The sequence below is a fragment of the Monodelphis domestica genome, chromosome 3, assembly GCF_027887165.1.
Source record: "Monodelphis domestica isolate mMonDom1 chromosome 3, mMonDom1.pri, whole genome shotgun sequence".
Taxonomy (NCBI): domain Eukaryota; kingdom Metazoa; phylum Chordata; class Mammalia; order Didelphimorphia; family Didelphidae; genus Monodelphis; species Monodelphis domestica.
In genome coordinates, this window is record NC_077229.1 from 325081917 (window position 1) to 325226095 (window position 144179).

At 36.4% G+C, this 144179-nt stretch overlaps 1 protein-coding gene and 1 pseudogene across 4 annotated transcripts; one reads left to right on the forward strand and one right to left on the reverse strand.

The window, feature by feature from the left end:
• Positions 1-236: 236 nt before the first annotated feature.
• UBE2W (ubiquitin conjugating enzyme E2 W) lies at positions 237-105019 on the reverse strand. Of its 4 annotated transcripts, none has more exons than XM_007486955.3 (6): positions 104885-105019; positions 46574-46665; positions 41546-41648; positions 22324-22479; positions 10455-10530; positions 237-3751 (listed from the first exon to the last, which is right to left on the reverse strand). In XM_007486955.3, exons 1-6 carry the CDS (start codon positions 104897-104899, stop codon positions 3738-3740), a joined length of 456 nt encoding a protein of 151 aa, XP_007487017.1. In that variant the 5' UTR covers positions 104900-105019; the 3' UTR covers positions 237-3737. The 4 variants fall into 4 exon arrangements, with proteins under 4 accessions (XP_007487017.1, XP_007487016.1, XP_056680088.1 ...); XM_007486954.3 differs by lacking the exon at positions 104885-105019 and adding an exon at positions 104454-104476; XM_056824110.1 differs by lacking the exon at positions 104885-105019 and adding an exon at positions 98931-99497.
• On the forward strand, positions 41839-43461 carry LOC130457945 (bifunctional purine biosynthesis protein ATIC-like; annotated as a pseudogene).
• Positions 105020-144179: the final 39160 nt, after the last annotated feature.

Genomic DNA, 144179 nt, shown 5'->3' on the forward strand with positions numbered 1-144179 from the left:
ATTAGGTTTATGTGAATAAGCATGAACAAGAAACAGTTAAATTGTGGGAGGGTTTAATTTGTCAGAAAAATTGACTTAAATGATATTCTTTGTTCCCCAAATACCAGATAAATATAATGTTTTAAAAAATCCAAACTGTATAATGAATTTCTAGCATTCATCTAAGGTGGAGAAAGTAAATCAAAATCCAATAAAGTCTGAAGTCAAGAAATATAAGCAGCAGGAATCATAAAAAATTAGGACTAGTGACACTGAATTCTTTATTTAAAACAAATTAAACAAACATTACCTCTCCTTAGCTCTTCTATTTTTCGTGAGAAATTCAAACAAATTTTGTCTTAATTCTTGGAAACAGGTGTTTAAAATTTATATCAGCAACAAGTTGTAATAAAAATGTACATGAACAGTGACAGTCTGCTTCCAAATACCTTCACTGATTCCATTATCTTTGGTGTGGTTTGGGAGCAATTACGCAGCCACTGGATCCCTATTTTAGAATCTGAAGAATACATGCCCAATATAGGCATCCAACCTTTGGAAATATGTTATTGTATATATAAAAAACCCAGAGAATTACTGATGAAGTGTTCTAGTTATTCTTTGTGCCAAATATTGATCTATGCAAGAAAATGGAAGACATTTCTCCCCAGATAAATTTACATCATACTTAAAGACCTCAGCCTTTTCTTCTAGGAGAAAAAAGTAGCTTTCTATATACTCTTTGACATATTAAAAAATCCTTTATAGTTGCAAAAGTTAGATCCTTATAGAACAGCACCCAAAACTTTTTCTTTCCTGGGAAGGTGAATGTATAAACTCACCTTTTACCATCTAATAATACCAATTTGTAATATCTGAACTGATTTTTGAAAGGGTACCATGCTCATGATTTAAGCATGCATAAATAATGTATAAGCTGAAAGTAGCACTAGCTAAGTATTTGGAAGCCTAGAAGAATGTTCCAAAAATATATGTGCTAAATAAGAAATTATTTTTTCTATAAGCTTGTGCAAAAAATAGTGCCTTTATCTTAGAATAAATGTGGAAGAGGAGGAAAGCAAATTCTTTAACATTATATACATTTTCTTGGTATTCTGGTTACAGCATCTGGATATGAGTTTCCAAATATTGGGCAATTAAAATACTAACATCAGTAGCTATTATTTTCCATCACAAAACAATTATTTAGCCCTAGTTTAGGGCAATTATGTAAGTAAACCAGTTCATTTCATAATGAGAGTAAATACAAAATATTTGTGAAGTCAACGACCACATTTCCAAATAAAATGTAAAGATTAATGTTTTTGTTCTTTACATATTTTTTAATTCTGGGGAATAATAAAATTCTAAACCAGATGGCAACATGCTATTAAGGGGTGGCTGACATGACTATTCGTTTACTATTTTACCACATTCTTTCTTTAAATCATAGTTTTCATTTGTGACTGTGGGTCATTTACAACTTTTTTTCCATTTATACTTTAAACCATTTCATGGTGACTATAATTGGAGAAGTATACCTAAATATTGCTTATACCAAAGGGCTACTATGAGCTCATAAATTACCCCTCAATCTACAATATGGCAAGGCTAAGTCCTTCGGTGAATAATTTTCATAATATCTCTAATACAGAAGAATCCAGCAGAATGGAAAGATTCTTGGGGAAATGATTGGTCAAGTCACCCAGTACTATAAAGCAGTCAGATAAAATATGAAAATACATAATTTAACTAATTTACAGCTGCAAAATTTTATATTAAAAGTAGTTAAAAACTAAATTATAGTAGCTCCAAAGCATTAAAAATAATTGGCTCTAAACAGGCCAACTGGTTGAAGTATATAAAGATCGTTGAGAACTTGTGTACATCTAGCTTCACCACACAGTTTTAATTGTTAAATAAGATCTAAAGCAAACTTTTAATAGAAAAAGTGAGACTTGCAAATTAACAGTGTTGTTAAGTTAATAACAGCCATAATTTGGTGGCCGTATTTTTTTAAATCCAACACTTCTACAGCAAAAATATGAGGTCTACCCACCCCTGAGTTCAGCAGTTACACTTTTTAAAAGTGTATATATGCAATTAACAGTATGTACAATGCTACAAAATGTCATTACTATACACAGATTAAAAACAGTATTTAGAATACCATTTGCCAATTCTAGATTTAGTTTTTTGGGATAAATATTTCAATACTTTTAGCCAATTACCTTTTTTTTAAAGTCCAAATTAAAGCAAATATTCACGATAGGATTTATTTTTTCAGAGTGCAACGATAAGGCATTAGTAAAAACATTGTAGTAGAAACTGATTTTGCATACGTGTTAAAGGTAGTTTATAAAATACATCAAGTGCTTTCTTAAAAGAGAATCTAGTTGCAATATCATTAAATTACATATTGGTGACAGTAACTGAACCTATCTTTCAACATTTTTTTTTGTAGAAAAGTCATCTAAATGCAAAGGCTTCTGAAGAACCACCACAAAAAAAGGAAAAACTACAGCTGTGTGAGACAGACAAGAAAATATTTCATCTTATACTCTAGCTGTTTAAACTTAAATAAAAATGTCCACACTTTTTTGTCAAAACATTACGCCTCTGTCAAAAATGTATTTCTTTCTTTATAGTACAGGATTAAAAGACAAGGTGATGCTTACAGATAAAGAAAATTTACAAGAAAATATTTTGACAAAGTTTTTCAATTAAAATATTGCAACATTCAAACTCGACTTACAATATAACAAAAGAAATGAGACCGCAAACAAAATGGTTTATGGATTCTTCAACATATAAATTAAATGAAATAATGTGAAGGCAGCAGGGCTCATGCTGATGGCTAGCAGGAAGTAACAGAATGTAATCTACTTGAAAAAACCTTTTAATATACAAATTATAAGCCCAATCGTGGACTGCAGCAATTCAATGATTGCTGCCACTTTTTCTTACTTCCAAAATAAAGCCTTGATTAAACCATTCATACCCTATATTACTCATACCTTTACTTCAGAGATTGAGTAACTATATACAACAAATGTATTTATTTTCACCATAGGGATAACATATTGTACCTCTCTGCCAATGTTACTTGAAAACCTTTCATGTCAAAACAATTTGACAGCATATAAACAATTCAATAAATATGCAATGATCTTTCATTACAGTCCTTTACAGACACGCATGTTAATTCATGCTGCTAACCTTAGGATCACAGTGCATAGAATCCAAATATAAATGGTTGGGGTGACTTTCAAAGTTATGATGGATCCTTCACTTTACTTATAATCCCATTATAACTGATAAAGCTCATTTCATAGGCCCTTTTCATGCATTTATCATTTGGTGGCAGGAGTAAAACCTTTCCTGTTAATGATGTCCATTGCCAGCAATGAACGTCTCAAAACTGCCAAGAAGTCATTGTTATTGCACAATACATGGAGGCCCTGGACATTTTCCAAAAGCTTTAAAAAATAAAAATAAAAAAAATGGAATTATTTTGACATTTCCTGACACCTGCATTAATACTGTATGTCTAATAAAGCATGTCAGTTGCCTGGACTGAACCAGCGATCAACACGTGCCCAGAATGCACACGAGTAAAAATGCAGAAAAAAGGAAGTAGTCTTCATTGCCTATATAGGTCACTTCCAGTCAAAAGTTAAAGTTCAAAGACTGAATGATCAAAGTGCTCATTTTCTCAGTAGGGCTATCTTCTGCTTAGGAGGTCCATAATGGTGGCATCAACATGTATCATCTTAAAGGGAAAAAAAGGAGAATAATATATTAAAAAAGCATGCATAAATATTTACAAAATATTCAGGTATAGAAATCAATTCAAGAGATTTTGAAAATACATTTTTTAAAATCTTGTGGCCTTACTTTAATCTTTCTTTTCTAATCAATATGATTTTGCAACAATCTTTAGTTTAAGTCTTAATTATATTAATTTGACAAACCAAACAATTATTTGTCATTTGAAAAGTGATAGCAAATATCTGACCAGTGGCTTACTATCAATATTCACTCTAAATAATAAAGTAATAATTTTAAATCTGTTCCTTTTCTATTCACATGCACAAATATGTATATGCACAGAATAAGAAAAACCATAAATTTGCCAAACTATTAAAGAAAAAAATGCAATTTTCCAAATTCAAAATGTAATAATCTTTCTTTAGAAAAGCCTATCGATGCATTATTTCAAAAAGGACTGCTTCATCAAAAACTATGTAAGAGGTAGGAAACTGTGGGTGTGGAATATTAATTACACTATTAAGATTCCATTATTAGGGCAGCTGGTTGTACAATGGATAGAGCACCAGGCCTGGAGTCAAGAAGATCTGGGTTCAAATTTAGCCTCAGAGACTTTGTAGCTGTGTGTGACCGTGGGCAAGTCTTAACCCCAATTGTTTTGTGCTTACTGCTCTTCTGCTTTGAAATCAATACTTAGTTACTGAATCTAAGACAGAAGGAAAAGGATTTTTTAAAAAGACTTAGTTATTGTACTATTTGGTTTTGCCAAACTACTTTCCCCTACTACTCAGAAATGAAAGGATTGTAAAAAACAAAAGCTCAGTAAAAAGATAAAAATTAAGGAAAAAAAGTTTGTGCTAAATTTATTACAATAAAAATACTTCAGGAAGCAAATCCGTGACCAATATTGGCATATATAAGGTGAGTACTGCACAGAATTTGACATGCCTTTTTCATTCAGAGCCAGCTGATGGTATGGTGCAGAGTTTTGGGCCTGAAATCAGGAAGACATGAGTTCAAATTTAGCCTCAGACACTTATTAGTTGTGTGACCCCTGGCAAATCATTTTAACTTCTGTCTCAGATTCCTCAACTATAAAATGGACATTTAAAATGACATGTACTTCTTACAGTTGTTGAGGATGAAATGAATATTAATTTTAAGAAGTGCTTACTTCTAAAAAGTACCCTAGCACATAGTAGCCATAATAGAAATACTTATTCTCTTCCCCCTTCCTCTACATGAAGCAAATCATTCTTTCAGGCATTAATAAGGTACCATCACACAAATTATTCATAGTTAATTAAGTAGGAAAGAAACTAAATTTAAAAATGAAAATATTTAATTTCCTTGACAGAGTAAATTACATTATAAGATTATTTTAGTATATAGTATATTATTTATATTGTTATTTACATTATTTAGAATATAGTCCTTTTTAAAGTCTCTATTATTTATTACCATGGAATTTCAAACAAAGCAGTTTACCTTTAAAATTTGTGGCTTTTCCATTCTGTAGATATATCATTCTATAGTCTATTGAGCCTATTTTTTAAATTAACTCTAATAGAGAACCATCTGACTTACTCCATTAATTCAACAAATTACTGAGAAACGTATCGTGTATACAAATGACTAGTAAATAAAATGAAGTTAGTTATGTTATTAAAAAAATGTAAACAAAACATTTCCTAGGAGTTCAGAGAAATATCTTCTGCTACCTACTAGAAAAAAGTAAAATAATTATAAAATGCCATTCCACCAAAGAAATTCACAGAACTCAAGGGTACAATTGTGAAACTCTTGCCCCAAACATATAATCTGCTGTCACCAGCTCATCAGGCTTGTTATATTGCTGACACAGCCCATCTCTGTGGGAATGGTTCAGAGGGAACCACCCCTATTCCAGAAAGTCAGAAAACTCTTATGAACCAATCTTCTGGGTTTCCATCCTGCTGTGGAGTGCAGAGTACAAGTGCTAGAAGGAAATGAGCATAAATATTCACAATATTACAATATTTATTCAGTGTCAGGTTTGTAAAGGAACATAAGAGTCAATCTAGGCCTATTCCTCCTCCTCCACATCTACTATGTAAGAAGAATAGTGACTCGAAGACAAAATCCAAGAAGAAAACCAGGAAGAAGAAAAACAAAAAACTCCAAACATTAGATGAAAAACCAAGGTGAACTGGAGAGTCTAAGCAAGGAGACAAATTTTATTTCAAAGATAACCCTGATGCTAGCATTGTTTAAAAAAAATGCTTGAAAGGGGAAGGGATGGTATTAGAACTAGAATAAGGCAAATGTCTAGATTAAAAAAAAAGAATGGGTGAGTATATCTGAGTTAAAGTGAATCTGACTCTTCAGGCAAAACTTTCAAATGAATTATATTCAAGGTGTAATGGTAATTAAACCACCCATAAAAATGATAAAAAAGAATTAGCATGACTTTACCAAGAACAGATAACATTAAGCAAGGCCAGGAAAACATGTATCTACTAACAATGTACAAGAACAATAACAATAAAAACTGAATTCTGTGTAATTATATGATCAAGCCTTGTCTTGAAGCAGAAAAAAAAAATACACTTTTATTTGTAGAGATCAGACACTATTGAGTATACATAATGTTCTACTTGGCTACTTGATTAATTTTGCAGAGCTACTCCCTGCTGCTCCCTTACCCCATCCTTTAACAATTTGTTGCTTTAAAAAAAAAAAAGATGCATTTCTCAGGAAGTTTCAGTGTAGGAATACATCTGGAAATGAAGGAAGTGTAAAACAAAAGATCAATAAAAATAGTTTTTTTTTTTTTAAATCATGCTAAACTAACTACATTTTCTTTTTTTCTTACAAAGTTACTAGATTGGGAGATGAAGAAAATGCTTAGATACAATTTGCTTAGATACAGCTAGCAAGGTCTTTTGGCATTTTCGTGAAAAACAACAGTGGTCCTATTTCTTCCAGGATCAAATATAAAATCCTTCTGTTTGGCTTTTTAGGCCATTCCATAATATATCTCTCTCTCTCTCTCTCTCTCTCTCTCTCTCTCTCTCTCTCTCTCTCTCTCTCTCTCTCTCTCTCTCTCTCTCTCTCTCACACTCTGCCTCTCTCTTTTTCAGTGACTCTGGCCTCGTTTCTGTTCTTACATGCAATATTTCATCAGTTGAAAATGCAACTCTACATTTTCCTTTATTTTCTCTAAAACTTCTGTTTAGAATCAATATGGCAGAAGAGTGGTAAGGCCTAGGCAATGGAAGTTAAGTGACTTGCTCCGCTAGGAAGTATGTGAGGCCATATTTGATCCCAGGATTTCCCATCTCTAGGCCTGGCTTTCAATCTATTGAGCCATCTGGCTGCCCCAGGTCTCCACATTTTCATGGGCTTTCCCCTCAATGCCTAGAAAACTCTTCTTCCTCTCTTCTATCTCCTGACTTCCTGAGCTTACATCAGTCCAGGTAAAATCACATCATCTGCAAGAAGTCTTTTCTAATTCTAAATGAGTTCTTCCCTCTGAGATTATCTTCAATTTATCCTGTTCTGTTTTTGACAGAGTTGTTTGCATATTCTGCTTCCCTACTCCTCAACACTGAAATTAGACTATGAACTCCCTGAGGGAAGAGACCATTTTTGCCTGACTTTGTATCTCTAGTGCTAAACTATATTCAAACTATCAAACTATTCCACTAGCCCATCATATTTACTGGCTTAGCTAGCTGGTACAACCAATAAAGAGTGCTGGGCCTGAAATCAGGAAGACTCATCTTCCCAAGTTCAAATCTGGATTCAGACACTAGCTGTGTCTTAACAATGTTTGCCTCAGTTTCCTCATCTTTGCTGAGAAAACCCCAAGTAGGTCATGAAGAGTCTGATATGACTGCAAATAACTGAACACACCTACTGTTGCCCTGGACCATGCTTCAGTTTCACATCCCATCTAATTATTTAATATCCCTGCCTGCTCTTGCCAGCAAATCTCTACTCCCCACAGTCTGAAACACATCAAGAGCAAAATTCTCTTTTCTGATTACCATCCTATATTCATACTCTCTATCCTAAAGTAAGCTTCTGGAGAAGGGAGGCTATTTCTTTAAAAAGGAAAAAAAAACCAACTTTCTATCCCTGGTGCTTATTATAATAGCATGCACACAGTAATCCCTTAATAAATGGTTTATGATTTGTTCATTTTAGTTATGACAAACAGAAATTTTTTTCTACTTTGTTAAACTTATACACTTTTAAAAATTTAAATTTATCAATATGCAAATAACTATAAAACAATGATAAATTTTAAAATTAGTAATGTAAAAAAGACTCATTACTTTAAGACTAGTAGAGTCAAGAAAATATTGGCATGACAACATATTTGGGTTTCAGCAAAACATATAAAGTTTCTTATGACACTTTTGAAAATTAGAAATAAATGAACTGGATAATTCAATGAGGCAAGTTTGGAACTAGATGACCAAAAGATACAATAAGTGCTGATTAATGGATTTATGTCTATTTGGCAAGAGGGTCTCTTTAGGTATGTTACAAGGCCCTGTTTTCCTCAATATTTTTTAAAACAGTAATCTGAAGACACTAATGACATGCTTAGCTAATACATGATAGTTTGACAGAATCAGTAACCAAAAGATAAATTGACTGGAATGATGGGCTAAACAATAGTATAGGCATAAAAATTAAGTCCTACATTTGGGTTTCAAAAAAATTGCATGAAGGATGAAGAAAATATGCTTTAAAAAGATTGCATAAAATATATACAGGGATCAAAGCAGTAGTTTTATCTGCCTTAAGAAAAACATAACAGCCAGAGCATTCTACATTTAAGTATTGCATAGTTAAATAAATTATTATGGCAATCTCACTATGCTATGCTTTAGTCACTGGCACTCCATTTAATAAGAGACATTAACAATCTGGAGCATAGACAGCAGTGTATTATAGCTTTAAAAAAATCTATTAGAAAAAATCATGGCTGTTTAGCCTAAAGAGAAGATTTTTGAAAGATGTTTGTTTCTGGAGGAAATAACTAGTATCAATGGATAGAAGTTATAGGAAGACAGATTTGGAGTTCAATATAAGAAAGAACTTACTAATGATCATAGTTGTGCCAAGGTCATATTTGTTGTGTTAAAAGAATAATTTTTTTGCCACCAAAAATTTCCAGACACTGGACAAACACTTCTCAGGGATGTTAGAGCTGAATTACAACTAACATGACTGATGATGACTGAACAACAACAAAGTCTAATCTCATGATGAGGTTCTCTTTTGAGGCAGATATGTAATGTTAAATAATCCTGAGACTGGCCCAAGGAGCTACCTAGGATAGGCAGGTTCTATGAAACTATATTGCCTCTCAAAAAAGCAAAAGATGGACATTATCTTAATGATATCATTAGTTCTTTTTCCTCCAAAGTAGATGGTGATGACTGTCCAACTAAGAGACAGTCTCATGTAATGTGAAATAGAGCTGTGAAGGACAGTGGTACTGACATGAAAGTCCCCTGGGAAAGTTTTTTCAATGTACTGGCAGAGAAAACCACAGAGTTCTTATCTTGGTACCATTTCTCTTACCCCTTAGAAGTCATTCTACAAAATGGAGATAACAACTAAACCACTTACCTCAAATGGCTGGGAAGAAAATACTTAGTAAACTTTATGGTATGATGTAAATATAAATACATTATTATTTCTGACAAAATTGTGATTCATTCATCTAAGCACACCCACTGGGCAAAAAGTTTCCATTCACTTTATTAAATGTTTTAATAAAACAGTTGTGTCACTAGATTGGTACAATACAAGTATTGGATTTTAAATAGATTATCATATATTAGATAAAAATAAGTTTGCATAAGTAAATGAGACAGAAAAAACTCAAATATTAACACAATCCTAACAACCTGAAACAAGAAAAGAATTACAAAATATTTAAGAGTTATGAACATTAGAGATAATTTGGACATTTACATGCATAAGGTACTACACCTAAGCATCGTTCTTGAGGGAAGCAATAGAATAAAGAAAACATATATTTAAAAAGTTAATTTAAATTTATTTCCTACCAAAAAAATCTAGACCAAATGAATACATCCAACATAAATTTATACTAAAAAGAAATTCATGTTGTTTTTCAAAGCAAATGTTTTCCCATCAATATTATTTCTAATATGAATTGAAAATTTACAAAGGGATTTCTTCTATTTCTATGCACTTTTTTATACATGTGATAAATACTCAAAATATTATTTTATTTGTTCATAAAAACTAACATTTATATGACATTACATTTTTCAAAGAGCTTTATATTATCTAAGTCTCACAACTCATCCCTATTTTGGAAAAGAGGAAACTAGGGTAGCTAGAGATTAAGTGACTTGTCCAAGGTCATATAGGGTCATCAGCTAGATATGAACCTAGGTCTTCCTGAATCTAAGTCCAGTGCTCTATGTACTCTTTGTTCCTTTTTTGATAGTTTTCCAATTTTTGTTCATTTGTTCAAAGTCCAAAGTCTTTTGCTGTCAACATTCAAAATGGAATTTTGAAATAGCTAAAAGAATTGCTTAACATCATAAAACAAGGATATCAAACCATAAGTCTTCTCCCACTAACTTGACCATATTCAAATAAATTTCTTCTTCTTGAAATGTTTAAAGGGAAGGGGGGGGGGGGTGCATTTCAGATTGAATGCTTACCATGATACCACCACTTTGTTTTCTTTGGATTCTTGTTACATGTTCTTACATAGAAAGAATTATCTGGTGGTCGCCTCTGAAACCAGAAAGTTTAAATGGATAAAATAAATAGCTAAAAGTTTAAATGGATAAAATAGCTAAAAAAACATGAAATATTCTCAAAATCCTTAATTATGCAAAACCTGCATACATTGTTTAGAGAATGGATATGAACTCAATATACATCTGTATATCATATTAATGACATAGCAAAAAACAAAAGAGAAAACTTTTGGGAAATATTACTAGTAACTAAATTATTTAAATGTCACATGTTTGTTGGGGAAAGAGAAGAAATAGAGACTCCCTAGAGAATATGGAAGGGAGAATCAGATTTCAACATGCGCGCACACACACAGATACACACAGATACACACACACACACACACACACATATTTCCATCTATGAAAGAAGAAATTTAAGTCTGTAATAACAATTCCTTATGGTTCATTTGTAAAGAACTGATTTCATTTTTACTTTCTTTTTAAATACAATTAATGCTTTTAAAACTACAACTTAGTAAACACTTGTAGAATGTTAATTTTTTTATTTTTAAAAATATAGTTGCTTAAATACATCTTAACTGAAATAAATTCTATTTCTAACACCAACTCAATCCCCCCAAAATTTGGGAAATTTGAGAACCACTTAAATCACTGTGGTACTACAATGTAGAAGTATTGAGAACATGTCATAAGACACCAGAGCTTCCATATTGTGTCACTTAAAGGAAAGTAGCTAATGGTAAAGAATAAAAGAAAAACATAACCTATGTTAGGATTGCCACAATAAAAAAAAGCAAACAAAAAATCCTCCAATGGCAAAAACAAACAAAACAAAAACCCCTTCTAATTGTTCCTAGGATTTGAGGGGAATTAGCAAAGCCAAAAAAGTTACAAGAGAAATAATGAATCTAAGAGCAATTAAGGAAGAAATTAATGTGAAAAATTTAACCGTGACCAGAAGAATTATGTCTAAGTTCAAAACCAAGGCAAAATGAGTTTCTGAGAAATGGCATTTATATGCAACGATGAAAGTTTAGGCGTGTTCCCCCTCTTTTCCTTCCTTTCATAGCAACAACCTCAAACCTTTAATTTAATTACTGAAGATTAATACACCCCCCCAATAATTTCCTGTAAGAAACTACATATTTAGACATATGACCAAATAAATTTGTCTAAGCTAATAAGGGAATTACATATATGTATGTATATACATGTGTATAGGCATGCATGTATACATATATTTTAAGGAACAGATTAGAGTCTCTCCTTGTATATTATATGAGGGTTAAAGATGACGTTCTGTAATGGGTAAAGATATGGGAAAACACACCTTGGTGACATAGCATACTTTTACTTTTAGAACACTCACACTTATCTCTTTTGATACTTATAACAAGTAATTCTGAAGGGTAGAAATGTGATCAAAGCAGAAATGTATATTTTTAAAAATATGACTTTGAAAATTAGGAAACTAAAGCAAAGGTTAAAAAAACTTGCTAAATAATAAATAGTTGACTAAGGAATTGGTTATCATTTGAGATTAATTTTAGAAAAAACAAGAATGAAACTAGAAACTTGTAAATATTTCAAAATAAAGCCAATTCCTCCCATTAAAGCTGTTCTTTAAGTAAGCAATTTTACAGAAAATTATTTTGAAAAATTATAACTACCTTTTATTTATCAACATTTTGATCATTGTTATGGTAATCCTAATATAATCTACATTTCCTAGACTTGGAAGAGATGTATTTAGTCTTCTTTAAATGATTTGGCCATTAGGAACCATCCATTATGTACTGGGCCTGGACATATACCAATTTTGCCTAGTCTAGTTTTTCCTCTTTCTTCCTTAACTCTCACTTATTATGGTCCCTTGGTCTAATCAGTTCTCCTTCCTCCTTCCTGCTCCACCCACTCCCCAACTCTTCCTAATTTAAATGCTTTAATTTGCTAAGGAGGGAGATAGAAATCAGAAAATCAATATTCCTCACAATTCTGTATTAAATGAAAGTAAATAAGGTTTTGATCTAAAGGCTTAGTGTGTCTTCTAAGGAGCAGAGTACTTTAAATCCTGAACTTGCATAGGTATTTGAATGCTCAAAAAGCCTTTTTGCTTTACTTGGTTTGGGATCTCAATCCAGAAGTCTGATTATGTTAGAAATCTGATCTCTAACTATGCTGGATGTTAATTAATTCAATCAGCTGTCCATGCCAGAGCACGAAAATTTTATTTTGTTTTGTTCAGTTTTTTTTACCCCAAATAAGCTTAATTAGTATATATCTTAGTTGGAAAGATTAATTTTGGTGACATTATCAAATGAAATCAACTGGAAAGCTAATGAAAGCAATGAGGATCAGAGAAAAATGGATGAGTTAAAAAGTCACAAAAAGGTCACTGTTTTCTATTTTTTAATGGCAATGATGATCTCTAATCTGAGTTCTGAATAGTTAACCAACATCCCCTGACTGAAATCCCTTCAGCATTTCTGAGCCAATGTTACCAACTGCCTACTGGATATGTCTGATGAGGTGTCCCATAGGCACACACCTCAAATTCAACATATCTGAAACAGATTTCATTATCTTTTATCCAAAACCTACTCCTCTCACTAACCACTTTATTTATATTAAGGGTATATGATTATTCTTGTAGATTAAAACCTGGGAGTCAGCCTTGATTTTTTCTTCTACTTCAACCCTAAAATTGAACTTGTGGCCAAGTCTTTTCAATTCTATCTTCTCAAAATTTCTCCCATTCAGTTCTTTCTCTCTCTTTACATGGGCAACATTCTAATTCAGGCCTTCATCATCTCAAGCCTGAACTACTCCAACAGTCTTCCCTAATTACAAATTCTCCTTTTTCAATCTGTTATCCAGACAGCTACCAGTGATGCTTTGAGAACAGAGGTCTTTCTATGTCATTTCCCTGCTCAAAAAGCTCCAATGGCTCTTTATTGCCCCCTAGAATAAAATATAAATTCTGCTCTTAGGTCTTTAATGTTTTTCACAATCTGGTTCTTGCCTATCTTCCTAGGCTTGTTCTATTATTCTCTCCTTCATGCAAACTTAATTTCTGCCAGATTGACCTATTTGCTGTACCTGACAATCTTCCAACTCCATGATTGTGTCACCCCTGCATAGAATTCATCCCTTACTCTTAGAATTCCTAGTAGCTCAAGTACTCTTATTACAAGAAACCTCTAATCTACCCAGCTACTATTGTCACCCTAAATTATTTGTAAATCTTTCATATTTGCTTATATCTGTATATGTTTTATTCCTTCAATACTATGCTAGCTCAGTAAGGATAGGGATTCTTGTTTTTGTCTTTGTATCCTCAGTGTCTAAAACATTTTAAGTGCTTAAAAAATGCTAACTATTCCACTTCCATCAACTTTCCTTCTATCCTCAAAGTTCTATCTTGCCCCCAATCTACCAATAAGTTCAGCTTCATACGACACTTCAACTATAACCTTTATCTGGATTACTTCTAAATTCCCTTTGCTCCAACCTTTTCCTCTAAGATGTCTTACATATTGCTCACTGGACATGTCCAAATAAGTTTATATCCCAAAGCTCAGGATCAACATGAGCATAACACCAAACTGCTTTTTCCTCCAACCTGTCCTTCCTATTGTCCCTGATTTCTGTTTAATGTACTGTTTTCCCAGGCACATTAGTGTTTAACCTTAGCATAATCTGACTTTTTCTTTCTCTGTATACATTTCAGTATTTACCAAATCCTTTTATTCTTGTCTTCTTGTTTGCATGGCCATTTTCTCCATTACCACCATTCAATACTAGTTCTAGTCTTTAGTCTTCTCACTTGGTACTATGGCAATAGCCTCCCAAACCAAATTCCTTGCTGTTAAATCTCCTTCTCTCTAAACAGTATCCTACCCACTTCCTTCCATGATACACAGCTCTGATTATGTCACTTCTCCACTCTAAAAAACCTATAATTAAAATCAAATGGCATTTATTAAGCACTTCTGAGGAGCAAGGTACTGTGCTAGTGCTGGGGATATAAACACAAAATTTAAATAATCTCTACCCTCAAGAAGTTCATACTCTACTGGTTTCTCCCTTTGCTCTGGGGCTCCAACTTACCTTTTCAGCTATTTCTCTCATTACGCCCCACCACTTTGAGTGTTTTATAGTCCCTTAACTAGAAAATAAATCCATCTTAGCTTTTTCCACTGCTTATACCTAAAATGCTTTCTTTTTCTTGCTCCCATTTCTACCTTTTGAAATTCTTAAAGCCCAATTCAGATGTCTTATTTGTTGTGAAGTTTCCTTTGATCCTTGGGGTAGGGACAAACCAAGTACTATGAAAATTGTAAAGATTACTTTTCGTGGAAGGATCAAGGTCAAGTTATTTCATAGTGCTTGGCTTGGTTTGTCCCTCCACTAAGCACTTATGATTTCTAGATGCCATTTCAGAAAAATCCCAGATGTAAGAGCTGGAAGGGTCCTTTGTCCATAGAGTCCAATCCTCTCATTCTAGAGGTGTGGAAACAAGAGAAATTGGATTTCCTGAAGCTAACGGAGGTAGTAAAAGAGGTAATACTAGGGATCTCCAAATTCATTGCTATTTGTATGCTGTACTATATATACACATAGCCATCCCCCCTTATATACTTTAGGGAATGAACTACATACTATTTATTTTTTCATCACTTGCAACATTTAGCATAGTACCCTTGCACAGAGCAGGCATTTTTTGAATTTGACTGCCCCAGATTTTAGAGCTCTGAGGGTGGCAGAAGAGAACAAAGAGTCAAAGATAATTCCAAATAGTCACCAAAACAATATTATTTTCCCTTTGAAATTTCACTTGATTTTCCTGTTCTCTTCTTAAGTCTCCATACGTAGATTGTTCTCTCTTCAAGCTATTTTGCCCACAATCTGCTTTCTATATCAGCGGATTAATAATTTATCAGTTTAATAACTTGACCTTGACCCAAAGATTGTCATTCAATTGATCTCAAAATTATATTTTAGCTACATATCCCACTACTTACTGGCTCTTGAAAATTAGAATTACAAGGGACCTTAGAAATCAAGTAGTCTAACCCTCATTGTAGTGATGACTTCATACATACATTTTTTACCCTCAGAATATGTTTTTGTATCTTCAAAACCCTATACTTTAATGTAAATATAAAACTTTTAACTACCATACCTCAGCATATGTTGATCTTTTCCTATGTGCGAGTCTCATATCTTACTCAAGATATATTAATTTTGATGGCAAAACTTAATTAAAAAGGAAGCTGGCAAGTGACAATCTGGGCAGACTTGATGGGAATTTAAAGGACTTGAGCAGAAAGACAAAGAAACATAGATGGTAAAAAAGGTAGCAAAAGGTAAGAAAGCTAGTGAGATAAGGAAAAGGAAACTGAATGGCATAAGGAGTCAAGGAAAATGACATATCTATAGTTAAGGCACTCATACAAGCAAATGACCACAGAGATTCCTTTGGAGGAACTACTAGCAAGAATACAGGCTGGAGAACTCTCAGTATATATAAAGTATAGGTAGAATTTTGCAGTAACATACATAAAAGGGTGATATTTGTATTATTTCACAGCGAACTGGCTTAAAATGCAAGCTAGTTCCCTCTAAGAGCTAAAGTAAAAGAGTGAATGAGATATTCCCTTTAAAAAGGGGGGGGGGAAGAAAAGATATGGAGAAGCAAAAGGGAATCTTGACAATTGATCAGGAGAAGAGATCCACCAATGAATATTTCGAGTTAACCAATAAATATGGAGCCATCCTCCCCCAAAAAAACATTACCTTCCATTTTAAAATCAATACTATGTATTGGTTTCAAGGCAGAAGAGTGGTAAGGGCTAGGTAATAGGGGGTAAATGACTTACCGAGGGTCATATTAACTGGGAAGTGTCTTGAGGCTATATTTGAACCTAGGATCTCCTATCTCTAGGACTGCCTCTCAATCCACTGAGCCAGGCCTGAAGACAGGAGATCCTGGGTTTAAATCTAGCCTCCAATACTTCCAAGCAATGTGATCCTGGGGCAAGTCATTTAACCAATTGCCTATAGCCTATACCACTGCCTTAGAACCAATACTTAGTATTGATTCTAAAACGGAAGGGTAAAAGATATAGAAGATTCCTCCTGAAGAAGCAAATATTTATGATGCATATCATTTGTGCTATCTATCAGGTGATTATAAAACAAAAGTGAGATAAGAGGGAAGGAGAGGAGGGTTGACTTATTAAATATCTACTATGTGTCAGGCACTATGCCAAGCACTTCATAAACATCTCATATGATCCTTATAATAACTTTGCAAGGAAGGTGCTATTATTATCATCCCCATTTTAAAAATTAGGAAAATTGAAGTAAAGGTGAAGTAAGTTGTCAAAGATCACAGAGTCATTAAGCATCTAAGGCCACAACTAAATTCACGTCTTCCTGATTTTAGGCCACCTATCTACTTCCAGGTAGTGATGACTGATGAATAGGCCCCCTGCTGCAATGTGCAGCAAATATATGACTGAAGTTACCAAGATTTATCCTATCTGGTAACTACCAACTTCTGGTCCTTCATTTATACACACACAAATGATATTGACAGAGGTAACCTAAAAAACACTGCCAAACAAGAAATTGAAGGCCAGGGGTGGGTTTGCTCACTGGAAGCAAGGAGAGCAAGAGAAAAAAGGTATATGTGGGAAGTGAGTATACTGCTCCTTAAGGATAGCCTAAAGCAAAGGAATAACAGGTTCTGGGCTAGGGACAAAGTCTATCTAACAAGTTCTGAGTATAACAGATTTGTCTGGAATTTAAAAAATATAATCATTATGCTTTTTAATGGAAACAAAGAAGGCAAATGACTCTCTATGTATAACAAGAAAGCTGGAGAATACAAAAAATAGCTGCAAATAGCTTTGTAAATATCCAAAAGTACCAGGAGCTAAAATCTAAGAAAGTTGCCATTAATAAAATCTGTATTTTTCAAATGTCTCCAAAGAAATGTACAAAGAGTCTTTTAATAAACAATGAGATTGATATCTGGAATATGGCTCTGGAAGGATATACTCATTCCAAAGGGGAAAAGACAAGTAAAAGAGGATGAGGAATACCTTTAGCTAGCTATTAGGAAGATATGCGCATATTAAAAAATTAAAGGATGGGGGGAGGGGACACAGGACACACATTGTAGAGAGTTGTTTGGGTTAAGATCAAGAAAGAGACAACATATAGGCATCAAAATATGCTAGATAATATGGACAAAAGGAAGAAATACAGTTGGAGAGTTCAACAAACGGCTAACAAATCTGGTAAAGAGACACGATGGAGAACTTCAATTTTTTTAAGTATCTGCCAAAGGCAAAGCAGATAATTTTTGTGACTTAATGATAATTTCAACCTTCAAAAGACAGAAAACCGACAAGATCAAATTCTATTCAGGATCTTATTGTTACCAAAAACAAGAAAATTAGTAGTAGGACAGAAATGATAGAAAATCTGGAGTTAAGTGACCACTTATATATTATTTGTAACAAAGCTAAAGTTAACTCATGGTAGAGAGGCAGATTTCAAAGAATTCAAAGAAAGAATATGTACGATTTCATAAACACAGTCCAAGAAGAATGGGAACCCAGCTCAATAAAGAAGGGAATTTCTTAAGAATATAATTCTAAAGAAAAAAGGATTCTAATTAGATGGTAAAAGGTCTAAAAATGGATATGATGTAGGAAATTTATCAATTAAGTTAGGTTTTTTAAAAAAGAGATACAGAGAAGATGGAAGCAAGGATAGGTAACTAAGGAGGAATACCAAAGTACATAACAATTATGAAAAAATAATGTCAAGAGATTTGAGTCTCTAGGCTTTGATCCAAAACAAAAATGACAGAATCCTGGTCAGAGATGGAATATGCCCAAAAGGAATTGGTAAGAATTATTTTCCTGGATTTTTAAAAAACTCCCAGGTTGGCAAGTAGAAGATGGAGGAGCTAAGGATAGAAAGTAATTTGTCAGAAAAAGATAAGAGGATTTTAGGGGTGGTAAACTTAAAAGATGCAATAAAACAACCAAGAAAGACAATGTAATAGGCTGCATTAAGAGGGATGCAGTGCCCAAATATGAAAATTAGTACTGATTTACTTTGCATTGGCCAGTAGTGTTGTGACTACAATCTGAAGTACTGTGTTCAGTTCTAGGCACCACCTCTGATGAAGATTAATAAAAAGGGTCTGGCTCTGGGAGAGGGGAGGGAAAAGAGTAGGGAAAGAACACAAATCCTGTAACCATGGTGAAATATTCTAAATTAATTAATTAAATATATATTTTTAAAGAATAAAAAGGGCCATCATGTTGGGTACAGGGCCTCAAATTTTAGTCCTATTAGGACCAATGAAAGAAAACAGGGGTGTTTATTCCAGAAAAAAATTTTTTGTCATTGGGGAAATGGGGTTTGGTGAGAAAGAACATGATAACTTTCTTCAAGCACTGGAAATATCATATAGAAGAGCAACTAGACTTGTCTTACTTAGTCCCTGAGAGGACTAGGTGCAATACATAATTATTTTAGAGTCAGATTTAAGCTTGTTATAAGGGGAAAACTTCCCATTAAAGGAGCTACCCTTATCAAAAGACAAAAGAAATATCAATGGCATCTTCACATGTCTAAAACAGAATTCGTCACCTTTCTCCTAAACCTTTCCCTGCGCCAAACTTTCCCATTATTTAGTGTACTACCATCATTCTCCTAGTCACCCAGACCAGAAAATTAAGTGTCTTCCTCAATTCACTTGTACTCATCACTCCACATATCCAATCTGTTACTCGGCTGACTATTTCTACCTTCATAAACTCTGTCATATACATCCCTTTCTCATTGTTCATAAAACCATCATGACCCTCTTTACTTCACACTAGGACTATAGAAATAGTCAACTGGTTGGTTTCCTTGCTTTTGAATCTTTCCCTGCTCCAATCTAATCTGCCTAACTGATTTCTACAGGTCAGACCGTGGCCTGTCTCTACTCAATGAACTCCTGTGGCCTCCAGAAAAATAATATAGAATGCTGTTTAACTCATAACAAAACATGGTCACATCCTACATTTCTAGTCTTCTTACACTTTATTGTTTTTCACATACTCTTGAGATCCAGTGATCTTTGTGAAATTCCTCAAATTCAACACTTGTCCTAACTCCCTTCCTTTTCACTATCCATCCTCCAAGCCTGGAATGTCTTGCTCCTCACCCCCCTACCACTTGGCTTCCTTCAAGATTCAAATCAAATGCTATCCTCTTCAAGAGACTTTTCTTAATACCACCTCTCTCCCTAGACTTTCCTCTCCTCCCATCCGCTCTCTCCCTGCTAGTGCCTTCCCTCTGAGGTTATCTCCCACTGATACTATGTATCTTGTATTTACTTAGTTGTTTGCAGTCATCTCCCTCATTAGAATGTGAGCTCTTTGAGGACAGGGACTATATTTTTGTCTTTCTTTGTATCCCAGCACTTAGCAGTAACTGTCACACACTAGGATCTCAATAAATGTTTGTTTATATAATGATGATGAAACAAAGTGATTGCATGTGAGTGAGTTGCAGAGAATTGGGGGGAAAGGGAAGGGGAATAAAGAAAGGCTTTGTGGAAGAAATACCTTTTGCATTAGAATTTAAAGTATGAGTAGGACTTCAACATGTAAAAAGAATAGAGACATTTTGGAAAAAAAGAGCATCGAACAAAATTTAAGAGAGTAAAGGATGTGGTCAGAGAATGGAGAGTAATACATCTGGTTTCAATGTATGATGTTCACATAGAAGAGAGAAATTATGAGAAGCAAACTGATCTAGAAGTGAAAGGGATCTCATTAGTCATCTAGTCCAGTCCTCCACATACTCAATTTTATAGCTGAGAAAAATAAGGTCCTATGAGTTAAAATCACTTGTCCCAGATTACAGGGTATACCACAATGCCTTTGGTGCTATATAGTAGTGCATCACACAATCAAAAGATCATGGGACTTTAAATGCCTAGCAATAGAATATGAAAATGAATGCAAAGGCACCAGAGAGCTATTTAAGATTATTAGTAAATGAAAGATCTATGAATAAGGTCAGATCAGTTTGGTGTCAGTATAAAGGACGGAGTGAGAAAAAACAAGACAGAAAAGTTGTTAGAGGCTATTGCTAGAATAAAGACACCTGGTCACAATGCCCTCTCTTAAGGTGGTAAAACAAGCAGGATGAGCAAGAGGAGACAGGACTTTCACCAAAAACTGGTTACATAAAAGAATTAAGAAATAAAGAAAGAGCTCAAGCCAAGACACCAAGGTTTAAATGTGAGAAACTAGGTATATGGTGACACCACTCACAGAAATAATGAGGTCAAGAGAAAGAGAGGGAAACAGGTTGGATTTTAGATATGCCGAGTCTGATGTGTTGTTAATGATGCATTTTGTAGTCATCACTACACAAGTAAGAGATGAATTCATCGGAGTAAACGAAACTACTAAGCAGAGAATAAAGAAAAGAAGACCAATGTGAGAATTCTGGGAAATATCCATCCTTAAAGAATAATGAGTCAGATTAAGAACAGGTTATGGAAGAAAGTCTAGTATCCTTGAAGCCAAGAAAGAATATATATCCAGAAGGAGGTTATAATCAACAATGTTTGCTACAATGAAATTAAGGATGAAGACAGAAAAAAAGATCATTAGTGATGTTTTAAAAGCAATTTCAGTTAAGTGGTAGTGGCAGAAAACAGATTACAAAAAGTATAAATCAAATCCAGGAAGAGGCAAGAAAGGATCAAGGATACAGATAAAGATCTTAGTCTTAAGGAACCAGAGTGTAGGTTTCAAGAACCAAATAGAAAAGATCTTAAAGACAAAGGTGGCATAGGATGTGTATTTAGAGAACATGCAAAAAAAAAAAACCCAATCCTAATACATAATTTCTGGAAAAAAAAAAAGATTAGAATTTGTCTTTTCATATAAACAAGAGGGAGAGAGAAGGGAAGGGGAGGGAAGGGGAGAACTCCCCATTCATGTGGGACAAATGGGAAAAATTTATGAACATTCTTTTGTCCCCTTATCTTCAAGCAGGAACAAGTTAGAAACAGAAAAAACTGAGATGAGGAAACCTTCAGGATTCCCAGAGCTAAATCGCAGGTCCCTTCAAGATGTAATTTTTTAATTGGCCCACATACTCTTCCTTTACCACTTCTTTTTACCAATTCCCCCCAGTGAGTCAGGAGAATAAGAAGAGAGAAGAAATAGGGAAAAAGAGGATTTAAATCATCTCTATAACTACTGGCCAAAGGAGATCTATCTTCTCCATATTTCCATATCCCTCCTCCCTCTCACTCCTGGCCACCTACTCCCCCAAATGTGGCTTCAGGGTAAAAAGATTTTTATATATATATATATATGAAAAATTAGGTTCTTGGAAAGGAAAAGAAAGTGTCTGACTGTCCCATTAGTGTGTAAAAGAAAGGAGTTATATAGTATGCCTTTTCAGAAAATTCCCATATACTTTATTCTTCTAAGCATGTTTTAAGGAAATAAAATTCATTATCATGAATCAAGGACATTGGTATAAAGACTGATTAAAACAAAATATTCTAATCCATATAACCTTTGACTTGGAGCAAAAAGTTTGGCCAAGTAAAAATAAGGAATTTAAAATTTATTTCTCTATGGAAAAGCAACATTCCCTATTGTTTACCTTATAATCAAAAGCATAACTCCTTCTTTAAAAACTAATTAGATATCAAAATATTTGATTTACCTAATCTGAAAGACGAGGTATTATCTTGAATAATACTGAAAAGTCCTACCTTTTCTTTGCAGCTGGAAAGCATGCTAATAATGCTAAGACAAACTGATTGCACTGAGAGCGCTGGGGACCAATCTTCTGTTAGAATGGATAAACAGATATGACCATTGCTATAAACATGAGGATGTACAGGAATATTGTCACCAGTAAACATGACCTAAGAAAGAATAAAATTCCATTAACACTTATGACTCTAAAGGACACCAAAATCTAAATCAAATTCTCAATTTATGCCTAGAAGTATTGAGTTATAACATAATGCCAAGTAACAGACTTTAAACCTTCAGGAGGTCAGTGCCAGTTGAGGTATAACAACAAAACAAAATAGAATATATAATCTGATCTACACTTTTTATGACACATTGTTTTCAAAACTCTCTTTGAACAATATCATAAGGGATAGGGACTGGACTTGTAGTTTCATTAACTTAGGGAAATTCCTGGTGACAACTCCCTTTACCAATACAGGATGATATCTTTTTTCTTCCTACTAATAGTCTGAGAGTTGCCTAGAGCACTAAGAGGTTAAGTGACTTGCCTTGGGTCACAAAGACATTATGTGTCAGAGGCAAGACTTGAACACAGAATCTTCCTAGTTTCAGGCCAGCTCCCTTTTCACTATACCATAATATCGTTATTTTTTTAATTCATCTAAAAATACTTCCTTTGAAGAAAACTTTCAATGAGAAATTTTCAAATTATACTCTATACTAAGTGGAATTCATTTTAAATCCCAGGTGAAAGTTCTCCATTTGGGAAGAGTACCCTTATTCACCCTATCTTTATCCACCTCTTTTTTCCCCTTTATGTGTCTAACTCAGTAAGACTGCAAAATTAGCAAATTATCTATGTGGCCAGAATTTATAAGAAATGGATTGAGGAAAATAAAAGCAGGAACTACACCTAAATTTTAAATAATTTTTTACCTTTCTCTATTTGGTCACTTCTCTAAAATGTTAGGTTTTTCTCTTATGTCCTTCTTTTTTCTGAGTTTTTCTTATAATTTCTGAACCATTCCTTCTCTGTTAACCCCCCTCCTCACAAACTCTTCAACCCTGTTTTGAAATAATTTTTTTTCTTTTAATCTATACTAGTTTTGTAATTTTATATGAATTTTTATTAGCTTGATTTACAGATAGGAACAATGGCAGTTCCTCTTTAAGTAGTACAGTACGCAATGGGATAATTAATAGCAAAGAATTTATTACAAGAAGAGTCCTTAGAAATCAATATCCTCTGCAATGATCCAGGACAATTCTGAGGGACTTATGAGAAAGAATGGTATCCATATCCGGAGGAAGAACTGTGAGAACAGAAATACAGAAGAAAACACAGGATCGATCACATGGTTCAATGAGGATATGACTGGGGGGTTGATGTTAAAAGATCACTCTATTGCAAATATGAGTAACATGGAAATGGGTTTTGAACAATGATACATGTTTAGCCCAGTGGAATTGCTTGTCAGCTCCAGGAGGGGGGTAGGGAAGAGGGATGGGAAAAAATCATGAATCATGTACCCATGGAAAAATATTCTAAATACATTAAAAAAAAAAAGAAAGAAATCAACACCCTCCTTCATTTAAGATGAAGAAACTCAGGCTGATACAGGATCAATGAACATCTTCCAAGAATCAGTATTTAAAACCAAATCTGAAGTCCGATTTCTAAATCCAGGGCTCCTTTTACTGTATCATACTTAATACAGTAAAAATAATGTATTTAATAAATGTATTTAAATCTGAAATCTTAGAAAACAACAGACATAATACCTGTTGTTAAATGAGAACTAGCAAGATTAAGATGCTGATACTTAGCACAAAACTGGTCTTAATTGAGCATGAGTTTCCTCATTTACAAAATGAAGGGGTTAGACCAGATGACCTCTGAAGTCCAATCCCTAAATCTAAAAAAACTATGAATTATTATTAGAGGATAAACATTGTTATTATTATTAGATGGTGAATAACCATATTAACACAGTGCTTAAAGATTTACAAGCACTTTCATTACATTATCATGTCCATTTTAGTTCAGAAAATGGGTTTAAAGGTTAAATGATACATCTATAATTGCAGAGTGGCTGAGATAGTATTGAAACTTAAGTTTTCTAAGTCTAGAATTCTTTTCACTGTGTTTTATAAAGGACTTTCTAGGCTTTATTTAGGATGTGGTTAACACAAAGTCTTCATGAAGTCTAAGTTCAATTTTCAACTTAATTATATGTCTTTTTTCTTGGTATCACAATTACAACTTGTACATCAACCACCACAATTAAACTTCTTGGTTTACAGGTAGAACAGACTTATTAGAGATGACTTACTGAACAGAAAATGGGAAATGAGAATTAATAACAGCTCACATTTATATTTGTAAATCATTAAGTGACTTCAAATAAGATGACTGAATTACAGGTATATTCAGGTTCATACAACTAATAACAATCCAAGTCAGAAATCAAACCCAGAAATGACCCTATGTTCTATACTTTTTCCATTATCCATCACTTTAGTCAGAGTGATCATATTTCAACATTTTGGTACCAAATTTGCTTGGACATACAATCAACTTTTGACTTTGAACTTCTCTCACTGTAGTTAGGAATCCCTTAGTGCAAGTGATCCACCAGCCTCCACCTCTGCAGTAACACTAAGGGCAGCTAGGTTAAGGAGGTAATGCTACGCTTAAAAGGGACGATATAAAGAATTGGAGTCAAGAGAGACCTGGGTTCAATATTTAATATATGATCACTTAACTTTTCTATATCTTAGTTTCCTCAAAAGAAAAATGGAAATAATAATTGTAGTACTTACCCACACTGAATTTTATGAGATTCAAATGAGGTAATGTATGTAATGCTCTGAAAATCTTAAGTGCTATATAAATTGTCAATTATTATTAACATATACTAGGAATATTTTTGGCCATCTCAAACATTGTTTGAAGACAAAAGAGGAGCACCTCTGGCTTCAAGGAAGTCATTCCTGATCAATCCTATCAGTAATCAAATAGCTAGGAAAGCTGAAAATTCAGAATTTTACATTACATGGACAGCTGGTCAGATAAGAAGGAAAAGATAGATGATAATAGCCAAAAAAATTAAGCCTCTTGGCAAATGAAAGGCAAAGAAGCATGAAAGAAGCAATGGGGAAAAGAAATAGGAGAGAAGGAAAAAAAGTAAAGAGATGAAGCAAGAGTATAGCAGAGCCAAGCTGCAAAAATGGTCAATAACTGTTAGAGGAAAGGCAGCCACAAAAGGGGGACAAGAGAAAAAAATTCTAAAATACAAAGGAGCAAAAAGGCATTTAGATCTCAGTAGGCTAGGCAAGTGAACACTATACCATTTTAACAGCACCATTCATAGGATATTTCTTTAGTTATGTCCTAAAAAGTACTATTTAAATCTTAGCAATGACTTTTTTCCAAGCCATGTCAAGGGGAAGACATGGCAACATATACAGTTTGTCAGGGGAAATATTTGATACTAGCAAATGAAATCATAGAATAATACAAATTTATACACCTAATATTGCCACAAGCAGAAACAAGCTATCAGGTGTTATAGAAGCTATAGTTTGATATGGATTCCAAAACATCTAATAAAAAAATCATACTCTTCTCTGAAATTTAAGGTATAAGATGATTAAATTGTTGAAAGCACAGATGACTTACAGTATCACAGTTGGAAGGGATTCCAGAGGTCATCTGGTTTAAACGCTGTTTGAGTAGGAATCTCCTTTATGATACATTTCACTTATCCCATGCCACTTTCTAGGAATAATAACCATTTAAAAAAATCCTGTTTCTACAGCACCCAAATCTGCTTCTCTGAAACTTGCCCAGGATGGCCTTTAAGATATCTGCAGATAGTAATCATGTCCACATCAAAGTTCTCATCTCCGGGTTAAACAGCTTTAGACCTTTCAGCTGATCACTTTAATGCCTTCTTTTAGGTACTCTGATTTGTTTAAGTCCTTCTTAAACATTGTTCCAGACTGGGAAACAATCTGAGGGCAGAACTAAACTGTTTCCTTGTTCCATTCTCTCTAATGAACCAATCCCAGAAGTTTCAATTGTACAATAAATTTTCAAATTTATACAGTTCTACATTCTGTTCTACATTTGATAGAGGGTTTAGTGGGTCTATTTCAGGAGTATGGAGATCACTCTCAGGAAACTTGGTCTCAAGTGGTCATTTCTTCAATGTAATTATCTTCCAATCAGCCTCCAACAAGTTCCCCTATGCCTCTCTCCATATTAATCCTATAACTGAGGCACAAGATATCTGCTTCAGGACCTGTTTCCTTCTACTTCTCCCCAAAATCATCTTAAGAAAGATGAGTTGGGCTGTTGTCACCATAAGAATGAAACTCATGTCCGTAGTCTCCTTCTTATTCCTAAGTGTTAGCCTTTCAAAAATATTGGTATATTGCACTCAGGTACTTAACTAAAGGGAGAATTAGAAAACTAATTAGTCCAAACGCCTCATTTTACATGAAAAATGTTTTACCTCAAGTGATTAATCATAAAATCTCAGAGCTTTAAGTCCACAATGATCATATTTTCATATTATTTTCAGATTATAGGACTTAGAGCTATAAATGGTTCGTTAGGTCTCTTAATCCAAGTTTTATCATTTTACACATGATGAAACCTGTCTGAAGAATGAAATTTGCCAAAGTATCTTTTATTTTACTGAACATCACACCAGAACTTTCAGAGCCTTAGACATATCACATATGCTGTAAATTTTTACCTGTGAGGTCCTAAGTCCTAACTTTGTAATGATCCTCTGTACAATAAACATTTGTCCCCTCTCATTTCCATTACATTTTAATCCCTTTGTAATGGGAATTATTTATTACCACTTTACACAGAAGTTACTAATTGAAATAACCATGAAATATAAGAAAAAGGAATTGGATTTGGTCTTATGCTACTGAAAATCTTAAATACACACACACACACACACACACACACACACACACACACACACACACCCCTAGAAGGACTGTCATTTTTGCTTTTGTACCCTAGGTTCTACCATAAATACATTACAGAGAGGTTTAATAATTACTTAACTGACTATGTAACCTTAGGCATATCACTTATCCTCTCTCCAAGGCCCTGCTTTAAAAATGAGGGGACTGAATTAAAAGAAATACCGAGCTCTATTATAGTTCTAAAAGTCTATGTTCTAAGGTACTTTCAATCTTTATGGAACCCCACAGGGGAAGTGATTCTTCCACCATCCTGTAATTAGAAGTATCATAGCTGAGGTTCGAGTATAGACCTTTCCACCACCCTTAGCACTCTCCTCAGAATCTCCTTGAGTTGCTTCCATGTGGCCTGATCATGCTTCTGGAACTCTTTTCTTCATACAATAAAGAATTTAGAACTGGAGACAAGTCCACAAGCATTTACTAGTGAAAGATACAGTGCTAATAAGCACTAGGGTCAGTCTCTGCCTCCAAGGTACATACATTCTAATGAGGAAAGACAACATGTAAAAGGACAACCAAATACAAGTCATCTAACTCTCAATATAATTTCCTCATCTATAAAATGAGGAAAATATTTATAACATCTATTAAAGCTATTCTAAGGAAAATGAACTTTGAAATGCTACAAAAAAGCTGTCACAGTTCAGCAAAACAAACACATCCCAAACTATATGAATTTTAAATTATAAAGTCATGCATATTCCAGTTTGCTCATAAGTAGGGTCATTTTTATTGTCACAGTTGGTCCTTATTATGCTTCATAAAAGGAAAGGAATTCATAAAATCAGCATCAATTATAAGGGCTACCACATGCCCTTCAAATTATTCATTTAACAAACATTCTGAAAATCCTCTGTTTGACCCTGGAAAGGTACAAAATTCATAAAAAAACAGGCACTGTCTTCATGGAGGTTACAGTTGAATAAGTAGACAAATATAGTTATTTGCATACAACAGTACATAAATGCATTTGTATTACATGAAGTTTTAGAGGATTTCCAAAACAGGAAGAGTATGGAATTCAACAGAGGATTAGGATGGGGAAGGTGAAATAGGATATAGTTTAATCAAAAGTGCAAAGAGGAAAGAGTGATGTTCAGAGAGCAAGCAGTAATTTCATTTGAGTGAACTGAAGAGTACAGAGATAAAAGTGAAAAGGTAGGTTAGAGACACCTTGATGCCAGGGAAGAGTTGAAATTTTAATTTGAAGTCAAGATATAGTCAATGAATATCTTTTATTTTTCTTCTCAAAGAATGGAATGAGTAGATGTCTGTTATTAAACAAGATAGATAAGGGGTAGTACATATCATATATAGATTGTACTTGCATGGTCAAAATTATCAAAGTTTCTAACCCCATTCATGGACAAGTGGCCTCTTTAAGTTTTTGATCATATATATCCAAACATTTTAAAGAATAAAGTTTATGCAAAATAGAAATAACAAACATGACAAAGATAAAAATTTCAACTTGAGAGTCAATAAGAGACCACTGGAGCTTAAAGAAGTGGGATAGTGACATAGTCAAATCTAAACTGTATGAAAAATCACTTTGGCAGCTGCATGGAGTATGAATTCAGAAAAACTGATGAAACTTGAAGAAGATTTGACTGGTTAGGAGATTTTGCAATACAGCAGGTAATATGGGTGAAGGTATGAACTATGGTGATGGTTGTCTGAATAGAGATGAGAAGCATATTAAACATGTTGTGGAGATAGATAGAAATCATAAGATGTGGTTAACAATTTGATATAACCAAAGTCATGAATCTGAGCCAGACCAGGTAGCTAGGGGACTCGGGGTAGAGAAATGGGCTTGGAATCAAGAAGACTTGAGTTCAAATCTGACCTCAGATACTTACTTTGCTGTGTGATCCTGGGCAAGTAACTAAACCTGTTTATCTTAATCCACAGGAAGAGAAAATGGCAAATCACTCCAGTTCCTTTGCCAAGAAAAGCCTGTGTCTGCAAGGTCCACAAGGTTACAAAGAGTTGGACATGACTAAACAAGGTGGTAGTAACTTTGACAGTAATACGGTAGTTTGAGATCTGGGATTAAATATCACAATTCATCCTTGCCTGCTCAGTTTAGCTCACTCTGCCACAATGAAAATGAAATTGGGGGGGGTGGGGGGGAGGGAAGAGTAGGGATACTAGAGAGATGTTTACCAGCAATACATCAGGTATTGCACTGGAACAGAACAGGGCCTGGCAAATGCTATAAGAAAGATATGAGCTTTGGAACAGGAATAAATTTTGCTTACATGGCTGCTGCCAATATCTGTGTCTTCGGCTAGGTTATAATGGTCCTGATGGCCTGGATACCGCACTGGGAGGGTAGAAGTGTAAAGGAACACTAACAATTGTGTTGTGAGATAATAGTTTAAAGGGGGTATGGTTGTATTTGAAAAAAGCCCATGATTGCCATGAATGGATCTTGTAAGATGTAAGGATACTCTCTAACTGAGTGACCAGACACCAACCTGATAATCACACCAAAGACCCTACTACTTTGAAGATCACCAACTTTAGACAAGACTAAATTTAAGTTGAATGAGAAATGATTGATCAGCCAGACACAAAGAAGAGATACAGAATGATAAAACTGAAAAGGTTATCAGAAACCATCTAGTTTAAAACGAAATAATTATCTAGCCCACACGTCCCCTCCCCCAACCAACAGATTCCTCAAGTGGTGAGCTAACTTTGCTTGAAGACATTTAGTGGGGCTCTATGGAGATAGTCCATTCTACTTTGGGATCTCTTTAATTGTTAGGAAGATTTTCCTTAGAAAAATCTAAACCTGACACCTTGTAACTTTGCTCCTACCAAGTTTACCCTCCAGGGTCAGTCTTTTTCTTCTTCCAAATTACTGCCCTTAAAATACCTAAAGATTCCAATCCTAGTTCTCCTTACCCCTAAAATCTTCTCCTATGGGCTTACTATACAAGTTCCTTCAAACGGTAGTCTCCATAAACAATGAAGTTGAATCCCTTCAGTTTCTAATGATTTTCCTTTGGAGACTAATTTTTCAGTATTTTTTCCTAAAATGAGGTGCCATGAAATAAATATCTCAGATGTGTATGGTCTGACTAGGATAAAGTACCAAAAAAACCCAACATCTCCTTAAATCCAGGAGACTCCATGTCCCTTAAAGCAGCACTAACTTTTCTTGGTTTTCATATCGCACTGCTGACTCACTAGGCCTGGAGGCTATTAAAATCCCAATACATTCCTGTTCCCCCTCCCCAAAGAAGATGTCTTGCCATTTAAATAATATCCCAAAAAATCTATTAAATAATACTTTTGATAACTTTACTAAGAATTAGATTCACTTGTCTCCATTCTCCTGACTGGGGGAAGGGTGGTGGTCCGCAAAACCATACCAACATCTGCCCTTCCCAATTTCTCCAGTTCTGGGTAATCCTTCATAGATCACTACTAAGTCTTAGGACCTCAAGCTGTTGTTCATTTGGGAAAAGTGACTTGGGTCCAAGGACAGGGAGATGTTTTCTGATACAATCTCTTAACTTATTTTGAGCATGAGCTCACTGTTAGCTTTGGCAATTCTGTTCTTTCCAATTTAGAGATCATTCTTCCTCCAACAGAGAAGACAGGAGCATAATAAAAAGTTGAGGAGATTTATTTTCTATCACTTATCCTATCCATGACAAGTAACAGTTAAATCTCTTTTTGAGTCTCCTTTTTAAAAAATCCAAAGCTTTATTAAAAACAAAAAATTCCTCACCAAATCACTTTGAAATCCTTAGCCTTGTCATTCCCAACTTCTTTTCAGAACTAATACTCCTGAGATTCTTTCAAGCCATGCTAAGCTTTTTTGTTCAACCTGTCTTGTCTTCCATTTTCATCTTGTCCATAATTTTACATCTTTTGATAAACCAAATTGTTTGGCAAGTTCCTTATATATTGGTCTTTTTAGACAACTTCCACTTTTTCTCTCTCACTGGAATCTTTAGAATTTCATTCTTGAGTTTCCCATTCCTTCCAGAAAGAATGAAAGATTCAACATTACTTGCTTCACTAACTTTATCTTTCTTCTCTATTACACATTCTAATCTAAGTGATTGCCTCCACTTTTTTGTTTTAAAACCTTACTGATTTAGAATTGATACAAAGTACTGGTTTCAAGGGAGAAGAGCATTATAAGAGATAGGCAATCTGGGTTAAGTGACTTACCCAGGGTCATACAGGTAAGGAAGTGTCTGGGGCCAAATTTGAACCCAGCACTTCCCATCTCAAGGCCTGAACTTTATCCACTGAGCTACCTAGCTGCCCTAATGCCTCCATTTTTGGAAGGATTAAATTATCAAGAAGGTTAAAACAAGAAATCATTCATTTTCTGAACTGCTTTTTGTTTTGTTTTGAATCTGACACTTAAATGCATTGATAGATACAGGTAGATTGAGAAGTAAGCAAATGATTAAGGAGATGCCAGTTAAATGAGAATGGGATTTGAATTTCAAGACCACAGCTAAATTAAGTATTTCCATTTATAAAATAGATCAGAAAAAGGATTGTACATGAAACTGCAAATTTCCAGCACATTCAGCATGCTTTTAAAAAAATAACAAATCTAACATTTGCATTCAAATCTATCCTGTTTGTGTTTCCTTCAGGTCTTTCCTTCTATTCTCCCCTTTACCTAAGGGTTCTTTAATGTCCTACAGGTTCAATGAGTCAACTGTATGTGGCAGACAAGAATGCATGCGCGATACTAGGCTGCCATAAAAGTTCCTAAATGAGAACACTATAAACAATAACAGCAATATTGTACAATGATCAACATGAAAGACTTAAATGCTTTCAGCTATACAATGATCTAGGACAATCCTGAAGGCCTTACAACAAAGAATACTATCCACCTCCAGAAAATGAACTGTTGGAATCAGAAGCAGATCAAAGCATCAAAACAGTTTATTTATGATTTTATTTTGGGGTTTTGGTTTTATGAGTATTCTCTTACAACAACAACCCAAATCTGAAGTACATTTGGCCTATTACATGTATAACCCAGATCAAACTGTTTACTATCTCAATGGGGAGGGGAGAGACAATTTGGATTGTATAATTTCAGAAAATGTATGTTGACAATTGTTATTACATCTAAGTGGGAAAATAAAATATCTCTGAATTTAAAAAAATTCCCAGGTCTAGGGATATGAGTCTTACTGAACCTTATCTTGGTGCAATTCTGGAATTCTATGATCAATTATAAACACCTTTTAGGAAGGATGCTATAAACTTGAACATATCTACAGAAGTGAAAAGGAAAAGCCTAAAGTTTTTGCCATTTAAAAAAAATGGTATGACAGAAAGACTTAGAAAGGATATGATGGTTTGAACAAATCTGAAGTGCAATCATATGGGAAAGTAATTAAACCCATTTTGCTTAGCCCCAAAGGGAAAAAACTAGTAGTAAAAAAGGCACAAAGATGAAATTTAGGTTTGAAGGAAGTCTGTTTTACAGTCATTTCTGACTGTGACCTCATTTGAGGTTTTCCTGGCAAAGACACTGGAGAGCTTTACCATTTCCTTCTCCAGATCATTTTACAGATAAGGAAACCGAGGCAAACAGGGTTAAGTGTCTTGCCCAATGCCACCCAGCTAGTGTTTGAGGCCAGGTCTTGCCTCAGGAATATGACTCTTCCTATCTTTTAGGCCCAGCAGTCTGTCTCCTATGCCACCTCACAATTCCTTGAAGGAAATACTTAGATATATCAAAAAATAGAATGAACTGCCTCAAAGTTAATGGATTTCCTTCCTCACTGAAAGTTTTCAAAGCAGAAGTTGCATAAGCACTTGTTCTAGAGCATGGGAATGCTTTAGAGTGGACTCCTGTTCAAGAATGGATTGGATTAGATAGCTTTTGAAATTCCTTCTGAGTCTGAAATTATCCAATCTTATGATTCTGTGAAAATTATCTAGCAGTCAAATATTTAGCATGAATTTGAGGGAACAGAAGAATAAGACCTATAAGGAAATTATTATTAGCAACTGAGGCAGAACTTAACAAAGGCTTGTCCTAGGATATTGACAATGGGAATGGAGGGAGGGGATTAAGATATGACAAAGGCGCAGCCAGGTGTCTCAGTGGATAGAGAGCCAGGCCTGGAGATGGGGTAGTCCTTGGTTCAAATCTGGCCTCAAATACTTCCTAGCTCCATGATCCTGGGCAAGTCACTTAATCCCCATTGCCTAGCCCTTACCACTCCAGTCTTCTTGCCTTGGAACAGATATTCAATATCAATTCTAAGACATAGGGTAAGGGTTTAAAGGGGAGAAAAAAATGACAAGAAAGATAGGATCCTGACTAAATAGATGAGGGAGACAGTTGTTAAAGAAAATCCTAAGGTTACAAATATGAAAAACTAGATAAATGGGGGCACCACAGACAAAATATGCAAAAGTTAGAAAGGGCAGGTTTTTAAAGAAGGATAAGGAGTTCTGTCTTAGACATCATTATCACCATTATTCATACTCAAAAGCCCCAAGTCTAAATGTATAATCACTGAACTTTCCTTCCTTATAAATACCCCTGATGTTTTAAAGCTGAAATTCTTGTTTTCTGTTCATATGCTCTTCCCATCCTTAAGAGCTCATTAATAAATTAATACTACATTCAGTCAGGAAGATCTGAGTTTGAATCCCATTCTTGAGACATTTATTAGCTATAACTCTGGGTGAGTCACAACATCTCTAGGCCTCATTTTTCTCAACTACAAAATGAGGGGGGATTGGACTTAACAACTTCTAAGGTCCTTATAGCTCTTAATCTACAATTCTATGTACTACCAAGGTACTAAAGTTCTTGAGGCAGCAAAAACTTTCAGGTTACTCATGATGTGTAAATTTTCAAAGTTGTTTACTACATGATTACCATACTGCAAGAGCAGAAGAGAAAACCAGGCAGAATGATACATAAGAGAAAGCATATGATTAAGATCTGATTCTTAATGGAAGTCTTACAGTGCAAAGGTGAAAGAAAAAAAGGCAAGACAGGCTCAGGTACATAGGCACAATCTTGATAAGGCCATTGAAGAGGAAAATCTGAGAGAAGGCTAGTGATGACAAAGAAACTTGAGCTTCATAATTATGCTAGAGCTCTGTCTTCCTACAAATACAAGTTTTAAGGAATGCCATTTTGCATCCTGTTTGATAAGCACATTAGGTGGAACTCTGATCAGAGAATACACTCTTACATCTCATCAAAAAAAGAGAAGGAAGTAAGTTGACAAAATACAATTCAGTCTTGTACAGTTTCTCTTTGGTAGTTCTATCACAACCAGAAAACATTAGTCCATTTTTATCATTATCTGAAAATAGTTATGGTAAGCTTATCACATTTTCAGATGGCAAAACTGGAGTGAAAGTTATTAGCAGATGATAGAATCAATAGTCATTAAGAATGTAATACCATGCATTTTCAATATTTCTATGAATATAAGCACTCCCTTCAATGATACTGATCACAACCCATTCATGACCTCTTATCCTAAGAAACACATGTCTATGTCCTCCTACATACCATCCACAGGAGCTTCAATCAATATGCTGAGGAGAATCATTAGCTTTCTTGACAATGCATAGACACCCAACAGAGCATGCAGCCTGTCCATTTAGTTATTCCTTACACTTGCCAAATAATTGTCCACCCTATTGTTTGACCACATATCTCTCTGAGGACATCCTTTGCTCTGCTTCTCTTGTGCAACTTATGATTGATGTTTTCAGCTCCACACCCATTATGCATTGCTCCACTGCCTGTAGGGAAAACCTCCACTTTAATTCTTTTGAGACTGTGATATTTCATGATTTGTGGCCACAAAGCAGCAATGGAAAAATATTTATGTTAACAAGATATGCCTTTGTTAATAAGAAGCTTGGGATTGTTAAAAGCACTCCCAGTTTTCTGAAGGTAATTCAACTTACTATCTTCCTACTCAACTCTAGACCCAGTATATTATCTTGTAGGGAAAGGAGGAGAGAAATGAAGGTAGTGGGATGGGAGAAAGATGGAGTAGGACACATCAGATTCTATGGCTTCCTACTGTTTGTGCTGATATACCTTCCCATACTTAACTAGGCTTGTCCTCAGAAAATATACTATCTCTTATCAAGGCCAGACCTGAAGCCTATCCAGTATGTCAGGACATGAAAGATCTTATGTTCCAAAGGCATAACCTTTGAGAATCCTGGATAATCTCCATGCCATGTATTAAGAGCAGGAATTAGGAAAACAATGATATTATATACAAGACAGTGGAAAGACTCATGGTGTATCAGCAGGCTATAACACATAACTAAAAATTTACAAAGAATAGCAGCAAAAATGTCTTCATGAAGGGGCATCTGGGTAGCTCAGTGGATTGAGAGCCAGGCCTAGAGACGGGAGGTTCTAGGTTCAAATCTGACCTCAGCCACTTCCTAGCTGTGTGACCCTGTGTGACCCTGGGTCACTTGACCCCCATTGCCTAGCCCTTACCACTCTTCTGCCTTGGAGCCAATACACAGTATTGACTCCAAGACAGAAGGTAAGGGTTTTAAAAAAATGTCTTTATGGAATTTCAGTATAGGAAGAAAAGATGAATATTCATATAACAAAGGTGAGGAGAACTGGTGGACAAACTAAATGGTCTACTGGCATACTTTCATGATGCCAAGAGAAAGTAAGGAAGGTCTCTAGTATGTCTAGTAGACCCACCTTGACTGCTCTGTTGTGAACTTTAAGAAGGATAAGGAAGGTAGGGATGAATAGAGTTGTGATCTGCATCATTGAAGGGAACTAAGACATTAAAAAATTTTTTTTAATCCATTTGAGTACCAAATCTGGACAGCAGCAGTTTTTGACCATTTGACTTGTCCAAATTCTCACTTAGGAGGCTGTAATGTTCCGGGGCTTAATGCTATTAGGACAATGTCCATTACAAAGAAGAGTACCAGGAGTTTCTCACCGTTTATAGGAAATCTCTCTTGATTCAGACTTGTGCTGAAAATTTTACAACATTTTTGGCAAGCATAGATTTCCTTATTATCTCACTTGATAATTAATAGAAACATCCTGGATAGAGAGCTGGTTCTGGAGTTAAGAAAACAATTAAATATAATGGTACTAGTTATGAGAAGGCTATATCAGACATGAATTTGTTATTTTTTCATTTCAATTATCAGACTGTTTGTGGCCTCATTTGGTGTTTTCTTGACAAAGATACTAGATTGGTTTGCCATTTCCTTCTCTAGCTCATTTTAAATATAAGAAAACGGAGACAAACAGGGTTAAGTGACTTGCCCAGGGTCACATAGCTAGTAAGTATCCAAAGACAGATTTAAACTTTAAACTTTCTGGCTTCATGCCCAGCACTTTATTTGCTGTGCCGCCAAACTACCTGCCCTATCAGATATGATAAGTAGTATAAAAATGGATTTGATGTTATTAGCCACTTCAGATACAGACTGATTGCATGACCACTGGGAAATAAGTTAACTACTCAATGCCTTAGGCAGCATTCTAAAGCTCTATAGAGTACAGAGGAGGTGCTAATTTGCACTGGTGGAAGATATTTCCTAATCTGGGAATTCCCCATACCAATCAAAATTTTAATTCTTCCTTATATCTTTTGATATTAACAATCAGAACATCTAACAAAAATAGCTGTTATTTTAACTTTTAAGGAATCTTTTATGATCTGACATTTTTGATAGTACTCATTTTTAGTTTTGTTTGATATTGATTTTGATCTCCATTCTAAAAAGCAAATTGCACAGCTAATCTGAAAGTGATTTACCTTGGTACCTGTTTTCTATTCAAACAGAATAAGTTGCATTATTTGTCATGATATATATGCTTGTCACAACTGGTGCCTCCTAACTTTGTGGAAGTATTCATAATCTGTAGATGTGATATTTTTGTATAGTTTGTGAGCCTTTCTGGACTCCTCTTGTTTCTTACTTCTGAACTATATTTGCCACTTTTTTTGCCACATTATATTGCCATATTATCCCTTATGTCCTTTTTTGCACTGACATCACTGAGTATCAAAACATACATTGATATAATTTGGAATGTTTTATCAGGTTTTATAGAGTTGCTCTACCTCTTCATTTCCAGCATGTAAATCTTGAAATCTCTCAGACTTGTGAATGTTAAAAATTTCCCCATCAGGGAATTCTTAATTGGAACAAATTCCCTACTGAGAAACATTCCCCATTTTGATGTGAGAACTCCCCAGGATCAGAAATGGGAGGACCTCTACTCCACCCATACTTAAGACTGCTTTAGGGGAGAAAACTCCTTGCTATGGGAGGACCCCTACTCTACCCGTACTTAAGAATGCTTTAGGAGAGAAAACTCCTTGGTAAACAATGAAAGTACTTGGACACATGCTTATAATAAGGCAAGGAGTTCTTTGAGCCAGGCCTGTTTTTAGAATTGATACAATGGGATGCTGGGTACCTAAAAGGGTCAGGCAAGTTTTCTTTTGATGAGATTAGTTGACTCAGCTGTGTTTTCTCTAGTTCAGACTTACTGAGGAGATTAGTCGACTTAGCAGGAATTCAGATGGGCAGTCCTTTGGAAAGCGTCTACAGTGATTGGTAGATGTAGGGACTTAGGGGAGGTGACATGTGAGAAAAACCCCTATTTAAGAAAAAGCAGAATCTGTTGAGGAGAAATCCTTTTGGAGGATCTCTGATGAGAACCGCTTGGGAAGAATCTCTTGAGAGAGGCTCTGGAGAAGGGAAGCTCTTGGAGGACAATCTCTAAGGAGGTCTCGCTGGAACTCCTCTAAGGGGACTCTGTCCCTCTGGAGGCTCTGGAGAGAGGCCCTTTGGAACAGTCTCTGGCTGGAAGGCTCTCTGGTGAAGTCAGCTGAGATGGAGCTGGCCTGGTGTCACTAGAATCCTTGTTTAGGCAGACCTTGTGGTGAGTGTTAAAAAACTGACTGATTTCTCTCTTAAGGCTCAGGTCTAGGCCATATTGGCTTGAGGCCCTTCATACTTATTCCTTTCTTACTCTTTCTCTCTTTCTCTAATTCCTCATTGTATTGTTAATTAAAAATTTCTATAAAACCCAGGTGACTTGGGTATTTGAATAATTGGGAATATTTCCATGGCAACCACCTTATATTTGATTTAAAAACCAAGACACTGTAGTGAACCATATTTTCTGCAGTCAAGTTTACTCACCCTCTCTTATATCTATCACAATTTATATCTTCCACTATTTTAATCACTATAGTTAAGACCTCAACCATTTTAAATCTCACAAGCAACAATAGTTATAAAAGTTTCAATTATTTTTATAGTATTGCAAATGTTTATCATGATACTTGGAAAACAAGATGATCCCATGGTTTATGCAATGATATTTCATACTTGGACACATAACTAAAAAAAAACAACAGCTCCTCAAACTCCTTTATTTACATCTCCAAGGAGAAGTCAATTGACTTTTATCTCCTCATTTCATTAGCTCCTGGTTTAAGTATATTTAGTTATACTGTATAGTATACTATGATTTCATTATGATAGTATACATGCTGGTCATATAAGAAGGATCAAACATTTAAATGAAGCTAATTCTAACCAAATCCAATTTAATAGAATTAAATATGTAATTATATGCTCAGGTTCCAAAAATCACCTGCAGAAGTACAGGATTCATATATGGCTAAATAATTCATCTGAAAAATTACCGAGGGGTCTTGGCAGGGAAAATTCAATGTAAGGTAGAATGATAGGACAAACAAAAAAGTTAGAAATTTAGGCTGTAGAAAGAGAAGCAGTGTCTAGGACACGGGAAGTTAAAAGTGATTGCCTGTGTCAGGTCAGATCAGAATGTATCTGTATATTATGGTCTGTATGAGATGCCACATTTTAGAAAGCACATTGCCAAAGTAGGCTTAGGGAACTTTGAAGTCATACCACAGTTGAAGGCACTGGGGGATTTTTGATCTAAAGGAGTCTAGAGAGCAGAAGGAGAAGACAAAGTATCTTCAAGTAATCTGAAGGATTATGTGGCTAAAGGAATTTTAGGGTTTTTCTGTATGGCCCCTGAACGAAAGGTAAAAGGTGCAGAAAAACAGATTTAGATTAGATGTAAAGAAAACAGAGCTATCCAAACGTGGGATGACTTTGAGAAGTACTGAGTTTCCCCATAACTAGAGATCTTCAAGAAGCTGCATGGTCACCTGCCTTCCAAACATTACCTTAGTGATTCAGTCTTTAACCCCAGAGCAATATTTATTATATGAAATATTACAGAAGAGATTTATTAAGACAGCTTGTTCTTTATATAAATTACATAAAGAACTTTCAAAACTTATACTAATTACTAGACAAGCAATTTTCAGTGTTACATATACTTGGAATTCTGTCAAGTCAAACTGAGAGGATTTAGATAAAACTGTAGCCTTGCATCATATGCTCAAGTGTCATCTGATGACAAATTTATAGGCTTTGTACTAAGCATTCCCTGAGACAGCTGAACACAATTTTTTTAAGTAGTGAGGAATATTTTATACCTGCCAAATATCAGAAGTAGATGGAATTCCAGAAGAGACATTAAAAAGTAGGTACCAATGGTCCAAGGTGGTAATGATACCTAAGCTATATGTTCTGAATGTTTCTGACAAGTCAAGGCACTGCGAGTAAGTGATTTCTCTATGGAGGATATGGAGGATAAAAATTTCCATTTAAAATTTAAAAAGAAAACTGAAAGTTTTATTTTATTTTCATGGATACTTTTTAGCAATCTATTTTTCAATTGTGAGAAACAGAAAAAGCAAAAAGCTGACTGACAGATCATTAAGAAAGACATCTTCATGACAAATTCTAGAGTTTCTATCTATCTATCTGGAGCTATGAGCCACACTATTGAACATTTATACTGATAATGTGTGTGAACAGCTTTTATTGATATAGGCTGCAAGCTATTTGTAATGTAGTAGATTTGTCACAGGTTAAAACAACTTGATCATGATCACAAAGCTGGTGAACATCGAAGAGGGGTCAACTTTCTTAACTCCAAGTCTAATGTTCTTTTATTTTGAAAAACAAATAGCCAAACTATAAAAACAGAAAAGTCCTTAGTATGGATTTAAAAGTTTATCTCCCACAAAAAACTTGAAGCATGGGACAGTGCTCCCTTCACCACAGGAACAAAGCCTAACTTTAACTGGTTTTTAAAGTTAAAAGAAAAGGAGGCTAGAAAATGAGTAAAAAGCCAAAAATAAAAATCTATCTCCTTTGACTAGCAAAAAGGAGCTTGACTGCATAAACTTGTGTGTGACATTTGTTTTAGTTACTCATAGGCCTATTTTTGCCCTATTTTTTGTATTCTTTTATATTCCAGATGAAACCTTAGTAGTGACTAGTGGTGGACAAAGTGGTGACTTTGGAATATAAATACACTTTTTAATAACTGAGCCTTGATCAGTTTAAGTCACTATAACTATACAACTGGAAAAAAGCTATATGTATATGTGTATATGTTTCTCCCTCACCATGGAATGTGCACAAAAGCTTACACAGTTAACATCATTACTATATAGAATCAAATTGACTCTCCCTATCATTCTCAACATTACATCATTCACCACATCAAAGGATAGTTCTAGTCAGTCAAAAATAGGATTACCACTCACTAAAAAATTGAACATTTCTAGGGAATCTTTGGCCAAAGGCCCTCTCCTTTTAATTCCAGAGACTACAAATGAAAATTATGTCTAAAATAAGTAAAAGGCTTAGAAAGCAACAATGGGCATGAGGCTTTGGAGAGGAAAAAGAGAATGACCTCAGTAGTTTCTATAAATTAAAATGATTGATAAGAAGTTTTGTGACTACAGACAAGGAATAAAAACCATTCTCTTATAGAAGATCATATTTTTAGAGCTGGAGAGGAACAAAGGCCAAATCCAAAATTTTTACAGATTAGGAAAATGAAGCATAAACAGGCTAATAAGTAAGTTGCTCAGAGTCACATAGCTAATAAGTGTCTAAGACAGGATTGGAATTCAAATCTTCCTGACTCCAAGTCCAGTACCCTATCCATTATGCCATACTGTCAAAAAGTCAGAATTAAAATTTTCATTACTCAATCTCTTAATTAAGATCAAATATACAAATATACACAAAGACTAAGATTAAATTAAGTTAAACTGGAATATAATTTTAAAAAATAAATAATTTTTAAAAAGCAGTTACCTGAGGAGAGTCAAATGGATATCGACTACTAAACTTAAACAGAAGTTGAAATTTCTCCCCTTCATATAAAGTACCTGGTGCACCCTCCATGTCTACAATCCACCTGGAATTAAAAAAAAAAAGCAAATTAAAATCCTGTTAAAATTCTCCTACCCCCCCCCCACTCCCTCTCTTCTCAGGAAGTATTACTCATAGACAGCATATTTGCCTCCTAGCCCGTAAGAGAATTCACCAAATTTACCAAAAATCTGAATTTAGTTGGTTTGACACTGGTTGCATTTAAATGGACAACAAAAACTCTCAAAGATGTTTCTGAACTGACAGGATTCCCAGAAATGTTAGGAGGATGTGTAAAAACATGCAGTTCAAGTCTTGACTTTTAATCTCTCCAGAGGATCAAGCTACCATGGCCAGACTTGATTTCAGTCTTATTTGCAGTTTATTATCTATATCTCTTTGAGAAGACTATGGCTTCTCCAAATGTACCACTGAGGAAGCTGTTGAACAAATTGATTTTCGTACGGTAACCTTACTCAGGGCTGCTGCAAAAACCCACTGCCCAAATGGCACTAATATATGAACCAGGAGATTATGAAGTAGTATTGACTGAGAAGCTAAATTCTGATATTACAGATACTACTATGGAGACCAAATGGCAGCTAGTGTTAAAGGCTTTTACTCCCACTGCTCAGTATAATCAAGAAGTATCAGATTATTTCAGGAAAGAATATAGTAATGGAGTATCTCAGATTCCTTTAAGATCTTTAAGTACAAACTTCCTCTTACAGTTATGAATGAATCCCCTTGTTTTATAAACTTATGTGATGCCTTGGATGCCCAGAAACTGGTAAAAGAACTCAGAGATGACTTTAAGTATTCCAACTGCTATCTCCTTTAAATATGTTAATCTGGCAGGTGCTGCTATTGAAATATCATTTAGTGAGGAAGAGGCTAAAGTTTGCATGATACATGATATCTATAAGAATCTATCTACATGATACATGATAGCTACAAAAATTATTCCATTGTGTCAACTGCATATGGAAGAACAAGATAGAATGTTATCATTTGGTGATTTTATTGATGTATCTGATATCTGTGATGTCACTACTGTTAAGGTATCTCCAGGAAGATATGTGATGACATTATTGCACCTGGATAGGAAGAGGCTTTCAAAATCCTCTCTAAAAAGAAAAATGAGAATTACTGTAAGCTTTAGATGGACCTATGTTACAAACCAGAAGTGGATGAAATTAAAACTCTTTTTTGTATTACAATTAAGTTAAGACATGAGAATAAATCTCACTTACTTGATCTAACTTACTTGTTATTATTGACTGACATTATTTAGCAATATTGTTACAAAGCATAAAAATTTGCCTGAGCCTACCATCTGGGACCTAATTGCAGCTACTACTGCTGTCAAGTACACTCAGTCCAAATCAGTATTCTACCCTAAGAACAGTCAGATAACTGGTTTTGGAAAAGGTCAGCAATTCTCAAGACATTGTACATGTCTGGCAGGAAATAAGGGAAACAATTGGTGGCATTATCCCCAGGTGCTTTCAATGAAATTAGAAGTAGGAGAAAAGACAGCTAAAATCTCTAAAACTATTAATCTGGTATGTGATTGACACCATTGGTGATAATAATTTGGCCAAATGGAAAGCAAAGTTTGAAGAAGTTCCAAAACTGTTAACCAAGATAGAAAAGAAGAAATGGATTGATATGTTGAAACAGGTTGTATTGTAAGCTCTGATGCCTTTTTCTATTTTAGGAATGATGTAGACAAGGAGTGGCATAGAATTTATTAGAGACCCTCAGGTTCAGCAGCTGCCTAGATTATGATTGAGGCCTGTGATGAGTTTGAAATTGCACTAATTCATACAAATTTTAAGAAAATATGTACTGAATAACTCTGGACAATCATAATAGTGTACAAGAAAAAATGTTAATGGAAGCATAGAGCAGGGGACTCAAGAATCAGGAAGACCGAAGTTCAGATCTAGCCTCAGACACAAATCTAGCTATATGATCCTGGGGAAGGAAGTCTTTTCTTTGTACCTTAGTTTCCTCATCTGTAATATGAGGATATAATGGTGCCTATCTTCACAGGGTTGTTATGATCAAATAATAATGCATGTAAAGTATATTGGAAGTCTTAAAATAGATAAATGCTAATCTCTTAATAAAGTTACAAAAGAATAAAATTAACAGTCCAGACAACAAAGCAAGACTAATCAGAACAGCAGTGATGCATTATGCTATTCATTAAGGTTTACAAAGCACTCTACATACATTATTTCACTGGAGTCTTACAACATGCCTCACAATAGGCAGGTAGTACAGATATTACCTCATTTTACAGTTAAGAAAAGTGAGGTTGAGAAAGGTTAAGTGATTTATCCAAGGTCAGTGTCTGAAATAGGATTTGCACTCCACAGTCTCCTGGCTCTGTGTTCCACTTTATGCATTACAGAGGTCACATATTGTTCTCCTTCCTACATTCCCTTATGCCCACATGAAGAATCAACTGCTACTGCATTTTTTATACAACTATAAAGATGACCACATAGATGGGTACTAGATTATATGTCAGGTTGGATTCAGCTAGCACCTCTGCCCCGTCCCTCTCTAACCCCTCTACTGTTCTCTCTTCCTGAATAATCCTTCAATGTTAGCCAGGTTTAGACCAGCAGGACAGGTCTAGACATTTTCCATCTAGTAGGCCCATTAAATTTATTAACATTCACACAGAACTTTATAAAGTTTACAGAACCCTTTACATACTTTTATTTATTGCATTTGATTCTTACATCCCTGAGGCAGATAAAGGTATAGTTATTTTTCTTTTAAAGATAGACGAAGGCCACATTCATGTGAGTTCTCTCATTAAGAATAAAAGTACACATGTATTGGAATTGTAATAAGCAAAATTGAAAAGAGAGGCCTAAAAAGCTAGATTCTAGTTCTCAAATCTACCACAAACTAAAAGTGAAAGGTAAAGGACAGCACAATATAAACTCTTTAAAAGTCAGGACTGTTTTGGTTTTGTCCTTGCATCCCCAAACCTAATTCAGTATCTTGTACACAGTCAGTATTTAATAAATGTTTGAAAACTGAATTGGGCAGATTACTTTTCTGTGCCCCAATGTTTTCAAATAAACTTGTTCTAAGGAAAGTTCTTTATAACTTGGTCTAATTATATTGTCATCTGTAAAATCAGAATTATATTGTCAACTGTAAAATTAGAAGACTACATGAAAGTCTTTAATGTTCTTTTTTAGCACTATGATCTTTAATCTGGGGAGTGCCAAGAGATGGCAAAGAAGAAATCATAGTTGCTCTCTACCATCTCACCTCCCACAGAGCAATAGGACTTCCTTCAGAGAACAATTAAGAAATTTTCTAAAAGCAAAAATTAAGGCACTATGGCACTTAGGATAAGGATATTCTTTGTCTTGAGAGTTCAGCCAAAAGTAGTTAGCTACAGAGGATCTAGCAAATTATATTATTTACTTGGCTGTTTTTAATGGTGACTTTTTTGCAAAAGAATCATTCAAAGAAAGGCAGTGAACTAGAAGCTAGGAGAGACCAATGTTCTATACTAGGCTTTCTAATTAACTAGCTACACTGACCTTAAGCAAGTTATAGCCTCTCTATACCTTAAGTTTCCTCTTCTCTAAAATGCAGACATTGCACTAGAAATTTTTTCTCTTAACTCCCCTCTTGCTCTATGACCTCCAAGTGAGGAACACTTTTGAGTGAACCTGTGGTGTAAAAAAATTACTCTGGTTCCTATACACCAAAGCCTGAGAAGTTCTTATTCTACCCATGTACCCATAAATCATACTGTTTGCTTTAGGAAAGCATTAACCTGTATCTTCTTGCAAGTCAAGGGTACAGTGTCCTTACACACAAAGTTCTTTAACCTTGAATGGTTTCCACTTGAAGTGTGCTGAAAGGGCACAGTGTACAAACTGTAGTTACTCAATGACACTAACATAAAAATCAGATCTTGAAGATAACATATAAACTAAGCAATTATTGGGGAAAGAGTAAAACTGGATTGCAATCCCCATTCTGCTAACTTGCCAGCAGTCTAACCTATGGGAATGAAGCTCTTGTTTGCGAAGAGACCAGATATGCTCAAAAACCTCTTCTAACTCTAAAACTCTAGTATCCAATAAGTAAGACAGGTCTCAAGATATCTGAGCTGGCCATTTTCCTTCAAGTATTAGCCCGATATTATGTGGTGAAATAACTGAAGCCCCAAAGATTAAAAAATAAATAAATTTACTTTCCAAAGGTCAACCATTAAGTGGCAGAAAAAGGATTCAAATTTATATCTTTTGCCTTTAGTGTAATACTGGGCCACACCACTGCTATCAAAAGTGCAGAGTGTCTTATATGAGGCTTTGGGGCATATGCATGTTTCTATTACATTTTATAATTTTTATCTGTGCTCAAAATGTACACTTAAATTGTCTTTTTTCTCTTGATTTTCACTCTCCATAAAGTTAAACTCCAGGCTAAACTTTGATCAACTGTCTGCTATATTCTCTTCATTATCATCTATGACAAGTAGATTCCCATTTTAACAAAAGTCTAGATCTAGATATAACCAACTTATCTTGTCAGATGGTACATGTTAACAATTTTGCTAATCAAACATAATTAATTCCATTAAATGACACTCATATGAAATGCTGATAATTCTAAATTTTTCTTATGGATTTGTTTTGTTTTAAAATTTTCTCCTAACTAGTCTTAATGTTACTGAGATATGTAAACAGATATAAAAAACTATTCTTTTATATATGACAAAAATTTATATATCATTGATACTGCCTTTCCTTTAGGGATAGATTTATTTGATTAACCAAATTGACCTAATGCAAGATGTAGATCACTTAATTTCAACACATCAAGAACATATTAGAATACCTCTATTCAAAAAATATCCTTGAAATTAACCTGGCTACTAAAAATAACATCAAATAAAGGTTTTAAAAATAAAGTACTTACTGTGTAATTGAATTCTGAACACTCTTTTCATTCAAAGTCATCCCTGGAGGAGGGTCATTTTGCAAAGCCAATAATTCTTTTTGCAGTCGTTTCTAGAAAAGATCAATAGCAATTCAAGTTTTACATATTTTTTTGTTATATTACAGAAGAAATTATAGGTCTCCTAACAAAAAGGATTTGAACTGAATATACTGAAATCCTTTAGGTCCTCCCTTCATAATCCATACCTTTCCTTTATCCACATCCCTTAAATCTATACTGTTACATGCAAAACTGTTATAAACTATGTTGCTTATGTATTTCTAGAACTCATGAAGTACTTTGAAATATGTGCTTCATCCCAAATTCTATAACCATACCCTTGATACTTTGAAACTAGTCCATGATTTCCTAGACAAGTAAACATGCAACACCTTTAGAGTTGCATGTTTACTATTCTATAAGTCTCCTAAACAGCTATGCCTAAAAGGATAAATTAAGGGCCATTTTACAGTTTTCCACCAGAATTCTCAGAATTAATAATTCAGATAAATTTTTTAAAAAGCTAAGGGTTTAGACCTTTAAGTTCCAAAACTTTCTATTAGGGGTATAAGTCAGAATGTCTTATGTGGTTTCTGTTCTTTCTCTAAACTATTTCACTTGGCCATCACACCAACTCCCACAAAACCAATTATCATCAATACACTGAGAATTCTCCAACTTATTAAAGCTTCTCTACTGACTTTCAATCTCACATTTTCAATTGTCTAGTGGATATCCCAAACAGAATATCCTTGTAGATATCTTAAACTCAACATGTCCAAAACTGAACTCATTATCTTTTCCCCAAATTCCCCCCTTTCTTCCTAACTTCCCTACTGCCACTATGTTCTCTCAGTCACCTACCAACCTAGGTCATCCTTGACTTTTCTCACTATCTCTTATTTCCCCATAATCAAATTGTTGTCAAGGTTTCTTTCCTGACACTGCCACCCTTCTGATGCAGGCTCCTATCACTTCCCACATGGATTACTACAATATCCTGTTGAATTTTCTCTCTGACACAAATCTCTCACCATTTCACTCTAATCCATCTTCAACTCAGCTGTCAAAGTGATCTTCCCAAAGAGCAAGTCTGACCATGTCACCCCTCTAGTCAACAAAACTCCAGTGGTTCCCTATTAACTTCTAGATCAAATACAACATGTCTGGCATTTAAATCCCTTCATAAAGCAGAAACTGGGGGGAGATTTTTTATAGCAAGTATCTCTGATAAAAGCCTCAATCTCAAATACAGATAATGGAGTTTAATTTTTAAGAATATAAGTCATTCTCCAATTGCTAAATGGTCAGAGGATAGGAACAGAAAGTTTTCAGATGAAGAAATCATAGCTATCTATAGTCATCATTTGAAAAAATGCTCTAAATCATTACTGATTAGAGAAATGTAAATTCAGACAACTCTGAGATACCACCTCATGTCTATCAAATTGGCTAATATGACCAAAAAGTAAAATGATGAATATTGGAGGGGAAGTGGGAAAATTGAGACACTAATGCATTGCTGATGGAGTTATGAATGGATCCAACTATTCTGGAGGGCCATTTGGAACTAACCTGTGCATACCCCCTGTAGTAATCATGTAAGGGATAGGGGATAGAGAAAAAGTATGGATTGGCTACACCCCTTTAACTTGGCAATACCACTTCGAGGTTTGTAGCCCAAATAAATATTTTTTTTAAAGGGAAAAGGACCTATTTGTACAAAAATATTTATAGTAGCTCTTTTTTTTAGTGGCAAAGAACTAGAAATCAAGGGATTGTCCATAAACAGGGGAATTTCTGAACAAGTTGTGACAGATGATTCTGATGGAATACTACTGTGCTGTAAGAAATGAAGAGCAGGATGATTTCAGAAAAACCTGGAGAGACTTACATGAACTGATGAAAAGTAAAGTAAGAAGAATCAGGAGATACACAGTGACAATAGTGTATGATCAATTGTGAATGACTTAGCTATTCTCATCAATAAAATGATCTGAGACAATTCCAAAGGACGCATGATGATAAGTCTCATCTCCAGAGAACTGATAGAGTCTGACGATAGATTCAAGCATGCTATTTTTCACTTTATTTTTGCCATGTTTCTTTTTTATTTTGGTCTGTATTTTCTTTCACAACATGATTAATATGGAAATATATTTTTATGATTGCACATATATAACCTATATTAAATTGCTTACTGTGTTAAGGAAGGGGAAAAGGAAGGAGGGAGAGAATTAGAATTCATTTTTTTTTAATGAATGTGGAAATGTTTTCACACATGTTTTCACAAGCAACTAAGAAATAATTTTTAAAAGCTCTTCATAATCTGCCCCATCTTTCCAGTCTTTTTTACATTTTATAACCATATTAACACCATATACCCCCCTAATCTCTATGATCCAATGACACTGACCTCCCCCTGCTATTCCTCAAACATGGCACTATCTCCCAGCTCCCATACTTGGAATGTTCTCTTCTCTTGCTTCCTGGCTTCTGTCAAATCTTACCATTTAAAGAAAGCCTTTCTAGTGTCTTCATTCTATTATTTTCAATTTATTTTGTATTTAGCTTATTTGTTCATAATTGTTTACTTGTCTCTCCTACTTAGAGTAGGGATGATGTTACTTTTCTTTGTATTTCCAGTGCTTAGCAGTAAATGGTACATAATGGGTGCTTAATAAGTTTTTACTATTTCCAAATATCTTTTCTTCTGATCCTTCAGGGAATTGCTGAGCTATGTAAGGCTGAATGATCCTACATTAAGTGATCTTGAATTATTATGATTAAGAGTTCTCTATCTCTTTTTAAAAAATTTTTGTATCTTCTCCCTTATTGTCAGGAGTCAATTTCTACCAATTGCCAGTGTGTCTGATTGTATTAGCTGCTCTCTCTTCACTTCCATAACTCATTGACTAATCTGCTGGTTTGAAAAAACTAGCTAATCATATTAATTAAAAATGGTCATAACAATTCTCTCCCTTCTTCGCAGAAATAGAGAATACTATATATTATGTCAGTCTTGGTTGATCTATTGGTTAGTTTTACTGAACTTAACTTTTTCATTTACTTTAGAAGGGATGACATTCTAGGAGGAGGACATATTAGGAAAAGTATGTTATATAAAAACAAAATATATTAATAAAAATTCTAAAAGAAAAACTTCATAAAAATGAAGCAAAGATGACCTCTGAATAAAAAAAATCTATGGTGCTCTCCAGAAAAGTGAAGCTTATGAACTTTAGAATATGGATTTTTTGACAAGGCTAATAAGGCTAATGGCCAGAGACATCTCTTGTTTAATGTTCATTCTTGGTCAGATAAGTAAATTATCAAAAACAATTCATCTCCTCAGAATTCATCTAAAAGGGAATAAAAAGGGGGGGCTGAGATAAATATACTGATTGCCAGGATGAACAAAGTTGGTTTATCCAAATACTGGGAAGGACCATGTCTAACAAAATTATTAATTTTGTTGACTAATACATTCCTAGTACTTCCCCCAAACAGTTTTTACCTGTCATATATTAGTAAGAAATTAGAACTTGAAACAAATCCCTCCCAGTCATATCCTACAACCTTGACCACCTCTAATCCCCTAAGGCTGTGTCGGTGAGCTTTTGGAATGCATGTCTGAAGGGGATGCTCTACTCCCCCTCTCCACATATGCCTGAAGATATTTCTCCCATCATCCATCCCTCTTGTCTAGCAACCCAATAGGAGTGCTTCCTTCCTCTCCTCTGGTCTGGGGTAAGGCAGGAGGTTCACATGTGGTGTGGGGGTTGCAGTTTGGGCATTGAGTTTCTAAAAGGTTTGCCATCACTGCCCTAAGGTGAACTTACTTCTCTATCAAATTTTGGATTGTCTCTATGACAACAGAAAATCAATTTCACTAATATCTCTCTATACCTTTAAAACTGAATAAGAAGGGGGAAATGGCAAGAGGACAACAGGAAATAGGAAAAAGAATCAGCAATAAGGGAAGTATTGCTCTAAAACTACTGCTTTAGATTGGCTAACATAACAGCAAAGGAAAGTAATGAATGCTGGAGGGGATGTGGCAAAGTAGGGACATTAATTCATTGCTGGTGGAGCTGTGAACTGATCCAACCATTCTGGAGGGCAATCTGGAACTATGCCCAAAGGGCAACTAAAGAATATCTACCCTTTGACCCAGCCATAGCACTGCTGGGTCTGTACCCCAAAGGGATAATGGACACAAAGACTTGTACAAAAATATTCATAGCTGCGCTCTTTGTGGTGGCCCAAAACTGGAAAACGAGGGGATGCCCATCAATTGGGGAATGGCTGAACAAACTGTGGTATATGTTGGTGATGGAATACTATTGTGCTAAAAGGAATAATAAAGTGGAGAAGTTCCATGGAGACTGGAACAACCTCCAGGAAGTGATGCAGAGCGAGAGGAGCAGAACTAGGAGAACATTGTACACAGAGACTAATACACTGTGGTATAATCGAACGTAATGGACTTCTCCATTAGTGGCGGTGTAATGTCCCTGAACAACTTGCAGGGATCCAGGAGAAAAAAACACCATTCATAAGCAAAGGATAAACTATGGGAGTGGAAACACCGAGAAAAAGCAACTGCCTGAATACAGAGGTTGAGGGGACATGACAGAGGATAGACTCTAAATGAACACTCTAATGCAAATACTATCAACAAAGCAATGGGTTCAAATCAAGAAAGCATCTAATGCCCAGTGGACTTACGCTTCGGCTATGGGGAGCAGGGGGGGGGGGGGGAGGAAAAGAAAATGATCTATGTCTTTAACGAATAATGCTTGGAAATGATCAAATAAAATATATTTAAAAAAAAAAACTACTGCTTTTCTCCTCCCCCTACTAAAGAGGAAAATACAAAAATTGTAACCAAGGAGCTCTGATACTTTATAGTTCCTTCCATTACTATCCTCAGAACCTAGCTGAACCTGCCTACCATACTCATTTAATTTTTATTAAAAGAGTATATCATTGACTCTCAATCTTAATGCTAGTTCTCTATTCCAGAAGGAAGAGAATAAAAAAGCATTTAATTTATCTAGCATAACTTCTCTCTCAGTTTAACCAATAAGAATCCTAGAATAGGCAGGGACTATGGTACAAGAAATTTCAACAAGCAATTAAAAGAACTGCAATGACCTCACTAAATCCACCCTTTCCCCTTCCCTAGCCCACTCTCTGCCAGACATTTATCTTAAGCTGATTTAAAAAAAAAAAAGTTACCTAGACTGTACAGGGAATTTGTGTTCTCTACAAGTTATATTTTCTACTATCTTTAAGCACCAAGGCTTTTCTTAACTATTTTTTTTTATTAAAACCTAAAATGTAGTATATATGGTTTCTTGCTTTCAGTAAATATAACAAATATTTTCTTATGGATTCAAGATCAACACTGATCAATATTGTGTTATAAAACAGAGATACCCTCAGAAATTCAGAGGATATAGGTGACACCGAAGTATATAACTTAAAGGAAAGTAATTTCTTATTTTTAGAATTCTGAACTTGAACAAATATGAGCATTTCAACAGAAAACAGAAAAAAAAAAGTATAAACTACAGGCTTTCTTCCTGTTGTTTTCTGTGTATCTTTAAAAAACCTTCACTATACATTCCCATTAATTAAAAATAATTTTTAGTAATCCTATGAGTAAATCAGATCTCATTCTCCCTCAGTTCTCTCTCCATTAAAAAATAACCCACAAAACCTTTGTAATAAATATACAAAAAAAAAAATTTGCCAACATTGACCATTCCAAAATGTGACTCTCTCATCTTGAGTTCATCAACCCTTTGCAGTAACAGTAGCTGGTATTTGTATAGCACTTTAAGGTTTGCAAAATGTTTCACATGGATTCTCATTTGATCTTCATGACAACTCTATAAGTAAGCACTATAATGGAAATTACTCCCATTTTATGAATGAGGTAGAAATGAAATGACTTGTTCATAATCACACAAAAGCAGAATTTAAATCAAATTCTCTCCTGACTCCAAAGTTCAACATTTTTATGATTATATCATGTTGTTAAATAAAATACCTTTACCCTGAAATGTATTTCTAGTTGATTTTCTTTTCTTCTTCTGGGATGCCAGTTCTCCACCATCAGTAATTTTGCTTCTTATATTGTTATTTATCATCTATTAATTGTTCCTCCTTCCTTCTCTTTTATTTTTAAAGAATAACAAAGCAAAACTAAAGCTTTTATTCAGAATGAATAAGAATTCTATCTAGCTTCTGCAACCAACTTCCTTCCCTCTAATTCATGCAAAGGATTAATAGTATCAGTCAGATTAATGAAGCACAAATCTAAAGAAAAATTTCTCTCTGACTAAATCTGGTATGTAATTTAGTAGTCTCTAGAGCAGAATAAGATAACTAATATGATTCAAATGGAAGAAATTTCAAAAGGTCCTTACCTTGCACATCCAGCTAGGCTATAAACAAAGACGGCAATAAAGGAATTATTTAGGCAGAGTAGTTTAAGTCAAGACTGAAAGTAAGTTTTAAAGCAGATAAGCAAGCAGTAATAGTACTAATAATACTTAAAAGACTGAAAGAAAAATTTGCCCCTCCTCCTCCTACACCCCGCCCTGCTTATCTGTCATAAACCTTGTTTTCAAATTTCTGCCTTCAGCCCCACTGCCTATATTATATAGACACATACATGTACACATTGCTGGCATTGTTCTGGTTGTTGTGAAGTATAACAAAGATTAATAAAATATAAAACATAGTTTGGGCCTCAAGGAACTTAAAATGAGCATAGCCTTGCGAAAGCTACAATTTCAGGGTCAGTTTCTTCATCTCTAATATGCAATTATCACTTGTCCAACTTCCTAAACTAAAAATAAAGTGTAAAAGCGTTTTTAGAACCATAAAACTTTATACATAATGTGGCTGTTATCAATCAACAAGCATCCAAAGCACTAGACACTGTGCTAGTTGTAGGTACCAGGGATACAAAGACAAAAATGAAACTATCTTTAGCCTCAAAAATAGGGTTTGCTTATATGAGAATAGAAAAATACTGACTTTAAAAAACATTAGGTGAACTGCTCTGATAATCCTACTATACCTAAAAAGAAACTTTAACAGAAGACAGAATATGAAGTAAAATTTAAGTCTATGCCTATTTTCAATTTGGCACTGTAGAGCACTTTGTAAATATTCAACTTTGGCTACTTTGATAATTTTGTAATGACTTAAACAAATCTAGAAGGTTCAATTAAAATGAATACAAATTCTGTAGCAGTTTCCCAATTCTGAATTTGAACCAGCACATGCTTCAAAATACAATTAGAGTTATATACTATTCTAACTTTCCAGTTTCTTTTAATTAAAATTTTTCTATCAAAAAAAAAAAAACACATCAAACCTTCTTTTCCTCCTAGCCTTCTCTCAGAATTGGAAAAAAAAAGATAAAAGAAAACTTGTTACACAAATGTAAAGCAAAATACATTTTCTCACTGGTCATGTCGAAAAACAAAAACAATGCATTTTGCACTGTTACCTTTCTGTAAGGAGATGGGTAAAATACTTTTATCATTAGTCCTCTGGAATCATATTATGCTCATCAGAGTTGCCAAGTCTTTTAAAATTCCTTGTCTGTACAGTACTGTTGTCATTGTATAAGTTGTTCTAGTTTTGTTCATTTCACACTGCATTAAGTTCATACAATTTCCCCAGGTTTCTCTAAACCCAACACCTTCAATCATTAATTTTTTTATCCCAATATGTTTTTTATTTCATTAAATATTTCTCAATTCCATATAAAATTGTTAATATTTTTTAAATTGAGTCCCAAATTCTATCTCCTCTCCCTCTACTCTCTCTACTTGAGAAGGCAATCAGTTGGGTATTGGTTATACATATGAAATTATGCAAAACAAAATAGCCATGTTACAAAGAAAACAAACCTCCCCCCCAAAAAAAACATGAAAAATAAAGTTTTTAACATTATGCATTGATTTATATTCAGACTCAATCAATTCTTTCTCTGGCCATGGACATTTTTCATCATTAGACCTTTGGAAATGTATTGGACCACCATATTCATTAGAATAGCTAAGTCATTCACAGTTGTTCATCACAATAGTTTGTTGTTACTGTGGCATGATGTTTTCCTGGTTCTACTCACTTTATTTTGCTCAGTTCCTCTAAGGCTTCCCAAATTTGGTCCACTGTGCCATTTCCACCCTCAGAAAAAAAAAATCTACTGCTTGAGGTGGATCCAAGATAGTGGATTAAGGACAATCTCCCAACAATCCCCTCCAAACAATTTTTAAATGATGCTTTAAGTCAAATTTTAAAGCAACAGGACCAATAAAAAGTTGGGGTGAGACATTTTTAGGACCTAAGAAAACTTGGGAAATCAACAAGAGAAGTCTATTATACCAGGATAGAGGCCTGTCCTGAGACAATATATGTAGCAGCAGCTTCAGGAGCTCTCAACCCAGAGACTATAAGGGAATGGGGCTCTCACCAGTGAGAAAAATTACAGAGGATCCTTTGCTGGCACAGAGTATAGCTGGTACTGATTGGCAATTCAGTTGCCCAAATACAGTTCTGATTCACAGTCCCACGGTGGAAAGGGGCACTGGGTAGTCAATCATCACGGAGAAGAGGCCTGGACATAGTTCCAAAGCCAAGAGGAACACCAGTATTTATGACTTCAGGGGACTAGGGGGCCTTTCTTAGGTTAAGGACCTGAACACAGATCAGGAAAGCAATCAACATCATACTTCTAGAATTTACAGTACCTTGGAATCATTAAAAACCTGAAGATCTCAGAAGTAGCTCTGAAAATGGCACAAAAAAGCTTGGAACAGTGCCTCTCCAAACCCAGGTGAATAGAGCCCAATTTTAACACAAAGTTAAAAGTCAAGAAATAGGCTAGGAAAATATGGAAACAATCAAAAAACATAAGAAATTACTACAGTGGCAAGGGAAGAACAAACAAACTTACAAGACGTTGATGTGAAAGTAGCTACCAAAAAAGCCAAAAAAAAAATGCTAATTGTACCCAAATCCAACAAGAATTTCTGGAAGAGTTAGAGATAAGAGTGGTAGAAGAAATTTTAGGGAAAGAAACGAAAGCAATGCCAGAAAATTATGAAGTTAATAGGGCAACTAGGTGGAGCTCAGTGAACAAGGCTCTCTGGAAATGGGATGTCCTAGGTTCAAATCTGACACTTCCTAGCTTTATGAACCTGGGTAAGTCACTTCACCCCAACTAGCTAGCTCTTACCTTTTCCTTCTACCTTAGAAGAGATACACAGTATTGATTCTAAGACAAAAGGTGAGAGAAGGGAGAGAAAGGGGAGAGTGAGAGAGAATGAGAATAGCTTGGTAAAAGAGGAACAAGAAAAAAACCATAAATGGCCAAATGGTAAAAGAAATACAAAAATCCACTGAAGAGAACGCCTTAAAAAGTCTAAGAATTGGCCAAATGGAAAAAGAGGGACAAAAGCTCACTGAAGAAAATAATTACTTACAAATTAAAACTGGGCTATGGAAGCTAATGATGCCATGAGACATCAATAAACAAGAAAATAAAAGTTGAAAAAATAGAAAACATGAAATATCTCTCTGGAACAACAATTGGCCTGGAAAACAGATCAAGAGATAATTTAAGATTTTTTTTGCACTACCTGAAGGTCATGATCAAAGAGCCTACACATCATAATTCAAGAAATTATCAAGGAAAACTGCCTTGATATCTTAGATCTTGAGAATAAAATAGAAATGGAAAGAATTTACCAATCACCTCCTGAAAGAGATCCCTAAATGAAAAATCATTCTCTAGAAATATGATAGCCAAATTTCAAAGTTCACATGTCAGAAAAAATTTCAGTCAGAAGAAAATAATTCAGATATTATGGAGTCATAGTCAATATCGTAGAAGACTTAGCAGTTTCCAAGTTAAAATGAGTGGAGGTCTTATAATATAATATTCTGTAAAGCAAAGGATTTAGGATTATGACCAAGAATAACCTACCTGGCAAAACTAGTGTAATCCTTGGAGGGTGAAGAGGGGGTGGGGGAGGAGGAAATTGGCAGTGGTATTTAATAAAAAAGAGGACTTTCAAGCATTCTTGCTGAAAAGACTGTGGTGCTGAATAGAAAATTTACCATTCAAACAAAAGGCAAGAGAAACATAAAAAGGTAAACATGAAAGAATAGTCATAAGAAACGATGTGTGGTGGTTTCATAAATTAAAACTATTTATATTCCTATAAGTATACAGACATATATTGAGATTTTTTTATGTATACACACAAATATAGACGTGTGTGTGTATGTATCCTAAGACTTTTATCATTATTAAGGCAGTGAAAAGGAATTTACATAGAGGGCATGAGTGTGAGATGATTATGTTGGATCCCCCTCCCCCCCAAAAAATGAAAGGAAGAGAAAGAGAGATGCACTGGTAAAGGGGAGAAGGGAGAAGTAAAATGGGGGGGAAATGTCTTACATAAATGAGGCAAGCAAAAAAGAGCTTTTACAATGGAGGAAATGGAGAGTGTGTGGTGGGCAATTCTTGAACTTCACTTCAAAGAGGGAATACTACACATATACACTTGGTTGTGCATAGAAATATAATTTACCCAACAGGGAGATAGGAGATTAAAGGGGTAAGAGAAAGAATGTAGAGACGATAAAAGGAAAGGTGTTTTAAGAGAGGCAGTGGTTAGAAGCAAATTAGACTTTTAAGGAGGGACAAAAAAAAAAAGAAGACAATGAGATGGAGCGAAATACACAGTAATCATAACTGAAAGTGAATGGGATAAACTCACTTATAAAAACAGAAGAAAAATGGACTAAAAAACAGAATTTAATAATTTGCTGTTTTAAGAGAGACATTTGAAACTGCAAAACACAGTTAAAATATAGGACTAGACAAAGAAAGAACTTTGGGAGTCTGATTGCAAATCAAAGCATGCCATATTCCACTTTATTTCTTTCATGAGTCTTTTATTCAATGTGTGATGTGTCTTCTGTTACAGCATAAGCAATATAGAAAAATATGTATTGCACAAAAGCCCTGATATGACCTATTCTGGGAGAATGGATGAATCTGAATAGAAAAATGTCAGGAAAAAATTGTCAAAATTGTTTCTACTGTAATTTTTTTTAGAGCAGAATCTAATATGTTTCAACTTAAGTAAAAAAAGGCAGAGGTACCAATTATAATTTCAGAAAAATAAAGCCAAAATAGATCTAATTTAAAGAGATAATCAGGGAAACTACAATATACTCAAAGGTACCATAGCCAATGAATATTAAAAAAACGTCCATGGGTTGAGGTAGAGGAAATTCTAAGCAGTAAGAACAAAATAAACAGAGGCATGGGTTTGGGGAAAAAAATGTCCAATAAGTTTCTATGATAAAAGTCTCATTCCTCAAATATATATTGAGTAGAGAATTGATTCAAATTTATAAAAACAAGCACCATTCCCTAATTGTCAAATTATAATATATATAAAATAGATAATATATAAATAAAATTTAAAAAATAATAAAAATAAATGTTCAAAGGGTATATAGATAGGCAATTTTCAGAAGAAATAAAAACTACCCATAGTTATATGAAAAAAATTCTCTAAATCACTATTGCTTAAGAGAAATACAAACTAAAACAACTATAAAGTACCACCTGACACCAGATATGCTAATGAACATTGAGTAGTGAAATGATCTAACCATTCTGGAGAACAATTTTAACTATGCCTAGAGAGTGTAAAAGCATGCATACCTTTGACTTAACAATACCATTACTAGGTCATTATCCCAGAGATAAAAGAAAAAGGAAAAATACTTATTTCTGCAAAAACATTTATAGCAAGTCTTTCATGGTGTCAAAAAACTAGAAATCAAGAGGACACTTATTGAGGAAAGGCTGAATTTGTGGCACATGATTGTGATGGAATACTACTGTGCTCTAAGAAATTATGAGAGGTAGGTTCAGAAATGCACAGTAAGAATTATATGAACTGATGCAAAGTGATGTGAGAAGAATTGGGAGGTCACTGGAAGGTTTTTGGTTTTTTAGTTTGTTTTTTAAGGATCAAGTGTAACACAATAACAGCCACGTTGTAATAATCAACTGTGAAAGACTTAACTACTCTGATCAATACGATTTAAGACAATTCCAAAACACTCAATGAAAAAAAAATGCTACCCACCATGAACTCTGAATGCAATTTGAAGTATAATTTTTTCACTTTATTTTTCTTGCTTTTTTCCCCTCCAAACACAGATAATATGGAAATGTTTTGCTTGATTTCACATGTTCACACTGTTTGCCTTTTTTCAATGGGTAGGGGGAGAAGTAGGAGGTAGAGAATCTGGAACTCAAAATTTAAAAATAAAAGAGTGCTAAAAATAATAAATTAGAATTAAAAAAATATATATATATATATTGCTGGTTAATGCATTAAATCCAAATTCCATTACACATTTGATTTGAAGGTGCTCAATAGAAACTTGCTTCCTATTACTGTATAACACAAATAACCCTCTATAGTGATGCCAATCCGAAAGCCCTAACTACAACAAATGTCCATTCCTAATTTTGCTGATGTTTTTTCCTCTACAATTTGAAATGCTTCCCTTGTTTCTCTTCTACAATTTATGTAATTCAATCTTTTTAGTCATATCAGACTCTTCATGACTATGATTTGCCATTTTCTTCTCCAGTTCATTTTAAACATCAGGAAACATGACAAACAGCATCAAGTGTCTTACCCAGGTTTACACAGCTAGTAAGTGTCTGAGACTAGATCTGAACTCAGGAAGTTGTCTTCTTGACCTCAGGTTCAGCACTATATCCACTGTGCCACCTAGCTGCCCCCCCATGATCTATATCCTACTCTTTTAAAGATATATATTTCTTGAAACTACTCAAATCCACACTAATCTCTCTACTACTTATGAATTCCTATTGCATTTAATCATTGTATTTTAATTCATTACAAATGGCCATTCTAAATATTTCTTGCCTCTTCAAGCTCCTCATAACATTCAAAGCCTCCACCCTTTCAGCTGGGGAACTTCAAATTATATTTTACAAATAAACTAAGACAATTTAGAGTACCCCCTTCTCCTCTTCTCCTCAGACATTTCCTCCCATTATTCCTTCCTTTACTTATCTCAAAAAAAAGTGATTTGTTTCCTTGCCAAGGCAAACATTTTTTTTTGCTTCATGTTTATTTTTATTTAAAAAATTTTTTTTAATTGTCCATAGTTATATGACTCTTGTCTCATTCCCTTCTTCCCTCTCTACTCACAGAGTTGACAAGCAATTCAACTGGGTTATACATATATTATCACTCAAAACCTACTTCCATATTATTCATTTTTGGAATAGAGTAATCTTTTAAAATCAAAATCCCAAATCATATGCCCATATAAACAGGCAATAAAGCATAAGTTTTCTTCTGGATTTCTACTCCCACAGTTCTTTTTCTAGATGGAATGGTTTCTTTCTCATACATCCCTCAGAATTGTCCTGCATTGCTTTTAATAGCAAAGTCAATTACATTTGACCAACCCACAATGTTTCAGTTACTGTGTATAATGTTCTCCTGATTCTGTTTATTTCACGCCACATCAGTTCATGTAGGTCTTTCCAGTTCGTATAGAAATCAAGCAATTCACCATTCCTTATAGCACAATAGGATTCCATTGCCATCATATATCACAATTTATTCAGCCATTCCCCAATCAAGGGACAACCCCTCATTTTCCAATTTTTTTGCCACTACAAAAAGCACAGCTATAAATATTTTTGTACAAACAGGTCACAGTCCCAGATTTTTTTTCTTTAATCTCTTTGGGATACAAACCTAGTAGTGATATTGCTGGATCACAGGGCATGCATTCTTTTAAAGCCCTTTGGGCATAATTCCAAATTCCTAGGCAAACCTATTGACTCCTTTAATCCTATCTTTTTCCATCTTCTCCAGCAGAATCCTCCTATTATCATTCTCTGCTTCCCTAAAGCCTCCAAACACCACAATATCTCCCCCCCCCATCTCCTACCCCACTAGATCTGACCACCCATATTAGCCATCATTCTATAGTTCTCTTCCCCCTGTTAGCTAAATTCCTTGTGAAAACAACATACAAATAGTGTCTATGTCCTTTCTTCTCGTTGATTCTAAACACTGCAATCTGGCTTCAGACATCATTCAAATGTTACTGCTCTCCATATAATTAAGGATCTCAAATGTAAAATCTAATTCCTTTTCTCAATTCTCATCTGTCTTGACCATTCCCAAGTTTCTGACATACTACTTTCCCTTGACTTTCCTCCTATCTAATCACTTTTCCTTGGTTTCTGCTGGATCTACATCCAGATCATATCCAGAAAGGGAAGAAAAGAAATATATATTACTATGTGCTAGTCAACTGGGCTAAGCAGTTTATAAATATTCTCTTAATTACTTTCACAGCAATTCTGTGAGGGAGGTGTTATTATTATTTTACAATTGCTAAAACTGAGGGAAGTCCAATTGAGGGGAGCCCAGGCCAGAAGAGTATTAAACACATCTCTTCCTTATAGTATGCCACTTTGGAAGAACTAAAAGCAGAAAGATCCCCCAAACCAGCTCTAAAGGCAACTGCACAAAGAATCTGAAGCTTAGAACAATGCTCCCTTCACCACAGATTCAAAGCCCACCTTTTAACAGTTTTTCAAAAATTAAAAGAAAACAAAAAGGCTGAAAAATGAACAAACAAAAAAGTCACAACATAGAAAGTTATTTTAGTTACAGGAAGACCAAAACACAAACTCAGAAGAAGACAACAAAATCAATACTGCTGCTTCCAAAATCTCCAAGAAAAATGAGTTGCTCTCAAGCCCAAAAAGAATTAAAGGAGGATCTCAAAAATAATTTTTTAAATAAAGAGGTAAAAAGAGGTAAAAGAAAAATTGGGAAAAGAAACGAGACAGTAAAATCATGAAAAAGAGTCAACAGCTTAGTAAGAGTCACAAAAAATATTGAAAAAATTAATATTTTTAAAAATTGGCCAATTAGTAAAAGAAGTACAAAAATCCAATGAAGGGAAGAGCTTCTTTAAAAATACGAATTGAACAAATGGAAAAATACAAAAAAAATGCAATCAAGAGAAGAACTTCTTTAAAAGGCAGAATTGGCTATATGGAAAAAGTACACAAAATCACTGAAGAAAAGAACTCCTTTATAAAGTAGAATTGGCCAAATGGAAAAGGAGGTACAAAAGCTCATTCAAAAAAATCATGCCTTAAAAATAGGAATTGAGTAAATTAATGACACCACAAGCCATTCAGAAACACTCAAGCAAAGCCAAGAGACTGAAAAAATATGAAAATGTGAAATATCTCATTGGACAAAACAACTGACCTGGAATATAAAGCCAGGAGAAATAATCTGAGAATTATTGAACTACTTAAAAGCCATGTTTTTTTAAAAAAGAGATCAGATATCATCTTTCAAGAATTTATCAAGGAAAATTGTTCTAATATTCCAGAACCACAGGGCAAAACATAAACTGAAAGAATCTACCAATCACTTCCTGATCCTGAAGAGATCCCAAAAGGATAACTCCCAGGAATATTAAAGTAAAATTTCAGAACTCCCAGGTCAAGAAGAAAATATTGCAAGCAGTCAAAAAGAAATAATTCAAATATTGTGGAATCACAGTCAGGATAACACAAAATTTAGCGGCTTCTACATTAAAGGATCAGAGAGCTTAGAACATGATATTCAAGAGGGTGTATTTTCATAAAATCCAAGATTTAAATTTTGTTCGAGATAGACCTTCAGACAAGAAGCTTGCTAACTAACTGAATCCAGAGAATGAACTGTTTGCAGAAAGATAACTAAAACCTTATACTACAGGAAGATCCAGAATGAACCTTGGGGTGCGGTTGATTGAACATTTATTTTGAATGTACACTTTTATGCCAAAGGGGACTGCCCCCAATTGGCTTTTGTCAATGCGCCAAGCAAAACATTGGTTTTGCTGTCTCTCTCTCTCCTCTATTTCCCCTTATCTAAAACTATTGTAGTTTTCCTCTTAGAGGGTAAAATTTTGTATACACCTGCAGTTAGAATTTTTTTGGGGGTGCAGGACACTATGTTTAGTGATCAATTGGGGAGACTAGTCCCCCAATCATCATCAGGAAGGACTGTAATTTTTTTTTAATCTCTATCTTGCTTGGTCTAGCACCCAAAATTGTGCACACCCACACTACACGGGCATGTGCTAGTCAATGCCAAATCAGAAATAACTAAATGCCCACCTGGGCTGTCCCAAGTCAAGCTTGAGCCACCATTGGCATGTGTGAAGTGCAGGAAGTGAGGTAGAGAACAGCCTCTGGAGTTCGCTCACTTCCTGTGAACAGGGCTAGGCGCGAGTTCGTTCTAGGAGCTTGAGCAAGAAGGAGGCCCGCAGGCAGCTTTCCTTCAGATCGGTCACATGAGTGAAGGACTGATTCCCTTCTCTACCTTGGCCTTCCAGGCCTAAGCTCCCTCTGGCTCTGCAAGAAGGTTAAGTTAGGGGGCAGCTAGGTAGCTCAGTGGATTGAGAGTCAGGCCTAGAGACGGGAGGTCCTAGGTTCAAATCTGGCCTCAGCCACTTCCTAGCTGTGTGACCCTGGGCAAGTCACTTGACCCCCATTGCCTACCCTTACCACTCTTCTGCCTTGGAGCCAATACACAGTATTGACTCCAAGACGGAAGGTAAGGGTTTAAAAAAAAAAAAAGAAGGTTAAGTTAACCTTTTTCCCTTTCCCATTCTTTCCTTCTCTCCCTCTCCTTCTTTCTTACTCCCGTTGTAATTAAACCACCATAAAACTCCATACTGACTTGAGTGTTTCATTAAGGAATTTCATAAGTGAATTCCTTGGCGACCTTAAATTAACATATACTAGTTTTTTAAAGTGATTTCACTATCACAAGGGCAAGAGGACTTCAACCAAGAATCACTTACCCAACAGAATTGAGCATAATCTTTCAGGGGGGAAAATGGGTATTCAGTGAAATAGAGGACTTTCAAACATTCGTGATGAAAAGATCAGAGCTGAATAGAACTCTCAGATAAAAGACTCAAGAGAAGCATAAAAAGATAACCAGAGAAGAGAAGTCAAAAACATTCAATAAGGTTAAATTATGTACATCCCCTATATGGGGAGACAATTCTTGTAACTCCAAATAACTTTTTTCATTATTAGGGCAATTAGCAATATACATAGACAGAGGGCACGGGTGTGAGTAGAAAATAATGGGATGATATAAAAAAATGAAATTAAAGTTTGAGAAAGAGAAATACATTGGGAAGAAGAAGGAAATAATAGAATGTGTTAAATTATCTCACTGAAATAAGGCATTAAAGACCTTTTACAGAGGAAGGGAATTGGGAAAAAACAATGTGAACCATATTCTCATCAAATTGGTTCAATGAGGGAAGAACATATACAATCAATAGAATATAGAAATCTATCCTACCCTACAGGAAAGTAGAAGGGGAAGGGGAAAAGATAAGGAGAGGTTGGACTAAAAGAAAAGAGGACAAATTGGGGGAGGTGGTGGTCAGAAACTAAACAGGGAGAAATGGGATGAAGAGTAGTAATATATAGCAATCTTATAATGGTGCCTTTTTTTTTTAAACAAGTCTCTCTAAATAAAGGCCTCAATTCCAAAATACAAAGACAAATGAGTTGAATATATAAGACTACAAGTCATGCCCAAATGAAAAATGATCAACAGGCAATCTCAGATAAAGTAGTTAAAATTCTCTTTAGTCATGCAAATAAAACTCTGAGGCACCATCCCACACCTAATCAACTATTATGATTGAAAAGAAAACTGGCAAAACATGGAGAGAATGTGGGAAAATTGAGATATTAATGTACCTTTGGGGGAACTGTGAACTGATCCAACCATTCTGGAAAGCAATTTGGACCTGTGCAATACAATACATAGCTTTTGACCCAGCAAATACCATTACTAGGCTTTTGTATCCCAACGAGATAAAAAATAAAAAGGGGAAGGACCTATAGAAACAGAAAAGTTCTAAAGCAGTTCTTTTTGTGGAAGCAAAGAAAGTGAGGGGACACCTATCAGTTGAGGAATGGCTGCTTAAGTTAAAACATGTGATTATAATAGAATACTATTGTGGTATAAGAAATGACACGTAGGAGGAGCTTAGAAAAACCTGGAAAGATTTACACAAACTGAAGCAGAGCAAAATAAGCAGAACCAGGAGAACACTGTACACTGATAGAAATACTGTACAATTAACTGTGAATAACTTAGCTCTTCTCAGCAATATGAGGATCCAAAACGATTCAAAGAACTTATGATAAAAAATGTCATCTGCTTCCTGAGAAAAAGAACTGATAAAATCTGAATCCAGAACACACAGCAAACTTTTAAAATTTTCTTAAATTTTTTAAAAAATTTTCTTCCCTGTGAGAGGCAAAGCCTGAGAACCCTCAGCAAAACTAACATCCATAACACAGCTGAAGTCTGTTACATATCACCCAAGGCCTGTAGCCTCAAACCCCCCTCTCCGCTCCTCTTTTTCTGCACTAGATGTTCCTACAAAATCACTGATATATGCATTTCCTTGGGAACCTAAGTTAGGTTGTTACATGTTATTTTATTATCCTATAGAAATCATGATGTAGACTCAACGTAAACAGATTACATTGTATCACTTTACCAATCATATCTCTTTATTGTGTATGTGTATGGGGTGTTCAGGGAGGGGTAGCATCTCTGGTATGGAGGGCTTGTCGTGCTCTCCTAGGGCAGCTCTCCAGCCTCTGACCCCCACCTGACACCCAGCTCTCACTTGTGGCTCCCAGTAGCTGCTAGCATGCGGCAGCGGCCACACCCCGGGCAACGGCTTCGACAGGCCAGCTAAACCTTGTGAGGGTAGCCATCGGGTTATTGTGGACCCCTGGTGAACCAGGGCTTTGCTCACCCAGCATGTGAAGACTACTTTGGCGGAACAGGTGGAAGAAACCAATAAGAAGGTTCAACGGCTGAGAGGGCGACGCAGCAAGCTTAGGGCGTGTTGGAGCACAAAAGACAACAGGCCATCCAATGCAGCTGAGGAAGTCTCCAGGTGTAACAACTTTTCGTGCCACTGGACCCAGGCTTCTAATGCTGAGAGAGTGGGACTGTCTCTGTGCATCAACTTTTCCACTTAAATCTTCACGCACAAGTGTCTTTGTGCACACTCATCTATCATAGATGAAAATGCACAAAGACAATCGTCATCCTCAGTTACCAAGAGACTACTACGAGTATGTGGAAACTTGTGCAAAATCTCCAACTTGTTTGGCTCTATAAAATAGTAGCTATTCTCAAAAAAACCTTGCCCCTGATTGCTATCAGCTTTAGTAGCCCTCCTTATTCCATTGAGGTCTCACCATTATTCTTACCAACTTCTGAGGACCCTGTTTTCTGTCGAGCCGGATTTGACACTTCCCCAAAAGGATTAATATAGGCAAAAGGTTTTACATGATTGTACATGAAAAATCTATATGAAATTGCTCACTATCTCAAGGAGACAGTCAGGGGGTGGAGAGGGAGAAAATGAGAAAATTAGAGACTCAATATTCTCTGAAAAAATGCTAGAAATTATCTTTTTATGTGTAATTAAGGGGGAAAACATTCTTTTAATTTTTTTTAAATAACAGAAAGAAAAAAACAGAAGTAAATGACTTGTCCAGGCTCACAAAACTAGGAAATGCCTAAGGATCAATTTGAACTCAGATCTTCCTGACTCTAGGCCCAGAGCTCTGTGCCATCTCATTGCCTATACCAGTGATGGGAAACCTTTTAGAGGAGTGAGTGATGTGAGAAATGTCCCCAGACATCCATGGAGAGGGGGGAGGGGAGCAGCCCAGGCCCTGGTCCCTCTGACTTTTGAAATAAAAAAGTAAACTGACTGAAACTGTTACTCTCTCTCTTCATGTCTCTATCATACTTTCTAGTAACAAACTCTGTGCTGAAGCAACAACAAGCATGCCCACAGAGAGGGCTCTGAGTGCTCCCTCTGGCACGCATGCCATAGGTTCACCACCACGACCCTATACTATCCACTAACCCTGTACTACTACCCTGAAGTTCTATTTTCTCTAGCCCCTACACTATCTTGCTCAATTTCATTAACTCCCATTGGGGCAAATTATTTCTAAGCATATGATGATCCATAGATCTATATAGCTAGTTAGTCCTGTTCTCTTTCCTTCATTCGTCCTCTATCACTACTACCTATCAGACATCTTGAATAGGTTGTCGCCTAAGCATCTTGAGCTCAATATGCCCCAAACAAAACCCATGGCCTTTCATCCCAAATATTCCCCTGTTCCTGTCAAAGGTCCCTATACCAATCACAGCTTTGAATTCTTAACATACCTCTTGACTTCTCACTCTAATTCACCCCACATATCCAATTTGTTAATCAATCTTGTATCCTTCATAATCTCTTTACATGTCCCTTTCCATTCCCACAGCTATCATCCCTAGCCCAGACTATTCCAACAATCTTCTAGTTGGCTCATGCTTCAATTCTCTCTTCTCAAATTTATCTTCCACTCAGCTGCTACAGTGACTTTTCTGAAGGGTAGGTCTGTCCATGTTACTCCTTACTCAAATCTAGGGACTCCCCCCTTTACCTCAAATATAAAATCCTATAATAAAGCCCTTTGTAACCTGCCCTTACTAAATTTGTAGTTTTATTATACTTACTCTTCTTCACCTCCCCACTACTCACAAGTGGGGCCTGAGAATCCTTTCCATTTACACTAAATAACACAATTATTTGTATTTTGTCTCCCTCATTAGAATATGAGATCCCTGACAGGAGGAACTGTTTTTCCCCTCCTCTTGGCACAATATATATATATAAATAGTGCTTAGTAAATGCTTGTAGACTATAGGGACATAAAGATCTAAGTCAACATTTTCATATCAGATGTGAGTACAATGAGATCAGAAAACTTAAAAAACTTGATAAAGTTCACAAATAGTTAACATCTTCAAAATGTTTATGTCTCTATCAAATTAGATCACTCTTGATATTGTCTATGCTTAGGGACATGGAAAACCTGGTACAAAAATCCAGAAAATTAACAGGGTAGGGAAGAAAGTAGAAATAATCAATCTGTCCTATACACACACATGCGTGTGCACAAGTGCACAGACACATATTCACCCCAGGATTTTTGGCAGAAAAAAATCATATGGCTTAGTTTTCCTAAATTTGTATATCAAAGTGTTCCAAAACAATTTATACATAATTTTTGTTGCTAAATAAAAAATTCATTCTAAAACATGGGCACAAACTTTGTGTGGGAAACTGCAATAATTTCTTTTCTGTCCTACTTCTCCCAAAGTTTTAATATAACTATCAAAAATGACATTAATTTCACAAGTATGGGATGGAGAAATCATCATGAAGCTCTGGAGCTTTTTTGTCTTTCACTGTATCTCAGTGACTGGCACATAACAAATACTTTGCAACTGACTAATATAAAAAAAGGGCAGGGAACTCAATGAAACAATATTACCCCAAAAAGCTAACGAAAGCTTGGGGCATTTGGCAAGCATTATTTGCAAAGACACTCTATAATGAACATGCAGTGAAAGAAACTGGCTATAAACTCTTCCAAGAAGTTTTATACATCCCAAACCAGAAAACATCTTCATCATTATTACGATTTTGTGAAGAGTTTATTTTAGGTAAATTCCTTTAAAGAGTCTCAACTTCTCCCAGAAACAACGATTTCTTTTTAATACTAATTTTCTATGGATCTTCTTGTATAAAGTATAGACTTGAAAAATTAAAATGAGCATCACAGAGAGCAATAGAGAGGCAGAAGGTAATTGTAAGGTGGCTGACATAGAACAAATAAGGAACTTTGAAGAACTAAAACAAAGGACATGAGGCAAAAATAAACATTTTAAAAAGATGGGCTAGCCACATAACAAGTGGTGGTAACAGTTGGAGAGACTGGATGTGCTACTAGTATCATGTCAGAGTAAAAAAGGCTCCCAAAATGTCAAGTTGAGTCCCTGTAAAGAATTTATGAGAAGACAAGAACAAAAAAAAAGTTACACAAAATTGTGGGCATGAATGAGTTACAAACTGCAGCATTAGAAGAAACAGCCAAATCAGTAAGACATATTTTGCATCATTTTGTTAATGCAGGAGAACACAGGGCTCTGTTTCATACCTAGACCACTGTCTCAACTTTACCACTAACTGTATGAATTTAGGCAAAACATATCCTTTAGTAGAAATAAGGGATTTGGGCTAGGTGATCTTATAAATAGATCAGCTCTGAAATGTGGAAATTAAAATTAACTTTCAAAAAGGATCATGGTATAGTGGTAGTCTCTCGGTGACCGAGAATGTCCATGTCTTTTATTCTAGAAATTCTTTTTTATCTTGAAAAAAGTAAAAATATAATTATAAAACAATTAAAAGCTATTTTTTCCCAGCTCAACTGTACACACACTTAACAAAGCAGTAGATACAAAGACAAAAAAAAAATGTAATGCCTAACTTAAGGAGTTCAGTTTAACTAGGGAATGTGAGAAGAAAACAATAATGAAGAGAGAGCATAATTTCTTGCAGTTATTCAAGTGCTATTTGGTCTATAAATCAAGTTATTAAGAAGGATTTTTTGCATTTAATATTTGGTTACTTGACAATACTGATTAGGCAATTTTAAAAAACTGCTGATTTATTTGTATTTTCTTCTTGATTTCTTTTCTGAGGCATAGTGGTTCATACACTATAGCCTACAATAAATACAACTGTTAGTTTTAGTAGTATTAGATATTAGTAGCTAATTAGTAGATTAATATTAGTTATTAGTAAAAAAAATCTGAAAAACAAGTAAAGGAACTTCCTTAAACAAAGGAAGCAGATTCATCTTTCTTTTCTTGTGAAAAGATTAGTGACAAATTGTTCAGATCCTTTTATCATAAAATCTTAAATCCCATTAAAGAATAACCAGTCCATGGAGTTGTCAAAGGTGGCTAGCCTATATGTATAAAATCATTCAAAACAACTTCTGTGATAACAAAGATTTGTAAACTGAAGTTGTGCTTATTGACTGGAGATGGTTGAATAAACTATAACAAAAGAATATTATTTTGCAATAAGAAATGTCTGAGAAAATCAGAAATTTTATTTAGATTTGTGAAGAGAGAATTAGACTCTTAGTTTATTTTTAATGTAATCAATCAGCAAACCTTAAATTTAATCAAATTAAAAACTTAAAATATCCTTACTTGGCACTTAGCTAACCATTAAGAGTAAGAGAGTTCACAAGTCACCTACTAGAGAAAGCTCACCCCTTCAAAGGGCACTGCTCCAACCCCCCCCCCACCCCCACTAGCCAAATTGGGAGGCTGTGATTGGTTTCCCTGAAGTGGGGGAGCTCCAGAAAGTGACCGCAATAAAACTTTTAAAAAAGCCATCGGGGAAGGATTCATTCATTCATTCTGTGTTGGTGAGTGGAGCTGAAGGGAGAACTCTTGGAGGCAGTTATTTTTCCTGGACTCTGGGCTAGAGCATTCTGTGCTGGAGAGGCTTGCTGAGTGAGTGACTCAGGCTGAAGTGAAAGGCACCTCTGGCTGAAAAACAATCCTGGGACCTTCCATGTGAAGACTGGGGCTTGAAGGACACCTTGCCAGGTAGTAAGCTGGATTTCTTAGGATCAGCACTTAGGGTGGTAGGCCAGACAATTCTCTACCTCCTTCCTATATTTCCCACTTTAACATCTCTACCTTGTAAATAAAAGTTGCTAACAGTTTTTTTTCTCGTCTTAAGGGTTAATCTTTTATAAATGGCAACCACAATCTTACTTTTATAACTCATACTTAGTCAAACCCAATTTTAAATCTTACAGATTTGTCTGAACTGATGAGGCTGAAACATAATCAAAAAAACAATACTCACAAAAACAATAATGTAAATGAAATGAATTCTAAAAGCCAAATCCAAGAAATTAATAACCAATCTTGTTCCTGCTGAACAGATAAAAAGTATACCTCATTAATAAAAATAAAGTTCCTTTATATACCAAAATATTTATGGTAGCACTTTTTATGACAGCAAAGAATTAGAAACAAAATAGATGCTTGTGATTAGGAAATGGATAAACAAATTATGGTACATGAACATAATATGCTATTATTATGATATAAGAAATAACATATGATGAATATGGAGAAGCACAAAAAGATTTATATCAGTTGATATAGAGCCAGGAAAATAATATAAATAATATAAAAACCCCACAAAACAATCAAGAGTGTTCCAAAGTTATTAAAAATAAGTAAATCAAGAGGCAGCTGGGTAGCTCAGTGGATTGAAAGCCAGGTCTAGAGATGAGAGGTCCTAGCTTCAAATCTGGCCTCAGACACTTCCTAGCTATGTGACCCTGAGCAAGTCACTTAATCCCCATTGCTTAGCCCTTACTTCTTTTCTGCCTTGGAACCACTCTGTAAGGACTTAAAAGAAAAAAATAAGTTGGCAAAGAAGATATATGAGAAGATACTCCCACCTCACTTCTTTGCTAGAGTAGGAGGTTCATAGGCATTGCACATATTTTAAGGTTTTTTTTAATGTATTAATCAGTTTTACCAGTTTCTTTTATTTTCTTTTAAAACATTATTTATCTTTTTACATAAACAAACCAATGCAACCAAGATTAGAAGAGAAACAAAAACTGGAGAAAATATTTTACAGCAATTATCTCTGACAAAGGCCTCATTTCTCAAATATATAGAGAACTGAATCAAATTTATAATACAAGTCATTCCCCAACTGAAAAATGGTCAAAGGATATGAATAGGCAGTTCTCAGATGAAGAAGTTAAAACCACCTATAATCATTTGAATCACTATTGATTAGAGAAATGTAAATCAAAACAATTCTGATGTGCTGCCTCATAGACTTTTCATATTTGAACCCAGTTCCTCCAGTCTCTGGGCCTGTCTCTCAATCCACTGAGCTACCCAGTTGCCCCTGCTGAAACTGTGAATGAAGTCAACAATTCTGGAGAGAAATTTGGAATTATGCCCAAAGGACCATAAAATGTGCATATCTTTGACCAGGTAATATCTCTACTAGGTATGTATTTCAAAGACTGTATAATTAGAATTCTCTCCCCAGGGACTCTCTTTCCTAGCATCACAGTTATATAGGAAGATATAAGTTTTGTGTGGTGTCTCTGTGTGTCTCTCTCTCTGTATCTGTCTTCTCTGTCTCTCTCTCTGTTTTAAAATATTACTTATTATATATATATATATGAGATGGCTTGGGAGACGGGGAATACTAGAAGAAATTTTGGTGATATAAAAAACCCAAAAGATACCAACAAAAATTTGTAATATTCTCTTACTCTTTAGAGAGATGGAGCACTGTTAAATATAGTCACTCCTTTTGTTGGCTATTTAACTGTTTTTCTCTTTAACAAGAGAGTTCAATCTTTAGAGGGGCTGGGAAGAGATAAAGTCTGGAAATGACTGGTGAAAACAGATGACATCATTAAAGTTCTTGTCCTTGGGGACAAAAAAAAATCAATTCAACAAGCATATATACTAAGCCTCCACTGAATAAAAAAAAAACACAACAAAAACTACATAGTTCCTGTCTTAAAAGAGGTGTGGAATCTACACGTGGCAAAAACAACTCAACACAGAAAAATGAATCAAAATAAGTACACAGTAAATTGAGGACAAGGAAAAATACTGCAGGTTTCAGAAAAGACCTTATGTAGTATTTTACGAAAAAAGATGTCATGGTATTGAGGTGAGAAGGGATTAAATTCCAGACACCCATCTAACTTGTATTTCATTTATCTTATCAATGGTCTTCTGTGAGAGCCTGGAAGCTACAGGTGCAAGGCAAGTCAAATCACCACTACTCTTGCATCTCCCTCCAGATCCTGACAGAGACAGCCCAGAACCCTTAGTTTGAGAGCCTATACAATAGCTATGTCCTCCAAACCACTAAACCTAAACCTGATTCCAGCCCAGTCCCCATAGCCATTATTAAGAGAAATCACAGTGGAAAAGAGACCCACTTTCCTCATCACTAGCAACAAATGCTGACCAAATGCCACCAAAAAAGGCAAAGAAGCACAGATTACTTTGATGAGTCAATACAAAGAGCACCTGGAGTAAGTCCTGGAGTAAGGAAAGCCTGAGTTAAATCCAAAAAAGAATGGGAGCTCCTTCTGAACAGGTACTATCTGCTTTTCTATTTATATTCACAATGCTTTGCACAGGTAAGTAAGTATGTTACGTTATATATTCCTTCCTTCATTCATACAATCTCCTTAATATTTAGGTAACTTGAGAGAGAGAGAGAGAGAGAGAGAGAGAGAGAGTGTGTGTGTGTGTGTGTGTGTGTGTGTGTGTGTGTAGACTAACTTTTCCCAAGGTTCTCTTGTAGATTTGTCAAAGGTAAAATAAATTTTTTAGCCAAATTGGCATTTGGGCTATATCTTTAACACTTAAGAGTTTTATGACTAAATATGTTAAAATATTCAGTACCTGCATCACCTTATGAATAGTCAAGTATTACTTGCACTGAATTTCTATATAGTGTTAGTATGATAATCTTGAGAAACCATTTAGGAGGGGCAGTTACCATCTAGCTGAACTATAAATAATGATCCTTAATAATATATAAAGACAGTATATTGTTTATAAATCAGACATTATTTCCCTGAAAAATGTCAAAATAAAAACTTAAGTTGTAGTTGTGCCAAATAAAAATAATTCTAAAGTACATTTTAACCATAAAATCCTGAACAGATTAAACTGGCCACCAATTAATCGCCCTGGGTGAGAAGTTTGACATAATTGTGTACTCTCTGATCCAAACAATAGAAACAATTAACAATTAGTAAATATGTTCCAGGTATATGCCTCTAAAGTTTTTCTCATCAAAAATAATATGATGTGATTTGTGTTAAAACCACAAGAATAACATTTAATGGGTATAATATATGCTGATTCTACAAGATAATATCATATGGTCTAAATAAATTTAATAATAATTTACATTTGGAGAGTACTTTCAAGACTGCAAACTCATTTAAGCCTCTCAACTCTGAAGTGGAGATTACAGATGAAGAAACCGAGACTCAGGTTAATTATAAATACTGACTCTACTTTTAAAGCCCTTCACAATCTGACCCTAAATTACTTTTCCAATCTCAAGCACATTATTCCTATTTTTTTACTCTGCCTTCTTGGAAGCTCTTTATAAAGGGCATCACATCTCCCATCATGCAATGGTCAGCCCCAGTGTCTGGATTGTACTCCTCCTAACCACTACTTCAAAGAATCTCTTCAACATACCAATTCTACATGAAACTTTTTTTAATCTCCCTCAAATGATAGAGACTCCCTAAATTATTTATACTTCCTTTTTACATGCTGTCCCCACCATGAAATATGAATTCCGTTAGAGCAAGGATTATTTCATGCTTTTCTATTCATATTTGACACATAACCAGTGCTTAATTAATATTTGATTGATCTGACATTATAGATTGCCACAGGAAGATTTTTGTTTAGTTTTAAATTCAACAGGCATTTAATGCTTACAAAATACTTAGCACAGTGCCTGGCATGGATTAGGTGCTATATAAATGATATTTTCTCCCCTTTCTCCTTATTAAGCACCTATTATGCAAGATGTAAAAATCAAATGGGGCCTGCCTTCAAAGCAAAAATTGAATTCTAAAACAGGAAAACACATACACAGATACAACTTTTTATTAAAAAAAAAAAATTTAAGCTGGGGAGAAAAATCATGTAGAGTATGAATGACCATTATAGTCATCATCTTAAAACATGTCAAAACAATAATGAGGGCAGGGGGGAAACAGAAGGGAGAAATAGCCATTAGCAAATTACTTTCTTTTCTGATTTCCTATTTCTAGACTTCTTCCAGCAAGATTAATTCCTGTCTTCCAGTGCTACTTAAAACATAAATGCATCAAAAGGAGGGGGGATGGGAAAGGGAAAGGGAATTGAGAAGTAGAAGGAAAACGAAACCTTCACTTGCCACTCAGGGACATATATTTTACAAGATTATCTTCATATCATACTTAAGGTAGATATATCTTTATTACAGAAAAATATAGGGGGCTCCTGCTTTTTTATCTCATACATTAGGATTCAGATTAAGAGAACCAAAAGTATACAGTCCATTTCTAGAAAAAGTGACAATTCTTCTCTGAAGGAGAAGGAAAAAAATCTTCTTCATGTTATATCAGCACAGAAATTCTGAACAAGTTCATTTAATTAATACAAGGAGAATTTGAGACCAGGTTCTTAAAATATGAATTAAGGCATATTAAAACCCTAACTATAAACTATATGCAAAGCAGAATTCATATCTGGCCTTGGACACTTAAAAGCTGTGTGGCCCTAGGCAAGTCATTTAACAATGTTTGCCTCAGTTTCCTAATCTATAAAATGAGTTGGAGAAGGAAATGGCAAATCACTACATTAACTTTGCTAAGAAACCCCCAAATGGTGTCACAAGGAGTGAGACATTACTGAAAATGACTGAACAACAACTTGAACTACACTACACTAAACAATCATTAAACTAATTAAAATTAAAGTGAGACCACCATTTCCTTCAATTATAGGAACCTAAAAAAAGGTCATTGGGAGTTATTTGCTATTTTATTAAAAGGGAAAAATCCAGAAGTAAATTTCATACTTGCTTTATAATGCTCTAGAAGACAGATATTCGACTGGCAGTATATAATAAGAATAAGCAAATAAACTTCCATTAAATATACAGTAAGTGAAATCTTTGTCAGTAGCATTATTCACTACTTATACTGCAGAATATTCTTAGAAACTGAATATTTAACCATTTACATATTGAAGCTGATGCTATTTCTAGAATAGTCTCAAATGATTCACTGTTCCCTAATATTGTATGCACTCTCCAGGAGTTTTTATTTAGTACTCAGAAGCTTAGGGCTACAGAAATAGGTCAATCTAACTATTACAGGACCTCAGCAATTCAAAGATAAGGAGTTGATTATGCACACACGTGCACATGCTCATGCTCACACTCTCTCTCACACACACACACACACACACACACACACACACACACACACACACACACACTTTAAGAAAATTAAGCAAGACTAGAGACTTCCGGTCAAGATGGCAGCGTAGAAGCAGTGAAAGTTCAGACCTCAGAAACCCTTCCTTACCGATCGCAAACAGAGTGCTCCTAGGACACCGAAATTCAAGCCAACAGGATAGACCTGGGGAAACCTCCTCCTGGACCTGGATCAAAAGGTACCATACCCCAAAAGCCAGAACCCTAGATCACTCGAACCTAAGGGGTAGGCAGAAGGAAGGTCCCAGGACCCATCCCCCCCAACCCAGAGTGCTGAGCAACAGCAGGAACCTCAGGGCTCTGAGGACTCACCTTGAAAGCAACCTGAGCCAGTCTCTGGGGCACCCAACACAGACGGCAGGGAAACATAGAGAGAAGGGGAAAGCCTGTAGCCACCTGGCTGGGTCCTTCCATCTGAGTCTCAAGGGAGGTGCCAGCTTTAGGGCACCAGCTGAACCCAATCCCATCAGGAGCCCTCAGAGCTACTGAAAGGACAGAAAACTCAGGGCTGGCAAAGGGGTTGCTCCGAAGAGCTCACCTTGAAAGTAACCCCGGCCAGTCTGTGGGCATTCAACACAGACTGTGGAGGAGGAGGTTGTTTTATTTTTCTTCCTTTTTTTTGGCTCAGGGATCATTGAGCCCACACCACCTGAGCCTAATCCCATCAGGAGCCCTCAGAGCTTCTGAAAGAACAAAAACCTCAGGGCTGGTGAAGGGCTTACCTTGAAAACAACCTGGGCCAGTCTCCAGGCATTCAACACAGATTGTAGAGGAGGAGGTTTTTTGCTTCAGGGCCCATTCGGCCCAAACCAGGTGAATCTAATCCCATCAGGAGCCCTCAGAGCCCAGGGAGGCCATGCACCTCCCCCCTTAGAAAGCAGGATCTTCTGAAAAAAACAGAAACCTAGAGGCGAAGTCAAGATGGCAGCCTAGAAGGAGCATAGACCTGGCAGCCTGGCCAGAGCTTTGGAGATCCTCCATATTTGCTCCAGCCGTCCAGGAAGTTTAAAACTCAGAGTAAACCCAGCCCAACTAAGCTGAACTCAATCCCATCAAAAGTCTCCAGAACGCAGGGAAGCCCAGGCTCCCCATCCATCCTCATTGACTGCTGGACTTTAAGCCAATCAAAAGCCTCCAGAGGACAGGAAAGCTCAAACCCCCAACAACCCTCCCCCAGAGATTACACCAAGAGATCTTCTGTTAAAGCCCCAAGAGGGGAGACTGATAGAAGTCCCCCCAAAACAAAAAAAATGAGAGGAACAAGAGCACAGACAAATACAGGGAGTAAAGAAGGGGTGAATTGGAACAAACAACAGAAACAAAAGAAAGAAACTACAATAGACAGCTACTACTCAGCAAATGGAACAGAGGGGGAGAGATCAGAAAACGATAAACCAGAAATCCCAGCGAATTGGATACAGGCTGTGGAAGAACTCAAAACACAACTAAGAGAGGCTGAAGACAATTGGGAAAAGAACTTAAAAATTAAGACAAGTCATCTGGAAACAGAGGCACTTGAACTAAAACAAGAAAATAGTGTCCTGAAAGCCAAAATCATCCAGCTGGAAAATGAGGCAAAGGAGAAGAAAGATGAGGCAAAGGAGATGAAAGACAGGGTAAAGAGGATGAAAGATGATCTTCAAAGAAAATCAGACCAGAAGGAAAAAGACGACCAAAAAGCCAGAAATGAAATCCAATCTTTAAGAACCAGAGTAAAACAACTAGAATCAAGTGTCCTCACAAGGCAGCAGGACACTATAAAACAAAACAAAAAGAATGAAAACATTGAGGAAAATGTGAAGCATCTCATTCACAAAACAGACGATTTAGAAAATCGTTCGAGAAGAGACAATTTAAGAATTGGACTACCAGAAGACCACGACAAAAGAAAAAGCCTGGACATAATACTAGAGGAAATTATCCAGGAAAACTGTCCCGAGATCCTAGAATAAGAGGGGAAAGTGGAGATTGAAAGAATCCACAGATCACCCCCTGTATTTAATCCCCAACTGACAACACCAAGAAATGTTATAGCCAAATTAAAAAACAATCAGATGAAAGAACAGATATTACAAGCTGCCAAGAAGAAGCCATTCAGTTACCATGGAAACACAGTGAGGATAACACAGGATCTGTCTGCATCCACACTGAAGGACCGAAAGGCATGGAATACAATATTCCGGAAAGCAAGGGAACTAGATCTACAGCCAAGAATAAAATACCCATCAAAACTGACTATATTCTTACAGGGGAAAGTATGGTCATTTAACACAACAGAAGAGTTCCAAGCATTCATAAATAAAAGACCAGACCTGAACAGAAAATTTGAAGTCCAACCACAGAACTCAAGAGAATCATCAAAAGGTAATTAAAAAAGAGGGGAAAAAACAACAACAACAACAAAATTTTTAAGAGACTCAATAAGTTAAAATGATATGTATCCCTATAAGAAAAGAGGTCATTGGCAACTCTTAAAAACTGTTGCTATTACCTGAGCAGCTAGAACTACACTCAGAGGGAACAGTAACAAACTGTATACGATGAAAGGACAAGACATAAATAGGTATATAGATATGTGCATGCATAAATACATATACATGTGTATGTGTGTATATATATATATGTATATATACACACATGACTAAAGCTAAAAAAGAAAAGAGGTTATGACTAAAAGAAATGGGAAAAGAAACAAATGGGGGTAAATTTATATGTCACAAAGAAGCTCATGGTGGGAGGGGGCAGAACATCGATACACTGGAAAGGTAAAGAGGTTGGAGATAGGAAATACTCAACTCTTACATAATTTGAAACTGACCCAAAGAGGGAAGAACAATCCAATCCATTGGGGAAGAGAATAGATTTGCGCCCTATAGGGGAGTAGAAGGGTAAAAAACAGACTGGTGGGGAGGGAAGCAGTACAAGGGAGGGAGAGGGTGGGGGGAATTTTTAAAAAGACTACAGGGGAAAATAAGGGAGGGAATAAGAAGGGAGGGGGATAGAAAGGGAAGTAGAAGGGGGATTGATTTAAAGTAAATCACTGGATTAAAACGTAGAGCTGAAGAAAAAAGGTTAGAATTAGGGAAGCATATCAAAATGCCAGGGAGTCCACAAGTGACAGTCATAACGTTGAACGTGAATGGGATGAACTCACCCATAAAACGTAGACAATTAGCAGAATGGATTAGAATCCAAAACCCTACCATATGTTGTCTTCAAGAAACACACATGAGGCGGGTAGACACCCACAAGGTCAGAATTAAAGGATGGAGTAAGACCTTCTGGGCCTCAATTGATAGAAAGAAGGCAGGCGTGGCAATCATGATATCTGATAAAGCCAAAGCAAAAATAGACCTGATCAAAAGGGATTGGGAAGGTAATTATATTTTGTTAAAAGGGACTTTAGATAATGAGGAAATATCACTAATCAACATGTATGCACCAAATAACATAGCACCCAAATTTCTAATGGAGAAACTATGAGAATTGAAGGAAGAAATAGACAGTAAAACCATATTAGTGGGAGACTTGAACCAACCATTATCAAATTTAGATAAATCAAATCAAAAAATAAATAAGAAAGAGGTAAAAGAAGTGAATGAAATCTTAGAAAAATTAGAGTTAATATACATATGGAGAAAAATAAATAGTGGCAAAAAGGAATACACCTTCTTCTCAGCACCACATGGCACATTCACAAAGATTGACCATACATTAGGTCACAGAAACATGGCACACAAATGCAGAAAAGCAGAAATAATAAATGCAGCCTTTTCAGACCACAAGGCAATAAAAATAATGATCAGTAATGGTACATGGAAAACCAAATCAAAAACTAATTGGAAATTAAACAATATGATACTCCAAAATCAATTAGAGAAGGAATCATAGAAACAATTAATAATTTCATTGAGGAAAATGACAATGGCGAGACATCCTTTCAAACCTTTTGGGATGCAGCCAAAGCGGTAATCAGAGGTAAATTCATATCCCTAAATGCATATATTAACAAACTAGGGAGAGCAGAGATCAATCAATTGGAAATGCAAATTAAAAAAACTCGAAAGAGACCAAATTAAAAACCCTTCAGCAGAAAACCAAACTAGAAATCCTAAAAATTAAGGGAGAAATTAATAAAATCAAAAGTGATAGAACTATTGATTTAATAAATAAGACAAGAAGCTGGTACTTTGAAAAAACAAACAAAATAGACAAAGTACTGGTCAATCTAATTAAAAAAAGGAAGGAAGAAAAACAAATTAACAGCATCAAAGATGAAAAGGGGGACAGCACCTCTGATGAAGAGGAAATTAAGGCAATCATTAAAAATTACTTTGCCCAATTATATGGCAATAAAGACACCAATGTGGGTCATATGGATGAATATATACAAAAATACAAACTGCCTAGACTAACAGAAGAAATAGAATTCTTAAATAATCCCATATCAGAAAATGAAATCCAACAGGCCATCAAAGAACTCCCTCAGAAAAAATCCCCAGGGCCTGATGGATTCACCAGTGTATTCTATCAAACATTCAGAGAACAGTTAATCCCAATACTATACAAACTATTTGACATAATAAGCAAAGAGGGAGTTCTACCAAACTCCTTTTATGACACAAACATGGTACTGATTCCAAAACCAGGCAGGTCAAAAACAGAAAAAGAAAACTATAGACCAATCTCCCTAATGAATATAGATGCAAAAATCTTAAATAGGATACTAGCAAAAAGACTCCAGCAAGTGATCAGAAGGGTCATCCACCATGATCAAGTAGGATTTATACCAGGGATGCAGGGCTGGTTCAATATTAGGAAAACCATCCACATAATTGACCACATCAACAAGCAAACCAACAGGAACCACATGATTATCTCAATAGACTCAGAAAAAGCCTTTGATAAAATACAACACCCATTCCTATTAAAAACACTAGAAAGCATAGGAATAGAATGGTCATTCCTAAAAATAATAAACAGTATATATCTAAAACCATAAGCTAATATCATCTGCAATGGGGATAAACTAGATGCATTCCCAATAAGATCAGGAGTGAAACAAAGATGCCCATTATCACCTCTACTATTTGACACTGTACTAGAAACACTAGTAGTAGCAATTAGAGAAGAAAAAGAAATTGAAGGCATCAAAATAGGCAAGGAGGAGACCAAGTTATCACTCTTTGCAGATGACATGATGGTCTACTTAAAGAATCCTAGAGACTCAACCAAAAAGCTAATTGAAATAATCAACAACTTTAGCAAAGTTGCAGGATACAAAATAAACCCATAAGTCATCAGCATTTCTACATATCTCCAACACAGCTCAGCAGCAAGAACTAGAAAGAGAAATCCCATTCAAAATCACCTTAGACAAAATAAAATACCTAGGAATCTATCTCGAGACAAACACAGGAACTATTTGAACATAACTACAAAACACTCTCCACACAACTAAAACTAGACTTGATCAATTGGAAACACATTAACTGCTCATGGATAGGATGAGCCAATATAATAAAAATGACCATCCTACCCAAACTTATTTATCTATTTAGTGCCATACCCATGGAACTCCCAAAAAATTTCTTTACTGATTTGGAAAAAAGCATAACAAAGTTCATTTGGAAGAACAAAAGATCAAGGATATCCAGGGAAATAATGAAAAAAAAACACAAATGAGGGGGGCCTTGCAGTCCCAGACCTCAAACTATATTACAAAGCAGCAGTGATCAAAACAATTTGGTACTGGCTAAGAGACAGAAAGGAGGATCAGTGGAATAGACCGGGGACAAGCGACCTCAGCAAGACAGTATACAATAAACCCAAAGATACCAGCTTTTGGTACAAAAATCCACTATTTCATAAAAACTGCTGAGAAAATTGGAAGACAGTGTGGGAGAGATTAGGAATAATAGATCAACACCTCACACCCTACACCAAGATAAATTCAAAATGGGTGAATGACTTAAACATAAAGAAGGAAACCATAAGTAAATTGGGTAAACACAGAATAGTATACATATCAGACCTTTGGGAGGGGAAAGACTTTAAAACCAAGCAAGACATAGAAAGAATCACAAAATGTAAAATAAATAATTTCGACTACATCAAATTAAAAAGCTTTTGTACAAACAAAACCAATGTAACTAAAATCAGAAGGAAAACAACAAATTGGGAAAAATCTTCATAGAAACCTCTGACAAAGGTTTAATTACTCAAATTTATAAAGAGCTAAATCAATTGTACAAAAAACCAAGCCATTCTCCAATTGATAAATGGGCAAGGGACATGGATAGGCAGTTCTCAGATAAAGAAATCAAAACTATTAATAAGCACATGAAGAAGTATTCTAAATCTCTTATAATCAGAGAGATGCAAATCAAAACAACTCTGAGGTATCACCTCACACCTAGCAGATTGGCTAACATGATAGCAAAGGAAAGCAGTGAATGCTGGAGGGGATGTGGCAAAGTAGGGACATTAATTCATTGCTGGTGGAGTTGTGAACTGATCCAACCATTCTGGAGGGTAATTTGGAACTACGCCCAAAGGGCGATAAAAGAATATCTACCTTTTGATCCAGCCATAGCACTGCTGGGTCTGTACCCCAAAGAGATAATGGAGAAAAAGACTTGTACAAGAATATTCATAGCTGCACTCTTTGTGGTGGCCAAAAATTGGAAATCGAGGGGATGCCAATCATTTGGGGAATGGCTGAACAATTTGTGGTATATGTTGATGATGGAATACTATTGTGCAAAAAGGAATAATAAAGTGGAGGAATTCCATGGAGACTGGAACGACCTCCAGGAAGTGATGCAGAGCAAGAGGAGCAGAACCAGGAGAACATTGTACACAGAGACTAATACATTGTGGTATAATCGAACTTAATGGACTTCTCCATTAGTGGTGGTGTAATGTCCCTGAACAATCTGCAGGGATCTAGGAGAAAAAGCATTATTCATAAGCAGAGGACAAACTGTGGGAGTAGAAACACCAAGGAAAAGCAAATTCCTGACTACAGTGGTTGAGGGGACATGACAGAGGAGAGACTCTAAACAAACACTCTAATGCAAATATTAACAACATGGCAATGGGTTCGAATCAAGAACACATGTGATACCCAGTGGAATTACGCGTTGGCTACGGGGGGTAGGGGGGGAGGAAAAGAAAATGATCTTTGTCTTTAATGAATAATGCATGGAAATGATCAAATAAAATATTATAAAATTAAAAAAAAGAAAATTAAGCACATAAGTTTTAAATTGATAAACATTTGTTCAATTAGCCTTAATGACTTGAACATAATTTTTAAATATTTGAACATAATTCTATACTAAAATATCTTTAAAATTTATCCATTTCTTCTGAATTACTTTCACTGAACTTCTTATGTGTAAATGCATATTAATACGTTTATTTATGATGGGAAATATTAGCAATGATGCTATACAAAGTAATGGGTTAATTAATGACAACTAGGTATTGAAAGTTAGTTATCAAAAAAAGTCAATATATAAATCATTCATTGACTAATCAACAAACAATTAAATGGGAACTGTAATAATTCTGGGAGACTACAGGCACAAGATGTTAAACCTGCTCTTGAATCTCCTGTGAGAAGCTATGCTATGAAATGGAGGGGGAAGGGGAAGGAGGACAGTGGTATTGAGTATGCAATAGAAAAAAAAGGAAGTGGTAAGAGAAGTTTGGATGGTTAAACACTTAAAGGAGGCTTGTGGGGGAAAATTTTTTAATTAAAAAATAAAATAAAGGAGTCCTATAAATGCTTTCTTAAAGTAAAAAGAGGAGCCAACAGAGGGAGAAAGTGATTATCTAGAAACTATAAGCAAATTAGGCGAACACAGAATAGTATATTTGTCAGATCTTTGGGAAAGGAAAGACTTTAAAAACTAAGCAAGAGCTAGAAAAAAAAAATCACAAAATGTAAAATCAATAATTTTGATTACATCAAATTAAAAAGGTTTTCTACAAACAAAACTAATGCATCCAAAATTAGGAGGGAAGTAACAAATTGGGAAATAATCTTCATTACAAAAACCACTGACAAAGGTCTAATTACTCAAATTTATAAAAAGCTAAGCCAATTGTACAAAAAATCAAGCCATTCTCCAATTGATAAATGGGCAAGGGACATGAATAGGCAATTTTCAGTTAAAGAAATCAAAACTATTAAAAAGCACATGAAAAAGTGTTCTAAATCTCTGATAATCAGGGAGATGCAAATCAAAACAACTCTGAGGTATCACCTCACACCTAGTAATGAATGCTGGAGGGGATGTGGCAAAGTGGGGACATTAATTCATTGCTAGTGGAGTTGTGAATTGATCCAACCATTCTGGAGGGCAATTTGGAACTATGCCCAAAGGACGATAAAAGACTGTCTGCCCTTTGATCTAGCCATAGCACTGCTGGGTTTGTACCCCAAAGAGATATAAAGGAAAAAGACTTGTATAAGAATATTCATAGCTGTGCAATTTGTGGTGGCAAAAAATTGGAAAATGTGGGGATGCCCTTCAATTGGGGAATGGCTGAACAAATTGTGGTATATGTTGGTGATGGAATACTATTGTGCTCAAAGGAATAATAAAGTGGAGGAATTCCATGGGGACTGGAACAACCTCCAGGAATTGATGCAGAGTGAGCGGAGCAGAACCAGGAAAACATTATACACAGAGACTGATACACCGTGGTACAATCGAATGTAATAGACTTCTCCATTAGTGGCAATGCAGTGATCCTGAACAATTTGGAGGGATCTAGGAGAAAAATCACTATCCACAAGCAGAGGACAAACTGTGGGAGTAAAAACACCAAAGAAAAACAACTGCTTGAATACATGGGTTATGGGGATATGGTTGGGAATGTAGAATCTGAATGAACATCCTAATCAACAACATGGAAGTAGGTTCTGATCAAGGACACAAGTAATACCCAATGAAACTGCATGTTGATTGCAGGAAGGGTGGGTGGAGGAGAGGGAGGGAAATAATGTGATTATTGTAACCAAGGAATAATGTTCTAAATTGACTAAATAAACTAATTCAAATGGGGGGGGAAAAGAAAGTGACTCTCTAGAGAGAATACAATCTGATGATTTGATACTGGCAAAGTGTAAGAGAAAAAGCTTCAGGATAGGAACTGGATCTTTGTTCTCACTTCTATAAAGTAGTACTAGTGAGGAACTTCTACAATGTGGGGTTAGCACCTCCTTCTGTGATCCTCACAACAGCTTTGTGAGATAAGTGCAATTATCCCCATTTACAATTGAGGAAACTAAGGCAGACAAGTTCAATTACTTTGGAAGAGTCACAGTTCTTCATACAGCTAGTATGAGGAAGGATTTGAACTTGGGTTTTTCCTGACTTGCTCTATCTTTGGTATCACCTAGCTTCCTACCAAGTGTTGAAAAAAGTGAATGTCAGAGAAGCTTGGGAAGTCTGGCATAGTAATTGATCTAACTCTTCAGGAAAACAAATAGTAACTATGCTCAAAGAATTAACTAACTTGTTCATAACTTCTGAATCAAAAGAAAAAGTAAAAAGATTTGTAAGGGAGTGGCTAGCTAGCACATTAGGTAGAGCACTAGACCTGGAATCAGAAGGACCTGAGTTCAAATGTGAACTCAGATTTCTAGTGGTGTGACTCTGGTCAAATCACAAAACCCCAACTCCCTTCCTGCTCTTTTGTCTTAGAACTGATATTAAGATAGAAGGCAATGGGTTAAAAAAGAACTGTATGCACATTATTTATAGCAATTCCTTTTAGTTGTAGCAAAGAACTGGAAAAAAGTGAGTACCCATAAAATGGGACATGGCTGAAGATATTGTGGCAAATGATTATAATGCAATAATACTAAGCTGTAGGAAACTATAAAATGAAGATTCAGAAAAACTTGTTTGGAAGACTTATATGAAATCCTGCAGTGAAATGGGCAGAATCTGGAGAATGAGTTCTACATGATAAATAAGAAAAACTTTCAAAGACTTAATAACTACCTTCAATGCAAAGGCCAATGATGATTCAAGAGGACTGATGGTGAATCATATTTATACATCTTGAGGTAGACTAAAAAAAAGTCACATAAATTTTTGACCAAGGCCAATGGGGGGCTGTGGTTTGTTTGACTGTAAAATAAAAGAGGGTTTTCTTTTCAGGGAAGAGGCGAGGGAGGGAGAAGGAGATAAGTGGCAAATAGAGTTAACAAGAAGAAAAAGAATCACCATTTTTAAAATGTACATTAGAAAATTGAAACTTTTGGCATCTTTGAAAGTTACATGTCAAAATTTATTATATATGCACAGGGGGAAACTCAGCTGTATGTTAGCAGACAAGCTTCATGTAACAGCTTCTTCTGTTCTACTTGTTCTACAAGAATACTCCTTTTATTGTCTATTTTAATTTCAGACAGAAAAAAAGAAATGGGCAGAACTAGAACAATTTATATGATGACAATAAATTAAAATGAAGTAATCTTGAAATATTTAACTCTAATTAGTGAATACAATGACCAATCAGGACTTTGGAAAGCTTAACAATGTAGCATGCTTCCCAACTTTGTTAAATTTAATACATACCTTTAAACACAAAGTTACACAAGTTTACAGGGTTTGTTTGTTTTTTTTTTTTAAAAGCACAACATATAAGAATTTACTGACCTGGATTCTGCCACTAACTCATCATCTAACAGTCCCTGCTGTCTATATCTTCCTCTATAAAAAGATTAATTATACCTTCTTGGGAGAATCAAATGAGTTAATGTAAAAAACTTTTATGAAAAATACTTTAGAAATCAGCAATATCAATTACCCATACAAAAGAATACTAAAGTCCTTAAATCATAGCCTGAATAGATAGGACAGATAGATAGTTCAGTGGATATAGCACTGGGGTTGGAATCAGGAAGACCCTCATACAAATACCACCTGGGGCACTTACTAGCTGTGTGACCCTGGGCAAGTCATTTAACCTTTGCCTTATTTAATTCACTGGAAGAAATGGAAAGAAAACTACTCCAGTATCTCTGCCAAGAAAACTCCATGGTCACAATGAATTGGATATGACAATGACTGAAAAACAACAAAAGAATATATTGTCCTTTTCTTCATACTGTATTACCTCACCTCCCAATTAGACTTGCCAATTCCAGTCTATCACATCACTAAAAAATAAATGTCTTAAGACAAAGAGCAGACTATATCATTGCCTTGTTCAAAAACTTATAATTGCTTCCTATTGTCTCTAAGTAAAAAATATAAATGGCTCAGCATGACTTATTTAAGGGCTTTCACTTCACTATCTAGCTCAAGCCTCTCTATGTGGGCTTAATTCCTGTTACTCTACTCTGCACACTGTCCCATCTCCCTGATTTTGCACAGGCTATCATTCCCATATGCCCAGACTGTACTTCCTCTTCATCTCTGCCTCTTATAGCTTCTTTCAAAGTTCAATTCTAGTGCAACCTTCAATGGAAGATCTTTCCTGTCCTTGCCAGTTCTTAGTGCTCTCTTCCTCCTCAAATTCCCTTTATCTTCTCATCTGTTTAAATGTTTTATCCTTTAATATAATATAAACTCTTTGGGGTAGGAACAATTTTTAATTTCGTTTTTGTGTTTCTAGCTTTTGCATATCAGTAGCCACTTTAAAAATGCTTGTTGAATTGAATTGATGAATGGCACAAACCTGAAAAGAATCTTTGAAAAAGTGTTTATGGGGTATAAGTTTGTTTCTGGTGTATGCACAGATTAGAAAACTATTCTAACGTGATATGTGTGGTAACCACGGCCTGGTATTTTCCCTTATGTACATAGTATTAGCTAAGAGAGCTTTCCCCACATATCAACTACAAACATAAAACATTCACAATTTAGATGTTTCCACAGTGATTAAAAAAAATAATACTTGGATCAGCTTTCTGGATAAAAGTTCTTAAGAATAAGCTTCCAGGGAGAGCTAGGTGACTAGCTGATAAGAGCACCAGGCCTGAAGTCCAGAAGGACCTGGATTCAAATATGACCTCAGACATTTCCTAGCTGTGTGGTCCTGGGCAAAATCCTGTTTGTCTAGGCCTTACTCTTCTATATTAGAGTAGTTTAAATCAATCTCTCTCTCTCTCTCTCTCCCTCCCCCTCCCCCCCTCTCCCTCTCCCTCTCCCAGTTATATATCAGGTGAAAATTTGAACTTAGCCCAAACTATCCTATCTTCTATAGGACAAGAGAAAATATTCTTACATTTCCCAAGCTAATAATCTTCCCTCCTTTAAACCTCACAGAACATCTTATTCTCTAACTCTCTAATGCATGTCCCCAATATCCTATATTATTGCTCTGTGGGCATATGAACAGTCAACTGGATAAACTTGAAAACAAAGACTTTCTTATTTATATTTTGCATCCCCACCCCAGCACAGTAGGACCTTAATAGTTATAGAATTTTGCTGTAAACATTATGTATGTTCACACATGTTAATGTAAAGAACAGTAAAAAAGAGAAAACTAGTTCCCTATAGGATTCAATTGCATAGGAACAAAGGAGAAAAAAATGCAATTCACAGGACCTCAGAACAGATTCCTTGCCATGTATAATCCACAATAATCCTGAAAAAAAAGAGTACAGCTATATATAATATACCATAGAAAACAATGCCTTTTGAGAGCTCCCATTGATAAGTTTTTCCTTCCCTCAAGTCTAAATTTGCATCTCTGTTAATGTCCACCTATGGCACCAAGTACAGTCTCCTACATTCAGTTCCTCTTTTCTTAAGAGGTCTCCTCAAACATTGAGGACAGGTATTAATTCCCCTAATCTTCTCCAGACAAAATACCATCAGTGCCATCAACCAACCTTTATAAACCACGATTCTCAAGAGCCACCCCAGTTATTGACCTTCCTCCAGATTCAGTGTCATTCCTAAAATGTGATGACCAAAATTGAACATAGTATTTCATTTATAGTCTGCCTCTGTCAAATCATGTTTGAACAATTATCTCCCTAATCCTGGACAGTATTCAGTCCTCTCTTAATATAGCCTAAAGTTGCATTACCTTTTTTGGTTGCCAGATCATACTATTGACTCATAGTGAGCTTACAAGCCATTTAAAAACTTCAGATCTTTATCAAACATTTACCCAATCACACCTCCCTATTTTACCCTTGTGAAACTGATTTTTTTAACCCAGGTATAGCCTCCTTGCAGCATCCCATCAAGGCCTTCCCTTTCCAAGATGAAATCAAACCATTAAGGAGATTATTCTGAGTCAGAGTCTACCAGTACAAAATTCACCTAACTATAATGTGGTCTAGCTCAGTAGTGTTAAACTAAAAAAGAACAAGGATCCTTGCGCATGCCATATTACTGACTCAGAAAACTCCTAGAAAAACTAAACCAGAAAAACATTATCTACATTGTTATTTGTTGTTTTTATTTTGTCAAACATTTCCCAATTACATTTTAATTCGGTTTGGGAGTTTTGCTATAAGGACCCCAAATTTGACACTTCTGCCCTTGTATATATGTAACTTCCACAAAAATAGCATGAAAGAACCTATGAAATACTTGGCTAAAAACTAACAAGATAAACTAGATCGATAGTACTACTCTTATTTACTAGTCTAGTGACTCCGTCAAAGAATTACTTCAAGTTCAGCATGACTTGTGCTTAATGAAGCTCTGCTCTTTATGATCATTACTTTTCTATCCTTTTAGTTATACTTTTAAAAACTGATTGGAATTGAAATCAAAGCCATACTTATAGTCTATAGATTCCATTCCCATCTCATTTCCAAAAAAAAGGAAAATACTTCTTGTCAGACTGTATTAGCAGAATGAATTTTCCAGTTGGCAATTTAGTGTCAGGGTCTGCATACAGTCTTGGTTACTACCATTGAAAATTAGCCACCAAATGCAATGAACCAGGAAAGAGACTTAAGGTGCCACAACAACAACCAAATAAAATAAACATAGCCATCTTCATACATATTTTTAGCTCTCTTCATTACAAAAACACGATAATGAGGCTAAGATCATAGGTGTGGTGTGATCCTCATGTGACCCAATTAGCTTCTATCTATTTCATATCCAGATTCTAACTCCAAAGCCCTAGTCAGCTAACTTGCAAATGCATGCTGAAGATCACAAGGGGGACAGGGTCCAAGCAACAAACACTCTGAAAAACACAACTCAGTCTACTGATGATGGATCAATAACTATCTTCATAGATGTAGAAACAGCAGCACATTATAAAGAATCAAATGATAAAGAAATAAATGCAAAATGGGTAAAGATTTATTAATTAAAATGATCTTTAGCAATTCTGCTATATCAAAAAATAAGCTGTGCCTACACAGCCACAACTTAATTCACATGAAAATTTAGGGAAAATTAGTATCAGATAAAGCACAAGAGTTGTGCTACTTTCAAAATCTGCTCTAGATAATTATAATTAAAACACTTTCAAGATAGAAAATAAATCAGTATAATTTCAATTAGCTTAAGGTACACAAGGTGAACATGTCAAAATGTGATCCCAAAGAGAAGCATTTAGTAAGCACCTGCCAGTCACTGGGCTAAGCTTTACATATTCTGTGGTACTCATAGGTGCTATTATCCCCATAGGTGCTATTATCCCCATTTAACAGATGAGAAAACTGAGGCTGTCTGAGGTTAAGTGACTTGCCCAGGATCACACAGCTAGTATCTGTGGTCAAATCTGAACTCAGATCCTCCTAATTCCAAGCCCAGAACCCTAACTGGAACAACTAATTTTAACTATAGAAAAAAAATTATCTTTTTGAGGTGGCAAAGAACTGAAATTGAAGAACCCATAACAGAGAAATGAATGAAAAAAAAAACTATGTAATGTAAATTGAATGTAACAGAATCAGAAATGAAGCTAGAGACAATTTCAGAGCAACCTTCATTAATGAAGTAAAATAAACAGAACAAGGAAAGTAATTTATACAATAACATTATAAAGAAAAACAACTCTGAAAGTTAGTTTAGGAGGGGGCAAATAGGTAGCTCGGCGGTTTGAGGGTCAGGCCTAGGGATGGAAAAAACAGGATTCAAATCTGGCCTCAGACACTTCCTAGCTGTGTGACTCTGGGCAAGTCACTAAACCCCTATTGCCTAGGCCTTACTGCTCCTTTGCCTTGGAATCAATGCACAGAATTGATTGAGGGAGGGAGGAAGGGAGACTTCAGAGCTCTGATCAACACAACTGGCCAATGACAATTTCAGAGGATCAATGATGAAGCTAAGGAAATATGGGTTCTTGTCACAATTCCACTTGATAAATTTAGTCAAGTGCCTTGTTTTCCTATCTTTTACTTGTGATATAATCATGGCCTTCCTTTTAGAGTTGCAATGAATATAAAGTATTAAGTGCTATGCAAAGCATACACCAGCACAGACTTCAGCATATTCAGGGCAACCCTCCCCATTAAATTTGACTTTCAGGATATCCCACCTCTTCAATGACTCTTTGGAATACACATTTTTTAACAGAGTAGTAAAGGAACTTTTCCATAACCCTGACTAGGATTGCATTTATTGGTTGTTAAATAACATGACTAACGCTGAAATATGAATACCTTAGTCTACTAATACTATCTAGACTCATCACTAGCTATCAATTTAAGTAGATATTATTTCTTTAAAAGTCCAAATTTTTTACATTTATTTCTTTCTGCAAAACAAGGGTTGTATTGCAGACTTAAAGCAGGGAGGAAAAGTCATTTATTTTTAAAGCACCTATATTAACAAGATAAAATGTGATGCAAACAAACATGCAATGATTCAAAACATACATTTCATGAGGTTTTCTTAGATTCGGTACCAAGCTACACAAAACACAGAGTTGTACAATTGAAATAAGTAGGTATAATATAGCAGCTTGGGGGGTGGGGGCACTGCTACCTCTTAATGATCATGTAATTTACAACTAGAAGACATTATAGAAATCATTTCCAACTCTGTTATTTTACAGATGAGAAAATTGAATTCCAGTGAAATAAAGTGATATGCCTAAAGTCAAGAAGTGCTAGGGTTTGAACCAGACTCCTAGCTCCAAATCTAATGTTCTTTCCACTACAAAATGCCATCTTTCAGAATTTTAAGAGAGATGAAAGTAATTTTCTCATTATTTGTTGATACAGATCAAATAGAAATGTTTCCTGAGGCCATTATCACAAAGTACTGTGGGGGATACAAAGTATAACACATGTTCCCTATCTTTAAGAAGCCTATAATTTAATAAATCAGATAAGACTAAGGAAATAGCTGAACAAAAAGATTATGTAGTTTGAGATATGAAAGCTGAGAGATTTTGTTGGTGGTGGTGTTTAGTCATTCAGTAATGTCTAACTCTTCCCAAACCCATGGGACCAATGATGTCCATGGGGATTTCTTGACAAAGATACTGGAATGGTTTGCCATTTCCTTTTCCAGTAGATTAAGGGAAACAGAGTTTAAATGCTTGCTCAAGGTCATACAGCTATTTAGTGTCTGAGGCCACATTTGAATTCAGGTCTTCCTTGCTCTACCTAGCCCTCAATCCCCTGAGCCACATAGCTACCTCCAAAAAGCTTACAGCACCCAATATTCCCAGGCAGTCTCCCATCCAAGTGCTAACAGGGCCTGATCCTTGCTCAGCTTCCAACAATGAGAGTTAAGGATAAACTAGATGCATTCCCAATAAAATCAGGAGTGAAACAAGGATGCCCATTATCACCTCTATTATTTAACATTGTACTAGAAACACTAGCAGTAGCAATTAAAGAAAAAGAAATTGAAGGCATTAAAATGGGCAATGAGGAGACAGAGCTATCACTCTTTGCAGATGGTAATGATGGTCTACTTAAAGAATCCTAGAGACTCAACCAAAAAGCTAGTTGAAATAATCAACAACTTTAGCAAAGTTGCAGGATACAAAATAAACCCACATAAGTCATCAGCATTTCTATATATCTCTAACACATGTCAGCAGCAGGAATTAGAAAGAAATTCCATTCCATTCAAAATCAACCTAGACAATATAAAATACTTAGGAATCTATCTGCCGAGGCAAACACAGGAATTATATGAACACAACTACAAAACACTATTAAACACAATTAAAACTAGATCTAAACAATTGGAAAAACATTAACTGCTCATGGGTAGGATGAGCTAACATGATAAAAATGACCATCCTACCCAAACTTATTTACTTATTTAGTGCCATACCCATCGAACTACCAAAAAACTTTTTTACTGAATTAGAAAAAAAACACAACAAAGTTCATTTGGAAGAACAAAAGATAAAGGATACCCAGGGAAATCATGAAAAAAAAATGCGAAGGAAGGTGGCCTTGCAGTACCAGATCTCAAACTATACTATAAAGCAGTGGTCATCAAAACAATATGGTACTGGCTAAGACAGAAAGGAGGATCAGTGGAATAGACTTGGGGTAAGTGACCTCAGCAAGACAGTCTATGATAAACCCAAAGATCCCAGCTTTTGGGACCAAAATCCACTATTTAATAAAAACTGCTGGGAAAATTGGAAGATAGTGTGGAAGAGATTAGGTTTGGATCAACACCTCACACCCTACACCAAGATAAACTCAGAATGGGTGAATGACTTGAATATAAAGAAAGAAACTATAAGTAAATTAGGTGAACACATAATAGTATACATGTCAGACCTTTGGGAAAGGAAAGATTTTAAAACCAAGCACAATCACAAAATGTAAAATCAATAATTTTGATTACATCTAATTAAAAAGTTTTTGTACAAATAAAACCAATGTAACCAAAATTAAAAGGGAAGTAACAAACTGAGAAACAATCTTCATAATAAAACCCTCTGACAAAGGTCTAATTACTCAAATTTACAAAGAGCTAAATCAATTTTGTACAAAAAAAATCAAGCCATTCTCCAATTGATAAATGGGCAAGGGACATGAATAGGCAGTTTTCAGTTAAAGAAATCAAAATTATTAATAAGCACATGAAAAAGTGCTCTAAATCTCTGATAATCAGAGATGCAAATCAAAACAACTCTGAGCTATCACCTCACACCTAGCAGATTGGCTAACATGACAGCAAAGGAAAGTAATGAATGCTGGAGGGGATGTGGCAAAGTGGGGACACTAATTCATTGCTGGTGGAGTTGTGAATTAATCCAACCATTTTGAAGTGCAATTTGGAACTATGCCCAAATGGCGATAAAAGACTGTCTGCCCTTTGATCCAGCCATAGCACTGCTGTAAAGAGAAAATAAGGAAAAAGACTTGTATAAGAATATTCATAGCTGCACTCTTTGTGGTGAAAAATTGGAAAATGAGGGGATCCCCTTCAATTGGGGAATGGCTGAACAAATTGTGGTATATGTTGATGATGGAATACTATTGTGCTAAAAGGAATAATGAACTGGAGGAATTCCATGTGAGCTGGAATAACCTCCAGGAATTGACGCAGAGCAAGAGGAGCAGAACCAGGAGAACACTGTACACAGAGATTGATACACTGTGGTACAATCGAATGTAATGGACTTCTTCATTAGTGGCAATGCAGTGATCCTGAACAACCTGGAGGGATCTATGAGAAAGAACACTATCTGCATTCAGAGGAAAAACTGTGGGAGTAGAAACACAGAAGAAAAACAACTGCTGGATTACATGAGTCGAGGAGGATATGATATGGGATATAGATCCTAAATGATCATCCTAGTGCAAACATCAACAACATGGAAACAGGTTCTGATCAAGGACACATGTAATACCCAGTGGAACTGTGCATGGGCTACAGGAAGGGCGGGGGTGAGGGGGGGAAAAGGGAGGAATAGAATATGATTCATGTAACCAAGGAAATTGCCGAAATCAAATAAATAAATGGATAAATAAATAAATTAATGAATGAATAAATAAATAAATAAATAAGTGAACAATGAGAGTTGACTGATTACAATTCTAGAACTGGAAGGGAGAAGGAGGGGGATTTTGCAAGCTCAGGTAAGTACAGAAGCTAGTGAGAAGTTTAAGGAATGAAATATGATATCTTAACTATAATGGGTGACTGTGGCAACTATCTATCAGGATAGTAAGGCCTAAAGCAGATATTCTAGGAAGGAACAGGGTTGGGTTCTCCTGATTTGATTTGGTTTCTGAATCAGGTATGAGTGGTTCATAAGAAGTCCTTAATCTAGGGTATGAAGTTGAACCCCTCATCCTGATTCTGATCTCATAGTTAGCAAATTCCCAACCCTAATTAGGGCATTCAAACAAGCTTCCTAGGTTCCTTTTTAGGACCCAACTCCAAGCTACTATATTACCAAAGAAGGAGAGAGCTGGGAATGTAATACTGAGGATATGAATGTGAAAGTTTTAGAGGAAGGATGGTATAAGTTCCTTAATGATTCTTATTCAGCAGCAATTTGAAGATCATTGGTAAGGCCAGGCCTGAACTGAGTCTTATTTTCCTATTATTTGTAGGAAAAGCATAACTTAGCTAATCATTTTAGTCATAACTATGTAGGCTTCTGAATCCAAGTTCCATGGCTTCAGGAAGACTAGATATGAACCTCCAGGGTAGAGGGCACTGGAGATGAGTAGGTCAGCAGTCCAGGCAGATGGTGAGATGGCCAAGCTGAATAGTATGTGAAGCTGAATCATGTGGCATGCTACCAAGGGCTAGCAAGTAGATATGGGTAAGTAAGTAGGCTAATAGCACATACTCAGTCACCAATCAATTAGATGGACTCTAGGATGAGAAGTCCAAATATGAATGGATTAATGTCCCCCATGGCCTTAGGCAAGAGAGACTGAGGAAGACCAGGGTATGGAGAGTTGGATAGAACTTGTTATTTTCTCACCAAAAAAACCTTCCCTTTTTTCTGAACTTCCTAATTATGACCCAAGAAGGCTGTTAGATGGTACAGTAGAGAGAGTGTTGGGTCTGAAGTCAAAAAGGCTGAATTCAAATCAGACCTGAAACATTTCACAGCTGTGTGACTCCAGGCAAGTCACTTAACCACTATTTGCCTCAGTTTCTCCATATGCAAAATGGAGAAAATAATAGCACTTATCTCCCAGGACTGTGGGGATAAAATGAGATATTTATGAAGTACTTATCAGAGCTGCATGGCACAGAGTAGGCACTATATAAATGATAGCTATAATAATAATAGTAATAGCTAAAATTTATATAGCACTTATGTACTAGGCACTGTGCTAAATGGTTGACAAATGTGCCCCAGTTTCTTCAACTATAAAAGAGGGATAACAGCACCTACCTCAAAAAGTTATGAAGATCAAATGAAATATTTGCAAAGGGATTATCAAGGTGCTTGGCATATAATAGGTGCTTATAAATATGCTCATTTCTGCAGCCTCTTCCTAATACTGAAGATACTACAGTCCATCCTAGGTACCCAGGTGTCAGCTTCAACTCCTCACTCAAACTCAACTCAAATAACCAATATTTTGCCAAGTCTCATCACTCTACCTTCAAAATAGAAACTTTCCTATTATATGTACCCTTGCCTCCTCTGATCCAGCCACTACTGCTAAGGTCCTCATAATGTGGACTATTGCAAAAGACTGCCACCAGCTTGCCTCCCCACACCCAGTCCAATCTTCCACTCAACTGCCAAAGTGACTTTCCAATAAATGCAGATCTTGATCATATCATTTCTCTTCTCAAACAGCAGTGGCTTCCTATAAATCCAAAGATCAAATGTAAAATTCTCTGGCTTTACATCTTGGTCCTTTTCTGCCTTTTCAGTCTTCTTAACACATTATACTCCATAACATGGGCTTCCTTGCATTCCTCAAATACATACTCTCATGCTGTTTCTCAAACATAAATACTCCACTTTTCACTTTACCTTTTCACTGATTGTCTCCCATGCCCGAAATGTTCTCCTCATTTGCCTACACATCCCTGGCTTCTTTAAGATTCAGCTAAAACACCGCCTTTTGCAAGAAGTTTTTACTGTTCTCCTCACTTGCTACCATTGCCTTCTCTGAAAAAATTGCATCCATAGTTTCTTCCATATTGTCCATTAGAATAAGTTCTTTAAGGGAAATGATTGCTTTTGCCTTTCTTTATATTCCTAGCACATGGCCCTTATTCCTAATTTTTAAATGCCATGGAGTTTTATCACTTGTTTCAGATTATCCATATGCTTCAACTTCACTTTCCATTCAGTGATTGCAACCATCTCACCCTCTACCTGCTGGTGTTGATCTGCTTCTGCTCATCTGGACCAACACTGTCATGTCAACAAGCAGTTATTTTTATATGTGCACAGGCAAAACATACACATACTTTTCTCCCTCCTATGCCCAGCTTCAACTTCCCCCAGTTGTAACACACAGTTGTCAGGGGTCTGCAATTGATTTGAGCGGTTTATAGAAAGATAATTAACAAAATGAATAATCAATACAATCAAATTCTCAGTCTTTTTCAGCTAGCAAATGATAGCACATGTATATAATTGCTAGGAGGCTAAGATATAAAATCATAGGATATCCAAAGCTGTAAGATACTTTAAGAGATTATCTAATTCAATTTCCTCCTTTTTATAGGTAAGGAAATACACAGAAAGGTTAAGTGACTTACCAAAAGTCACCAAGCTAATCAGTGACATATCTGAAACTAGAATTCATCTCTCCTGGTTTTGAAAAATTAGAAGCAATGAGTATAACATTTTTGTCCAGTTAGATTTATTCACTATCAGCATTTCAAGGAAGTGTAACTATACAACCCCTCTACCTATGCATATTGCAACCCCCATGAACTTTTTTGAGAGCTGACTGGGCAACCAACCTAGTCAAAAGCCTCTTCAAAATTAGGTAGCTGATCTTTAAGCCAAATGGCAAACACTAAAACCATACTAAAAACCATTATAACTAAGCCTGTTGGCTTTACTTTGAAGAATCCAGGATCAACATGAGGTCACTATACACAGATGATTTCAGTGGCTCCCTTACTGAATTTTTTAACTAGGTAAATATATGTGGACATGCAAAGTAATGATAAGAGAAAGAAAAATGTTAGAAAGGCTTAAAATAATTAAGGAAAAAAGAAAAATAGGCAAAGTAATTAAGGATATTAATATAGGAAATATAGTTCTATAGGCTTACTGGAAAAAATTCTCTACCTGAAATTTATATTTAGAGATATTTAAATATTCATAATTATAGAAATTAGAAGTTATAAGGATCATTTTTAGCCTAGACAAGTTCTGAGAAGTTCATATTTATATAGAATTTTCATTTTGAGGCTGATTCCTCTAATCAGAAACTAACCACCACTCTTGGTAGCCTAGGACCTAGTTCCTTCTCAAAAAGAGTAGTCAATCAGTCATTGGGGGAGGAGGAAGGGGAGCAGAGGAATTTTTGCTCTAAATTGATCTGATAAATGTCAGATTTCCAAAGGTATACAGGGAATTGATATAAATACACAAGCCTCAAAGTTATTTCCACAGGGTAACTGACCAAAGGATATGCATAGACAGTTTAAAAAAAAAATCTAAGTTATCAATAACATATGAAAATAACAGCTAACAAATGGCTAATAAAAATGCAAATTAAAATATCCCTAGGGATCCATCTCTGGACCATCACAAAGAGTTTTAAAAAAGACCATTTTGGGGGGAGCAGGGAATAATGATAATGGTTCTCAGTTCAAAACAGAAATCAGAAGCAGATCTGATTTCATTAATAGAAATTACACTAAAAATGCATTCCCTGATGCCTTGCCAGTAGAACCTAAGAACCAGTGTGTCTTTGCATCTGTTCTACAATAGATGAGATCCTCAGGAATATGAATAGGGTCACTTTTTTCTCTGTAGCCTCAGTACTTGGAAAATAGTAAAAATTTAATAAATGTTTTTTTTTTCTCAACGTATCCATGTATTAGCTATGCCTATAAATGTAGGATCATCACCTCTCTTTCAAGAAGCAATAAATATGTTGTAACTGGCAATGACTGACCAGAGTTCTTTAGTCTTTCAAAGAGAGTTCTCCACAAGGTAGCAGGTAGCACAATGTTCAATAACTTCAAATTTGGCCTCAGACACTAGCTGTTTAACCCTGGGCAAGTCACTTTACCTTATTTGCCTCCGTTCCTCCTCTGTAAAAATGAGCTGGAGAAAGAAATGGCAAACCATTCCAGCATCTTTGCCAAGAAAACCCCAAATGAGTTGGACCTGACTGAAAATAAATGAACAAAAGCATTATGCTGCCTGCTGTTCTCTGGTCAAGTCAATGCCATATCTCCTCACCTGCTGAGCTCTCCACTACTGCCCTGGGGCCCTGCTTGCTCCACATACCTAAGAGGCCTCTATAACTGGCTTGCTTCAAGCAATGTCAATACCCAAGTTCTTCCATTCTCTCTCCCCAATCCCCATATCTGGCTCTTGCAATAACTAAATCAACACTATTATTCCTAAAAAGAACACTCCCTAGAGGTTCCACTCACCAACCAGTGACTTCCTAAATCATATTACTCTTCCTTTATATATACATTTTCCCTTGGAAGAATATAAGCTTCTTGAGGGCAAGGACTTTCTTTTGTTTAACCAGAAAATACTAACATCTAGTACATAATAAGCACTTAATATATGTTGCTTTTTAATTCATTCATTTGATTGACCAATAGATAATGATATTGATTCAAGAAAGGGATGTCAATGAAATAAACTGTTTAGAACGAAAAAGATAAAAAGTTCAGAAGGAAATATAGACAAGAAAGGTAGTTTTGCTACTATAATGTTAAATTTAATATAAAGGGATAAAGACCTGGATTCAAATTCTGACATTAGCTGTGTGACACTAGGCAAGTTGATCTCAATTTCTTTTAACTGCAAAATTAAGGGATTGAGTTTTCTGATCTATAAGGTCCCTTTCCAGTTGTAAATTATTGATCCTGAAAACTCCCAGATTAGGAAACTCCTTCCCAAAATGCACCTTCTCTGAAATTTATAGTCCCAGAGAGTTAACTGAAAGATTAAAAAACTTGCCTAGGCTTACAGGGCCAGTATGTATCAGAAGCAGGATATAACTGAAAGATTTGTGTTAATGTTTAAGTTCATGATACTTTTTTTTTAAAACAAAAAGAATGTTGGAGGCATTGCTCCAAAAGGAATCAAAAATAAGGAAAAGTCTGAAAACTACTGCTTTAATTTAGTAGAAATCACAAAGTGGACTGTGATGAAAAGATCTCAGGGCCAATTTGGGGTTTTGGAAAAGTCAGGCTTTCATTTCTATATCCATAAAATAAAATTAGAGTGAATCTATGCCAGGATCAGATAAAGGGTAAAATGATATCCATCACTCTACAGGAGAACATGGCCTTGTAGATAGCAGAATCATTCATTTCTAGGTAGCTAAATAACACAATGTGGTAACCATCAAAGCAGTTGCATTAGCAACAGCAGCAGAATGAGGCCAGCTAAAGAGAAAGATTCATCCACATAGAGATCATTAGAAACATGCTACTTAATTAATGCTATCTGTATCACATCAGTTTATCAGCCCTTAAAAAGAAATTAATTTTCCATAAGGCATAAATATTAGCCACTTAACCAATTGTATTAGCAGTGATGAGTTATTGTATTTTTGTTTTAATCATTCTTTGATAATATATTCTTTAGATTTTACTTTTCTGTGAAAGAATAAACTAGCTGTTTCATAGCTTAAAAAATTTTTTTAAAAAGTTAGGCTGCATAATCTCTAAGGTCCCTTTTGGCTCTTCAATTCTTTTAAATCTATGAATACTGATGCAATATACATCTTGAGATTGCAAAACTTAACATGTTTAAGATTCTGATTTAACCTTTAGGAAATAATACTATGCTGCTTACCTTTTGATTTTTTTTGCACTGATCCTAGAAACTAAATTTTTTAGTCTATTTGTGTTTATACTCCAAGAGACTTTTAATATGCATTTTAAGACAATTTATAAAGCTGTAGAAACCTTTAACATCTTAATATTCAGTAGGTCCCAGATAACAATGTTCTTCAGATCAAGAAAACTCACATCTCTTAAATGGTTAAGACCACCACCAAATCACAATCTAGCAAACAAAATATGCTTTCAGATATATTTTACTTTTGCAAGTAGACATTTTGGTCAGCTAAAATAATGATGTATAAACTAAGAAATCTTTCCCCAAAAAATCTAGTCACCCTGGGAAAGTAAACTTTAAAAGATCACCCTAGTACAAATATTAATAAGGAAATGGGTCTTGATCAACGGTATATGTTAAACCCAGTGGAATTGCGTGTCAGATATGGGAGGGGGAGAGGGAGAGTGCGGAAGGATCATGAGTCTTGTAACCATGGAAAATTATTCTAAATCATCTAATTAAATAAAATTAAAAACAAACAAAAAAACAAAAAAATCTAGTCACCAAGGAGAAAGAGAATAGACTTGCATAACATCCAAGAAATATTAAGAAATGACACAAATTCTATGAGCTATTTCCTAATAGATAAGTGGTCAAAAAAGAACAATTTTAAAAAGAATTGCAAATTATTTTAAAATTTTGAAAATATTCTCTAAAATGCTGATAGTAAGAAAAATACAAAATTACAACACCTGAAGTATTACCCAATATCTTGCAAATTGGCAAGATTTTTAAAAAACCAATTATTAAAAAAGGTGGAAGCATGCACATTAGTACTCTGTTGGTAGAGCTGTGAAATTGAAGGGAAAGGGAAAAGAGTAAGTATTTAAGTAACACCTACAATGTACCAGACACTATGCTAAGCACTTGCTAAACATCTCATTTGAACCTCACAATACTCCTGTGAGGTAGGTCTTGCTATTATCCTTATTTTACAGTTGAGGAAAGTGGGGCAAAGAGTAAGTGACTTGCCCAACATTACATAGCAAGTAAGTGTCTGAGGCTAAATTTGAACTTGTGTCTTCACAACTCCATAGTTCTTTCCACTGCACCACCTAGTTCTTTCCACTGTTAACCAGACCTTTTGGACCATCTGTTGCAGAGGGTATCAATTTAGAATTATGAAAGAAAGTAAACTGTCCATATTCTTTGACTCAATGATTTCAGCACTCAGCTTGTGTATTAAGGAAGTCAATAACAAATAAAATAAGGATCTGACATATAGCAAAATATTCATAGAAGTATTCATGGTAGTAAAAAATTGGAAACAATGTGGATTCCACTGCCTGGGGAATGGTTTTTAAAAAGCAACAACTATGCTATGTAAATATTATGCATAAGAAATGAAGTGGAGGCAGTTAGGTGGCATAGTGGATAGAGAATGAGGCCATAAAATGGAAGATCCTGGATTCAAATCTGGTCTCAGACACTTCCTAGCTCTATGATCCTGGGGAAATCACTTATTCCCAATTGCCCAGACCTTACTGCTCTTCTGCCTTAGAAATTATAATTAGTATCAATTCTAAGACAGAAAGTAAGGATTTTAAAAAGAGAGAGAAATGAAGCTCAAGGAATTCAGAAATGAAAAATTTATATGAATTTGAAGTATAAAATAAACAAGAATGAAAAGAGCAATATACACCATGACTACAACTAAAATGAAAAGGTTATTTTTAAAGGAAGTTTGGCTGAGTGCAGTAATAAATAAGCAACAAAAGACCCAAAGAACATATAATGAAATATAAATCCTCTCCTCATGCATATGCAGAGAAATATTACTAGGCCTGACCATCATATTCATTGTCAGAGATAGTCATTGTTTCTTAATTGTTTTTCTTTGTTACAAGGGAAGGATCAATCTGGAAGGATTTTTAAACTCAACCCCTCTCAACCCCCTTTTTAAGAAATGACTGATGTAAAAGACAAGAAGGAGGAATAAAATTAGCTACTTTTTCTACAAGATTCTACTATTGTTCAAGAGACTTGATTTTTCCTTATGATTCAAATAATGAAGAAATTGTTAAGATTTGCATATCAGAAAATATAAGTTAATATTTTAAAATTCCAAATGCAAGGAAACACTTTAAACTTGCAGATTCCAAAATAAAATATTCATTATCTTTCTAATTAAATTTTTAAAAAGCAGTTTTTTTTCCAGTCATCTAGTCAAAAGTAACAAAAATCTTTAGTATAAAGAGTAAGGCTTGGAACCTTGGCTAGCATTTATCATTCTATCTAACTATGCCTCACAAACTCTAAATTGACAAAAATTGAGCTCAGTCTCAACTAGATCTCTTTCACAATTGAATTTTCCTTCTTGTTTAAAAAAAAAAAAACAAACAAAGTTGTAAAGAATTCTTACCTTCCAGAACCCCAAATCTAATTTTACTGGTAATGTTTGTGCTGCAGATCGCCATTCCTATAACAGACTCTACACAATTAGAGTATCAAAGACAGCCACCACCACCCCCATAAAGGTTATCCCTTTTTAACATGAGATTTCCCCTTTACATTTCCCCTTCTGAGTCTTAAATTATAGGTGAACTTGTCATCTATTCTGCGTGGTCAAACTTATTTATGAGAATATGTTTACTACTTGGTATTTTTCCCACCTATTGAACTGACACTTTCCCCCTCAAATTACTTTAATTACATCTTTCCTTTACATCTCTTCAAAAATAATCTTCTGTGTGCTGCATGAGAGTAGAGAAGGAAAGGCAAGAGAAAAGGGCACAGAGAATAGTTAAGAGGAATGAGGTAAATGGGAACAAAGATATACACAAAAGAGGAAGGATGCAGAAAAGGGAAGAGAAGAAAAGGAAGATCATGTCACAGTTTACAAAGGGGGAAAAAAGTTGGGAGTTTAAATTTTTCAGAAGCCAAAAAAAACAAAAGAACTATTTTAAATGGCATGAAGCAAAATGAAGCAGTTTCGTTCACTAAAGCGTTAAGTCCTAAAACTTCGAAAATACTAAGTTGACATTCATACCCTGGGGTTAGTTTCTCTTCGAAGCAACTTAAATGTTAACAATTCTAGACATCTTTGAATTACTAAATGTGCACTCAATTTCAACGAACTAGAACACTGCCATCTTTCCAGGCAGTCTTTGGACCGTATGAGATCGAGGTTATAAGTAAGACGTAAAGGCGACGGACGACTCCTCACCGAAAACTCCAGTGGAGATGACATTAATCAACTTCAACTAAAATGTATTTCGCTATAAGGTTTTGGGAAACGAAAGCTGAGGAACGTTAATACTACGACGAAGATTAAAAGCAGGGTATCCTGTAAAGCTCTGGGGGCAAAGCAGACAACCGAGTGAAGTAGAGGAAGAGAACCAGTAAGCCAAAGTTTGAGGGAGACCAAGAGGGCAAGATTGGAATATTGCTGGATGCTCTTAGAGTAAGCTTTGGGTGAGACTTTAAAATAGTGGAAGGATGTGATAAGGAATGGGGCAGGGAAGAGCAAGAGGCTAAGGCAGCCGGTTCAAGGGAGTGATGGTAATTAGAACGAGCAATTTATCCAAGGGCTGTGGGTTAGAAGGGTATTAGGAAGGTGGGGTGCGGGGGAGAGTAGGGAGAGAGGAGGGAGGAGGGTGAGAAGGGAAGTCAACCAAAGGAAAAGCATCGGAGGCCCGCCTAGAACAGGCTACCCCAGGGACCGACCTCTGTGCCGGTCTCTAGGGGCTGTCGCTGTGTGTGTGTGTGTTTCTCTCTCACTCACCCACATCCTCACTCTCATTCTTGTCTGGACACTTAGGCGGTCGCGAAACCGACGGCGAAAGCAGCTGTTTTCTTTCGGGACAAGGGGAAGAGGACAAGGAGGGGGACATGGCCGGGGCAGACCGGTCGGCCCCCGTAGGGAGAAGGACGCAGCCGGGGAGCCCCAGCCCGGGGGGAAGAGGGGTCACAGCTCACCCTTCTCTCCGTCTCCCTCCCCCCTCCCAACTTCTAGGGCTCCGGGGTCGGCTGGGGCGGGCCGGCGGTACCTCGCCTTCCCCGTGGCCGCCGGGGGCGAGGAGAAGTGGAGTCGGCCCGGTGACTCCAGACCCTGCCAAAGTCGTGGCCCGCCGCTCCCGCGGTCGCCTCCGCCCTCTGCCGAACTCCCCAAGCCCCTCCTCGGACGGTCTCTCGGATGCCGCAAACTCCTCTCACCTGCATTGACGCCATGATGGAACCATCCCCCCTGCCCGGCGCAGCCAGAGACGCAGGAGGAGGAGCCGCCGTGCTCGCGTCACGCCGCGGGATCCCAGTATCCGGGGTTGGGGGCGGGGGGTCGGAGACAGCAGAGCTGAGGGGGGCTAGAGCAGAAGAAGGGAAGCCGAGCTCTGGATTGGCCGGCGGGCCCACGAGCCAGGAAAGGGGCGGGTCTCCGGGCCAGGCGCTAGGTTGGAGGCGGGGGTTGAAGCCTCGCAGGTGCGAACAGTTCCCTCTCCTTCCTCTTGGTCCTCCCCCCCCCGCCCTCCCCCCTCAGTGTCTGAATCGGCCCCGCCCAGAACCACAGGGAAAAGGATAAGGGAGGAGGCGGGGCGGGGCAGGGGGCGGGGCAGGGGAGGGAAAGGGCGGGGGAAGCGGGTGAGGGAGTTTCATTTATAGGGTTTCAGTAGCGCACGGGGTGGGGTGGTGGAGAGATGCTGCGAAATATCCTGCTTCCACTCTCGCAATTAGTTTCTTCTAGTCCCATAGGTCTCTAGTTCTGGCGTGCCTTTATCCCCTGACCTCATTCATTCTTTCTAACCTTAACAGCCCTGCTTCCCCCCAAAACCCCGCTTTACAGTTGGGCTAACTTGGAGTTCTCCAAATCCCTGCGGATCGAGTTTGACGAGTTCTGAGAAGCAAAACCAGTTTAACTGCGGTGAGCCCGATCCAAGACTGATATAACTGAGGATGCGATCGACGCAGTCCACTAAACACTAATGAAGCGCTTGCTGTATGCCAGGCCGGGGGCTGAGCCCTAGGGAAACAAAGAAAAACAAACAAACAAACAAACAAACAAACAAAACCCGATCAATCTCTACCTACCTTGGTTCTGTCTACTGGGATTCTGTACCAAGCTTTCCAAACTGAGACTTCCCTGCTAGATGAAGACCGAAGGAATTTCAGACTTATTCCAAGTCCGTTCGCGTGACTTCCCCCTTAAGTTTAGATTTCCCAAGTATTGGCATTACTGTTGGTTGTTTAAATAGATTACAAAATAGGCTCTGGAAAAAAAGGAGGAAAGATGTATGAATAACCTTTTAAAAAAATACTCTATACCATAGTTGGTATTACATACAGGATCCTATCTGGCTCCGAAATTTTTATGAAGGGGGAAGTGGGTGGGAGTGGAAGCCACAAGATCTAACTAAAACGTCAAAATTCCCCAAAAAGAAAAATGCTGTAATAAAGAATCCTTATTCTAAATGCCAACTTGACACATTAAAAGCTTTTGAATCTCATTTATGAAAGGAATGCATTTATATTAACCACTTAGTTAATGATGTTTAAAGGGAATGATATGAATGTTTAAGATTTTAAAGTATGCTACAAATAGAATGGTATTTTTTTAATTCTCAGATTTGCCTTTATTTTGCAAAAAAAAAAAACAACTTCCCACTAAAGTACAAAAATGACCTTGAAGAAGAAAAATTTGAAAACTACACTAATTATTCTTCAATAAAGTAGAAGATGAATGATTTTTCATATTTAAGTGCCATCTCTAAATTGTCAACAAGAATACTTGATTTTACTTGTTAACTTTCCTGATAGGATAGATTAGAGAAACTGGTTGGTTTTCTCTTTGTCAGAGAAAAATGAGTCACTTCTATCAACAATAGTTCAAACGGCAAAGTGTATAAACTGTGAAGAGGCAATTCTGTCCAATCAAAATTACTACACTGAGGAAATCCCCTAATGAATATAGAAAAGAAACTTATACAAAATAGTTCTGGCTTACAATTACAGCTGAACTATCAAATCTAGACAGATATAGCACTTTTTAAGGCATTATACTGATATTTGATGACTCTTGGTTCACATAAAAACATTGGCACATAAAATCAAAACCCCACTCATTATGGATATCATAAAGGAAAAGACAAGAACCAGGACAAAATCATAACATCAATATCAACATTTGGAAAGTTGTTGGTAATATGAATTTCAATGTATTTGTTAGTAGTGATGCTAAATGCAATGGAGAAGTCATTGGAGAGTTATGGGTTCAGAAAACTACAGTACCACAGACTTTTTTAGCTGGAAAGGTCCTTACAGATAATTTACTCCAGCTATCTGATTCTTTAGAGCAGCTAGGCAATGCAGTGGATAAAGTACCAGTCCTGGAGTCAGAAAGTCTGGCCTACCTAAATTCAAATCTAACCTAGCAGTGTTAACCTGGGCAAGCCACTTAACCTTGTTTGCCTAAATCCACTAAAAGAATGAAATGGCAAACCACTGCATTATCTCTTCCAAGAAAACTCTAAATGGTCTCATGAAGAGCTGGACACGACAACAATAAATCAAATTCTTTATAGATGAATATAGGTAACCAATAACAACATAGCAGGACCCAGCTACATGTTCTATCCATGATTTTTAATCTAAGGTACCAACAAGGCCAAATGATCCAGTTAGAAATTTAAAAGTACATTTAGAGTCTCTAGTCATGGTTATATAATATAGAGACCCAGAATATAATTGTAGGTAGTATCATAATAGAACATTATTTCTTGGGTTAATTAATGAATGAAAAAGATTTTATTCATCTGAGTAGTATTATACTATCTGACAAGCACTGTGCTGAGTGCTTGGACTATAAATAGAAAAGAGAGTCCTTGCTTTTAAAGGAACTCACATTTTAACAAGAGACAAGGTATACAAGGGTTCACTTGCAGGAAAGATGATACTTAATGTATCAAAGCAAATGGTTAGTCTTTTTTAGTGTCATTTCCATTGATAGATTATATCAGTTTTTGATTTTGATTCTTTTTATGGTGTCAAGGATTTTAGTGGTGAGAGCTTTCTTTTCTGGGTCTTCAGTAGCTTTGAGACAAGTAGCCCATACAAGTTCTAAATTAAGCAATGGAATCCTACTGGAGCAACTAATTGATCAAGTGTACTAAGGTCTCCTTTTGGTGATGTAAGGAACCCCTATACAAATGCTGAATACTGAATAAAATTTGCTGGACCTGAAATACTCTTCATTCAGGAAAGGGCTACTTTGCATATATTCTCATGAAGAATTTAAGGTACTTGAAGCTAATCAGTGCATTATGGACCCTAATTAAGTGTCTGTGTGGGGTTTTTACTATTGTTATATGGTAAGAGAATTTCTTTAATTTTTGTTTTTGCCATCTGCCTTATTGATCCAATCTCTCCAAATTCCCATAGCTGCATTTGGGACTATGTGCTCCTGTTCCAGAACAAAGGGAAACAGAGAGCTAAAGTGTCTTGTTCAAGAACAGACAGCAAATATTCAGTGGAACTTACTTTCTTTCAATATTCATTCAAGAAACCTGTCTTAATGCTGTGTTCAAAACAGACTTTGAGGTCAATGATATCTCACAATGCTTAGTGACAGCTCATAATTGCAAACATTATCCTCTCCTGCCAAGTTGTATCCCTATTCAAAAAACTCCAGTGGCTCTCTATTGTCTCTAAGTAAAATACAATCTCCTTTGTCATTTAAACCTCTCCATAATCTAGCTGGTGACCCTCACAATACCTCAAGTATAGGTCTCAGACTCATAGCCACCACCTTGACCTATCCTCATGACGTTTTCCCTTAAATGCCTCAAGTCTCTCTCTTTTCCCATGGTGGCAAACCTATGGCATGTGTGCCAGAGAAGACATGCAGAGCCCTCTATGTGGTCACAGGCACTGTGGCCCATCAGAGTTCATTACTAGAAAGGCAGAGGTACTCTGGCCAAGCTGCTCCCCTCTCCATCTCCTCCGTGCCTGAAAATACTTTTTCATACCACCCTAACTGGGGTAATGGGTGGGGGGAAGCATTCAGTCTCTGGCAGGGGTGGGGCATGGCACAGGGTCTCTAGAGGAGGGGAGGGTCATGGCATGTGGTCTCTAAAAGGTTTGCCATCACTGCCCTGCTCCAAACCATTCTCTGCTCAGCTGCCAAAGTGATTTTTTTAACCCATCTGCCATGTCACAGGCCCCACCCAATAAACTCTAATTGCTCCCTGTTACCTCTAGGATCAATTACAAAGTCTAACTGTTTGGCATTTAAAGAAAGCTCTTCATAACCTGACCCCTTCCCACCTTTACAATCTTCTTATACTTTACTCATATCCATGTTACTTTGATCCAGTGACACCAGCCTTATTGTTCCTGATGCATAACCCTTCATCTCCAGCTTCTGTTCCTTTGCCCTAGCTGTCCCCTCATGCTACTTTTCCTCATCTTCACCTTTTTAAATCATTGGCTTCTTTTAAGACTTAGCTTATGGGGGGCAGCTGGTTAGCTCAGTGGATTGAGAGCCAGGCCTAGAGACAGGAGGTCCTAGGTTCTAATCTGGCCTCAGACACTTCCCAGCTGTGTAACCCCTGAACAAGTCATGTAACCCTTATTGCCTAGCCCTTACCTAACTCTTCTGCCTTGGAATCAATATACGGTATTGATTCCAAGATGGAAGGTAAGAGTTTAAAAAAGGAAAAAAAAAAGACAGCTTATGGACAGCTAAGTGGCTCAGTGGATAGAGCGCCAGGCCTAGAGTCAAAAGGGCCAGGGTTCAAATCTAGCATCAGACACTTCCTAACTGTTGCCACAGATAAATCACTTAATAGCAATTGCCTAGCCTTTACTGCTCTTCAGCCTAGGAATCAATACTGAATATTGACTCTAAGACAGAAAGTAAGAGTTAAAAAAAAAAACAGTTCAAACACTACACAAGAAGACTTTCTGAGTCCTTTCTCCCCCTCTCAAATTTCCCATCCTGAGAATTACTTTCCATCTATTCTGTATATATCTTGTATGTGCCATGCCTGACATCATTAAGTGTTTAATAAATGCTTGTTAATCTATTTTTGAGAATTATTGCTGCTATTTTCTTATCATGTTCCTCATGCATTCATTTAACAAGCATTTATTAAGTTTCTATAAAGAAAGAAGTTTTAATCAACTTATAAAAGATGTAAGAAACTGCCACTGTTGTCAGTGAACATTGTGATGCCTAAAAGGAACAGAAAGGAGCAGGAAAAGAAGTTTGTTTTACTTTACTGTTATTCAGTCCTATCTGATCTTCATGATTCCACTTGGTTTTTGGTTTTTGTTTTAAACCCTTACCTTCCATCTTGGAATCAATACTGTGTATTAGTTCTAAGGCAGAAGAGTGATAAGGGCTAGGCAATGGGGGTTAAGTGACTTGCCCAGGGTCACACAGCTGGGAAGTGAATAAATTCATATTTGAATCCAGGACCTCCCATCTCTATCTCAATCCTCTGAGATACCCAGCTGACCCCTAGTTTGTTTTTGTTTTTTTTTTTGGCAAAGATACTGGAACAGTTTGCCATTTTCTTCTCCAGCTCATTTTATAGATGAGGAAGGATTAAATGGTTAAAGAAAAGAGGGTGAAGAGAATTGTCCAGAATCATGAAGCTAGTAAGTGTCTGAGGCCAGATTTGGTCAAGAAGATGAGACTTCCCAACTTCAGGTCCAGCACTCTATTCACTTCTCTAACTGGTTGAAGTATAATGCTTCATGAATATAAACAGTTTGAACATTTAAAGGGACAAAGAATTTTTTATTTGTTAAAAACTAAAAAACATATGAATGAAAGGAAACTAATCCAAGGATACAAAATGAATTGGAGGATTGAGTTAAGCAATAAAAACTGTAGAGCATTATGGTTCCTCAACTAACATATAATTTTTCTAAAAAGTATAAAACTGAAAAAAGATGAATCATATGACATATGACAACTGAGATGATTTTTAAAAGGACTATCAATTTCGTTGTGGGAAATTTGGTGAGCTCTCTTTAAGTAAAAGTTGGGTCACAGAATATGTCACTGAAGGATGTAGTGGGTATAAGCCATAGAAGTCTGAGGCAAGTTAAAATCGAAGAAACATTTAAAGATCATTCAAACAGCTCTCTCTGAGCTGTTTAAAGCAGCAGTCAGAATAGTTAGCTGAAGAAGGTTTAGTTAGGTGATTTCTGATTCATTAGAGATCAACTTAATTGGAACAAAGCTTTAATTCCAGATATTCCCTTTCAGGGTCACTCAAAGTTGCAGAGATGAAGTCTCTCATAAGAGCATGTTCCTTTATTTACTACCGTCAAAAAGTGAATATGATGAATACATAGGAGTATAGAAAAAAAGACATAAACTGATAGAGAATAAAGTAAGCAGATTTAAAAAATCTAGACGCAATGACTATGGCAATGGAAAATGGAAAAAACATTCACCAAACGATAAAAAGTATGCTTTTGAAAAGAATGTGGCATAATTACAATGTATAAGCATGGCCTCAAAGAACAGATATGAGAAGATAACCCCAAATCCACTCCTTTGCAGACATGGAACATTATGTATTTTTTCAGACTTCTTCAGTGTTCTGATCAATTTTGTTTATTTGATTTCTTATCTTCCTCTTTCCCCCCTCTTAACATATTATTTATTATATGATGAAGCTCTTTGTGAAGTGAAGGGTTTAAAGTCACTGGGAGAAATTTGGTGATATAAAAACAAAAAACATCAATAAAAATTGATTTTACAAATTTTTAAATAAGTATATGAAGCCTTTTTCTGCCCCCTCTAACTTGAGGGAGGAAAGGAAAAAGAGGAAAAATAGGTGTGGTTGCTGCTTTACTTAAATAAGAATTAGAATTTTAATTAAAATTCTAATTCTTATTTTTAGTAAGTTTTCCTCTCATGCAGTACATGTGGAGTGTCTGAGGTGTGGTTCTTGACACAGTGTCTCTGAGCTGTTTAAAGCAGCAGTCAGAGTAGTTAGCTGAAGAAGGTTTAGTTAGGTGATTTTTGATTCATTAGAGATCAACTTATGTTGATGTCATCTCTGGCATGGGGCTCATTGACAATTTTTAGCATGGCTCAATCACTCCAACCTGCCATGACAATGGCAGGTCAGTTTCTATATGATTACTTTTCATTCCCTCAGGATTTTAGTGTTACCCAATTGAAGGGTAATACACCACCCACTACTCACCACGCTAATGTACTTTTTGTACATCCAGCAATGCATGCATGATATTGATATAATTAGCCCATTTACAGTAATGATACTTTTAGATCTCGAATATTAGCATTTACTTAGCAATAAGGCAAAAGAAATGATAATATCACAAGTACTTATTAGGGAAGTACATTTATATCATAATCCATACCTAAACATCAACCACCTTCTCCTGCCAAATCACTCAATATCTAATCTAAGAATGGGCACATGATTACTGGAATATGGCATGGAAGCCCATGAGGAAAAAATCCAGGTGCTCAGGGTTACTCACTACTCTGGACTTTTGGTTTTTATATCATTGGTTCATTCAAGAACAACTGTACTACACCACCCACTTCTTTGGTATCTAATGGACAAAGGTCCATTAGTTCTTACCAGTGAACAAATTCTCATTATTTCTCTAACACTATTTCTATAGCATTTACAGCTCTTTCAACTTGTTCTCATTCTTAAAGGGCATTTGAAAAGTTTTACCTCAATATGAATAACATTCCCTTTCATTTAGAAAACTGCAAAGCCCTCACTGTGCTATTGCTAAGCTGTAGAGCAGCCCAGTTAGCTCTTCATTTACCAGGTGTTGCATTGTACAATTAGAACAGTTGATAGTAAACTACACAGAATGACTGACTGACCTCCTTGTCCCAGAGAACCCTCCTAGATGATAACATTTTAAAAGATAAAACAAAAAAAAGGAGAAAAATTAGCAAAACTGATTTAGACATCCAAAAAAATCTGAAAATGTGTCACATAACACACCCATAGACCTTCTACCTCTGCACAGGAGTTGGGGGGGCAGGGAAGGTTTCTCATGCTATCATTTTTTTTTTGGTAGCTAAACTTGTGTTTAATTTGGCAGCATTCACTTTTGATTGTTTTGTGATTGTTCTTTCCATTTACATTGTTGTAGTCATAGTGTATGTTGTTTTCTTGGCTTTACTTACTTGATTTTGCATCAGATTTGTAAATATTTCCAAGTTTTTAAGAATTCATTATATTAATCATTTCTTACAGCTGGGTAATCTTCCATTACATTCATGCACCATATTTTGTTTAACCATAATCCAATTGATAGGCATCTACATTATTTCAAATTCTTTACTATGGCAAAAAAAAAAGCTACCACTAATATTTTGAGGTATGTGGGAGCTTTCTTCTTATCAGTGACCTCTTTGGGGTGGTAGACTGTTAGGACCAAAGCATATGGACATTTTAGTTACTCTATTTGCAAAATTCTAAAATGCTTTTCTAAATTATTGTATTCATTCACAACTCCACCAACAAATGCATCAACATGCCTGTCTTCTCACCACCTCTCCAACATTCCATGCCCATATTTTTGTTTTTGCCAATTTGTGGGGTCTGAAGTGAACCCTCAGGGATGTTTTGATCTTCATTTTTCTTATTACTAGTGATACAGTGCATTCTTTCATATGGTTGTTAATAATTTGCAATTCTTCTTTTGAGACTTGTTTGTTCAATTCCTCTGACCTATCTACTGTGCGATAACTTTAGAAATAATTCCTTTTTGTTTGAATCTGATCTCTGAAGTTCATGCTGAAACTCCTAGATATTGGGGTACAAGATTCATGCCTGGTAAGATACAGGATATACAGTACAAGGTAACCTGTAGCTCTGAGATTCTGTGAGATAAGAGAGTATACCTATGTTGATGGAGTTTCTAGTCCAAAACACTGGGCAATGGATAGGACTATTAATTCATTCTATGCACGTGTACTAGTGTCATTGCTGCCTACGATCCCTTTAGATCAGTGATGGCAAACCTATGGCATGGGTGCCAAAGATGGCATGCAGAGCCCTCTCTGAGAGCATATGGCTGCTCTCCCTAACCACTCAAGAATTTGTTACTAGAAAGGCAGAGGGACTGGGGCAGAGCAACTCCCCTCTCCCTCTCTACACAGGCTGAGGACATTCCTCACTTCACCCAATCCTCTGCCCAGCAGCCCAATGGGAGCACATTCTCCCTCCCCTGTGTGGGGTAAGTGGGCAGTGGGGTGCCCAGCACTTGATGGGAGGAGGGCAAGCACAGCACTTGATCTGGAAGGTGGGATGGGGGCAGGACCCAGCACTTCATCTCTAAAAGGTTTGCCATCACTGCTTTAAATTTTTTTAGGCTTCTTAAATAAATGTCTGTTGATTTTTCTGTATGAATCACAGGAAAACTAGCTCATGGACAACTAGGGGAGTGGGTAAGGGTATTTGGCTATGTTGTCACTAGCAAGGCTTTTATCCTTTTATATATCTATATATGATGACAGAAAATTCTTGAGAATCCCTAGCCCACCAAATAGTGTGTAAATGGTATGTAAAAACGCTTTCAGAGTAGTGTCTTAGCTTTTCCTAAGCAACAATAGCTGAGGTACTTTTTTTTGAGAAACCCTTACCCTACTATGACTACTAAAAGTGATAAACTATGGATCAGATACTGTGAACTGATTTCTCTGCTCTCCTACAAACTTAGTATGTGATCATAGACATATCCTTTAACCTCTTTGGATCTCAGTAATAACAAACCTTTTATTTGTGAAGTCTCAGCTAAACTTTTTTTTAACCCTTACCTTCTGTCTTAGAACCAATACCGTGTATTGATTCCCAGGCAGAAGTGTGGTAAGGGTCAGACAATGTGGATTAAGTGAATTGCCCAGGGTCACCCAGCTAGGAAGTATCTGAGGCCAGATTTGAACCTAGGACCTCCCATCTTTAGACCTGACTCTCAATCCACTGAGCCACCCAGCTGCCCCCTCAGCTAAATTTTTAATCCCCTTTCTAATCAAAACTTATTTCTATTTAATTTATACATGTTTGTGTTTATTGAATTTATATGAGTACATATCATTTCTCCATGATAAAATGTAAGCTCCCTGAGACCAAGAATTATTTCATTTCTATCATTATATTAGCATCTACCATACCTGTCACTGGTAATAATCTCTCGGTAACTGAGGATGACAATTGTCTTTGTGTGTTTTCATCTATGGTGTATAGATGAGTGCACAAAGACACTTGTGGGTGAAGGAGATTTAAGTGGAAAAGTCATTGCACAGAGACAGTCCCACTCTCTCGGCGTTGGAAGCCTGGGTCCAATGGCATGAAAAATCATTACACCTGGAGACTTCCTCAGCTGCATTGGATGGCCATGTTGTCTTTTGTGCTCCAACACGCCCTAAGCACTCCACAGTGCTTTGCTGTGTCGCCAACTCATCCGTTGAACCTTCTTATTGGTTTCTTCCATCTGTTCAGCTGAAGCAGTCTTCACATGCTGGGTGAGCAAAGCCTTGGTTCACCAGGGGTCTATGACCTGATGGTTACCCTCACAAGGTTTAGCTGGCCTGTCAAAGCTATTGCCTGGGGTGTGGCCACTGCTGCATGCTAGCAGCTACTGGGAGCCAAGAGTGACTTAATATTTAATGCTTGTTAAGTTGATTTGGACATTCAGCTATACCTACGATTTAAACAATGTATTTAAATGACAAAATCTGTGAGTGATCCATTTCCCCCCTGAACTTAGTTAAGAGCTTTGTAGAGTAGGTAACCTGAAGGAAGTTAAGATTGTTACAATTTTGTAATAATTTTATCACCGAAGGTTCAGGATACCAGACTGATCATTGCTTGGTTTGCTCCAAATGCTCACTAAGAATACTACAAACACTAACCACAACCACAACCACAACCACAACGACACAATAATATCTCTTAAGTCAATCTCCAAGGACTATTAAGAATAAGAAAGAAAGTGACTTTTTGAAATAGCTAATCTTTCAGGCAATCATAAACATTATGGACACTGTAACTTGATACCATCAAAACAGGTTGGACAAGGACAACTTGGAAATCTAAGAGTGACTACTTTCAGTAAAGTGACATACATTATTAACACTATAAACCCTTAAGATGCAAATGAGAAGGGATTCATATGAAAACCTGGATAAAATGTGCCCAGTATAAAATTAAAAAGAAAAAAACTATTAGAGAATTTTTGTTAGAAGAACAGAATTTGTCCAGAAACTTGAATCAAATGCATCAGATATGAAAAAAGGACAGAGTAACTTTATAAGAGTATAATTAAATGGAATTAATACATTGTATTAAATATCATAAATCAAGTATAATCTGTGTATTTTATTGAAAATAAAATTAATCAAGAAGCAAATGAAATTTATTTTCTATACCAGGTTTCAGGCAGAACATTCCTTCCCAAATTTAAGGTTATGTAAAATTCCTGACTTAAGTCCTTGGTTACCCTGACCACTATGGAGTAGATAGAACTAGATAAAGGAGATATGGGAAATTGCAGCTGAGAAGTATGGAGGTTAATGTTGGAGAGTGACTGGGAGCTTAGGAATGAACATCAGTTATATCTCTCCTTTTATGGTGCTGTTCAAATATCTATAAAAGCCAATATAGTATTCTTACTTCATTGAGTAGCTAGATAAATTGTATTTCTATAGCTCTTATATTAAGACATTATATTAACTTGGACTATTAAAATAAGTAACTAATATAATTCAATTAATATTGAACTTACTAGCTGAGTGACCTGGGGCAAGTCACTTAACCCAGTTTGTTTCAGTTTCCTCATCTGTAAAATGGACTGGAGAAAGAAATGGCAAACTACTTCAGTATCTTTGCCAAGAAAACTCCAAATGTATAAAATTGAGATTTCAACTCTCGACTTCAATCCCCACAAGTCCTTGCTCCACTTCCCAAAAATGCTTTGTAATCTCACGGAATTCTGAGGTGGGCGAGATTAAGAAGGTACTTAAGCTGATTGCAAAGGCTTTTGAGGGCTCTTTTTGGACTTCCGTTCTGGGGCAGACATGGCTCTTTCCATAATGTAGGTGAGGTCTTGTCTAGGCCTCCCTGGCCTAGGCACGTTTTCCTTATCCTGTATTTCTTTTAATCCTTAACTTTTAATAAACCTCTAAAAATATAATACTCCTTATAGAGAGAAACTAATTTCTACCTGCCTCAGCCTCCCCTAAATTTTAACTGTTACAAATGGGACCATAAAAAGTCAAACGTGACTGAGAAATGACTGAACAATAACAAATCCAATTTGATAACAGAACTTAGTTAAAGTGAAAATTTGTAGGATTAATTTAAAAGGCAAAGTGATGGAAGGCAAAGGGGATAGACCTTGGAAGCCAGGAAGACCTAGATACAAGAATTGTTCTTGGCAGTCAGACTATTAAATTACAGAGAAATTGCTAATATGCATAGGTGGACAACTCATAGACTCCTAGAGTTCCTCTCCAAAACATCTAGTGCTATGCATTCTGGGATTGGCATATTTCTCCAGAAAAGGACATACAATATTTTAATAGTTCTTATATCATACAACATTTTAGAAGTTTAACATATGTAAATTAATTAGCACAATATGTAGACTAGAAGATCTAAAAAAAGCTCCTCAATCAGCAAATTTATAACTTACTTGCCAAAAGGGGAGAGATGGTAACACTGAACTAGACTATAAACACATGTTAAATCTTATGAAGAATGATGATTACAAGTGGTAACAGTTCATAAAACAAAGGGAAGCAGAGGAAAGTAAAAGCAGTTTCAAGAAAGCATAGCAAGTTAGCCAACTATGCAAAGACTTCTCAAGGGCATTCAAGGATGAAAAAAGGATTACTACAAAGTAAAAATGGAAAAGATTTGCAAGAGACTTTTAAACAAACTGTCATTTCCATGAAGGATAGTGTATCACTACATCTGGACCCTAACTCACAATCCTCAAAGAACTTTTGGAGGAAGTATAAATGGCATTAAGCACTAAGTACAATAAAAAATGGGTAAAATAGCTGGCTTTGAATACAATGTATATAAAGGAGATCTGCGTTGGAGATGATACAATTATGAGGGCAACTAGGGACAAATACATAGTGTATCTTTATTTCTTTTTTTAAAAACCCTTACTTTCTGTCTTTGTAGCAACTCTAAAAAGAGTAAGGGCTAGGCAAATGGAGTTAAGTGACTTGCCCAGGGTCAAAGAGTTAGGAAGTGTATGAGATCATATATGAATGCAGGTCCTCCCAATTCTAAGCCTGGTTCTCTATCCACTGTGCCACCCGACTGCCCCTACACAGTGTATCTTAAGGAAGGGACATTACCAAAGGAGTAGAAAAAGTCTTAGATTGTATTAATATGAAGAAAGTTGTGAGGGGGCAGTTAAGTGGCTTAGAGGATTGAGAGTCATGCCTAAAGATGGGAGCTCCTAGGTTCAAATCTGGCCTCAGACACTTCCTAGCTGTGTGAGGCAAGTCACTTAATCCCCATTGCCTGGCCCTTGGAATCAATACACAGTAGTTTTTCTAAGACAGAAGGTAAGGGTTAAAAAAAAAAGTTGTGAGATAACAACAATAATCAACAACCCACATGCCTTCTGTCATATATATACAACCTTTATGAATAATTGATTATAATCTTTATGAATATATATGTATATAAATAAAGGGCATATTGGTTTAGGATATTGGTGGGAAATAAACAAGCTTTATTAAACAATGTTCAACAATAGATTATATAATTACTATTTCACAATTAACTAAAAGTTATAGAGAATTTAATATATCCTTGTCCTTTCTGTTGATTGATTATGAAAAATCATTTGAACTAGGAAAACAAAACTCTGCCTTAAATTTCTTTAATAACAAGGAATCTCCCATCCATAAATCAAGTTCATTCAGGATTCCTTGGAAGATATAATAATAGAAATAGAAATAGAAACATTCAAATCTGATCTCAGATTCTGACTAGCTGTGTGACCCTGGGCAAAATCACAACTCCTATTACCCAGTTCTTATTAGTCTTCTACCTTGGAAGCAATTTATAGCATTAATTCTGAAACAAAAGGGAAATACATCTATTCAATGACCCTCTTGTAATAAATGAATCAGGCAAGACATAAAACAGGGAAATGTATACTTATCAAAACTAATTACCCATGTGATGGAGAAGATGTACTACAGAGTACTGGTAGAGGAGGGATTCCCAGTGAATGGGGAGATACTACAGATACTTCTATTTGTAGATAATATTGTACCGAATTCATCAAGTCTTGAAATAGATCTGCAATCACTCAAAGGACTTTGACCTGTCCAGACACATTGTTATTGTACTTGTTTGTCCTGCTTATTGCAAGAGGACTAAGGACATTTCGGGGTGATGTTTTGACTTGTGCATGAATTGGATTTAAGTGATACAGAGTTACTCAAAGTGTTTAGTCTTACTCTCTCTTCCAGAGTCTTTGAAATTTAGTGACAAGGCAAAAGTCAAAATAGCTGGCAATGGCCTCAGATGTAATAGATCACTGTGGCATCTTTGATGCCTGATTAAGTTCTAAACACTCTACACTGCATTCCAATTTTCTTACATCCCCTCCAATATTTATGATTTACCTTTTTGGTATTATTACCCACTCTTATAAATGTGAGGTCGTATCTCAGAATTGTTTTAATTTGCATTTCTCTAAACAATGGTAGCACTCTACCTTGCCTGCTTTAGCTACCTTCATGACTCTTGGAATAAAATGTTCATCTTTGCATGCTTGGGGCAGACATTCCCCTAATTCACTAACGGGTTTGAAGCCTGTCAGTTACCCTCAATCTGTTTTAGCCGGTCAGCCAAGACATTTGTACCAGGATGTAGCTGCTGCACATGCAATGATATGTAGATAATTAAACTGCTTCATTGGTCTCCTTATGTTGTTGGAAGAAAGAAAGGAAGCTCTCCAGCACATTGTGCAGATGCCTTTTATAGAACCTATGGAAGGACATGAAAAAGAATCAAATAGAATGGATATGGCAGGCCCGGTTAACTGTGATCCATAATGTTGAAAGAAATTAATGAGTTAATGTAATCTCATATCCAGTTGTGTATTTTACAACTTAATTTACCAAGTTATTAAAATCTGGATTTTAATAGGACACTAACTTTTTAATGTTTTAAATTTTATTTGTTGATAATAAAAACATTATAGTTCATTACATAATTTTAAAGTCATAAAATATTTGATCAAACTGGGGCACACAAGTAGCTGGATGTTGGATACAAAGACCAAAGAAAACCAAATAGAGCCCAGTATCCATTGATTCAATATCCATTAATTCAATTACTCGTGGCTAACCATGGGGCAGGGGTGGGTGGGTAGAGAACATTTGGAAAATTCCAGAAAATAAAAAAATAAACAATTTATAAGTTTCCAACCACCTACCAAGCAAGTACAGGCTGTAACATGGTGAAATCAACCAGCCCAGTATGTATGTCTCATCTCCCTTTAAGAAAGACTTGTTTGTGCTTCATTTTCAAAGAGGACAAAATTACTTCATTGGGCAATGTCTTGACTTGTTTTTGAATTATATTTAGGCAAGGGAGAGTTGCAGAAAGTCATCAGCCTCACTCTCCCACAGTCATTGAAGTCCAGGGGCAAGACAAAAGTCAGAATGACTGATGGTCTGGAATATAGTGAATGTAGGCATCCTCAATCACTGACTAAACTCAAAGCACTCCATAACACTTGCTTCAACCACTTTCATGGCCATTGCAACAAACTGTTCTCATCTATCAATTCCACCAAGGGAAGTATTCATGTGCCCAGGGTGGACACCCTCCTAGCCCATATTTATAGCCCATTGGTTATCTATAACTTGATAAAACTCCCCTGCAGAAATCAGTTTACCAGAATGTGGCTGCTATTCTTGCTATAACTTCTTGGAACCACAGGTGAGAGTTGAGTGCAAAATAGACACTAAAAATCAGGGACTGGCCCCAAAAAGGGTTCAGCAAGCCCTCAAATCAGAGGTTTTAGTCCTTCTTTAACACCTATATACTTGGAGGGAGGGGAAAAGAGAGAAAGAGAGAGACAGAGAGAGAGAGAGAGAGAGAGAGAGAGAGAGAGAGAATAAGAGAGAGAGAATATCTTATTATTTCCATATTTAATGTTGGCAATATTTTACTGTGTTTAATTTATCAATTAAATTTGATTATACATATGTATGCATAAGAAAATCCTGTTATTTGTGTAGTCAACAAGTATTCTCATGTATCCTCAGTTTCAGTCATTTGTGGTAGGTTGTAGAATGTATCCCCCAAAGATATTGGGACTCTACTGTAACTGAAAAGAGATCAGTTTTAAATATTCACTAGAAAAAAGCTGGGGAAGGGAAATTCATTACTTCCTATGATGTCCATTCAATATATAGATGACTCTATTTTAAGAATTTTTTTCTTAAATTAAGCTGCAAAATCTCAGTCTGCAATTTCCCTTGTTGCTTTTACCTCTCCATTATAGGGCTTTGAAGGGCCTCTTCCATATAACAGTCCCTTAAATAAAGATAGCTATCATGTTCTCCCTAAATCTTTTCTTTCAGGCAGTTAGGTAGCACAGTAGATAGAATGTTGGGCCTGGAGTCAGGAAGGTCTGAGTTAAAATCCAGCATATACACTTATTAGCTGTATGACCTTGGGCAAATAATTTAACTTCTGTTTGCATAGGGATAATAATAGCATCTACCTTGTGAGGTAAATTTGAAAGTGCTTAGCACAGCATCAAGCATATAGTAGGTGCTATATAAATATGCTATTATTATTTCTTAAATTCCCAGTTTCTTCAACAGAAGCTTCTATTGTATGGTCTTAAGTCCCCCCAATATCTTGGTCACCCTCATTTAGTTAGTCAATGACTTCCCTAAAATGTTTCACTCATAATTGAACACAACATTCTCTATGTAGTGTCTCCAATGCAGAGTAGTATCACCTCTCTCTTCCTAGAACAGCTTTTTACTTCAGTTGAAGGATTTATGAGTTTGTCAAGAGGGTGCCCTCTTCTCTCATACAGATTGTATTTTACCTATTGGTAACTGGTCTCTTAAGAGCTGTGACTGAAAAATTCATCACCTTGATACCAGTTTGGTGATCAGACCTTCTGGACTTAACTAGGATATTCCTTAAATAAAAAATAGCCACTCTATGTAAATCACACAGAGAGTCTTTCAAGATTCAAAATAAAAAATTTCATTATTGATTCTTCCACCTCTGAAGTATGAAATTATTATTGTTAGGACAAGAATTTTATCATCTAGTCAGCTTTTGGTGGCAGATCAACCAATTAACAAGTATTATTATGTCTGTTATGAGCACTATGCTAGGCTCTGGAGTTACAAAGAAAGACTAAAATGAAATGGATTTTATTCACAACAAGCTCATAGTCTATCAAGAGAAAACCTGTATCCATACAAGAACAATTTATGTGCATATGGGCATACGTGTATTTTTTCCTAGGTTGGAAAAGGCACTAGCAACCAAGAGATCAACATAGGCTTCTGAATGAAGTGGTAATTGAATTAGTTTTGAAGGGACACTGGGATTATAAGAGGTAGAGATAAAGAGGGGGAAATGGAAGACAGCTTGTACAAAGGAGACTAGAAATATAATGTTGTATGTGAGGAAAAGCAAGCAAACCAGTTTGAAATAATAGAGTGCACAAAGAAAAGTAATGTATAATAAGTCTAATGTAATAAAATAGACTGCAGACATATTGTGAACAGCTAATAGGGCTGTTTTTATTTTTACCTAGAGGCAATAGGGAACTACTGAAGCTTCATGAGTGGGAATGACATGATCAAATCTTGCTTTTGGTGGCTTGTGAAGGATGAACTAGAAAGAGGAGAGATTGGAAGGAAGCAGCCTAGTTGGGAGGATAGACTAGAGAATAGTTCATAGAAATATACATTCACATCCTTTGACCACTTATCCAATGGAAAACGATTCATGTTCTCAAATATTTGTGTTAATTCCTTCTGTATCTCTGATATCAGACACTTAGCAGGAATATTTGAATCAACAAGAGAGAACAAAACTTATTCAAGATAATAATGGACTAACATTTTTAGAGCCCTTCACTTACATTGAATATTACATATGATTATTCTCTTCATTTTATAGATAAGAAAGTGGAGGCTCAGAGAAATAACTAGTAAGTGACAAATTAAGGATTTGATCTGAGGTCTTTCTGACTCTAAGTTGACTACTCTTTTTGCTATGCAAAATTGTCTTGCTATAATAAAAAGCTTCACCAAAATAGTAAGATTAATTATCAGTATTTCTATACTCCAATGCTTTCATGGATCTTTGACTCATGCATATGAGTACCCCCTCTACTGAAGCAAATTGCAAATCATCCATTTCTTCTCATGTTGTTACACACATCCTTATCTTAAATCATTTGCAGAGGGTCCATCTAGTATGATGGACACTTTTATAATACTTGACATTGCATGGTTATCAATGGAGTGTTCCCATTGTCCATTGGTCTCGCTCTTGAAACTTGATTGATCCACCTTCTTTTCCAGTCACACATCTCTCTGATGATCTCTTTTATATTCCTTTAGCAAATATGTTCTTGAGTAAATTATTCTAAGATGATATTTTCCTTAGCTTAAATATCTCCCTGTTTAGAAAGAGCAAGTATTTATTAGCTGAATTGATTTCTAGAACAAGGTGGTTTTTGGTTTCTGTGTTGTTTCAATTTAACTTCATTTTTTCTTAGGAAAGGGTAGTGGTTTGTGTGGTTGATTATTATTCTATCTATTTTCTGCTTTTTAGTAGGTCATATTGGAGAGAACCATCATGGAAGAGTGGATGGAATGCTGGTCCTGGAATCAAGGGGGCTTGGGTTCAAATCCTTCTTCCAGTAGTCACTAGCTACATAATAAGAGAAAATAACTTAATTCTTCTGAGTCTCAGTTTCTTCATGTGCAAATAGGGATAGTAATACCTTAAAGGAATAAATGTGAGGCTCAGATTAGATAATATATGTAAAGTACTCTGAGAACTTCAAAGTTGTTATGTTAATAGCAGTTATTATTATTGTGTGTCATATCTTCTCAATTTTATTCCTCTTTCTTAGTATCAGTTTTGATCTTTTTCTGACAAGTCAGTGATATGAATGACTACATAGACAATTGATTTGGAAATGTTTCACACATGCAAAACAAATCTTTTTCTCTCTGTTAGGAAATAATCTGTTTTAGTCTTTGTCTATTTTTCTATTTTAGTTTTAGTCTATTTGGTCAACATGTCCAAGGTCTCTTCTCTCTTCCTGAAAAAGAAAAGGTATTAATGTTATGTAGGATTTTTCTCTATATTCTATAAACCTTTGGTCTCTCTTGGTCAGAGAAGAGTAGCCCTATGGTGGAGAGGTAGTGGGTGATAGAGCAAAATGGAAAAGTGAGTAACAGTAGTGAGGTTCACAGACACACGTTTGGCTGCTAAGCAATGGTCATAAACCTTGGGAATAAGAGAATTCCAGTGTGTAGACTGAGAAAAGATGCTAGAGGATGATACTGAGTTGGCAGCAGGTCCTTGAAAAAATATAACCTACTCCTTCCCGGGAAGAGTTAGAATCTCTGACAATATTGGAGGACAAGAGAGATAAAAGTGGAGGTGAGTTAATTTATAAATTACAGATGAACAACACCAGGTGATGGCCCGAATAGAAAGGATCCAGAGGGAAAAATTCAGCACAAGGTGAAAACTGATGGCGTTCCTTGAAGGTTGGGAGAAAGACTTGTTCCTGAGGTTGACCCTTTCCTTTTTGGTACTCCAGACAAGTATACAAGGCCTTAAATGGAAAGACGCTTCAGGCATTCCATATAGTGCTGACCAGCATATGGAAAGAGGAAGACATGCCCTCAGAACTCAGAGATGCCTCTAACGTAGTCCTATATAAGAACAAAGGCTCACGAGCAGCCTGTGACAACTACAGAGGCATCTCACTACTCTCCACTGCTGGAAAGCTCCTCGTCCATGTTATACTCAACAGACTCCTGTCATCTGTTTCAGAGCAGAACCTGCCTGAATCACAATGTGGCTTCCGACCAGATCTCAGCACCATCGACATGGTCTTCACGGTGAGGCAAATGCAGGAAAAATGCCTTGAGCAGAACCTGAGTCTCTACATTGTCTTCATAGACCTGAACGAAGGCGTTCGACACAGTAAACAGGGACGCATTATGGGTGATCCTTAGCAAGCTCGGTTGCCCAGCAAAATTCGTCAAACTGATCAAGCTCTTTCATGTCGACATGACAGGGGAAGTCCTATCTGGTGGAGAGACTTCTGGCCACTTCAATATCTCCAATGGCATGAAACAAGGCTGTGTCCTTGCTCTGGTACTATTCAACCTATACTTCACCCAAGTATTATGACATGCTGTGATGGATCTGAGGATCTACATCAAATACCGACTGGATAGCTCACTATTCGACCTTCGCTGCCTGACTGCAAAAACAAAGACAACAGAGAGACTCATCCTGGAAGCTCTCTTTGCAGATGACTGTGCTCTCATGGCCCACCAAGAAAATCATCTTCAAACCATTGTGGACAGGTTCTCCACCAAAACAAAACTGTTTGGCCTGACTATCAGCCTCAGCAAAACAGAGGTGCTGTTCCAATCCACACCAGGGAGGCCAACTAACCAGCTGTGCATTACAATCGACGGCACGCAGCTTTCTAACGTCAACACTTTCAAGTACCTGGGCAGCACCATCGCCAACGACAGGTCCCTAGACCATGAGATCAATGCCAGGATCCAAAAGGCCAGCCAGGCACTCGGGCAGCTGCGCTCCAAAGTCCTCCAATACAGCGGTGTAAGCACTGCAACGAAGCTCAAAGTGTACAACGCAGTGGTCCTCAGCTCGCTCCTGTAAGGTTGTGAGACATGGACACTGTACCGGAAGCACATGAAACAGCTGGAGCAATTCCACCAACGCTCTCTCTGGTCAATCATGAGGATCCAATGGCAGGACCGAATCACCAACCAGGAAGTCCTCGACAGAGCCAACTCCACCAGCATCGAAGTCCTGGTCCTCAAAACCCAGCTACCATTGTCTAGCCACGTCATCCGCATGGACCCACAGAGAATACCAAGACAGGTATTCTATGGTGAACTGTCAGCTGGACTCAGGAAACAAGGCCGACCAAAGAAAAGATTCAAGGATCAGCTAAAGTCAAACTTGAAGTGGGCTGGTATTACACCAAAGCAGCTAGAACTCGCTGCCTCTGACAGAAGCAGCTGGCAAACCCACATTAACCATGCCGCCACCACCTTTGAAGATGAGCAACGTTGACATCTTGCCGCTGCACGTGAACGCCGACACCAGGCCACAACCGCACCTCCCGTAACAACTGGCGTCCCAGGCCCCATGTGCCACAAACTGTGCGCCTCAGCCTTTGGACTTCAAAGCCACATGAGGGTACATAAATAGATGATAATGCACAAAGACAATCGTCATTCTCGGCTTCTGAGAGATTACTACTATGCTACTCCAGACATGGAGGCCAGCAGAAAGTACTTGTGCAGAGCCTATCTCATTATGGTCTGGATATTATTATGGTCTGGTCAACCTGAAGCATCTAAGAGCTCAAGAAAGGGATAATGGGCCAATGAGCCTAAGGATTCCAAGGGGGCTAAACTGACAACAAATGAATAAGATAGTTCAATACTTATCCAATTTGTTTATATCCAGCATATATTTTATAATGCTTCTAAGGTAAGAGGAGAAATTCCATGTCACCACAAAATTTGCCCTAGGGTCCTACCCCTCCTAGAACATTATTTCAAGAAATGCTAATAAAGACTTCAGGATATTTTTTGCTTGGCAAGACATCAAGAGAGTAAAAATAACTAATGAAAGAGGTAAATGTGTTTAACTTTCAATTCAGGAAAATTCAGAGGAATGGTGTGACAAGGCATGTTGCCTATTCTCTGAGGTGAATAAAAGATAAGAATTTGATTTCCCTAATAGAGACAGGAATCAGGGAAGGAGAACTTCTGTGAAGAGGAATGAGGAAATATATTAATAGTGATAATATTTATATAGTTCTTTAAGGTTTGCAAAGTACTTTACAAACATTATCTATCTCATTTAATCATCACAATAAACCTAGGAGGTAGGTGCTATTGTTTTCCCCATTTTATAGATGATGAAAGGGGGAGGCTTTTAAATGACTTACCTGGAGTCCAGGAGTTAATAAGTATCTGAGGTCACATTTGAATTCAGGGCTTCCCGACTTCAGGTCCCTCCTAAACATCTTACAGAATGTTTAAAGTACTCTTTTAGGTGCCATCTAAGTGGGGGTAAAAAAGGCAGACCAAAAATGTGATGAATAACTTAGTATATGTACATGTAAATACTAGTATTTATTCATGGAAGTTAAAAGTTATTTGGAGAAAATATAAATTTTTAAATGTAAATTACATGCTTACAAGGAGTTGGTGGTAACATGACGTAGCAACTGGTGGTGGTTTTTATCAATTTTCTGGGTGAGGAATTCAAGCCAAAGAAGTAAGACATTTCCACTAAAGTGAACCTTTCATGTTCTAGATCTTCTAAAACACAGGTTATAGGTATAAAGTTCAAATTCTTTTCCCTGATATCCATCTCAACTGTCTCTTACCCTCAAAGCCTCCAGACTAGCACTATCCCTATCTTTTCAGACTTATCACATATTACTCACTTCTACACACTCTACATTCCAGTCAAATTGTACTACCTTCTGTCCCCTGAATACATGCCAAACATACTCTGTGTACTCAAGAAGTTTACCCTATATTGTGGAAATGTATCTGGACTTGGAAGGAAAAGAGATATATTTCCCTAGTTACTACTTGAGGATCCCTTGCCCCATGACCTTCTGCTTTCCTAAACTTTGAATGTTTATGCCAGGGAATTTCCACCAAATGATTTCTCTGTTTTTCCCCCCCAGGTTGTTGAGCACTGTTGAGAGAAGAAATGAAATCCAACTAGTTTCACATACTAAAAATTCATAGTACTTAACTTTATCTGGGCCTTGACTACTGAAAGACTGTCCTAATTAATTCTATTTGTAACAAGGACTTTTCAAAACTTTTTCTCCTTTTGAAACCAGTGGTATTTGACTTTTCCACATTTAAGAGTAAATAACCTAGTTTCATGCAAAGTAAGACCTTTACATATGATATCCTTTAGTTCCCCTCTTCAACCAGTATATTCATGATCTCTCTAAGAGTCACAAAAGAAGAAAGAGTCCTACTCCTCTCAAGCTAATACCATTCCTTCTCTCCCCCTGGATATTGCAGTTATCCTCTTTCATATATCCTCAGTCCCTCACTTGCCTCTGGCTACTTCCCAACAGCTCAAAAACATGCTCAGGTCTCCCCAGCTACTTTCTGTTCATTTTTCTATTTCATAATAATAAAATGTCACTTTTTTGTCCTCTCTTCATTATTTCATTACTCCTTCTCACTTATTACTTTACTACTTCATTCTTCTTCCTTTAGTACTTCATTATTTTTTCCCTTTCGTACTCCCTTCAAAAGTGTTGAAAAAGTTATCTCTAACTATAAAAAAGCAAAATGACCAATGTTGGAGGGAATGTAGAAAAGAGGTGACACTATTATACTTTTGGTGGATCTGTAAACTGATCCAACCATTTAGGAGAGCAATCTGGAATCATGCCCAGGTAGTATAAAATTGTTACAAAACTCTTAGATCCAGCAATACCACTGTTGGGTCTGTTTTCCAAAGTGATCATGGAAAAAAGAAAATAGCCTATGTGTTTTAAAATACTAATAGAAATTCTCTTTGTGGTAGCAAAGAAATGGAAATTAAGGGGATGCCTATCAATTGGGGTATGACTAAATAAAATGTGGTATACAATTGTGATAGAACCAGAAAAAATAATGGCTGGGGGTGGGAGGGGAGGCACTTAGCTGGCTCAGTAGATTGAAAGCTAGGCCTAGAGAACCACCATATTAGCCTGAATATAGTGTGGCTATTTTCCTCTCAATATGTACCTTTGAAAGTCACATTTGCACTATATTTGAGCTCCTCCAGCTTTGAAAATATAAGTTGTGCATTGTGTGCCTCTGCATATGTAAAAAGCATGGCTATCTCCTGGAGCAGATGGGAAATGCCAACCAAACACCTGTTTGTTCTGATATTCCAACAGACGCCACCATTAATACTAAAGGCACAAAATCAATGTTGATTAAAACTACTGGAAATGAGAAAACTAGAATGATTGTGATGCTTGCAGTTGAGCTGATGGGTGAAAACTGACTCCTTACATAATTTTAAGGCATAAAATATTACCTAAGGAAACATTACCATGAAGAGTGATCTTCCCTGTGCAGGAAAAGGGATGGATGAATGAAGAACTTGTGTTAGATTGGTTGAATATAGTCTGGGGTAGGAATCCAGATATGTTACTGAGTCAGAGAGGAATGCTCACATGTTCAAGGGTTACCTGTGAAGGGAATTGCTTAAAATGCACTTTGACCTAGTTGTTATTCTGAGAAGAATGGCATCACAATTACAAGTGTTAGATGTACTCATTAATAAACCAATCAAAGATCATTTGAGGAAAGAATATAATGAGTGGATGTTGTCCAGAAACCATAAATTTACTCCATTGGGAAAAATAAAGAAAGTGTTGGTTACTGTATTAGGGAACTGGACCAAAAACACTTGGGAAAAAATCTCCGTTGAGTCCATTGTGCTTGGATTTAAAAATGTTGAATATTAAATAGTATGGATGGTAGTGAAGATGGTATTTTGTGGGAAGAAGAGGGTGACAGACAGTGATCACTTAAATGATGTTTCCACTTCAGGAGATGAGGAAATAGAAGAGGAGGGAGAACATGATTAAATGTTGGAAGGTAGTTTCTCACAAGTATCTATAAAAGTAATACATATTTAATTAAAAGTATTGGCATTAAAACTTCTTTAACTTGTTTTCAGGACCTTGGAAAAACTGCAACTATAAAGTGGCTACATTATTCACAAGTTAAGAGAAAAGGTATACACAGTTTTATAACAATTTGGGTATAGTTCCAAATTACCTTCCAGAATGATTGGATCAGTTCATAACTCCACCAACAATGTATTAGTGATCCAATTTTGCCATATCCTCTCCAACATTTCCCATTTACCTTTACTGCCATATTGGCCAATCTGAAAGGTATGAGGTAGTACCTCAGAGTTGTTTTAATTTGTATTTCTTTAATCAAAAGTGACTTAGAACACTTTTTCATATAATTATTGATGGCTTTTTGATTTCTTCATTTGAAAATTGCTTGTTCATATCCTTTGACCATTTGTCAATTTATTATAGCTTGTTCTTTTGGAGCAAGGCTGCCTATATTTAGTCACTCAGGATACTAAGGAGTACTTTTGAGAACTTGAGGGTCTTTTTTCTCTAATGCTATTGACTCATGCCCCCATCATAGATGTTTCCCTCATTGTCAGATGTTAAAAACTAGAACCTCAGTATCATTTAATTATTTAACATCAAGTAGTTTTACAAAAGGATATTTACTTTTAGGGCTAGCTAGGTGGCACAATGTATAAAATGTCAAGCTTGAAGTCAAGAAGATTCATCTTCCTGACTCATACATTTCCTAGCTGTGTGATCTTCAGTTTTTAATCTATAAAATGAGCTGGAGAAGGAAATGGCAAACCATTTCAGTATCTTTTTCCCCAAGAAAACCCCAAATAGGGTCACAAAGAGTTGGATGTGACTAAAAGTACTGATTGAACAATTTACTTTGAAGATACAATAACAAAATTATAAACAATTCCCCCAACACCTTTGGGATTATACTCTTCTCCATTTACTTCATTCTCTGGGGATAGTGGGCTTAAACTTAGCTCAATTCTTTCATAACATTGGTCCCACCAAGTTTGTATTCCAATGCAATATGACTATTGGATGAGTCTTTATCTCATTTACTGCTTGGCTGAGTCCTGAAAGTCACTCCTTTCTCCTTTGGCATCATTTCTGAGGTATCTGCAAAACCTGGGTATTCAGATGGCTCTATTCCTTTATCAGAAATAAAATATGACAAATTACAATCAAGGGGAAAAAAAAAACTAGACCTATATTCAGAGAGCCACATTGTCTGACACAGAAATGAACCCAAAGTCTCTCTTCTTATAACACTTGTTTTTGTTGTTCAATTGTTTGAGTTGTATCTGACTTGCTGTGACCCCATTTTGGGATTTTCTTGGCAAAGATACTGGACCAGTTTGCCATTTCCTTTTTCAGCTCATTTTTATAGATGAGGAACTAAGGCAAATAAGTTTAAATGACTTGCCCAGGATCACAAGAGGCCATATTTGAACTCATGAAGATGATCTCTAAGCCCCATGTGCTGTACCACAAAGCTGCCAATCTCGTAGCAAATGCTATGAACAAAAGACTCAAAGAGAAACATAGAGGTTAAACAACTGGCTAGAATGACAGAGAAGAATAGATGAGGCCAGCTCAGGTCTTTTTTTTTTTAAACCCTTATCTTCCGTCTTGAAGTCAATACTGTGTATTGGCTCCAAGGCAGAAGGTAAGGGCTAGGCAATGGAGGTCAAGTGACTTGCCCAGGGTCACACAGCTGAGAAGTGTCTGAAGCCAGATTTGAACCTAGAACCTCCCGTCTCTAGGCTTGGCTCTCAATCCACTGAGCTACCCAGCTGCCCCCTTAAAGAACTGCTCAGGTCTTTTTAAAGACAATCACAGTTTGGCTGCCCAGTTAATCAAAAAGGCATCTCCTAATCATCATGATTAGAAGACTAGAACCAGTTAGAGTGTCTATACATGCTCCACTGCCTCTCCAAGGCATTTCCATTAATGCTGTTATGACTTCTTATCTTCTTCTTGTTCTGCCTTCACTAATTTTATCTGTCTCCCAAGTTTATAATTTATCATATCTTTGTTCCTCTCCTCTTGCTCATTTCTCATCCAAATAGTTATCAAGTACTGCTGATTTGGGATCTATGAAGTCAGTCAAAACTATCCCTTCAAGACACATGGAAAACCCAGTGGAATTGCGTGTCAGCTGCCAGAGGAGAAGGGGGAGTGGAGGGAAGGAACACAATTCTTGTAACTAGGGGAAATGTTCTAAATTGACTAATTAAAATTTTTAAAAACTATCTCTTCAAGATAAGAGCAAAGATACAAAAGGAAGTTGTCCTTTCAAGACAGTGCCAAGTCAAAAAGGCAGTATTTAAGGGTATATTAGCAACAAAAGGCTGGACATATGAATGTCCCCTATATTCCAGTAGCCTTAAGCATATATATATGCAAATATATTGTTATATAAATATATAACTATTACTATTACCATCTCTCAGAATAAATTCTAAGTATTGATTCCAAGGCATAAGAGTGGTAAGGGCTAGGCAATTGGGGTTAAGTGGCTTGCCCAGGGTCACACAGCTGGGAAGTGTCTGAGGTCAGATTTGAACCCAGGATCTTCCATCTCCAGGCCAGATTCTCAAGCCACTGAGTCACCCAGCTGCCCCCAAACAATTCAGTTTCAAAGGAAGTCAAAATTATCCCAAGAAGAAACATTTTTGATCATAAAACCATTTTCATTCTCAAGTTTTTCTTGACCACTGAGTTTCTATGAAGACGACTGAGAACAACTAGTATTCACTGTAGATAGCAAAGTCAACAAATATCAGACCTAACAGTCTCTAAAGAAGTTATATGACATAATTATGGAGGGAAAAGGCTAGCATCTAATGTTGCCACAACAAACTGGAATAATTTCAACTACATTTAAGTTATCCTGTTCAATCTATGATAACATTTGCTGCCATATAAAAACAAACAAAATCTGTCCCTTTCTCTGTATTTGAAGTAGGTGGCCCAGGAAATAGAAAATGGGGGCTGGAGTCAGGGAGACAGGAGTTCAAATCAAGCCTCAGACAGTTACTAGTTTCTTGATCCTGGACAAGTCACATAACCTCTGGCTGTCTTAATTTCTTCTATTTTAAACAGAAATAATAATAGCATCTATGTCCCACACTGGTCATGTGAACCAAGTGAGTTAATGTTTATAAAGTGATTAGGACAAGGTCTGGCATACAGTTGGGATTAAATAAATGCTTGTTCCATTCCTCTTCTCTTCTATTCCTGCCACTACTTTTTTAAGAACATGAAAACCTGTGGAGATGAGAGACATTAGTGTATCCTTCATGAAATATTTCCTCAAAATCTCAAGCAGTCATGGTGGCAGCTTCTCAGTATATGTAGGTTCTTGCTTTTTTACCAGTGTCAAAACATAGTGTATGGAGGGTATCTCGGTGATTCAGTGGATAGAGAGCCAATCTGTAAATGGGAAGCCCTGGATTCAAATTTGGCCTCAGACACTCCCTAGCCATGTCACCTTGAGCAAGTTACTTAATTCCATTTGCCATGGCCTTACTGCATTTCTGATTTAGAACCAATACTTATTATTGATTCTAAGATGGAAGGTGAGGGTTAAAAAAAAAAAGAAAATAGTATCTGGAGGGGCAGCTAGTAGATAGAGAGCCGGACCTGTAGTCTAGAGGAATGGGGTTAAAATTTGACCTCAGACATTTCCTAGCTGTGTGACCTTGGGCAAGTCACTTAACCCCTATTGCCTAGCCCTTGACCTAGGAAAGACAATAAGGGTTTAAAAAAAAAAGAAGAAAAGAAAGAAGTAGTGTCTGGACTGATATATATTGTGGTGGTTTGGGAGACCTGAGACCTCTCTATCTCATGCTGAGGATGTTCCTCACATCACCCATCCCTTTGCCCAGCTGTCCAATGGGAGTGTTTTCTCCCTCCTCTGTGTCAGGTAAGGCAGGGGGCAGGATGTGCCTGGCAGTTGGGGGGGTGAAGGCATGACCCGAAATCTGGGGTGGGGGGCACAGCACTCAGCCTGGAGGGTTGGGGCATGGCCTGACATTCCATCTCTAAAAGGTTCACCAACACTGGTCTAGAATATCTTTGGCCATCACTTTTGATAACACTGTCCTATGGTAACTAGCTTGGTAGACACAAAGTCAGTTTTTCTATACCCTCTTCCTTTTTAGTTTAAATATTTTTATTTGATTTGCAAGATTCCAGGCAAATACCCTCTTCCCCGCCATTATTAGGCATACTTTATCCTTGGCCAAGAACCTGTCATTCTTATATTTTAATCAACCTAGAAATCAAAATCCTATTCCCACCTTGCTATTCCCTTCTCTAACTCATTTATGGATGAAGATGCCATGTCCTTCTCTGTCTCATTTCACAGATGAGGAGATTGAAGCAAATTAGAGTTAAGCAACTTGCCCCCAGATCAGACAGATAGTGAATGTCTAAGGCCAGGTTGGAACTTAGGAAGATGAGTCTTCCTGACTCCAGGCCCAGTAAACTATTCCCTATGCCACCTACTTGCCCTACCAATTTGTTAACCAGTTATTCACTTCCCAAACCTACCTTTTGCAGCTAGAGATTTTGCCTTTGATCAACAGCAGCAATGAAAACACTACCTTGGTTCCTAAGATCTTTGCCTAAGCCCGGGTAATCTTTTAGCATGCTTTGCACTATCATGTTTGGCTACATTAATCACCAGAAGTGGGTAACAGTCATTGAGTTTGACAAGGCTTCCCGGATTTCTCAATCATGACTTGGACACCACACACTGGAAGATAGCTGACTTCTCTATTCTTGTTAGCAGGACAATACATAGCCACTTTAACAGAAAGTGACCCATCACTACTCATCTTTTTATTTCTGACCTTTTATTCACCTGCAAGATCTGCTACCTGACAGCACCTATCAATTGATATCATCATTCTTTGTAGAACAAGCACCTGCTTCCTTTTCAGAGCATTTAGCTCCCTCCTTTTCAGAAAGAGTGGCACATTTGTTTAGTTGTCCTTCATTTTCACCTTTCTGTGAGCCTGGCACTGGTCAGCATTCTCCTTTCTCTTCAGCTCTTTCCCTTTCGTTTGTCATATTAATGCCTTTCTTGAAAACTTTTAAAGAAACATTTCATTATGCATATTAATTTAGTGGTCTGAAGAGGTGTTCTTTAAGTACCCCTTTCTTCTTTTCCAGGAGGTAGACGAGCCTGCATTTTGAGCACAGGAAGCAGTCATTTGGCCATGACAGGAATACAAACATTGCACTTTTTACTTTTTATAATGGGCTTCAGCCCCTTAGGGCAATTTTAACATAACTGGACAGACCCACAGTATCACCTACACAGGTGCTATTGGAAAATGCAGTGGCTAACCTCTCAGAGGGTAGACTCTGCAGTGAGTAAGCTCCCCACTCTTATCTACTTCCTTATTTTGGGTGGGTCAAAATAAATTGTACAGAAAGAGCAAACAAGAATAGGTTACCATTTACATCTCATGTTTAAGCATTAGTGTGATTTTATTAGTAATCTCATTTTCATTCTTTGGTTGGCAATAGTGCACATTTGCTGCCAATCTAACTTATACTTAGATATAATTGTCTTATTCTTCTGTTTAGAGATCTTCAGTGGTTCCTATTGATTCTTTTGCCAAGGGTAAATAAAAGCCTTGGATAGTCTAGGAACACCCCACTTTGCCAACCTTATCTTTCATTACTCGTCACCACATTCTTTGGCTAAACCGAACTCCTTTCTGACTCCTAACCATATACTATACTGTAATTCATGGTTTTGTTTTGTTTTTTCTCATGCTATTACCCAAATTGGGCAAAAAACTGGGCAAACCTTTCTCTTTGCCTGTGAAATTCCCATGCATCCTTGAAATCAAAGCTCAAAAGTCACCTGAATAGAGCCTTCCCCAAGCTAATGATCTTTTAAAGCCCCCCAGAATTTTTGGATTGTCTTGTTCCACATTTTAAAAATATTAGAACCTTAGAATTATATGGCACCCTTGAGGCTAATTTAGTGTTTGTTGGTGTCTGGCAGAAGATCCCTTTTGTAACATCCCTAAGAGTTGATCCATTGGACTGTATTTAAAGGCTGCAAAGGTAAGCCCACTATCCTAAAATAGCCTTTTCCACTTTAGGGTCACTTTAACTCTCATGACTTTGTGATTTACACCAAGCCTAACTCAGCTTCTTTTCAGTCTCCCATTGCTCCTCTCATTGGGCATTTTGGAATCAAGCACAATAGATCTAATTTTTCTACATAATAGCCTTTCATTGCTATTCTGTCTCCCTCAACCTTTCTTTTCTCTAGGTTAAAATAATTCTAATTCTTTCAACTACTTCTCAAATAGCATATTCTCCAGGCCACCATCCTGGTCATCTTCTTCTGGATCTGCTTCCTCATTTAACCACCAGAGTGTGTTACTGACCAACTAGTGGTACCTGTGTAAAGATCATTCCCAGCAATTATGAACTGGACAGCCCAAAACTAGACAGCTTTCTGGGCTTAATGGAAATCCTACTCTAATCCTCAGAAAACTGGCTACCTCTCTACTCCCTGACTTTTCCCCTTTATGGGTCTCAATATTCATCTTTTTGGATTAAGAAGTTAGTGCGAACTTACTCCCTTTAGACTCTTGGTTTATGGTACCCTAGCATACTGCAGGGGGATAGGGGTGGGGAATTACCTTTTATCTCATCTCCATTTTAATGACGTTTATTCATAAAAGCATGGAATACTCCTTTAATGGAAACAATAAGAAAAGGATAAAATCAAATAATGTGAGCTAGGAGTCCACACATCCCTTCCAGACTAGAAACTCCCCCCAAAATTTTGTCTATAGGCAAGCTAAAGAGCCAGAGTTCAATTCCTGTTCCCAGCTACTCCTACAGGGAAGTAACCAGCATTAACATTGGGATTTTTGTAGATATATCAGAAGTTTCCCAAAAGTCATTATTTAGCTAATGGAAATGACTTAGAAGTTTGGAACTTACATCAGTCTTTTTCTTGAGGCCTGGGCTCTTGGCAACCAGCAATGTGAAAACTGGATCAAATGGCTAAAGTCCTCCTTAGAAGTAACTGTCTCTTGTACAAAAATATTCATAGCTGCGCTCTTTGTGGTGGCCCAAAACTGGAAAACGAGGGGATGCCCATCAATTGGGGAATGGCTGAACAAACTGTGGTATATGTTGGTGATGGAGTACTATTGTGCTCAAAGGAATAATAAAGTGGAGAAGTTCCATGGAGACTGGAACAACCTCCAGGAAGTGATGCAGAGCGAGAGGAGCAGAACCAGGAGAACATTGTACACAGAGACTAATACACTGTGGTATAATCGAACGTAATGGACTTCTCCATTAGTGGTGGTGTAATGTCCCTGAACAACTTGCAGGGATCCAGGAGAAAAAAACACCATTCATAAGCAAAGGATAAACTATGGGAGTGGAAACACCGAGAAAAAGCAACTGCCTGAATACAGAGGTTGAGGGGACATGACAGAGGATAGACTCTAAATGAACACTCTAATGCAAATACTATCAACAAAGCAATGGGTTCAAATCAAGAAAACATCTAATGCCCAGTGGACTTACGCGTTGGCTATGGGGGGTGGGGGGGGGGAGGAAAAGAAAATTATCTATGTCTTTAACGAATAATGCTTGGAAATGATCAAATAAAATATATTTAAAAAAAAAAAAGAAGTAACTGTCTCTATCTCCACCTCTGCTCTTAGTTTAGCCTAGGCTGTATTCGCTACTTGCCCCCAAATCTGACCTTTAGCCAAAGAGAAAGACCTATTAAAGTCTTATCTCAAGAAATTACCTGCAGTCAAACATAGTCAGGCTCCCTAGTGATTACCAAATCTCCCTCTGTGTCTTCTCTCACCTTCAACTGAAGTTAGCACTAGCTTGATGACCTTCATATCTGATATTAGATAATATTTCTTGTTCTTAATTCCCACCCACAGCTCTCTCCCTGCTGCCTGGATCACTTTCATCTCAAGGAGGCTAATTAATGGGGTGAGAGTAGGGGGGACTGGGAAAGAAGGGTGTTGCATTCAACGGGGTTCCCAGAACTGAAAACAATACCTCAGAAGTAATCTGACCAAGACAGAGTACAGTGGGACTTTCTTTGTTCTGTACTCTAATGTTATCTTGGGTTGCCATGTCAGCACTGACACATTTTGAGCTTTCAATCTACTAAGACCCTCAGATTTATTCCACAGAAACTCTTGTTTCTAAGACTCCCCTGAACTTGTAACCTTGTAGTAGATTGAGTTACAGACTTGGTGTCAGGAAAAATTGGTCCAGATTCCACTTCTAATACTTAAAAATTTTGTGCCAATGCACAAATCCTTTATCCCTATTGAGCTTCTTTTTTCATTTGTAAAGTGGGGATAATAATACACTCTAATACTCACAGGTTTGTTATGAGACTTAAAATGATGTAATCTATGTCAAATGCTTCATAAATCTTAAAACGCCATAAAATGCCAGAGAGGCAGCCTCAGTGAAGGAAGATCTGGGTTGTTTCACTTCATACATTTTGCCTGTGCAACCAGGGACAAATTTTCTTGATTGAGATCTCAGGGCCCCCATGTAACTCTTAGACTATAAATTGCTAAATAGTAGCCCATGTGCAAGGATGGAGAGATTTTTCTTGCATTTGCCAGAGTCCTTCTGTGTCATTTCCTTAGAAATTATAATGGGACTTCCGGTTAAGATGGCGGCTTAGAGAAAGCTAAAGTTCAGATCTCCGGAAAACCCTTCCCGACTGATCTCAAACTATAAGCTCCTAAGGCGCCGAAATTCAAAACGATCAACAGTACAGACCCTAGGAACCTTCCTCCTGGACCTGGACCCGGATCAAAAGGTACGGCTCCCCTCAAAAGCCAGAACCCGAGATCACTCGGACCTCAGGGGTAGGAGCGCAGAGTCCAAGGCTCTGGGAAGCCACAGCCCCGCAGGCTCAGAGAGCAGGGTCCTCAGAACAACAACCCTCAGGGCCTTCTATCCGAGTCCCAGTGAAAGTCACTGCCTGGAGCAAGACAGCCTCAAGGGCTGGATCCTGCTATCCAAGTCTCAGTGAAAGTCCCTGCCCTCGGAGCTTGGGGAAGCTGCAGCCCATCCCCCCCGCAGGCTGACGAAACAGCCTCACGGCCAGCCATTCTGAAGGCAACTTCCAGAAAGCAACGTGGTCCGACCCTTCCATTCCAGTTCCAGTGAGGCATATTCAGTTTAACCCAGGGAAAGCTCATAGAACCGACAATCTGCCCAGGACTAAAGCCTCTGATCACCAGACAGAGATAAGAAAAGCTAATCCTCCCCATTCAGAGATGGCAAACTCCACAGAAGCACAGAAGCCCCAAAATACCAAGAAAAATAAGAAGAAAGGGGCGACTTTGGACACATTCTATGGAGCCAAAATACAAAATACAGAGCAGATAGAAGAAGATATACAAGAAAATGCTCCAAAATCTTCCAAAGGAAATGGAAACTCTCCACAAACCCATGAAGAATTTGAATCAGAAATGACCAAAAAGATGGAAGCCTTCTGGGAGGAAAAGTGGGAAATAATGCAAAAGAAATTCATGCATCTACAAAACCAGTTTGACCAAACTGTAAAAGAAAACCAGGCTTTAAAGCAAGAACTAATAAAGCAAAGCCAAAACACCAAGAAATTAGAAGAGAACATAAAATATCTCACCGACAAGGTGATAGATCTGGAAAATAGAGGGAGAAGGGATAATTTAAGAATAATTGGACTCCCAGAAAAGCCAGAAATAAACACCAAACTGGACATGGTGATACAAGATATAATCAAAGAAAATTGCCCAGAGATTCTAGAACAAGGGGGCAATACAGCCACTGACAGAGCTCACAGAACACCTTCAACACTAAACCCCCAAAAGACAACTCCCAGGAATGTAATTGCCAAATTCCAAAGCTATCAAACAAAAGAAAAAATCCTACAGGAAGCCAGAAAAAGACAATTTAGATATAAAGGAATGCCAATCAGGATCACACAAGACCTTGCAAGTTCTACTCTGAATGATCGTAAGGCATGGAACATGATCTTCAGAAAGGCAAGAGAGCTGGGTCTCCAACCAAGAATCAGCTACTGTAAACCTCAAAATTCCTTAGACTTATAAATGTTGGAAATTTCACCATTGGGATATTTCATACTTGGAAAATTTCTTACTGATAGTCTATTGGAATGGGAACCCCATTGGCATGGGAGGTTCCTTCTCTTCCCTTCTTCAGATTACTTTAGGACAGAAACCCTTTGCTGAACAATGGAAAGGACTTTGACCTATGCTTAAGCATAGAACAGGAATTTCTTTTAGTCTTGATTGATTTTAGAATTGATACAATGGAGATACTTGGAATAAATCTCCACCCTATTCAGTCCTAACAGGATTGAGTAAGGGCTGCAGCCTAGATCAAAATTTAATTATTCCAATCTCTACCCTACTCAGGTTAACAGGATTTAGAAAGGGCTGTAGCAAAGGATCAAAGATTTAATCATTTGAAAATATGACCTTCAACAGACATGTGCAAAAGCCAGAAACCTCTGGGCGGTCCTGGGTTAAGCTAGAGCCTCCATTGGCACAGGGAAATTGATGAACAGTGATTGGTAGATGGGAGAACTGAGAGGAGGAACTTGGATGGTTTCCTTAAAGATAGGAGGGACTGAAGACTCGAGGGGGGTTGAGGAGTTTGTGGAAGTAGTGGCGGTGTGCTCTGGGGAGCTTGCGCTGAAGGAAGCTGAAGGTGGGGGCCTCTGAGACTGTTTCTCCATTTTGGTCACGTGAGTGATAGGGACTGATCTCTTTTCTTTGCCCCAGCTATCTAAGGGCTTGGGCCTTTTGGCCCAGCCTAAACAGAAGGGGTATTTAAGCCCTATTCCCTTCTCTCCCTTTTTCTCTCTCTATATCTCTAATTCCTTTCTTGCTCCTATTGTAATTAAACTCCAAAAAAGGCTGACTGCTGACTTGAGTTTTTCATTTAGGAATTACATAGCTGAATTCCTTGGCGACCTTAAATTAATATATATCAGTCTTTTAAAGTGATTCCCTTGTAACACTACCCAGCAAAACTGACTATATACTTCCAAGGGAAAGTATGGGCATTCAACAAAATAGAAGACTTCCAACTTTTTGCAAAGAAAAGACCAGAGCTCTGTGGAAAGTTTGATTCCGAAAATCAAAGAGCAAGGAATACCTGAAAAGGTAAATATTAAGGAAAGGGGGAAAATGTTATCTTCTTCTTTTACTCAAACTCTCTTCTATAAGGACTACATTTATATCAATCTATGTATACTAATATGTGGGGAAAATGTAATGTATAGATAGGGGGTAAAGAAAGACCAAATAGAATAATTGTTCTCACACAAAGATTCACATGGGAAGGGGAGGGGAAGAAAACTCCTATAAGAAGGAGAGGAAGAGAGGGGGGGGTTACTTAAACCTCAATCTCAGGGAAATCAACTCTGAGAGGGAAAAACATCCAGATCCATTGGGATCTTGAATTCTATCTTACCCAACAAGGGTAAGGAGAAGGGAAAACCAAGGGGGGGAGGGGGAGAGGGAGAACAAAAAGGGAGGGAAAGAGAGGGGGGAGGGGGAGGGAAGAAAAAGGGAGGGACCAAAAAGGGAAACATCAAGGGAGGGGACAAGGGGGACTGATTCAAAGTAAATCACTGGACTAAAAGGTAGAGCCGAAGAAGAAAAGGTTAGAATTAGGGAAGGCAATCAAAATGCCAGGGAGTCCACAAATGACAATCATAACTTTGAACGTGAATGGGATGAACTCACCCATAAAACGTAGACGAATAGCAGAATGGATTAGAATCCAAAACCCTACCATATGTTGTCTTCAAGAAACACACATGAGGCGGGTTGACACCCACAAGGTCAGAATTAAAGGATGGAGTAAGACCTTCTGGGCCTCAACTGATAGAAAGAAGGCAGGAGTGGTAATCATGATATATGATAAAGCCAATGCAAAAATAGACCTGATCAAAAGGGATAGGGAAGGTAATTATATTTTGTTAAAAGGGACTCTAGACAACGAGGAAATATCATTAATCAACATGTATGCACCAAATAATATAGCACCCAAATTTCTAATGGAGAAACTAGGAGAATTGAAGGAAGAAATAGACAATAAAACCATACTAGTGGGAGACTTAAACCAACCATTATCAAATTTAGATAAATCAAATCAAAAAATAAATAAGAAAGAGGTAAAAGAAGTGAATGAAATCTTAGAAAAATTAGAATTAATAGACATATGGAGAAAAATAAATAGGGATAAAAAGGAATACACCTTCTTCTCAGCACCACATGGCACATTCACAAAAATTGACCATACATTAGGTCACAGAAACATAGCACATAAATGCAAAAAAGCAGAAATAATGAATGCAGCCTTCTCAGATCACAAGGCAATAAAAATAATGATTAGTAATGGTACATGGAAAACCAAATCTAAAACCAATTGGAAATTAAACAATATGATACTCCAAAACCGTTTAGTTAAAGAAGAAATCATAGAAACAATTAATAATTTCATCGAGGAAAATGACAATGGCGAAACATCCTTTCAAACCTTTTGGGATGCAGCCAAAGCGGTAATCAGAGGTAAATTCATATCCCTGAATGCTTATATTAACAAACAAGGGAGAGCAGAGATCAATCAATTGGAAATGCAAATGAAAAAACTCGAAAGCGATCAAATTAAAACCCCCCAGCAGAAAACCAAATTAGAAATCCTAAAAATTAAGGGAGAAATTAATAAAATCGAAAGTGATAGAACTATTGATTTAATAAATAAGACAAGAAGCTGGTACTTTGAAAAAACAAACAAAATAGACAAAGTACTGGTCAATCTAATTAAAAAAAGGAAGGAAGAAAAGCAAATTCACAGCATTAAAGATGAAAAGGGGGACAGCACCTCCGATGAAGATGAAATTAAGGCAATCATTAGAAATTACTTTGCCCAATTATATGGCAATAAATACACCAATTTAGGAGAAATGGATGAATATATACAAAAATACAAACTGCCTAGACTAACAGAAGAGGAAATAGAATCCTTAAATAATCCCATATCAGAAATTGAAATCCAACAAGCCATCAACGAACTTCCTAAGAAAAAATCCCCAGGGCCTGATGGATTCACCTGTGAATTCTATCAAACATTCAGAGAACAGTTAATCCCAATACTATACAAACTATTTGACATAATAAGCAAAGAGGGAGTTCTACCAAACTCCTTTTACGACACAAACATGGTACTGATTCCAAAACCAGGCAGGTCAAAAACAGAGAAAGAAAACTATAGGCCAATCTCCCTAATGAATATAGATGCAAAAATCTTAAATAGGATACTAGCAAAAAGACTCCAGCAAGTGATCAGAAGGATCATTCACCATGATCAAGTAGGATTCATACCAGGGATGCAGGGCTGGTTCAACATTAGGAAAACCATCCACATAATTGACCACATCAACAAGCAAACTAGCAAGAACCACATGATTATCTCAATAGATGCAGAAAAAGCCTTTGATAAAATACAACACCCATTCCTATTAAAAACACTAGAAAGCATAGGAATAGAAGGGTCATTCCTAAAAATAATAAACAGTATATATCTAAAACCAACAGCTAATATCATCTGCAATGGGGATAAACTAGATGCATTCCCAATAAGATCAGGAGTGAAACAAGGATGCCCATTATCACCCCTACTATTTGACATTGTACTAGAAACACTAGCAGTAGCAATTAGAGAAGATAAAGGAATTGAAGGCATCAAAATAGGCAAGGAGGAGACCAAGTTATCACTCTTTGCGGATGACATGATGGTCTACTTAAAGAATCCTAGAGATTCAACCAAAAAGCTAATTGAAATAATCAACAACTTTAGCAAAGTTGCAGGATACAAAATAAACCCACATAAATCATCAGCTTTTCTATATATCTCCAACACAGCTCAGCAGCAAGAACTAGAAAGAGAAATCCCATTCAAAATCACCTTAGACAAAATAAAATACCTAGGAATCTATCTCCTGAGACAGACACAGGAACTATATGAACACAACTACAAAACTCTCCATACAACTAAAACTAGACTTGAGCAATTGGAAAAACATTAACTGCCATGGGTAGGATGAGTCAATATAATAAAAATGAACATCCTACCCAAACTTATTTATCTATTTAGTGCCATAGTGCACTGAACTTCCAAAAATTTTTTTTTACTGACTTAGAAAAAACCATAACAAAGTTCATTTGGAAGAAGAAAGGATCAAGGATATCCAGGGAAATAATGAAAAAAAAAATACAAAGAAAGGGGGCCTTGCAGTCCCAGATTTCAAACTATATCACAAAGCAATGGTCATCAAAACAATTTGGTACTGGCTAAGAGACAGAAAGGAGGATCAGTGGAATAGACCGGGGGCAAGTGACCTCAGCAAGACAGTATAAGATAAACCCAAAGATCCCAGCTTTTGGGACAAAAATCCACTATTAGATAA

Excerpts from the sequence above, each read along its gene's own strand:
- UBE2W (XM_056824110.1), bottom strand. The coding sequence starts at position 99,056 with ATGCTTTTGTTCATTTATTTTCAGTCAGGTCCAACTCATTTGGGGTTT. Across the intron at positions 22,480-41,545 it reads ATCCATTTGACTCTCCTCAG|GTCATGTTTACTGGTGACAA; the intron begins GTAACTGCTTTT and ends ATTCTTTCTTAG. Across the intron at positions 10,531-22,323 it reads TTTCCAGCTGCAAAGAAAAG|AGGCGACCACCAGATAATTC; the intron begins GTAGGACTTTTC and ends TTCTGGTTTCAG.